The sequence below is a fragment of the Thunnus thynnus genome, chromosome 9, assembly GCF_963924715.1.
Source record: "Thunnus thynnus chromosome 9, fThuThy2.1, whole genome shotgun sequence".
NCBI lineage: Eukaryota > Metazoa > Chordata > Actinopteri > Scombriformes > Scombridae > Thunnus > Thunnus thynnus.
In genome coordinates this window covers 457,116-585,691 of record NC_089525.1, presented here as the reverse complement: position 1 = coordinate 585,691, position 128,576 = coordinate 457,116, and the positions used below count along the sequence as shown (strand labels likewise).

Here is a 128,576-nt window from a genome sequence, read left to right as displayed (position 1 = left end):
TACTGATAATTTTGAGGACAGAGGGCTTGATATCAAGCAAATATTTGCTGTTACCACCGACTGAACCCCTGCTATGGCAGGGAAGCAGAGGGAAGTTGTTACTCTGATTAAAAATCAAATCAGTCATCCTGTGATGATGTTCCATTGCATTATTCACCAGGAAAATTTGTGCTCAAAAATTTCAAAGTCTGATCTTACTAGCATGATGGCTAAAGCGGTGAAAATGGTTAGCTATATTGAAAGATGGTGTTGTCTTGAAAGAGTTCAATCTCAGAAGTACAGGGAAAAGTACAGGGAAAGTTAATTGAAGATCATCTTACTGTTACTTCTGGCTTTAATATTTTTTTTCTTGAGTCTGCATATGGGTTAGGAAAAAAAATTATGAAAAGGAAACTGTATATAGTTCATATAGATGCTACATGACAGGTTTTGGAGCTGGTAGAGACTAATGAGTTACAAGTAAACAAAATTATCAGCTCCTTAAAAAGCTCCAAAAGTAGAGATGCTTTCCAATTTGACACCATGTTTGTTAAATCACACAAACATATTTTAACTCCCCCCATTGCTCATTTAATTAACCTATCTTTTAAACACAGCTCCTTTCCTGATGACTGGAAATGTGCCACTGTGACACCTATTTTTAAATCTGGAGACTGCCTTGAAGCCAGTAACTATGGCCAATAAGTATACTTCCATGTTGGTTTTCCTCCTGTCCTCTCCAATTTTTTGGGTCACCAGCCGCCAATGGTAATTACAGTCCAATAAGTATACTGCCAGTACTCTCAAAGGTTGCTGAGAAAGTTGTCAATAAAACAACTGTCAGCATTTATTAGTACACGCTATTTTGGTCTACATTGTATACAGTTTGGCTTTAGAGCAAATCATTCCACCGAAACTGCTACCTTGCACTTAATAGAGCAATTTAAATCACGACTTGATAAAGGAGGAGTAGTTGGTGCTGTATTTTTAGATCTGCGTCAAGCATTCGACACAGTCAATCATGATGTTTTAATATTGAAACTCTCTAAATTTTACTTCTCATGTAGAGCACTGGCTCTGGATGTTGTCATATTTATCTAATAGGATACAATGTGTTAAAGTTTGTGATGCACTGTCCAGTAACATGAAGTGCATAATGGGTGTTCCACAAGTGTTAGGTCCACTATTACTTAGCCTATATATTAATGATCTCCCTCAACAGTGTCATGATGTAGAACTGCAAATGTATGCAGATGACACGTTGTGTACACACATACAAAAACAGCAGAGTTAGCTGCTGCTAAGCTAACAATTGCATCGGAAAGGATCACACATTGGCTTGATCAATCATGTCTGAGTCTAAATGTAAACAAGATTAAGGGTATGTTTTTCTCTAAAACCATGGTACAACCTCCTAACGCTGATATTCTCATCAAAGTTGAAAGAATTGACATAGTCACTGATTTTAAATATCTTGGTGTGACACTGGATCCAAATTTGAACTTTAAGAAACATGTTTAAAAAACGGTTAAAACCATAAAGAACAACTTAGCAAATTTTAGACCTATTAGAAACTGTCTCTCTTTGAATGCAGCCAAGATATTTATGCATGCTATGATTCTTTCCCATATGTTTTATTGCGTCACATGTTGGGGACAGGCTGGAGAAACAGCCATAAAACCTCTTGAGGCCTTATAAAAACAAACTCTATATACTCTTGACAAAAAGCCAATGCATTTCAATCACTGTAGGGTACTGGAGAAATACAATTTACTGAACTTTGAGAATTTTAGATTATTCTCAAATTTGTGCCTAATTTATAAAAATTTTAAATGGTTTGGCCCCTCCTCCACTATGCAACTTTGTGTACACTTGCTCAATAAATTTTATTACATCCTCCAGAATATCCTCTATACAAGATTGTACCATACCATTTGGTCGCACTGCATTTGGGCAGTCAGTTTTCTCTGTGAAAGCCAGAACTCAGTGGAATGTCCTACCGGATGATATGAAGAGCTGCAGTTCAATCAGTATGTTCAAAACCAAATTAAAAAATCTGCTCAAAAAAACCACTCAGCTCTGTAACCACTGAATCTAAATTTAATCTCATGGTCTTCTCATGAACGCAAATAATCTTGCTTTTAATTTGACAAGTTTACATTATTAATTTCTGGTTGACCTTGTGAGTGTATGTGATGTGCTATTGTGTATAGTTTTGTATTTTGTATTATGTGTCATGTTATATGATTTAATTGTAAGGGACTGCAGATGAAAATTAGCTTCAAGCTAACTGGTGCAGTGCATCAAATTTTAACATTTATGTTTAAAACTGTACATTGTCCCAATAAATACAATACAACAACATTGTTGCTCACTCCTCTTTGACACACTGGCAGTTCAAATCTCTGCTGGAAGAGATGGACAGTATTCACAAGGATTTGCCACTCCACTGCAGTGTTAGGTGGCTGAGTGGCAGTAAGGCTTTGGAATGGTTTGTAGAGTGCTTTGATGTGATCAAGACCTTTCTGATCAAGAAAGGGCAAGAGTACCCTTAGCTGGAAGATGAGAAATGGCTTGTGAAACTCATGTTCTCCATAGATATCACAGGCCACCTTATCAAAGCCAGACAGTGTTAGCTCTGTTGGATGCATGGACAACATTTGAAGATTGGAGTCTATTCACAGGATATTCAAAGTGGAACCTTTTGCTACTTCAAGCACCTGAAGGAGCTGTCAGGGCATCAAACCGTCAACCGCAATTACTTCAGCATGTGCATGCAAGAGCTGGAGTTGGAGTTCTTTGCCAGATTTCAGGACTTCCAGCGACACAGCTCATAGTTTTATTTTTTGATAAGCCCAGAACAGCATGTCCCTGTTTCAGTGTATAGCAACTGAGGAGTTCAAAATACAGCAGACAGAACTCAACGCATTCTCACTGTGAGCATCTAAATTCATAGAGCGCAGTAAAACACTGGAAAAAGCTGACATTGATCAAGGGGCCTCTATTCTGGCCTGTTTGAGAAAGCTTGCCAGAGAAGTTTGACTGTCTGAAGAAGGTGGCCTTGATTTCAGCATTTGGATCCACATCTATGTGCGAACAGATATTCTCACAGATTAAATCAATTCCCACATGCAGCCAAATGACAACAAACCATTTAGAGGCATGTGTCCAACTGAAAGTCTCCGAATACGGACCAGAGATCACACAGCTCAGCAAAGAAAAGTAGGGACAGGGGTTGTAAGATTGAATAAATTTTTTTTGTGCCCTAGTCATTTTCATACATGTTTACACAAATAATAAAGTGTGTGTGTGTGTGGAGCGCAGAAGATATTTTGCCATATTTAATGTAGATGGGAAGACGAGTAGCAATAAATAGTATTTTAAATAAATTAAGTCAACATATCAGGTAATGATGACTTATTTTTTTACATTAATTTATTTAAAATTTTATTTATCTATTTCTTTTCCTTACTTATATCTTCATTCATATACTTTGGTGTTATCTAATTCTTTCACCTATGTTTTTCTAAAACAACCATGTAAGAGAGAAGAATGTTAAACAATGTGTGGGACTGTGGGATCTGTTTCTCTTAAAAGTTCCAAAAAACAAAAGAAAACAAAGACCTGCACTAGGGTTTACTCATTGAAGTTCTCCAGACAACTCAGTCAAGCTACTTTAAAGACTGTCAGTGGATTGAAGTTGATTCTGTGTCACTGTAAGAAGTGATTAAAGTACTGCAGTGATGTGTTTTGAAGGTGCTCGAGCTCTTCCCGTTGTAATCAGCAAAAAGATAATTAACGTAATCTGGTTGAGATGAATACATTGACCAGTTTCTTAGAATTAGATCGGGATATACAGTAGATCCTCTAACTTTTCATGTTTTTCAGGTGATTATAGCAGCTCTAATTATGTTACTGACTTGACTTTCAAAGATCAGAGCTGGATCAGCTCCTTTTGATTGACTTCGTGTCTGCACATACTGTATGTGCACTGTCTGAACAGACTACTAATAAAGGCAGTCATACAGTCATCACTGCCAGGGCAGTGTTTCCTCTGTGTGTGTGACAAACACTTGCACACGAATAAAAGTCTGTATTCTGTATTCATACTGTGTACAGATCAGTCCTGCTCTAACACACATGACCCACTTCTACTGATAAAATGCCTTTATTTTATTTAGATCTATTAATTATTTGTGACTGCATTAGGATGTTTTATAAATACTGGAAAAATGTTTCAGGGAAAATGGAAACCATGTAACTCTAATTGAACTATAGGCTGGTCTATAACTGATGCACAGGGATTTTTAGCCTTACATGTGACTGAATGGAAATGATGATAAATGATTAAAATGCATTCCTCTCCTCCACTGTCTGACTATAATATCATCCATGATAAAGGTTAATGGGAAAAAAACAGATCATCAAGAGAAAAATCTTTAGTCCTTAACTAGATGGTGAATCAGAAAAGACATAAAATATAAAACTTGGGAGAGATACACATTGTTCAAATCTGTTATCTGTCTGTCCACTCAGGTATAAGTATCAGAGCAGTCTGATCAGCTGCAGTATCCAATCAATAACTGATTTTGTCAGCTGGAAAAAGAGTTCTGCTTGCACTGTATGGGGAGCGGATAGATTTACTTTAAAGTTTATATTGCTTTAATCAGCTCAGTTCTAGATTACGATTGTATTGCAGAATGCAAACTATTTTAATTCAGCTGTTCCACCATGGTGGTTACTACCTTAACCAATAATAGATTCCATATTGGATCAGGTTAATTCAAACATAAACACAATCAGTTTGCAGGCTTACGTGAACAATATTCTTTATGAGAGGTATGGACATTATATGCATATATTTACTGACATGTCCAAAAGCCCAGATAATAGTAAAACAAGTATGCATTTTATGTTCCAGAGTTGAAAGTTAAAGTTACAAAGAGAATAACTGACCACACTGCAGTATACACAGCAGAAATGATGGATCTTCCATCAACTTTACTGTGGGTAGAGGAAATCAAACACATGCTCAGACTCTAGTGCAGTCATGGCTAGTCTCAAACATACCTTTTCAAAATGGGCAGGACATTCTTCTCTCTTTTTTTATTATGTCAGGTATATATTTTATGTGTGCCAGCTATGCAGGAGTTCGAGGAAATGAAACAGTGGATTAAATGGCCAAATATGGATTAAAAACAAATAAAGTAGAGGTGTCAGTGCCAATGAGTAAAACAGAAACAAAATCTTTCATTTGGCATAAAATTAAGGTGCATGGGATGGAGATTTTAAAGGAAGGCATCTGTGTCACATCCAGCAAAAAGTGGGAGTGGGAAGGTCACTGGAGAAAAGCGGGAGAGAAGAGACTCTGATTGGTGGGATCAGTTTGGGACACACCAAAATTAATTCATCTTTAAACATCATTGGAAAGCATCCAGACGGAAACTGTAATGCTTGCAATCAGACACTGTGGAACATGTTATTTTTATTTGGCCACAATTTGCAAATGACAGTTATTAAGGAACAAGCTGGGAATTAAAGACATGGACATGGAATTCTGTTTTTAAACATACAGTATCTTCACCTATCTATCTAAGACACAGTTATCTAAGACTGATAACAAGAACATAAGGACTCTAACAAACAGTAGGTGGCAATAATGCTCGGCCTGGTTGCCCATGGTTGTATAGGAACCATAATATGAACTGGATACAAGACTCAAAGGTAGCACCTATTCAGTTGAATGAAAAATGCAAACCTGATGCATGAGCCTAAAAAGTTTTCTTGTTTTAAAAAAAATGCTTAACAAATACCTAAAGCTCTAGAGGCTATGTGGTTTTTTTCAGTAGCTTTAGGATTATTGCCAAAAAATGTGAGATTTTGACTATACATAATCAGCCACAAGGTTTAATAGATAATATTCTTGTTAAAAACAGATATCTGGGACAAAAATGGAAGAGCTTTCAAAATGAATTTATCCAGCATATTTTCTGTCTGGGCCTGATTGTTTAGTTAAAACAATGAATAAACTCCATTATAATTTTATGTGGAATGGGTTTATAAAACTGAGATGATTTAAGACTTTTATAAAAAGTGAACAGTCTATATGGTTTACTTTTCCTTTTTATATATTCAAACTTGTTGGTGCGATTGATTTTCTTTAAATTTGTGATTTTGATCCTTTAAAACTTCCTACAAAGTTATCTGCCTTTCTGTTATTGATTGGATACGTCTGTACAAGCATAATTTCACTCCACACAACACTCCTGTGTGGAATAATAGGTATATTTTATATAAAGACAAAATCTATACTTTGAATTGGATGGAGGAAGGAATTTGGGGCATAATACATTTAATGGACAGTGATGGTAATATTTTGAGTCACTATGATTTCTTACAATATAATATTGATAATACTATATATTAAAATACATTGCCTTAGGCAATTACGAAGGAATGTTTCCCTCTTCCAGTTAAAAGTAATGTGTCATTAAAAGATTTTTACAAGAAGCAATGTTGTCAAAATAAGAAAAAAGTACTCTCATTTCCTTTACCTCCAAGAATGAAATAAGTTAATTTTGAAATGTTAATTATATATACTCTTGTAGTAAATTCTGGGGAATTAGGTTTAATTTGGAGTGTAATTAATGTACATTTTGTGACAAAGACATTGAATCTCAAGAACACCTATTTTTCACCTGTGATGTCATCAATATTTTCTGGGAAAGATTATATAGATGGTTGATCACCAAAAATGTTATTCCTTATTTTCAATATGTTGACATCACTTTTGTTTTTTTTCCCTTTGAAAATGATACAAGACATTATTTTGAATCTCTAAGATAACTTTTTTATTTTTTCTTGTTTTTCATTGTTATATGTGTGTCAGGTTACTGCTGCTTGGATTATTTCTTGCATGTTCTTATAATGCCTGTATGTTTGTGCTCAAAACTTTGGAAAATAAAAGGTTTCTTGCTTCTGTGTTGTGCAGCCCACTGATATACACAGTAGTGTTTCTTCCGCTTGTCCCATAGACTTTACAAAGGGATGATGTCACAAACTTTTCTAGGTTTTAGGAAAGTTTTACACATTTAAAACCTTCATGGATTAAAATTTCGTAATACAAAGAGTAATAATTGACCTTATTTGCAGGTTGAGGTTTTATAGATGTCTCTTTTATAACAGTGGTCTATGGGGAAAATATATTTTGGGATCTCTTAGAAATATACGGCACAGGAAAAGTGCTAAAATTCAGACTACTGAGAGGTTGGAGCAGCCTGTGTCTACAGTATACTAAAAACTGAGTAAGATCAAACAAATAAGATTAAATACCCTACACTTCACCCTAAAAATACTACAATTATTTTAAGATGATACAATTTTAAATCATTCCACATTTTAGTGATATTGCACAGGGATGTGCTCAGTTTTGTTATATACTCTATGTAGTAGCCAACAACTAATTTAGTCAATGGTAAGACGGCGGTGGTAAACGAGAGACCAGCAGGATTTCCTCCTTATCACTCTCAGCTGGACTATTAGTTTACCAATCCAAGTAGTCTACCTGCCTACCTCGGCAACCCACTGAATCAGTTACTGACTAGTGACTATTGACTACTGGCATTCCTTGGCAGGTAACTCACATTCCTATGGTGGCAACTGGCAAACACTGGATATGTAGCTTACTTCCCTCCTCACCAGCATTCCTTGTTGTACCCACTGCACAGACTTTGTACAAACTGATTTTTTTGCCATGTAGCTTGATCAGTCTCTTTATTTGCCCATGACAATGTTAGGGAGATACACAAAACACAATTCAGCCAACAAGTAGATTTTTATTAAGACTCATTCAAAAACTTGACAACACAGAGTACTGTTGTATCCAACCTTGTAAATGATGTATGATCTAACACGAATGTGTACCTGCAGATAAACCCCATCAATGAACTGAACATCAGGTTTGTTTGGTGAAATTGTGGTGTGTTTCTTGGTTTGGTAACCCTCTCATACCAACAGTTTTCAAGATCAAAATTGTGAAGAGTGTCCACTTCCTGGACTGATTAGGATAGACATGACGACAGAGCCAGGTCTGTCTGAGCACACGCTGCGTTGGGATCAGTTAGCCCATGTTGTGGCGGTTTCCATAACCTCTGCGATGAGTGTCTTTCCAGTCGTCCCAGTTCCTGGCTTTCAACAGAGACTCCTCATCGTCATTTTCAGCCTTTTTCTCCTTTTCTTCTTCTTCCCTCTCTTTTACATCAGAGTCCTCCTCCATAGCAACCCTCCTGGGTATCCCCTGGTCAGGCAGGGCACCACGTTTCCTGTGCTGTTCATACCAGTCATCTACTGTCATGGTGGGAAGGCTGGGGTAACCAGCCCCGAACACACGAGCCTGTGGATGAAACAAACATTCTATAACACACGCATGTTTGCATGTTGAGGAAATACTACTGATCTATTGGTTGCCATCAATACATGCCAGCTTTGATTAATGTTGTTTCATGACCAATCCCTTAAATTGACTGTTGACTAAATTCATCTACAATTATAGAATTAGACAAGAAGTGGAAACAAAACAGCGGGACAAACATGCAGGTAGAACGCCCACATTTCTAAAAAGGAAAGCTAATATAACATTATCAAGTGCTGTGGATGTAATGTTACCGTTACTTTCAGTTGGATATCTTTCCTGTAGCCATCGGCAGGAATAAAGTTCCAGGATTAATGTCGGTATTCAAGCATCTGACAAAAACTCTACGTTTTTCACATACAACAGAAATAATGTAACCTACATTTTGATTATTCTCCTTCTGAAAAGGTGCTAAAACTGAACGTTAATCAAAGATAACAGTGAAGGACAGCACTCTATGTAGTAAATATGCAAATAACATTGTATTATTAAGTATCAGGTCTCTATCAAGGAAACTGAGTTTTAATAAGGTTAGAGAATAGCATTCATTGTTATATTTATATTTATTATAAATGTCTTTTTATCAGTTGGGTTTTTTGGACAGTGAAGTTGAACCCCTGACCCCTCGCTTATCATGCTTGCACTGGATATTTGTTAATAATATAATCCAGTGTCCCATCGTTTCCATAGGATGTTAAAATCAAATAACACAAGTCCTTGTTCTGATGACACAACCTCTATATGTTATATCTGCAACCACCACCAGCTTTTCTTGCTACTTTTGTTTATGAATGACTTCATGTGGCTGCCTCAGTAACATGCGCCTCTACATTTGTCTCCAACACAGTCTCACCTGCATAGAGTCCTTGGTGAGGATGAAGGGCTTCATGGGAGGCCTGGGAGGCTGAGCCGGCTGCTCGACAGCACCCTGCTTCAGAACATCCATCTTCTTCAGTATCTCCAGCTCTTGGTCGATGCTCTCTACTTCCTCCAGACACACAGTGACCCATCTCCGGACATTCAGCAGGTAAAAATCTCTGCTGACTTCATCGTCAGCTTGTCCGCTGTCCACAGCTCTCTGTACATCTGACAGTCTGGCTTCCAGCTCCTTCTTCAGACGGTATCGCTCGATCTTAGCTTGTCTCTGTGCTGCCATGGCAACCAGGTCTGACGGGCCGTGGACAGGCTGGAACAAGAAGCAAACATCACAGGTCTATGGTTTGAAACTATGATAGACTCATTTATAAGTCACTCTGCTCCTTCTTTCTGTGTTTCCTCTTCATGCACCCATCATCTATTCCACCCTTTTTCATGCAAGGACATAACAGATTTAATACATCTCAGATGAAGCACAGTAAGGGAGAGTGGAAATCATAGGTGCGTCCCTTGTGCACTCAGTTTGTTTCAGAAAACAACCTCCCAGTATATCTGCTTTCCATTATTCCTAGTATATATATATATATATATATATATATATATATATATATATATATATTCAACACTCATTCCAGTTCTACAGTCTATGTTGTGTACTAGCCTTGTCTATGTTTGCTTGCCTGCTCTTGTTTTGATGACCCTCGATTCGTTTAATGACCTTGTCTGCCTGCCTATGTTTCTATTTGTTGCATGTAACTGCCCTCTCATTACTATTATTAGAACAAGTGAATGTGTTTTTAGTCATACTAGCGGCTCTAGCGATGGCAGTGTTGGTCAGTCTGACACTTCGCCACTTTGATTCGGACTGAATTATCTTAACAACTATTTGATTGCCATGAAAATTGGTTCAAACATTCGATTCTGAGTAGGAATGCCCCCTAAAAGTTGCTGAGTCGATAAACCTTCGAGTCCACTTGCATATTGTCAGTTGAATCGCTGCCTTTTTTCTAGGCACTAGTAAGGCCATACTCAGACCATATCAGGTGTTGCAGTGAAAACTCCAGTGCTCCTTTTGGCTTGGCTGCAGTAATACTGTAGCGGCCTGCGGCGAGAAAAGTTGATCCAGAATCAACTTTTGGACAAGCGTAAGCCGATGTGACACTGCAGTGGCCAATCATAGCCTGCCATAAGGGAGTACCAAGACGGTTCTAGGAGGAATGGAGGACATGTCTCTTTGTTTGGTAATGTTAAAAGTAAAGTTAGGCTTTGCTGTCAGCTTCCCGACTAATTTTAAAAAAGATGAGGGAAAGAGAGAGAGAGAGCACTAAGAGCACCAGTGAACAAGAGAGAGAGAGAGAGCAGTTGTGGTTGAGCAAGATAGTGAGAAAGTGAATGAAGAGAGGGAGCAGTGGTAGTGAGAAAGCCAGTGAATCAGATCAATAAAACGTTATTTTATGATTGTTTCACAGCGGTTATGTTCTAGAGCACAAATAACATTTATTTAGAGACAAAAATCTGTAAAAGATTACAGCCAGTTGCGTCCCACCACCGTAGGGTTGAACAGAGGTGTGTGGGCATGTTTATTTGAAACTGCTGCAGGCCAAAACGCCTATAGCCAAAACGCACAACCCCCATACAAATGAATGGGATGACTGCCGTTTCAACTGGCTGTAAACTTTTACAGATTCTTGTCTCTAAATAACCTAAATACAGAACTGTGATGGAAAGAGCAAGGGATATGGAAACGCAGTGCATAGGTAAATTCAGCGAAGTCGGCTAAACTCCTGTGTACCAGAATCTCTACCATCCAGTGTAATTGACTCTTTGGCTGACGGCACCATCGGCAGTCGACAGGAGAGATGCTCTGTGCTGTACTTGCATTTTATAACTGAACTAATACCAAGTACAATTTTAATTTCTCTGACTGTCGAAATCATATGTTTTCACATCAGAAATGATGAACAACATTAAAACACCAATCTTACAGATAAAACATGACTCATGTAGCTGTTATATCATTTTAGAGTGGGGTGGCTGCTCTGCAGGTGCACTTGATTGTAGTGTAACCACAGTAACTGGGTGGAGACATGAATAATATTTCTCATAGGAGGCAGTGTTTCCCCTAGGATTTTTTTCAGCAGCGGTGCTGTTGTGCGCACGCAGAGCCCATGTTGCCGGGACCCATATTTGCGCACACCAGTGAAAACAGTGAAATAATTTAGAATTGTTTGAGATAGGTTTATTCAAGTTCAATGAGCCATATGTGTAATAATTTACAGGAGCTTTTGACACCAGGGGCCGGTTGCACCAACATGGCTTACGCCTGGTCTTAAGCTAAGTCGGTTGTAACTTGGCATTCTAAGTCCGACCTAATAGTTGTGCCGGTTGCACCATCCAGGCTTAAGCCTTCTTCTTGCTAAGACTGGGCGTAAATCTTACAGCTAGTCAGTGGCAGGCATAAAGTCAAAAGCTAGGCCATTTCTATAGCAACGAACACAACTTGTAACACTGATAACATTCTAATGATAGTGGCATGTCTCATATATTGTCTTTACAACGAGCAGGCTTTTAGATGGGAGAGAGTTATTAGGGACAGAAGCAATCCATTGGACATATACAACAATGAGGAGCTGATTGAAAGGTTTCGATTCTGTAGGAGAGATCTGTTTGAACTTACTGAAGAGCTGTCACACGACTTGTAGTTTGTGTCGGACCACAACGCAGTGATGTCACCCATGTCTGCTACTAATAGCATTGCATTTTTACGTAAACAGTGCCTTTCAAAAATAAAAAATACAGTTGGAAACATGATCAGCGTCCACAAGTCCACCGCCTGTTGGGCCATCCGTAGGGTGTCCCTGGCACTGAGCCACCACCTTGTATGGTATGTTCACCTTCCCACTGAAGCAGAGTTGGCGTTGATAAAACAACAATTCTGCCGGGCCTCTGGCATTCCTGGCATTGTGGGCTGCATCGTTTGGACTCAGATCCAGATCCAGGCGCCATCTGAACATGAGTATCTTTGAATAAACTTTGTTCCAAAATGGCCCTGCGTTTGGGGGCGCTATAGAGCCTGCTGGCCACGCTGAGCCAAGGCAGTACAGAACCAGTTTTGCCAGTTTTGAGTTTTCGAGCATCACAAGCCCCTCAAAAATGCAATGCGTGGGGGAACAATAATAATTAAAACTGAAAGCAGCGATGATCAGGTCCTCACTTCTTCGCACACACTGAGCAGTGAGCTGCAGTCGAACTGATGTTATTGCAGAGCAACACAATAGAGCGAAATATTTACCAGCGGACACCTGACATGGATATACATTTTCATGAATATTGGACATTGCTTGTAGGAGACAACTATCACTTTCTGTGTCCATGATGTGGCGCTAGAGAACACCCTCTAATTGTACATCATGTTGCTGTATATCATGTGTTCATATGAATCAGATGATGTTTGTCACATAAGTCTGCACTGTGTGCCAGAGACTGTTGGGCCCCGGCACTTTTGTGCTTGGGCCCTAATAATTCCTTCAGATACAATAGGGCGTTCGCACCATTCGGTGCTTGGGCCCTAATAATAATAATCATCTTTACAAAAACAATAGGTTCCTTGCACTTTCAGTTCCAGGGATCTTTGCGCCCTGGCACTTTAGTGCTTGAGCCCTAATAATCCCTTCAAAAACAATAGATTCCTTGCACTTTCAATTCCAGGGACCACTGGACCTCTGGTATTTTCGTGCTCAGGCCCTAATCATCTTAACAAAAACTATAGGTTCCTTGCACTTTCAATGCCAGGGTCTGTTGGGCCCCTTGCACTGACACTGACAATAGGGCCTTCGTACCATTCAGTGCTCGGGCAATAATAATAATTCCTTCAGATACAATAGGGCCTTCGCACCCTTTGCTGATCAGGCCCTAATAGTAGGTATTGGGCTAAACAAATTTTTGATAGTTACAGCCTGTCACCAATGACTTTTGTTTTCATGTACTCCTTTATCCAGTTTATCCATTTTCCAGCACTCTTTAGTTTCTATCTATACAGAAAAGCATTTTCCAACCACTGTTCATGTCAATAGATTGAAAACACTGGTTAAAAACATGCCATCTTTAATGAAGCAGTTAAGTGATAGTGAGAGTAAATGCCACTGCAGATGGAAGAAGAAACAACGAGAGAGGGGGGCATGGGGATTATCTTAGTCAGCTTTCACTGTCATTGACTTTTCTCAATGTGCACCTTATATTTCTTGTGTTTTCCCGCCTAATAAGCCTTCTATTATTATCAGTTCTAGCCAGTTGTTTTGCAATCTGATCAGACATTAAATGGATTAGTAACTCTGTGTCTCAGCTTTTAACTTCTGGGACAAACTACCGGTATAATTTCTTTGGTAAAAATCATGTTTCCACTGCACCGACTGTTTCTTTACCAACACACTGAAATGCCAGTTGCAGGTATGCTAAATGCATTAATGTAATCCCCTTTTAGTCTTATCAACCACTCAAAGCGCTTTACAATACATGCCATCAATTGGGCAGAATGAATATAATGCTATATGTTAACAGCATATTACATAAGCACATAAAGAAGATGAGAACAAAGTATAAAGGAGAGTACCATATTTAGTTAAAACTTAAGTTAATAGTTGCGTTAATTAGCAATATGTCAATTAGGCATGTTGTCATGTTAATTATGGCATGTGAATTAAGCATGAACCATGTGTAATGTTACTGAATAACGTTACCACCTCTTATCTTTCTGTTGAACAAGGACAAACAATTTGCATTAATTAAGGAAATTTAATGACTGAAATTATAAACAACTGAAAGCAACCAATGTGCAAACTTAAAAAACGTAAATGAAAAGGATACTTCGTGTGTGTGTGTGTGTGTACTATCTACAACTATTTAAATTTAACATTAAACTGATTAAAAATGACAAACTAGAAATCAATTCATGAGCAGTAGAGCTGTTAATTCTGTGTGTGTGTATTGTACAATTATTTACTGATTAAAGTTGGCAAAAACTATATTGTGTGTGTGTGTAAGCTTATGCGTGTTTTTATGCAGACAGACAGCATTTATGACAGAGAAACTCAGTGTCTGGCATTTCCTCCACCTCTGAGCACTCCACATGAAATCAAAGAACGCAGAGGTCACACTGGACCCATTCATCAATGGCGTCATCTCCTGAGCCACATGGGACCACCCTACTGCAGATGGCACAGTGTTCCCCATCCTCCTCACCCGGAAGAGGTGGCTGTTTTGTCTTTGTTGTCTTTTGCCTTTTGGCCTCCTGCACTTTTCTTTTTTCCTCCTTTTTCTTTGCCATCTCCTCCTTGTGCTTCCTCTTCTTTTCTTCCTTTGCTCTCTCCTCAGCTTCATTCTCCACTAGCAGGTTGAAGTATTTGTCACTGATAATGTGGGCAAGCAGCGGAATACGACGCTTCACTTTCTCCATCCTCTCCAAAGCTGAACTCATCAGGATGCTGGCCAGATTCTCTAGAATTACACCTGCTGCCACTGGGTAGTTGTTTGGACTCACCCTCTGGGGCAAGGTGTTGGAGTGGTGGAGGGAGTGGCTGATGTGTTTGTGTCAGTAGGTGGAGTGCTATATGTGTGAGTGAGAGTGGCAGGAGCACTGGATGGTTTGGCTGAGGGAGTGGTGCGAATGATGGATGGAGTGACATCACTTCCATCTGCAGATGGAAACACTCTCACTACCTAGTAAATAAAGCATAGTTAAAACTCATTAGCACACATTTAAAAGAAATGCAAGTAAAGACAAAATGGATGAATCTGAATGAATGGATGAACAGAGGATGAATTATCATTGTATTAATGTTAACATTACCTGGGTTGTGTCCACAGCCTCACTGGACAGAGGAAATCTGCCTGCCTTCCAGAACTCAGCCTTAATATTTTGAGCAGTGACAGCAGTGGGGTAGACATGCTTCAGGAGAGGTGAAAACTGCTTCTTTCCCACCACAAGATATCCTCACACCAGACCCATCCTGGAAACCATCGTGGAGAGGGCAGTTTTCAGCTGTCCAGGGGCTGAAGGATGTGGTATGTGTAGGTAAGCACAGTATTTCAATTTGGTTTTCCCTGCAGTACATGATTACATCTTTTGACAAGTCTCGTGTTGATCCATGATTAAAATAAGTGGTCTCTGCTCAGGGCTGTGCTTTACAAAGTGCTGGAGCCATTTGAGGAAGAGCGCCATGTCCATGTGCCCCTTCTCCTGGATGCCATAGAGGGTGTTGGGCCCATCCAGCCTATGCGCGTTGCTTGGGAGGCAGCTGGGCTAAATGATGAAAGGTGGAATACTTTCCCTGGCTGCATTCACAAAGCAGTGCACTGTGATGTGCTCTCTGGTTGTCCACTGCTGCTGGTATACATGTTTCCTCCCAGTCTGGCAAAGGACTTTCTCCCTGGACCGATGCTGGTCCCCAAAGCCAGTTTCATCACAGTTGGGCGGCTGTGGCTCAGGAGGTAGAGCAGGTCGTCCACTAATTGGAAGATCGGTGGTTTGATTCCTGGCTCCTCCAGTCCGCATGTTGAAGTGTCCTTGGGCAAGACACTGAACCCCAAATTGCTCCTGATGGCTGTGCCATCAGTGTATGAATGTGTATGAATGGTTAGTTCCCTCTGATGGGCAGGTTGGGACCTTGCATGGTAGCCCCTGTACCCATTCAGCATATGCATGTGTGTGTGAATGGGTAAATGTGGCTCGTAGTGTAAAAGTACTTTGAGTCGGAAGACTAGAAAGGTGCTATGCAACTACAGTCCATTTACCATTTGCCATTTAAAGAGGAGATGTGGCTTGTCCTCCAAACGGTGCTTCATATAGAGGACCTTATACATCTTAAAGAAGCATTGAATGGCCTCTGGCATGGCAATGTGGACTCTGGCCCAAATGGGCTACATATTTCAGCCCTAGTGGTTGCCACTTGTTGTTGACCGACTTGCTGCCTTACTGCTCACTCTCAGTCTGAGAGTGAGATAGGCAGTGCACACGCGGTGGTGTGTGTGTGGTTGGGGGGTGGGGGCGTAGGTAGGGGATGAAAAGGGGAGAAATGAAGATGAACACAGATACATATTTTATTCATGACCCGGAAGTATTTATTGAGCGGTCGGCGGTAAAAGGCCATCTGTACGGAAGATCATCAACCACGAAAACACATTACAGACGCACAAACATTAAATCCGTTCACCAAATGATGAGAAACTGATTAATCGTTAATGAAAATAGTCGTTAGTAGCAGCCCTAACTTAGTTCACTGAGGAGCTGGGGAGCAGCGAGGCACATCAATAGTCTTAAGGGTTATTTAGCTAAATCACGTACCTTGACAGCAGAGTGTCTGTTTTCTGATGCTTCATCAGGACTTGTGTTTCCATTTGCTGATTTAGGCAGTTCAAACTGTGATATGTTATACTCTTTACATCTCCTCAGGAAATCCATGAAGTAAGCCCGGGCTGTTTGTACTATCTCTAGTCGTTTCTCTCGGCTGGTCTGCTTCATGGTCAGGGCTCCTAAGAGCGCAGGCAGCAGCAGGTACTTAAGCTCCGCCGTGGCCGTCTCCTGCAGCTCTTCATTGCGGCTGAACAGGTCGAGCTGAGCCGCCATCCTGGACGCTTCTTCCAACATACTGATGCCGCGTTTAACTCGGACCTGGATATTATTAGAGCCAAGAGGTTCATTTGTTCGGTCAACCTCTTCAAATATCTTCCATCCATGATCTAGCAATTCGGGTAATTTCGGAAGTTCTGCGTCTGAATTTATTTGTCGAACATCGCTGCTGTTATCACATTCCGCCATCTTGTCATATTTCCGGGTTCCGTCTTCTTCGTCTGTTTTTAACCGGTGCAGTGCTTCAAGAAATATTACTGCCCTCAACAGGCCAAACGTTAAAACACGTAAATGTCTAACATATAACATGTTCAATATACAACATGATTGTTATAATTTAGCATACTTTAATATATGTTCTAACAACAAAACACTTATACATAATTGGATTCTCCATATAGATGAAGACATTTGCTAACGAGCTGACTGTCACAGGTGGTGAAGCAATGATCCACTTGCATGACGTCAGTAGAATATTCATAACATCCACAGGAATGTGCAACCTTTAGGGAACGTTCCCTGAAAGTTACCCATTTGCTAGAAAGCCATCAAATTTCCAATGGTAGAACCTGTGAACATCAGCTTATTCAACCGTCATGTTGTAATCTTTGTCAATTTCACACAATAGATATTTTATACCATATATGACAAATGACATTTTATGTTGTTTTATGTTATGTTGTATGTCTCCACACAAGCCTTGTGCATACTAAGCTTTCTCAGACAAAACAGAAGGAAGACACAAACACTGAGAGGCAGTTAAGGCACTTTAATATCAGAAATAATCACCTCAGATCAAATATTCTCTCATGGTACAACCTGATAAGACCGCGGATATTTAAAGCACTTAATTTTACATGACAGAAAAAAAAACAATGTTAAAGAAGACCTGAGCCACTGATTTCAAAGTTAGCTTAATCTCAATTCTGCAACTCATATTCAAGTGATGGAGCCCATGTTAGCTTTTCTTGACACACTTCTGATGAGGTATACAAACTCCAAAATCTCATCTTGTTCTGGGGTTGAGGCCATTCTTACTTTTCAATAAGGGACAAAAATCATTCTTTAAGTACAGGAAGTGTCAACAGTTTACAGCTCCTATTCCATCAGACATCCCAGTGGCTCAGCAGTGTGAAGCACACTGCACATAGAGTAGCAGAGTGGGTGGAGCTGCAGTTCTGCAAGGATTTTACCCAGTGCAAATCTGCATTTGAAAGATTTTATTTAAATTATAACCTCAGTGTTAACATTGAACAACATTTATAGGGTTTTTTATGACCATTAGTCAGTCTAGTTAGTATTTCTATTTTGTTTCTATGAAATCTCTTTCTCCATACCTTTGGTATGACAAATTGCTCTGAATACTCCAGTTCCCATGAGCCTTAGTGGCCTATCCAACTTGGAAGAGGCCAACAAGGGGCACACATCACAACTGTAGAAACCTGAATACTTTGTTGCTGCAATCAGGAACAAATGACCACTAATGCACAATATCAATAGACATAAGGCCCTCATGGTGTGGTAGAACGGGTCTTCCACTAATCACTGGGTTGGCACTTCAGACCCCAGTTCCTCCTGTCCACATGTTGAAGTGTCCTTTAGCAAGACACTGAACCCCAAATTGCTCCTGATAGTCAGGCACCCACCTTGCATGGTAGCCCGCTGTGATGTATGAATGAGATAAAAATGAGTGATCAGACTTTTCTGCTCTGTCTGTGCTAAAACTGATTATTAAACTGGATGCCTATGCGCTGCTTAGGCGAAACATTTGGTACTGACAGTAAGTAGCTGTGTGGGATAGCCTGTATCTTATGTATAATGATGACAGCCTTGCAGGTGGTGCAGGTCTTTTATTATTCTTGCTCAACTTTAAAAAACTGTTTTCTCTTTAAAAAATTCCAATCCTGCATTTTGCAGACAAACAAAAATCAATTAAAATTGTGAATCGATCTGAAGCTTGAAAAAAAAAAGAAAAAAAGAAGGATTTTATCTATATAAATGCAGCCATTTCAAGTGGGTCCTGCTTAATTACCAGATCTTGAGGCCTGTGTTGTGGAGGGGACTAAAATCTAGCTTTAAAGTCCAACTAATAATACATGTAGTATCCCTTCTTGCAGTAAAAAATAATGTCAAGGTGATTTTTGAGTTCATTTACAATAGTTTTCTATTATTTAAAGGAAGAACAAAAGGCATTTGAGGAAATATCAGAAATGCTTTTTTTCTCAGGAGCTGGAGAGCGTGTGTTGTTAGCAGTGGTACAGAAGAGTAAGAACAACACCAGCATCTCAGTAGACTGAAGTGATATTTGCAGGTACAGTGCTCAGCATGAATGGGACTCTATACTCTGGAGTGATGAGATCACTGTTTTTGGAACTAATGGCTTTAAAACTGTATGGCTTCGCAAAGGTGAGGATTTCAAAGAAAAATGCATGGTGCCTACAGTGAAATATGGTGGTGGCAGTGTCCTTATGTGGGGCTGCATGCTGCTGGTGTTGGGGAGCTGCATTTCATTGATTGTATCATGAACTCACAGATGTACTGCTCTATACTGAAAGAGAAGATACAGTCATTCCATGCCATTGGTTGTCATGCACTTTTCCAACACGACAATGATCCAAAACACACATCTAAAGCTACTGCTGCATTTTTGAAGATGAACAGGGTGAAGGTGATTGAATGGCCAAGTATGTCTCCTGATCTGAACCCAATTGAACGCCTATGGGGAATTCTGAAGAGACAAGTTGAGCATCACTCTCCATCCAGCATCCAGGCTCTAAAAGAGGTTGTTCTTGAAGAATGGAAAAAGACAGATGTTGCAATATGTCGCCAACTTGTTCATTCCATGCCTAGAAGACTTGGTGCTCTCCTTAAAAATCACAGCGGTCATACAAAATACTAGATGTAGTTTTTGTTGCTGGGTGTATTCATTTTTGCTTTGACTAATTTGAGTAAAACTGAAGATTTTGTGATCTAAGTTATATTATTAACCTTAATTTCATGTTACGGAGTTAAACAAGTGTTCAATAAAACTAAGCCATGTGAAAATTTTGGAAATTGTTCTTGTGTTCATTGAGATATTGATAAAAATCTTACTTTTGAAAGGGGGTGTACTCATCTATGCTGAGCACTGTATGTTTATATGCTTTTTAATGTGCTGCAGCTACTTAGCTATCTAGCCTGCAAACTGACTGCAAACTGTTAGCAGTGCACTTTTCCCAGGCAAATATTTATTTGGTCACTTGTTCAACAAGCTATGGTGCAGGACAAGACATGTGTGTTAACTTACATCTTTGTAAATTAGAGAGAAATAGACTTTAACAGAAAAGCTAATGTGGGTTGTTCAGGGTCTGTGGCTCTTGTGTATCAGGCTGCTGTCTGGCTGTTAGTTAGTGTGACCATCTGCCTATGATGACTGTACTGCTTTATGCAAATAAGGCTTAAAATTAGGCAATTTGATTAGCTGTATGCCATCCACATAGACTGAGAACTAACAGGATTCCTACATTTTAATGCAAATACAAACTAATGCAAAACTGGGGGGGGGGTCATCATGAGACCAAAAAAATAAAATAAAATATGAATTTCTCCCTTTTGGTTTCTGATTTTTTTTCTCAAAGGAACGCAAGACAAGTGATTAACAGCAGAACAACTTGAAACTGAATTTCAATTGGATCTGAAAACCTTCACTGATATAATACATTTCATATTCTTTAATTCATGTGTTTCATCATATTACCGCACAGCAAATTTTGGTACACATTGCATAGACTATCAGGTGAAATAGGAGTAAAGCTTGATTTACGGTCACTCAGAATTTGTTCTTATGACGTGTTGTCCGATTGGATCGGAAATCAAATGTGTTTATAGTTGTTTCAATCAGCTTCGCTCCAAGACGGAGTGAAAAGTGTATGAATGTTCTCATTGACTCCAAGCTGCTTTGACTTGCGCTACTGCTTGGAAATGCAAAATACAACCATGCCCTAATTTTTTACTCCTGTATTGCGTTGCAGAGATGTGACTAGCCAATCATGGCCTGACTGAAAAAAACCTGTGTATTTTATTTTGCAAGTTCCACCTGTTAATACTTTTTAAGAAACAAACTGATATATAAGTGTAAATACTAATGAGGGGTGCTTAACAGAAAAATGGCATTTGGTACTAATTAATGGGTTGATTGGCACATTTGACCATTAATTTCTAGCATAACCTAGAGTTATATAGTCAGAGCACAGTAGGTCGCCTGAAAATGCAAAAATCTGAAAATTGTCTTTCCATGTGGTGGTCAAATTACAAGCAAGCATAAAATTCAACCTATGGAGGATAAAGTTTCCAATAATATATAAACATTTAATTGTGTTTAAATGGATCTCTGTGGACAATTGCTTGTGGACAACTCCACCCAACTCTATCGCTCTAATTTTCTAAAGTATGTAGGTGGAATTTGGTTCTTAAAAACTTGAATAAGTTAGTGGGTATTTGTATGTGTAATATCTTAATCTTAAAATTATTAAGTACCAAAATATATTCCAGAAAGCATCCAAGGAAATGATTAGATGATGATAACAGTTTTGATCATTTGACTGAATGATTACAGGCCCTGTAAAATAAGGTGTTACCAAAATAACTAACTTCCAGAAATCCTGGACACCTGAAATATCTGCTCCCACTTTGCGTCTCTATAAATGTCATATCCTGGTTCAAGGTCAGCCACACACAAACAACTAAACAAAAAAGTCTGAATCCATGACCTGTTTATGGTCCCAAAAGTTTGAAAAATAAATTACAGACTGAGATTTGAATGTATAACTATTACTAATCAATCAATTTAAGAAAGTCTGATTTTTTCCCCTAAAAATTCTAATCTAGAAAACAGCTTTTGGCACAAGACATTTTAGAATGTCCACTGATGATGAGGGCTCTGTTGTTGGCAAATGAATTGCTTGCTGAGTCTTTGCAAAGGCACACTGTGTGTATGTGTTGACACACACTTTTGGCTCAAAAGATCAGAGGACAAATCATGGCTTAGCAAACAGGAATGTGGCACTGCTGCCATGGACAGCACTCTACATGTTGACAGCACTTTGGGGAACTTCCTATGCTGAAGTTAATACTTGCTGAAAGCTGGAGGATGCTGGTCTGCTCTAACTCATCAGGAAGCTGCAAACAGAGAAAAGATGACTTTCAGCCAATAAGAAATAAGGCAATCAAAGCAGGTAAAACAAGAGAACAGATATAAACCTGTGTGTCTCTACCTGTATGGGTATCCATGGTACTTTGCTCGGAAAATGGACAGCAACCAGCTGAAGAACAGCATCACCAGACCAATACCTGCAACACACATAACTGACACACAGAGCAAAAAAACAAAAAAAACGTAACAAAATCAGTTTTGCTAAACAGTATATTTGTGTGCTTGTGTCATCAGCACATTGTGTGAGGCCACGTTGCCAGATGAGCTTAACTCATTCTATGTTCGCTTTGATATCCTCAACAAAGAGTCAGCTGTAAAATCCACTCTGCCTCCAGAGGACCTGCCACCATCAGTATCCACAGCGGATGTGAGAAGAATCCTGCTGAGAGTGAATATGAATAAAGCTGCTGGGCCTGATAACATCCCTGGCGGTGTACTAAAAACATGTACCAACCAACTAGTTCATGTTATTACTGACATTTTTAACATATCACTGTCACAGGAGAGTGTTCCCACCTGCTTCAAGACAGCCACCATCAGCCCTGTACCTAAACAGTCTGCGTCTGTGTCTAAACCACTACCGCCCTGTGGCACTCACTCCCATTCTGATGAAGTGCTTTGAAAAACTGGTTCTCAAGTACATCAAAGACAACATCCCAGACAGCCTGGACCCTCACCAATTTGCATACAGAACCAACAGATCCACAGAGGATGCCATCTCCACTGTCCTCCACTCAGTTTTCAAACACCTTTAAAATAACAACACCTACATCAGAATGTTGTTTGTTGATTTCAACTCAGCATTTAATACAATCTGGTGGTGGTCACACCTCGTCCCCTCTAGTGCTCAACACCGGAGCCCCTCCTACAATGTCTCAGGAGAGAACTCTGTTGTGAGGTTTGCCAATGACACCACCATCATTGGCCGGAAACAGCCATGAGAGTTCATATCGGGAGGAAATCAACAATCTTGCAGAATGGTGCATAGAGAACAACCTACTGCTCAATGCCAACAACAAGTTCTGTAGGTTTAAACAATTCAATCTACCGACAGACCCACTGATGATGTGGTTAACCAGGTTGAGCCCTTCCTGAACAACAGTGGTTTTTGCTTTTTTAATAGTCCGGTACTCTGTTTGAAATTTTGACAAGTAACTGAAACAGCTATTAATTGACATTCTATTTCTTTAGACTATCGGAGTGGATTTTTTTTCCGAGCCTACATGATTTAAAAAAATGGAAGCCTTTAGTCTCTACTACTCCTTTATAGATGGCATTACATCCTTAATAACAGGTGATTCATGAGTAGTTTAAGGATAGGTTCACATTTGTTAAGTCTGTCTTAGAACAATGCTCACAGGCTAACATATACATTGAAACAGTTTCTCCTGTCCTTACTGGCTGTGACGACATAATTACACAATTACAATACAAGCCAAAGCTTATATTAGTCTTCTTTAGCCTGAAGCAAAATCAAGTAGGTATCTTCCAAAATTATGTCTTTGTGTTAAACCTGACACTGCTTCCTTGCTGAGCAGCAGTGGAGGGATAGAGACACAAAGAAGGAATTTGGAATAGGGAGGGAATTAACTTTGGAATATATCCAACTTATTTGACTAACTTAGACTGCTGAAGCCTCATGTTAGCTTCAGCTGAACTTAAGAACACAGTTTTAGACAGAGTGAGGACTGTGTGTATGTTCTTAGTGAAGCCTAAACATTTGGACACCTTTTGAAACTTCTTAAGTGTACACAAAAAAGCTGAGGGAAATAGAAATAATTAATGTGTGTGCATACTCTTCCTCTTTCCAATGTCCATGTCAGAGGTAGCAGCCTCACACAGCAGCACTATTCCCATGGTAACAGCAGCATCTGACAGTAAGGTCAAGGTTTAGACAACAAATTCATGTAATCCATATATCAATCTGAACAAAACTCCCAACCAAATACAAGTTTGGTGGTTTGCAGCTGAAAAGACGTCAAAGTTAAGTATGAATGTAGATTTTTTTGACATCTATTGTACATACAGTATCTTGACTCAACATTCAATATTTCAACTATTTCAACAGAGAACATAGAACATTTACAGAGTCACTGAAATACTGTTAAAACACAATAAAACATGCAGCCTGACTAATTTTAAAATACATTTTGCTCATTTTCTGTCTCTCTGCATTTTCCACGATTGAATAAACGCAAAATGCCAAAAAGTACTCCTTCAAGGGGACATATTATGCTTTTTGTGGTTTTCTGTTATTTATATCCTGTTCTGATACAGGATGTTAAACAGGCCAAAGTTCCAAAGTTTCCTCAAGGTACATATCTTAACCTCAAGTTAAGATATGTACCTTGAAATGCTCCCTGCAAGTCAAAAGCCATGGCTTCAACCTGCTCCGAACGCTTCATTTTGAACATTTTTTTCTACCTTGTCGATGAGCTGACATCAGCTCGTCATGCATGTCTATAAACAGCTGTCTGTTCTGTAGCTTTTGTTGGTAAGGTTGTTGCTAATGTTTTTCCATGTGTTGTTTGTGTTGTCCACCCATATTTCTAATAAGATTTTCAGCCCGAACATGAAAATTTGACAATTTGAGTAAAGAATGACAAAAAGTGCACGGAATGTGTTTAATCAAAGCTCATGGAAACTGCAAGAAGAGCAGTTTCCATGAGCTGGCCAGTCAGAACAGAGTGGGTTTTTCAGGAGTGGCGGCTTTAAGAGACAGGAGGGAAAGTCTGGGTCAATTCATCACACTTTTGGTCCACATCGTCATAGATATAAATGAAACTTGGCATGCTGATTTGGTCATCTAAGAAACTTGTGGAACCGAAATTGCACATGTCTTGGATCACTTTTAAGGGAGATGTGGGCTGACAAACTTTGAATTAATTAAATTTTTTTTTTTTTTTTTTTTTTTTTTTTAAATCGGTGAAATTTTCACCAAAGTTAGGTTATAATGTCATCAACACCTCCAGAAAGTTTGGTCTTTGGTTTTTGAGTCGTTGCCAAGATGTTATTACTTATCTGAAGTGGCATCACATCACTAATTCCTTACAATGTTGTTGAACAGCAGTTACTGATCAGTGCATGGTCAGGCACATGCCAAATCACAATGCACTACTTTCTTGATGGGCTCCCAGGCCACTGGATAGTGTGCTCAAAGATATACAACATGGGTGGAATCATGAATCTGAAGATAAATGTTAATTCAATTAAATTGCAAAAGTCCTATTATACTATAACATATATAGTAAAATAAAGAGCTGGAAAAAAGTTTTACAACAATATGAGAACCATTTCTCTATGACCTATATTAAGGGAGCTATGGCAAGTTGAAGTCACAGAGGCATGCTAATTAGTTCAAACTTTGTTAGCCCTCATCTCCCTTAATAGTGATCCGAGACACATGCAATTTCAGTTCCACAAAACCTGTGGAATCGAAATTGTACGTGTCTCAGACCAAATCAGCATGCCAAGTTTGATTAATATCTATGACGATGCGGTCCAAAAGTGTGATGAATTGACCCGGACTTTCCCAGGAGCTATAACGGCCTCTTGCAGACAAAGGCTGAACTGAGGTGCTGCATAAAGGGCCTGTATAAGATAAATAAGTGGTTCTTTGAAATGTAAATCATGCAAAGATATTCCAGTAGAGGTCCAGATTAAAAATAAGACCTGAAAATGTACAGAATGTGTCCCCTTTATCTTTGCATTTTACAAGCAATGGCGTGGTCTGAAGCATTCAGTGTGTGCTGACTGTAAAAGTGTGAGTATGCACACAACTGAAGGATACTGAAGAGTAGGACGATGTGTGTCTCAGCCACAAACTGGGCCTGACTGCTGCCGTGGATGTAACTCTGAAAACACAAACACATACCAGGGTAAACAGTATTATTATAATTAGTTTACATCTTATATTGTGAATGAGGATATATTGTAAACAGTATTTCTGTCTTACAACTTGTCCAGTGCTGGGGTTCTTGTGTGCATAAGGAGGTCCCCTGATGTGGTTCCACATCTGGCCTGAAGTCATGATCAGGACAAAACACTGAAACACACAGCAGCACAGGGAAGACTTCATAACAATCAAGAATAATTCCAGCAGTTTTAACAATATAATAATATAAAGTTATCACATTCATTGGGTTTCTCCTTGTCATTCGACGCTCTTATTAGAGAGTTCCAATGCTACTATGGACGTTATTTCAAAACCTTGTTTAATAGCCATTGCACATCCCTCTGTAACACAAATCTAAATAAACAGCAGATTCACTTATGATTTTGGAACAAGATCCTTGTGGTTTGACTTATTGAACACAAGCTGTGTTCTCTGTGATATTGCTTAAATATATTTGTTGGGTTAACAAATGGGTTTTACCTTGTCCATTCATGCAAGTATACATCTGAGTGCACCAACTACTAATTTGTGTGTACAAGTTATGAATTTGTGCACACAAATTCTCAAAAAGAAAAGATTTTCCCCTAATACCCTTCAAGCAATGTAAAATACAAACCAAGAGATTTAAGAACTAGAATTGACTAAGTGACACTTTGGTAGACGATGGACACCACAGCTACTGCTGCTGCATACATTAACCAGATAGTCAATAGCAGATTAGAGCATCAGCAAGGCAAACAAATAAATAAGCAATACAAACAACAGCATGTTCAGTTAATACACACATGCAAACACTGAAGTTAGTGCTGGTTCATCCTCCCCTTTTTTGCAGGTTGCAATGCAGAATGAAAAAAATCCAACTTCTTACTCCCAATTCGATCTTAAGTCACCAAACATCAGTCGGCTCTTTATTTGCTGTTTGCAGAGTTTGGGATTGTGATTCATATGGAGCTTAGAACAAAAATAATCAACATGTGATAATGTGAATAAAAGATGTTGTAATGTGGAAATATATAGTAACTGGGGAAAAAAGGGGTGTGTGGGACTTGACTGCTCTTCATCTGGTAGAGCCAGAAGTCCAACAGGTCGCTTTCTGAACATAATGAATAATTGAACAGATGGATGGCAGACTATTAATTACTACTACTACTACTACCAATTTTGATTAAAAGAGTCACTGCATTAAATAGGTGGGACACATTGATCTCCAAGCAGTCTACTTTCCACTTTCAAAAGCTTGGTGGAGAATAACCACCAAGTATTTATATATGTGTGGATGTGTGTGTAGGAGAACCAGTTGATCTTTGTCTCTCCTGCAATCTCCAAATAGCCCAGGTGAGCTCAATCAACAATAACCCCTAACCTCTAACCTCAAAGGCATGGATGTATATTCAATTTCATCTGGAAGTGCTCTGAGTTAAACTAAGGACACTTTCTCCACATTAAAGTGTCAGTTTTGACTCCTCACAGAACCATCTTCTCACCCCAAACTCTCTTTAAGCTGTGTGGGACAATCCCAAGTGGAATTTATGACAATTAAGTTGCTACATGCTTATCAACCCAAGTTTCAGAGGATACCAGATTTAAGAACCCTTTCCTTGACCAAATGCAAAGAAACTGTTAATCACAGTGAAACCTCATCAATTTGTTTGATGAGTTTGGACAACTCTATCTACATGTTATGTTCTCTTTTCACCTCTAATCTCATACATACACACACATACCAACATTCCAAAGCACACCCTCCCCTGTTGCCTTCGCCCTGATGTGACTCCAGATAGAAGATAGTCCAGACCTGTCATAAATTTAGTTAGCTAGTTGAATTTCTGTGTTCCCTAAAACCAGAAGTCTGATTCAAAGTTTCTTAGTATATAACCATCTTGCAATCTACATATTATTGTTCATAAAGTAATGCCTGTCAAACCGGTCCAACTCTGATCTTTCTACGATAAAGTATAGCCGAAATAGAAATATCTAGGTTTAATTGTTACATAGTAATGGAGCCACAGTGCCATCCAATGGACAACTTCAGTAAGGTTGGATGTTGAAATAAGACCTCTGCCAGACATATTATGTATGATGTTTTCTTATTGTGATCTATTAAATTGTTATTATACTCTATATAACTTAGTAGGTATATGATACGTATGAGGGATTACTCTTGATGAGCAAAGAATATTATGTGTGTTAGCTAGTAGGAAGTTAAAGTTTGTTAAATAACTATAGTATGTTTTAAGTAAACTGCACTGATGATGGTTTACTTTGTGTGTTAATAGATGTATAACCAAAGAAGATTACATTTCATTTTAATCTAATCAAATGATCAAACTCAGGTATTGTGACTGTGATTACATCATAGAGGTGTGTCTCTGAACCTTTGAGTAACATATCATATGTATGCAATTCATGTTTAAGTGTGGATGACCATGGTGGCATGTTTAGTTGAAATTTTATCAATTCAGAGAAGTTCACGTGTTTTCTCTTAGACAAAAGATAACATCTGTCTCCACCCACACATGCCCATCTTAGCTTCAGCTTAATAAAGCAGCGTACTTGCTACGCTCAATCTGCTTTTTCTTTCCCATCTCTAAGGAGACGCATGTCGCATCCTGAAGACTTTCGCCATTTTAATTCTCTCCGTACTTTTTCTTTTTGTATCACGTGATCTTCTAAGTTAAAGTATCCTCTTTTTCTCTTAAGCTACATGCAGTATTGTTACTCCATTAAAACAAATTTCATATTTAAATTTTTTCACGCTTTTTATCTTGAAGTATAGTTTCATCTGGCCGGCGAGATTATTTTTCGAGTTATTTAGTAAGAAAGTCAGTCAGTCAGAGACTTCAATTAAAACAACCCCGCTCTCCACGGATCAAGACCTCTTCAAGGTTGTGTATCAGACACAACCACAAAGATCAGCCTTCATCCTTTTGTAACAGTAAACCCTGTGGTGATTCGGAGAATAACCTGAAGAAACCGTAACACCAAAACTGTTCCTTGAGGCTCCTGCAATGCTCACGAACGGAAAATCCGCTGGGAAACTCCACTGGAAACCCCGCCGTAGAACAGTGATCTTCTGATCTGACGCTCTGGACAACAGCTGATCTCCCGCTGAGTCATTTGAGGACAACGCTACGCAAAGTAGGCTGAACAACTTTATTCCTGTCATCCATCTACCTCATGATTAAGAGTTGGTGTTGTTTAAATTGAACTCTCTAGTTAATTCTTTAGAGAAGTTGATCAGTTAAATTACCTCAACCTTAGTTAATACTCCGTTAATTACGCTATCATAAACATTTCACCATCACTCATTCATAACTCTTAACACACCATTTTGAACATTTGGTTGGTTATTCATTTATCTGTTTGCATTAACATTTCATTTATTCACTGTTTATCATTTAGTTCAATAAATATATCTTTATTAGCATGTTATTGTCTGTGGCTTCAATTTAAGCAGAGAATTAGATCACTGCATTGTAACATGCTACATCTGACATGAGACTGATAAAGTTGTTTCTGTGTTTCTTCCCAGCAGTTAAATTAGACTAATGGGAAATGGTGCCCCTTTTCAAACGAGGATTTTGTAATAAAAAAGGTAATGTCCCTACATGTGTGTAGTGGGTGGATGTGCGCATGTTGTTGTTACCAGTGCAGAGAAGGCCCAGACATTGTTGTTAAAGAGAAACTCCAAATTGTGTCTTCGTAGATATGCCAGTCCACCAATTACAGCCAGGAGGAAGCCCAGAAGGAGAGGCCCTGCGTAGTTCGGAGGACGAATGACACGGATCTGACAGACAACAGGCAGACATTACTATATTCATCAGAGGCTCCCATCATCTTGGTGTTTGAGTCCAGATTTACTGATTTATTTCATTATAGCTAACACAAATTATGGATCACTGTGACTCAGTTTTAATGGTATTACATTTACCTGCACATCAGTCCTGTCCGCCACCCATCTGGCCAGCTGCTCAGCTGCAAAGCCTCTGACTTGGAGCTCATAGGTATCAGACCTGCGAGGTTTCCCTTTGGATGGGAAGTGGAGGAAGGTTGGAGCAGAATTCATATTTAGCTGCAACAAAAACACACAAAAACAGTCAAACATTCTATATGTGTAATGGTGTGGTTCAATTGTATTTTATCTAATCTGTTGATCAAATCTGAATCCTCCTGAATCTGAATTCCTTATTAAAAGTTGTTTATTTTCACTTTTGTGACTTAAAACTTTGAATGCTGAGTTATGTTAAATCTTTCAGCTACCTTGATTTTAGTTAGCATCACTGGTACTATAGCAGTGTACATTCTTTTAATTGTTAGTTTAGTAGTGATGTACATCCAGTTCATGATGACCTCTATAATAATAATAATAATAATAATAACAATAATAATAATAATAAAGCTGCAAGCAGCAATGATCGTGCCCTCACATCTTTGTGCATGTCCGGGCGCGCCACAGTCATAGGGCTGTTATTGCAGCACTACTTTACACTTATATTCTCCAGAAGGCAACAGACACAAATATACATTTTTTCCTGATTATTGTACAATGTAGGAGATAACTATCACTTCCTGAGTCCAATGTGGTGCTAGAAAACACGCACTAAATGTACACTATGTTGCTGCATACCAAATGTAGACCACTCACTTTAAATTTCATGTAAGTCAAAGCAAGACTGCAACATAAGGCTTCGTTTCCTGTTGCTAGTAGGCAGTGCTACACAAATGGATCTTTAGTGCAGCAACATTTAGCGGAGGTCACCTAACATGCATTTTCATGAATATCGGATGTTGCATGTCATTTTGCTGTATATCATGTGTAGACCACACCATGTCAATGTCATGTAAATCGGATGATGTTTGTCACATGAGGCTGACTTCCTGTCAGTAGGTGGCGCTATGACTATGACACAATATTGACATGTAAATGTGTTCAGCCCTTGACTCTTATCAAGCATGAAAAATCTGGGGCAGATTGGACAACGTAAAGCCGAGTTACAACAACTTCCAGTTTAATGGCTCAAACATGTTTGGGCAAAATTTACTGGCATGCCATGCCAAGGGCGTTCCGTGAAATGTAAAAAGCTTTGCAATTTAGCATTGCAGAGGTCTTTAGATGTCACTTACCCAATTTAAAGTCGCTTGGATTAAATCTCTAGGAAGAGTTTGTTAAAATACAATGCCTTTCAATGGCTTCACTTTGCGAAAAAAAAAGCACAATAGATTCAAAATGGCTGACTTCCTGTTGGACTTAGGGTATGGCTCCAGGAGGCTTTTTTTTTTTTTTTTTTAAGTCTGGGGATGGTACATCTGCCTACCAAATTTTCGTAAATCTAGGTCAAAACTGAAGGTGGGGGCTTTGACTTTGAAATTTTCTAGGGGGCGCGATTGAGCCATTTTGCCACACCCATGCCAAAGACCCATAGCCAATATCAAGTTCTGCCACTTCTGATATGTGTGCAAAATGTGAGTTTCTGAGCACTCCTAGCACCTAAATATGCTAAAAGTAATTAGGGGGCACGATTAAGTCAAAATGCCACGACCAAGTCCAATTGTGATACCAAATGAAATATTCACTAGTTCGACCAGAGGTGCAAAGTTTTGTGAGCTTTCGCACATTCCTAAAGGCCTAAAATGGGTTTGTAAAATGAAAATTGATGCATTAAATCCAAAATGTCTGACTTCCTGTTGCGCAAAAAATTTGAAAAAAATACGTATTATGTCAAGAATGTTGAGAACAATGAGCCCACCAAATTTCATCAACATCGAAAAACTCTGTTCTAAAATGGCTTTACGTTTGGGAACGCTATGGAGCTCGCTGGCTACACCAGAGCCCAAATCTCTACAGAGATTTGCAATTTTCACCAGTTCCTGTGTGCCAATGTGTCAACTATGTGGCACTAGAGATAACCTACTAATTATACAGCATGTTGCTGTATATCATGTGTAGACCACACCGTGTAATTTTCATGTAAATCGGATGACGTTTGTCATGTAAGGCCGACTTCCTGTTGCCAGAAGGTGGTGTTATTACTATGGCTCAATAATGACATGTAGATGTGTTCAGGCCTGGACTCTTATCAAGCAAGAAAAAACTGGGTCAGAGTGGACAATGTAAAGCCGAGTTACAACAACTTCCTGTTTAATGCCCCAAACATGTTTTGGGCAAAATTGTCTGACATGCCACGCCAAAGACGTTCCATGAAAATAAGAAGCTTCGCAATTTAGCATCGCAGAGGTCTTTAGATGTAACCTACCAGATTTAAAGTCACTCGAGTCAAATCTCTAGGAGGAGGTTGTTAAAATACAACGCCTGTCAATGACTTCACAGTAGATTCAAAATGGTTAACTTCCTGTTGGACTTTGGGTATGGCTGCAAGAGGCTTTTTTTTCAGTCTGAAGATGTTACATATTGCTACCAAATTTCATGCATAAACATCAAATTTAAAGGTGGGGGCTTTGACTTTGGTGTTTTCTACGGGACACCCTCAAGCCATTTAGCAAAACACCCATGTCAGATATCAAGTTCATCACTTTTGATACATGTGATGCTAATCCAATACTTATTAATTCAAACATAGGTACAAAGTTTCATGAGTTTTTGCCCACCCAAAAGGCCTCAAACATGTGTTCATAAAATGAAAACTGATGTACAAAATCGAAAATGGCTGACTTCCTGTTGGGAAATTTAAAAAAAAAAAAAAAAGTATTCCGTTGATAATAATGAAAGCAATGAACCCACCAATTTTCATGCACACCTAAGAAACTTTGTTCCACATTGGCCCTGCATTTGGGGGCACTAAGGAGGAGCCTGCTGGCAATGCCCAAGCCCAATCACTACAGAACTTTGCAGTTTTTGCCAGTTCTGGCGTGTGTGCCAATTTGCCAAGCATGACTTTGAAATTTTCTAGGTGGTGCACTCGAGCCATTTTCAGATATCAAGTTACGCCACTTCTGACGCATGTGCAAAGTTTCAAGAGTTTGTCAGCACATCGAAAATGCTAAAGTAATTAGGCGGCACTATAGAGCCAACAAGCCACACCCAAACCCAATTGCGATACCAATCAAAATACTCACCACTTCAAACAAAGGTGCAAAGTTTCGTGAGTTTTAGTGCATCCTAAAGGTCTCAAACATGTTCGTAAAATGAAAAGTGACACACAAAATTCAAAATAGCTGACTTCCTGTCCAGTTAAAACATTTAAAAAAATGTGTTTTATGACCAGAATGATGAGGTCAGTGAACCCACCAAATTTCATGAACGTCCAAGCATATTTATTCCAACCTGGCCATACATTTGGTGATGCTATGGAGCCCGCTGGCCACACCCAAGCCCAATCACTACAGAACATTGCAATTTTCAGTTCTGACGTGTCAATTTTCGTGAGTTTTCGAGCATCCCAAGCCCCTCAAAAATGCAATGGCGTGGAGGAATAATAATTATAATAATGATAAAGCTGCAAGCAGTGATGATCGGGCCCTCGCACCTTCACCCACGCCAGGGTGTGCCACAGTCAAAGGGATTTTATTGCAGGCATGCAGATGTGTTCAGGACTGGGCTCTTATCGGACGTTGCACGAATGAGTTTAATATCACTTCCTGAGTGTACTCAATGGAGGAAGATAACACCCACTATTCATACATCATGTTGCTGTCTAAAGTGTAGACGGCACCTTGTAAATTTCAGGTGAATCAGATGATGTTTGTCACATTAGGCTGAATTTCCTGCCAGTAGACAGTTGACAGTGCAACACAAGAGGGTCATCAATGCTACAAGATATTTACTTAATGCTAAGTTCTAAGTAAAATTCAATGAGCTGATCCATAACGGGGTGTTGCGCTGGGAGCAGCTGAGCAGAAATAGACATATGGCTCAGAAGGAATGAAAGAAGAAAAGTATTGCAAGAGAACACAAAATTTATTGCAAGACAACGCAAAATAGTGCAAGGTGATGCAAAACACATTGCAAGGAAACATAAAAAATTCTCTCCGTGACCCTTGGGGGGCACTGTAGAATTTAGAGTTTTCTCTATTTTATTCTGGTGTCAGCAGTTGACTCTGAAAGTGTGTGTTAGGTTATGGAGCTGTTGAGTGTATACCTGTTATGTTATTAATTATTCATCACAGTTTCGCAGCACTCTAAAATACACAACTACGTAGTGTACGTAGTGTAGCAAGTCAAGTAGAGTCTTTAGTAGGGTTGGTTATCATTTGAATTTCATCGATTCTGATTCCAATTCCGGTTCTTATTGATTCCCAGTTTCGATTCCAATATGGTAAAAAAAAATTTAAAATCCAGTCTATGATTTTTACAAACTGCTGTGCTGTCTTTTTCTGATCAGCCTTTAAAAGCAATAATCAGTTACTCCAACCAGACTTGCTGGATCGAATTTCATTGTCTTGCCAGCACTTTAAACAACATGACCACACCAACACAGCCCCCTGTATCGTTTAACACAGGGCTTTTTTTCAATCTGAATGCAGCTGAGGAGTTCCTGAACAATAAAAAGTTGAAAACAAAAGTGACAGCTTAATAACAACAAGAATACAGTAACTTAAATGCAAACATGGTGTGTCACAGCTAGTTGTCCCTGGCTTGACTCGGGCTCAGAGACCGCTAGACATCAAACATTGTACAGTCTTTCAGATTGACGCTGTGCTGCCTCAAATGTTTGATCAGATTTGATGTGCAACCTGAGTTACAGATAATTAGCTTCCTACATGCATTGCACTTTGCCTTTTTTGTCGTTCTCTTTAGTAAAGTGAAGCCATACCTTTGAGTGTTTACCACGGTCTATCTTTCACTACGGTTGTAACATTAGCAACGCATGCTAGCTCACATGCACTTAAACTAGCAGTTGTTTTGATTTGGGAGGGCAGCGGTGCGGTCTAATGACAGTGCACCTTACCTGGCCTGCCACTGTGCCGCGGGTGGGACACCCTCCTGCCTACTAAAGGTGTCTGAACACTGTTGCCTTAATGTGTGATGTAGACAGGTTCTGGCAGATAGCCACATCCTTTAAGATATGTAACCTTTGTTTGCAATAATAAAGGGTTATATCACGTTTAGGAACCAATAAGCAGAATTGAAATTAAAATTTCTTAAGGATTCCTTTAGAATCGCAATTTTGGAACTGGTTCTCGATGCCCTACCCTAGTCTTTAGGCTTTCAGTTCTCAAGTAAATTGAGTCTCACATCAGAGTCAAGTCAATTTTATTTGTATAGCCCAATATCACAAATCACAAAGTCAAAGCGACTCACATCCAAGTCTCCAGCTCTGTCTACTACTGAGGGTGATCAGCTGATCAGTAATCAGTGATCAGCTGGTGTGACGTTTGGGAGACTCAAATTCTGATGATTCTCAGCCCTCAGTGAAACACCGTTTGACATGACTAACAATGACAATAGCTTAAGGAGAGACGTTACCATTTTTCTTGTTTTTAGTGTTAAGGTATGGGTGGCAGACTTTTAGAAAACAATAGGCAGTCTCCAGTCTTGGAGAACAGGAAGCTGTCTCACCATCTGAAAGACATCTGATCCTTCATCAAAATCGACGGATGCAAAGAAGACTTTATTAGTAAAGGCAGACGAATAACGCCAGGAGTTAGCCAGCACCTGGAACTCTTCATCGGCTTGTCTGAAATGGAAACACACATGTAAATTCATAGATTAGAATTAGACTATGTCTAAACTAAGTAGTCTAAATTGAAAACACAATTTTCATGTGAAAACAACTTGCCTCCACACCAACATTTCCAGGTTATTTTTGTAGAGATCTCTGCCTACAGTTTAGCACCTGAACAATATAAAACATGTCGTCTTTGTCCTATTTTTAGTTGTCATACAACAAGTATCCAACATCTGGTAAGAAGTGACACAGACAGACGGCCTGCGTGACTAAATCACTATTATATAGCGACATCGTTTTCTGACAAAATCAACATAAATGCAGGTTAATGACAATTGTGCTGTGTGATTGGCTACATCAACATTTAAAATGAGTGATCACAGAGAAAGTGACAACACAAACTTGAATTCTTAACTTCACTGACACATAGCCTCCACCTGTGACTGGGCAGCTACAGACAGTCGTTTACTCTGCTGAGTGCCAGCCAGTTAAACTCCATTTTCTAAACACAATTTTTTCTGTTTCTGTCATCTGACAACAGAACAAGTATGAATTAGTGATTTAATTGTGGCTCATAAAACACTGCCTGTTAACCAGCAGTCATTCTCAATTTGTGCATTGCTGTGATAAAATCATTATTTTAAAATTTTGATATTGTCTGACAAAATCAACATAAATCCACAAGAATGCTTTGTCTTCAGCTACATTCACATAGGAAGTTAAAGACAAAAGAAAGCTCTCCCTCACTTCACTGCCACACAGCCCCCAACCCTCACTGGGCAGCTTACGTAGTTGTTTGTAAAAGCCCAGTTTTCCTTGTGCACACTGAAATGCCAAGCTGGCATTTTAAGATTGATACATTCTGGAGGTCATTTTGAAAAAGCTCCATCTTGGGGGAGAACAACACAGTTTTTAGGACTGAAACAGAGGAAAAAGATGTGTTTCCAAATGTATCCAGCTTAGAGTGGACATACTCTTAAAATAGCAGCAGCACTTGTTCCGGCTCCTCCTTCTTACCTGCAGACCCCACACTGCCTCTGTGGCTGCAGTGCTGTAAACATGATGACTACTGAGTAGTTTCTGGGAGGAGCCTTGACAAAGCGACGAAACTTATCTCCATTCATCCTGATAACTGAACGCTTTGAGGCCCACTCCATCATCTGAGTCACCTTCTCTGACAGCAGAGTCTACAGAGGACACAGACATGAAGACAGCTACTAATGTTAGGCGCAAAAACAAACAAAGAGAAGGGAAAGCTTGGAGCCATCCTAATACTACTGGCTTTACAATTAAGATAGGGCTGCACAATACACCTAAGATAGAAAGAAACAACACAAAATAAGATATGAGATAAAGAATAAAAGATAAACTCCAGGCAAGTTGGTGTGCGAACACCACAATTTCACTCCCTGACAGTAAAGTTAAACTCACTGTTCACCTCTTTGTCACTAGAATAAAGGTTTGTCATGTAATGCATGTGTACTGCTGTTAAAATGTTGGGGTGGAGTAGCATTTACAGCAGGGGTCAGCAATTAGGTCCAACCATGAGCCAAGGATTATTCATACAGTTTGATTGAATGAATTTGAACACAATTGAATGTAGGGTTTAGGTTTCTTCCCGTTAAAGGGGAGTTTTTCCTTGCTGTTGTCCGCAGGTGCTTGCTCATGGGGGAACTGTTGGGTCTCTCTAAATTAAAGAGTACAGTCTAGACCTGCTCTATGTGAAAAGTGCCCTGAGATAACTTCTGTTATGATTTGGTGCTATATAAATAAAAATTAAATTGAATTGAATGTACTGTTGCCGTTCCCCTTGGCTTTCATTGAAAGAGTGTTAGAATTCACATAAAATGTCATTTCTGATAGGTTTATCATACTTATGTTTAACACTGTGCACTGCTGAAACAGCATGGTGCAACCATGATTTCAGTGCATCTCTTGGTGTGGGGGCTGGATTCTCAATCTGCCTCGAACTTACTTTACCAAAGTAACAATGATTTGATCTATACACTGTTAAATAAAGCTAATTTAATGAGAAAAATGAGCAGCAAAGGTTAGCGATATACAATTTCAAGGAATAAATGAGGAGCTGCTGTTTACTGAAAACCGTTCTACCTGTAACATTTTTTTAGATCTAGCTGATTTGCTGCCTTTTGGTTGAGTTTAGTTAGCTAACGTTACCTGAATGGTGAAGCTATCCTAAAAACCAGTTGAAATGGATCCACTCACTGGATTTACCACTTCATTTTCATTGATGTTATTGGCAGTCCAACATTTGAACCACCAGTTACGGCGAGTATGGCAGTTTAGCACACGTTACTAGCATGTTCGGCATTTTAACTTCACACTTATCCGTTTCTGTGAGTGAAGATCAAATTAAAGTCACTGATTGAAAACAAGTTAGTTACTTATTGCCATACACAACCGCACGTTAGCTCATTTCTGGTTACTGTTAGCTTAATTTAGCTACTCTAGACGGACACAGACGGTAGACAACTTTGAAAACGTCGTTGAAACGTTGAAAAAGTTCATGAACTTTCTCCGTTTTATGTTATCAAAGGCATGTTACCTCTTTTTTCTTCTGTGCGTCACTTGGGTCATGGTAGAAAATAATAAGGAGAAACAGCGAAATAAAAACTTTCCCCAACATTTTGCTGCACGACACACGGCAATCTCCTGTCAGCTTCCTATTGATCACCTCTAAGCCAATCACAGTTGTTGTTCTTCTTCATCCCTTATGTTTTGTTTTACAGCGGTTGGCATCCATAAATGTTACATTACCGCCATCTGCTGGAATGTAGCGACTTCACAATACAAACTATTTACAATGTCCTCCCAAAGTGATCCCATTCACAATATTGTCCATTCTCTAACCCAGACTCAGTGGTCCGTGCATGAAGTTTAATTCATTTGTTTATTACACGTTGTATAAAGAAAAATCCCATTTGTCGGGGATTTCTTAATTTCAATGCAACGCAATTCAGTGTACCAGAGGACTATCCACTATCCAATTTGTACAAAGAAAAGTGAGACAGGAAGTCCAGAGCCGGAAACAAAGACAGCTCTCGCCTTCAAAGTAAAAGTTGCGCGTTTTGAAGCTTGTTAGCTTCAGCTCAGTTTAAGGAGAGCTACACTAAATAAATGAACAAATAGCTTAAATAATGAACAAAATTCACTACTTCTTTTACACGCTTTGGAGATAAAACTATGGAAAAGGAAGCAGAGGCGGCGGAACGAGCCCGGGGATTTTCAAAGTAAACACAGTGTGTTACAGAGATGCATTGAACCACTATAGACATCAACGTTAAGTACAGATGAGACCAATTTCATGTGTTTATTGTCTCGTGTGCATGACTTTATTGAGTAAACTTCTCCAACCAAACACTGTTTAAATTGTTGTGTGACATCCACAGATGAACGGTGTAAGAATTGTAGCTTTAGTTTTTACTTGTAACTAAAGTTCTCCAATTCTAGTGGACCAAAAATCATTTGACCAATTAAAACTAACTTTATCATAATATCTGATATTTGGTGTCAAACTGTTTTCAGTCAGTTGACTGTCTGAAGTCTGTGATCCCAGAGGACACTTATATCTCCCCTGGTGATTCTATCCCGGACCTGAACTACAAACTGGACTTTTGCCTTTGGTCTGATTTCTGGTGAGTGACACACCTGCTCAGCTGGACTGAGGTCAGGTGAATGTCAATGCCAGTCGAGAACATCCCACTGCCAGGTCATAAAAAAACCCCAGGCTGTATGTGCAGTATATTTAGGATCATCCTCCTCCTGCATTGTGCTACAATTGGCAGACTACCTAAAAAAGCGGGCAACAGTTACTGTTCACCCAATATGGATGTGAACATGTTAAAACTATTACATAGTTTTTAAAAACCAAGTCAGCACTTTCATTTCAGTCATTGTTTCATTTCAAATCAAATATGCTGGATTCAAAACAACCTGAATGTGTCACCATATAAATGATGGACTCTATTCTGCTCTCTACTTACCAGCAGCTAGTTTCCCCCTGGCAGTCATTGGGTGAGTTTATGCACCAGCCTACCAGTGGAGGTCCCACACCTGTCATATATGACACATGACATTTATTATATTACTTAGAACATTACTTTGTGGTCTGCATGCACAAACATATTGCTGGTAATGTACACAGTTGTAAGCTTAATAAATCAAAAATGTAGCCTATGTCAAAACACCCGTTGTCCTGGCTTTCTATGATGTTTTCAGTAAAGCCAGTCAGATGCCATAGACTTCCAACACACACATTTGTTTTTCTTTCCGTAAGATTATTTTGCTTGTAGGCCATGATTGTTGCAATGGCCTCTGGTGAGTAATTATGAACATTGTCGTCAGCAGTTCTTCTTAGCGCATAACTGGCACAACTAGCAGAGGATGTTGCTCCAAAAAGGTGAATTGTCATTCTGTATTCAACAAGATTTTTTGTGATGTCACCGTTAGGCCACCACAAGAATCGCAGGTAGTTGGAGTCAGATGTCGTCACCTTGACTTGATGATACATGCTCTCCACATCTGCCATAATGGCCAATGGTTCTTGCCTGAATCTCAATAGTACGCCAAGTAATGTACTTGTGAGGTTGGGTCCTTGCATCAACTGATCATTTAATGATGTGCCTTGGTGGGATGCAGAGCAGTCAAAAACAACACGAAGTTTGCCTTTCCTTGGATGTCGAACGCCATGGTGAGGTAAGTACCATACTCATCATATAGCACAATTTCTGCATGTCCCTTAGCAATTACATTCTCTAGGAAAGCAATATATTCCTGCTGAAAGCTCTTATTTTTCTCAAACTTTCTTCTTACTGAAAGTGCTTGTTGCTCAGCTAACTGCCGATTGTCGGGCATTAATGGATCGTTCTGTTTGAAAGGTAGTTTAAGTTGATAATGTCCATCTTTTATTTTAGCTGAGCTTGAGACTACATCCATGAATCGTTTGTCTTCTACTGACATTTCTCTTTTCTCATTGGAAGTCTTTTCAGGAAAGTAATGTTTTATACTGATGTATCAAGAGATCATTTAAGTTTACCACGGATATACAGTTCCTAAAAATGTGGTTCAGAGAACTTCCTTCAGGGTTGCCTTTATGCAATATTCCATTGACAACCCATCCAAGTTTGGTTTCAACTGCATAAGGCCCTTTGCCTTTGCTGTTGATCACTTTCCAGGGCTCCATCAAATGTGGTGCATCATTGAAAGGCCAACGTCTGCATCAATTTGAACTACTTTCACTTCATTCATGTAGTCTCATCCACTTATTGCTTCCTGTGTAGGAATTTGCTCTTTGGTCACTGGAATTTCATCTTGGATGTACAATAAGCTGAAGCAAGCAACACATCATTCCCAAAAGTCTTTCGCAACAGTTCTTTAGCCTTTTCAAATCCCCTTGTAGGTTCCATATGCATGCAACTTCTAACAAGCACCTGTGGTCGACCACTTGTGAACTGTTCCAGGAAAAACAACCCATCACAATCATTATCAGTTTTGCTTTTAATACTGTGTTTAAATGTACGCACCAAGGACAAGTACTGCAGTGGATTTCCATGAAAAACCGGTATCTCAATTGTTGGTAGAAGTGAGAGTCTTTGTTCTTTAATTAGCATTTAATTTTGTCTTTGCATGATTTTCGGCATGTCTGAATTTTTATTAACCTCCTTGGGACCTTCCTTAATATGAGGCTGCACATGCACTCTATGACTGCTGGGGGCAGTATTGGTATATAGAAGTCCATCACCATCATCTTCCTCATCAACATCATCATCAACAAGCCTTTGCGTGGAGTCATATTGTTTGTTATACTGTTGAAAATCATCCTTCTCTTTAGAAGCTTCAAGTATGTCGATTTCTGCACTTGCTGCAGCAATTTCAATTTCCAAAGCTAGAGCCTCCTTTCTTGCTTGAAATTCAGCTTTTGACTTAGCTAGGGGTGCTTGAAAAGTCATAAAACTTTGCAAATGCGTCATAAGTTTCGAAACTTGATATCTGATATGGGTCTTGGGTACCATTTTTAGACATTGCACATCTCAAACTTCAAAAAATCAAAATAAATCAGCTGTACCTGTACTTCCCATCTAATCTGTTATTCTTCTGGGAACCAGTGATGTCATTGGTTCTTGGAAGAACTTGAGGCTTTTTCAACTTTCAGGCTGTTTTCTGTTAGTGGTGCCTTCAAGGACAGTGAAATGTGGGTCCAACACTCCCGTCTACCATGCTACACCAGCGATGTGGAAAAGCAATCGCTAAAATATTATATTACTAAATACTTTAATATATATTTATATATATTAAATATATATATATATATATTTGGAAGAAAACTAGGTTTTTATGATATGTAGCTGAATATCACACTGTGGAATCAGACACTAACAGTTACAGAGCAGGTATTATGGAGGAGGACTGGGGTGATGTTACAGCAGCAGCTAAACTAAGCTAAGCTGCTAAGTTTCCCCATGATTTATCCTGAAGAGCTGAATCTGACACAAAAAACACTAGATTTACAATACAATGTCAGAGCAGCGATGTAGTGGTACTATTACAATTGATGAGGCCAAATATAGTGGTTGGTGGCCAAAACGTGTCAAACAAACTGCATATCCAAAACGCTTTGCGAATTTGCATGAACAGAAAACACAAATGCAAAAATCACAACACAAATGCAAAAGCCACAGTGGAAGTGAGCAACAATGGGTGTTGACAATTAAACAGCCAACTACTAGTGTGTAGGTATTGCCTGCACATGTGGAAGAGGAAAGTTCTTGCCTCTTTGAGAAGTGAAACATTGTTCACTGGCTAACTATGATTACTATCACTATGTGATTGTCACAAATGAGTAATGTTATTCAATGTCTTTATATATATTCATATTTACTATATGTTGGGGTGGTAGAGAGAGTTGCGGCAGCAATCAGCATTGGTATTAGAAAATCAACAAAGAAGTGAGTAAAATAAGTAGACAGTTGTACAGGCTGCATACAAAACTTGTATGGATATGATTGGATGACACTTAGCTGGTAGTAAATATATGATGCATAATTAATTCAATGATATGTGCCAGTCAGCTGATGTGTGACTTAAGTGCACTACCTGAACTAATGCTATACTTTGTTTTAATGTTTTTTACTGTAATTATCTTTTTCCCTCCTCTCATCTATGATCTTATCTTTTACCTTCTATTTTTATTTTCTCTCTTTTTTTATCAGCCAATGAATTAATAAGTGAAACAATGAATCAAATCAAACAAATGTTAGGAGTTTCTATACAATTCAATGAGTTTCAATATTATCTAGCAAAAACCAAAAGTGTTAACTGACCCAATCCTAACTAACACTTCAGTTATTCCTCATTCTGAAGTATTTTTGCACATCTGAAGCTGTTGAGCTGACTAATAATATTCTAATGGATAAACAGAATCATGCTTTCCAGATCAGAGCATATTTATTTATAGAACACTTTTCACAGAACATGTGTGTCACACAGTGTCCTAGAGATCCAACAAATAGACATGACTAGCTGAATTAAAAAACAGATCAAAGCTAGAATCTCAATTGTCATCGTCCACCATACATACTCTCAAGATTTTAAATGAGCTCAAGCATGGAAAGGGAATAAAATTGCCTGAATAGATAAGGTAACAAGGCAACCAACTCACTTAGATAGGCTTGGGTACAGCTCCTGACACTACTAAGTGTTTGGAGACAATAGTATTTCAAAACATCTCTGTGAAAATTACTAGTTTATATGTATTTCATGTAAAATTCATGTAAACCAGTAATTTTCACTTCTTCTAAGCCAACATAGGCTACAACATTGTCTCTTTAGGCACTGAGTGGATATTTTTCTTGTTTTAACAACCTGTAGAAGTTTCTTGTTATAACAACATACAAATTTAACATATTATACTGAGAAGAATTGAATTACATACACTGCCGTAGGTAAACATACAGTTCAACATACATGGAGATCAATGTTTCCATTAATTAGTTATTACTGAATATATCAAGTTTAAACAGAGAAGTTGTTTCAAGGAAATTCCTATTTCCCTGTAATTACACTTAAAATTACATTGCTCTTTCCAGGAAGAAAGAACTGCCCAGAAGTCTATAATTACTAAGTAAGTAATAAGTATCTCTCACTTGTCATTTTTTATTATGATTGACAATAACTGGTTATCAAGAGAAATTGCAAGAGCATGGACTAATCCAAAACTGTGAAAATGCTCTGGCAAATAATTAAATTGAATTTTAAATTTGTTACATTTCTCATGGGCATTTAATGTCTGTATCAGCTCAGACATCGATACAGACATGGAGAGCTGGAGAAGATTTCCACCAAGACCTTTTCCTGCTCTCCATGTCTCCATGCTCTCTCTTCAGGATCCAGAATGGAAGTCCTTTTCTACTGTGTTGTGGGCTTTCTTCCAGGTCCATTCAGGAAGCTGAGATGACATTGGGGCAAACTCTGAAGGCTTCAATTTTTTGGTCCTTTCAATTGCTCTAACCACTTTAAGGTGACATTTCCAGCCTATTTAATTTATTTCCCCATTCTTTCAGGTGCATTGACCTCTAAATTGTTTAATGCTCCAACTCTTTATAGGAGGTAAATTCTAGCTACCATTAGCTACCATTCATAAACACTGTATTGTTTAATGTTTTAGTCCCACAGTGCAAGCAATATTCCTAACAAACCCATGCAGCAGGTCCAGAGCGTTGTGGGGAGGGATGGACCATCAGTGCCATTCAGGAGGTTTTCTACCCGAGACCAGGACCCATTATTGGGCAAAGGTTTCACTCCCAATGCCCAGCACATCACATTATAGATGTCCACTGCTCGTATTGGAGCTGCCCGAACATTCTGCTTGAAGTCTAGATGAAATGAAGTACACAAAATTAAATCAACATCTCAAATTAATTGACATTACAATTTGCATTATTTAACCAGTAGACACCACCGCAGAAATATATGTAATTTCTCCTGCATTTTAAAGTTTACACTCTCCATCTACTTCAAAAAACACAGAAAACTGGGCCCAACTTTGGTTGTGAGTCAAGTCTCAATTACTAGAAACCGTCTGTTGCATACTGTTATAAGTTTTCACTAGCATGGTACAACCAGCTTGAGGCACACAGTGGATCACAGGAGAGGAGTATGGTAGCTTCAGGACAGATAGTATTGTAAATCAGTTTGCTGCTTGTTTGATAAATCAGAGGCAAAAAGTAATGCATAGATTGTACTGTGAAAACATGATTAGTTTGTTACCAGGTCCTGTTGCCAAGAAAATGCCCCTCATGTCAAGGACCTCATTGTCGTAACCATGCCAGCCATTTTGCCATGCTGAGGGCTCACCGGAGTCATTTTTCCAGTATGGGAGTCCATCCTTATTCTGGAGTAAACAAACACAGACACATTCACATTGATTTAAACAAAAGATATAACATTAGTATGCAGTAAGGTTTAATGGGTGATACAGTCAAAAACTGCAGAACAGCTACTAAATGGAGCTTGAGATATTATTTTGTTCATATGTTGTTTCCAAGGTCAAGAAACAAACATCTTTTAAGTCAAGATAGATGAAAAATCCAAGGTGCTCAAAATCATCAAAAGTTTGAACATCTATAGTTAGTTCCAGATTTTTCTGAGTGGATTCTCCATGATGAATATGTTCATAGAAATGTATATCTGTTCTTTATTTACCAGTATTATTTTTTTTTTTTATCTCTAAAACTCGTTTAAGGGACTATAATCAGTACTCTTATTATCCTAACAGAATGGACCACTGAGTGTTGGGAAGAACTAAAAAAAAGAATCTTAGTTTATTTCTGTGCTTTTCCCCTCTCTTTCTTGTTTGAACTATTGAGTATCATATGGTGTTGGGTTATTGTGACAAATGTTTCTTTGGTTTATTACATGTTCTATGGCTGTTTCTTGAGTTTTCACTCCCCCCACACCTTTTTAGTTTTGGAGGATACAATGAAGTAAATCGAGTCATCCTGCTGGATTGGTCTACTAACTGTCAGAGACTGTTGTAAATAATGTGAACAAACTATGCTCTAACTGCTCTTCTTATGAACTATTCTTTTTTGTTTCTGGGCAACAAATCCTGTTTGAGTCCTTGATCATTATATGGTGTGGAGTATCTGCGGCTGATAAATGTTTATTTAGTGTTTTTCATGCTTTATGGCTACTAATCCAATCCAATCCAATCCAATCCAATCCAATCCAATCATCCAATCTAATCCAATCCAATCCAATCCAATCCAATCCATATAGTGCCAAATCATAACAAAAGTTATCTCAGGGCACTTTTTACATAGAGCAGGTCTAGACCGTACTCTTTAATTTCCCCCTATGAGCAAGCACTTGGCAACAGCAGCGAGGAAAAACTCCCCTTTAACGGGAAGAAAACCTCAAGCAGGTTCACACAGACACACATCCATCTACTCACTTACATAGTCAGAGATGTTATATTGATCAGTTTGTCTTATCCCCCTTTGTTATCACCCTTTTTTGTCTTACCATCTATCATCTGTCGTGGTTGTTTGTTTTCCTGTACTTATTGTAATCTCACCTATTTGTACCTACTGTTATTCACAAACAAAAAAAAGTTCCTCTTTCTGCTGCTGTCAGCTGCCATTTCAGTGTCAGAACGATGCAACCCTCTCCTCCTATGCAAAGACCTCCAGTGTTCATCAGATCCAGTGTCCAGGACCCATGGATGCTGGATCTGAGCTCATCAGAGCCCTGCTTCACATCTCAGCTCATGGCATGATCTCTCCCTGAAAATGATAATGATGGGGTCTAATCGCCAAAGACTTCTCAAGTATTCAGGGATTAAAGCAAGAACACATTTGTGAGCCTGAAAAGTTGAGGTAATGTGTATAATATACTGAATTAAGTAATATATTAATTTAAAACTGTTCTATGCCTGAAATCAGGCATGGCGCCTGAGAACTTGAAACCCTGCATATTTTCTTCAACCTTCCCTATTGTGCACACATTAATTAATTTAATAACTTTAAAAAAAAAAAATACAACCATGGCTTAACCTCACAGGGGTCAAAAACCATACCACAGACACCCTGCACACCTCATTCCCTGAGGGAGTAGGGGGGTCAGTTGCACCACAGCTGACACTCACACCACCCTTTTCACAAGTCCTGAGTTGCTCCTGCAAGCACGAACCTTGAAAAGTAGCCTGTCATGTCCAACCTTATGAATGGACCAGGTGTAGACCAGGACGCCACCATGCATATGTCCTTGACACTCGCCCCACTGAATAATGCTGTCAGTGCTGCTACAACACGTGTGGAATGTGCTCACAGTAGGGGGGGTCCTTACCCACCTACCTATAGGCTTGAGAGATGCACTCACAAAGCCAACTAGCTAGGCGCTTCATGGATAGGGCTTTAACAGCCACTCCCTCTCCATAGCACACAAACAGCTGTTCAGTGCACTGAAAGCGGGCCGTGTGTTCGACATAACATGTCAACGCACGTATTGGGTACAATAGGTGCAGTTTTGCCTCCCTGGCAAGGGGATGGAGGACAGAATACCTCTAGCTGAATCATTCTCAACCTGAATGAACTCCTTATGATCTTGGGAACAAAGGAGGGGTTTGGTCTGAGAGTAGCATCGCTGTGGTCACCATGAAGCAGCAAACAGATAGGGTGACCCACAGGGCGCACAACTCACTTACTCTCTTAGCTGAAATCAGCGCAAACAGCAAAGCTGTCTTGAATGACATTGCAACACCAACGGTAGTTCCCACTGGGGGCAGAGACATGCATCACTAGGCTATGTCTCCTAATGCCCTGTAAGAAGCGTTTCACAAGGGGGTGTGCTTTTTAGCAAGCAATGGTGGATCCTGCTCTCACTATTTGGATGGTCTGCACCACCTGTGCAGACGGTCCAACCTATATCAGCCTGTTCCTCTCAGGAGCCAAGCCTAGAGAGGCTGGCCAAACATGGGCAGCGCACCTATCGAGCCCGTTTCCTGCGAAAGAACCCCTCGAAACTTGAGGAATGGACCAGGGCTGGGCCGCCAACATCTGGGTCATCTCTGCACACCATGGTGCTGAATGGCGGTCTAGGACTCAAATCAGTGTTACAGCAGTGTTACAGTGCTAGCTGTGGCTAGCGGTGTATTAGCCACAGCGATGCCAAACACTCCCAGGTTGTTAGCTGCAGTGGCCAGCTGTGCACACAGCTGGGATATTTCTTTGAAATATTCCAGCATGTCCCTATCCTGCATCAGTGAAGGCTGCAGATTCCTGCTTGCTGACCAGCCAGCTAAGAGAAGAATGAGGTGGGCTGCGAGGGCCTCTTTTAGGGGGGGCACACTGGGACAGTCTGTCTCTGTGAGGCACTGCACGCTCAGGAAGGAAATCAGTCCTGGGACTAGTGTCTTTGTTTTCAGTGGCTCCTTCCAGGACTGCCTAATGTCCAGGAGAAGAGGCAAAACAAACAACGTGGGGATCTATCTCAAGCTCTGGGTCACTGTCAATACAGCAGAGCAAAATGTCACACAGCCCAAAATGGTCCCACTGTTGCCAACATTGAATCAGAGCATGTCCTTGGCCGTGAACGCAGGGTGGTGGCTGCATCCTGCCACTCTCTGTGTGGTTCTGTCCACACTCAAAGCAGAAATGCGGTGGCGGTGGCGACGGGGTCAGGGCACGATGGGCAGGAATGAGCTTGCTGGAGCAGCGACTCCATCCCTGGAGAGGGTAAGATCAGAGAGCGGATTCGCCATCGCTGAAGTGAGAAGGATGTGTGCTGCGGCAAAACGCTGTCTTATATACTGTGTAAGACATATGTAATCGGTCGGCATATCCTGATTGGCCAGCTAGAGTGATTGGAGGAGAGTATTACTCATAGAGTCCAGTAGAGGGCAGAGCTTGTGTGAGATAGAACATGCTGGAAGTTAGTATTGTTTGTATACACTGTATTATAGACTTAATATAGGAGCTGGTGCTCAACTTTCAAAATTCTAAAAAAAATTACACACCTTTGCCAAATACCATGACTATAACATAATCAGAGCCAAAATGATTGAAAAAATAAAACTTTAAAGGCCCTTTTAGGTCCCTTGTGAGGCACAAGGATTAAGGTTCATGAAAGATCTTGCTTTCGGTTAAATGTTAAAAAAACCAAGACCATGATCTTTCCCAAACCTGTATCAAGTGCTGACAGTGCCTACAACCAAAAAAAAAAAGGTTAGAAGGGTTAGACGATAAGTTTATAAAATTAATTTCTCAGGTATTTACTTCACCACTTGCTGAACTATTTAATTTGTCCTTATCTACCGATTAACCTCCATCTATTTGGAAATGTGTTAAAGTAACTCTCCTTCTTAAAGGGGGTGACCTTCTAGATCTTAATAATGATAGACCCATTTCTATTATTTGTAATACATCTAAAATATTTAAGATACTAATTTTAATTTATTTCAATTATTACAGTACATTAATGACTTTAATATTTTATCACCATCTCAGTCTGGCTTTCATTCAAATTTTTCAACTACTACTGCCCTTGTAAAATTTACCAATGATATATTCTCATCTTCAGAAAAAGGTCAATTTACAAGTACAATTTTTATTAATTTAACCAAGGCTTTTGACCATTACCTACTACTTGATAAACTAAACACTACTGATGTTTGGCAACAAACATTATTTTGGCTTAACTCTTATCTTCATAACTGCCATCACTGTGCCTCTGAGAACGGAGTACCACAATGATCTATTTTAGGGCCATTACCTTATTCTTTATTATTAATAACCTTCCATCTGTTCTCTTCACTGATATGCAGATGACACTGTTATATATACATTTAACTATGATATAACTTAAAATTAAAAGCTCTCTGCAATCCTAATTTTCTCATGTTCAAAAATGGTTTTAAACAATAATCTCATATTAAATAAGCAGAAGTCTTGCAGCATGCTGTTTGTCTTCCTCAAAAAGTTGATACACACTTGGGACTTGGGATTGATTCTGAATTTTCCTTACAATGTCATCAATTATATTATAAATAAAACTAGATCTCTGCCAGGTGTGTCTGGGGGAGTGTAGGTGGGGAACAGGAAATGCAGGGCAGGCTGCGTGTCCAGTGTGTCAGCATGAGAGTAGTGGAATGAAGGGGACAATATGCAGGTTACATTATCAAGGTGTAACCAGACTAGACAGGCTGTATGGAGACAAACCTTGGACACAATGTCCATACTGTATAAATTTAATAAGGAAACAATAAATGGGACAATAAGTCCAAACTTTACAATTTAAACAATGTTATTTATTTAGAACATTTTGTTGTAAGATAAAAACAGGGATTTATTCATCTCATATCTTGCCTAACTTTAGTGGATCATAACATATCAGGTATGGAATTAATCTGCAGATGCTTCGTTCAAGATGAGGATGCAGGCTTACGTCTGGCAGAGAAGAAGGCCAGTCATAGAATACTATATTGGTCAATTAATTATTTTGCTCTCCGTGTGAAAAAACAAATTGCCCAGCTTTACATGTTATGTAATATCTGTGTATTTGTTTTGAGGTGTCTTTGTCACATCATTGTTTCATGTATGATGCATTAAATTAGTTACTACTGAACACTGAGCTTTTTGTTTTTAAATGTACTCGTTTCAACTATCCTTCACACCAGAAACAGTTTATAGTTCCAGCCAGATCATCATACTCAGACACATCCAACACCCTTTCTTTTTTGTACCAACAATTTCTTAAGAAATTGGGAGACATGCTTTTAAATTTAAAACTCCATCAGATGCGAGACTCAGATCCATTACTTATTTTCAAGTCTTCTTTGCTTGTTGTCCTCAAATGAGCCCTGCATTTCCCAGTGTTTTCCTGTGTTTATCCTGCCTCCCCTGTTTTCCCCTGTCTGTCTCTGGGCTCTTCTCATTTCTCTATTTCGTGCCTCCTCATCTCCTCTCTCCTCTGTCCTCCTGCCCGTGACCCGGAAATCGATCTCAGCATATCATGCTTAAGGATGTCTCAATTCCTAAAATGCACCTGGAGGTGGGAGGAGCAAGGAGAGAGGAGGCTTGCAGGAGGAGCTATGAGCGAGGATGCACAGGTGTATCCTTTGCGGAAGTCTTTTCGTCACCCCTGACGTATAAAAGAGGCGTGACACACAGCTGGAATATACAAACCATTTGTAGTGCTTCATACAATAAAATATATAAAGGATATATATGTATGAGTTCTTTCATATTATGCCATGTTGTGATTTGAATTAAAAGTAAATATATAAGTTGCCATGAACACTGTTATGCTCATCTGACAGATCATAAAATACAGCGGTAGGCTGTAACAAAACAATGGACAGATGATGCAGCTCTGCCGCATATTATATTTAATTGACATGACGGCTCCGAAGCAAGGATGTCTCATTTTGTTAAATGCCTGTTGCCTCGACTCCTCTCCCGTGTCTCTTCCTCACCTCCTCTGCTCGCATCTCAGGTAGGAGGGACTAAGATGTGAGGAGAGGAGGCGAGGAAAGGAATCCAGGATGTACAAAGTGAGAAATGACATTAACATTCCTCCCTGCCATTCATCCTCATCTCCTTCCCATTTTGCAATAAACCGTCATCTTTTCAACCATTACTGTTCTTTGCGTTCTGAGTTTGGGTTCCCACCAGTGTTTGTAACATTTTGACTGTATTTAGCTTCATCTTTTATGATTATTAAAAAAAATTCTCCCCATTTTACCCTTTTATTTTGTTATTTGACTTAGTACTTTTGACAATTTTGTTTGATCTGGCAGTTGCTAAAGTCTGGTGCATATGGTGTTTGTAATAGAGATGTAGAGGTTTGGGATTTTGTGTGAGCCATGTTTGTGTGTGTGACTTCTTTTTGGAATTGTTTGTGTTTTTAAATTGTCTGTCAATTTTCATAGGTTTTTTTTGTATTTATTATGCAGGAACCCCTTAAAAACGAGATGGTGCACCTCAAGGGGCATATCCTCAGCTCAAATTTTAAATAAAATAAATGATTAGTCTTATGTTTTACCTCTGCGATAAACCAGCTTGGCTCAGCCACCAGTGTCAGGGGGGAAACAAACTGTCCTCCTTTGTAATGGAGACGTTCAGGGATCTCCTGTCTGGCATAGACACGCATATTAGGGACCTGGGACAATGCAGCATACACCTGGCAAAACACACATACAGTGTTAACAGAGTTTTACTACTAAACCATAAACCACTACTTTCTACAAAAACTTGACATCGGTTGCATAAACATATGTATAGAACAAAATAGGATCCTGTACATGTCAACCCTTCGTCTTGAACTTCCTCCCTAGCAGGTTAGAAGAAGCAGCTGGTGACACAGAGTTCCTGAACAATTCCCTTATTTAATCATTCCTCTTATCAATCTAATCAATATTTTTATATTAACAATGAATGTGAAGTGTGATGTGAAAACCGTTGCTTATAGTGACAGACTCTGAAAATTCTCACCAACTCTGCAGTTCACCCCAGCTCTGTAGACATTGGTAGCCTTTTTTAGATCATAATTTTGGTATTATGATCTAAAAGATCAAAATCCTTTACTATTTTGGTTCATTCTCACCAAATCTGTTTCCTGCCATGCAGCTGAAAACCTGCCTAAGAGGCTAAAACCAAAAAGCAGACAAAGTTTTTGACCATCTGGTGAAGAAAGTGGAACATTGAATGGCTAAAGAGCCCGAGGACTTATATTTATCAGGTAGCAAAAACAATTACTCTAAATAAATTCTAATGTTGTTATGTGTCTGCTGGATGTGTATGTGTATTGATGAAGAAAATGTTATATCCTGTTGCTGTTAGGTGCTATCTGTCTGAAAGCAGTACCCTCTCCTGTTTTGTCCTCTTGATTTCATTATTGAAAACTGGCTGTCTGAATGCAGCTTACCATCTCAGGTAACATAAGAAAAGAGAAAATGGCCAATGAGGAATAGATTCTATGTAGGATAGGACAGAGGGTTGGTCCACAGTGTATGGAACACTGAGAAAATAGTCCAGTAGGGGACTAGAGAGAAATAGGCCTATGCAGGATTGGTAGGAAGAAATAGGGATATGATTCGCTCTCCCAGGGATGACTTGCTCTCCCAATACTTATATTTCATTTTTATAGGGATCTGATTTGTTCTCCTTACACAGTAGAATGTTGATTTGAAGAATTAGAGGTAACATTTCATTTCACGGGTCCACAAATTTCATGGTAATTAGGTGGTAATTAGTAAGTAACTTCTTTGAAATTACCCCAAAATTTACCTCAAATTTCATGGTAATTAGGTGATAATTAGCAAGTAACCTCTTTGAAATTTTGTTGAAATTGCCCTCAAATTACCCCAGCATTTACCTCAAATTTCATGGTAAGTGAGTTTTTGCAGCTTAATTTCCAACTAGCTTCTGTCTAATTTCTACTGAGCGGACCCCTAAATTGAAGTGATTGTTGCTGCGTAATTTCCAAATAATTTCTGCTTAACTTCTGTGGATCATACCAGCTTAACTTCCAACTAGTTTCCGTCTAATTTCTACTGAGCGGAACCCTAAATTGAAATGAGTTGTTGCTGCGTAATTGCTAAGTAATTTCTGCCTAACTTCTGTGGATCATACCAGCTTAACTTCCAACTAGCTTCTGTCTAAAATCTACTGAGCAGACTCCTAATTGAAGTGAGTTGTTACAGCTTAATTTCCAAGTAGTTTCTGCCTAACTTCTGCAGGCCAGTAAATTGAAGTATGATTTTTAACCATTTACATTCTCACCCATTTCTGTATAATTTCGGATCAGTTCAACCTTGTAATAATTTTCCTAAATATCCCTTTTTTAAAAAATTGTAGCCACCCTAAATTGCTAATTATCGACAAATACAACTTCATAATCAAGAATCAAGTTACAAATTGCCCATTTTAAAAGTCCTTGCTTATTAAGGCCTGATAATAATGTCTTCACACCACTCAACAAATGTCACTTTTATATTTTGAGACAATACATTAACAAAGAAATTAAATTTATACAAGGTTTCTGACATGAAAACACAGCATTTGTGTTGTGCTACTTTTACACCTTAAATAACACTCCGATGTCTTTAAAAAGGCATCCAACCACTCCATCATGTTTTTTGTCCAACCGGTGGTTCCACTTGATGAATCTGAGGTTCATCTTAAGAGCTGTGGCCGTTCGGTTCCCCCTTAAATGGCAGATGTTCACCAGGCTCTTTCAATATGTTGTGTATGAGACCCTGTCTGTGGATACACAAAGTGTCACCTATGGTTGACATGATAATGGATGGAACCATCTTGTGACAGTCTTTGATAAGCTCTCCAACAATCTGTGATAAAAACAAAACTAATAAAAACAAACTACTGAAAATTAAACTGAAGCTTAACCAAATTCAACATGAAATTCAAAAATAGTATAGGATTAACAGGCTAATTCAAAAGAGAAAAATACCTCTATGAAGAGAAAAGACCTCCAGGCCACACAAAACACACACGACCGCTGACTTAGGAAAAATGATAGAAAATATATTTATAAAGGTATTCTGTCCTTTTTCATTCTCCTGATAGCTTCTTTTTATACATTCAAAGCATCTCTTTAGAATAAACAAAATTCCTTTGTTTGATGCAAATCTTCAACTCAATTATACCACGCAAAATAAAATTAAAAACAAATGAATGTACAAACAAAATGGCAGTAAATTAGAAATTAAGAAGTATTCAACTCTTAGTGCTTGATACACAAATGAAATGTATCCTCTGTGGGACCAAAATGCACTTATTATCAGTTATCGGTTCTTGACAGTCTTTGTTTTCCCTCAAGTTACCTTAAGGTTATTAGTCTTCTTTGGTTTGGGGTTCCTTCACTTCCAATGTTCCTTTAACGTTGTTTGTCAACTTTGAGTTTCTTTATGACATCAGTTGTAGTCAGTTTTTAAGTCTGTCTTGGGCCCAAGAAGAACAAAATAATATGAGATCTCAGGGAAAATTAAAATAAAATAGAATGCTCCTTAGTTCAGTTCCCTTTGATTTGGTTCCTAATGCCCCCTTGGAACAGTGCAACATCCACATGTCAGCATCTCACCAAGATGAAGGTATCCATGAGCAGTGATGATGATCTGGATGGCAGACGAAGCAGCTCCACTCACAGATAGAATCGTCCCTCAAAAAAACACAAAACAGCGCAAACACAAGTGTGCAAAGCAGTTATCACACAGTCTGAATTTCCTTGTTTCATTGTCAATCAAATTAGAATTACAAGAATTAAATCTGCACACACACAGAATTAAACCCTTACAATGACTAAATTTAACATGGTAACAGTTTCTATGACGCCCATGTCTATAATGCATTATGAATATACTTATGTGTTATAATCTGCTTATATCACTGTATAATTATAGTTATATGCACTCATTCATATTCATAATGCTTTATAACAATGATCATAACACATTATGAAGCATTATGTTATGACTTATAAAAGTATTATATTTATCATTTTATAATGCATTATCAGTGCTTTTCACTCATCAGGCAACAAGAACCCCCACCAGGCCAAAAAAATATTTTTTTAATGCCAAAAATAACACCAAATATCCATTCATTCAGAAATCAATAACGTTTGGGAGCCTCTGTGCAGCGCTGTTCCAAAACGTTAGTTAACTTCTGTGTCGCTGCCTGGGAAACTCTTAATAGCATAGCTCCTTTTAAGGAATACGGCAGAGTGAAAAGGTTAGCAATAACTTGTCAGTCTGACAGTAAATGTACCGCACAGACTACAGTGTGTCGGTTAATAAATGTTGCAGCTTGTCAAGACCAAGAAAAGTCACGTCTGTTGTTTCCCCATCTGCTGGAAAAGTGTAGGGGGTTAGCACCAAATTTAGCAACAATGGGTTAGCCTAACCTGAAGACGCTAAACAGAGAAACAGAGAACGGAGATATGTCAGTTTTGGCAATTAGCATTTACAAGACTGCCTGTCTTTTTGAACTCCTTATCATCTGTGAACGTGGTATTTGGCAGCTTGACATATTTCACTTCGGCAGTAGAGACGTTGGAAGACACTTTGGACTCATTTTCACTGGACTAATGAAACACTTTTAGTGCTGTCTCTCTCTCAACCCAACCGGTCAAAGCAGATGGCCGCCCACCAAGAGCTGGGGTCTGCTTGAGGTTTCTACCCGTTAAAGGGGAGTTTTTCCTTACCGCTGTCGCCAAGTGCTTGCTCATGGGGGAATTGTTGGGTCTCTGTAAATTAAAGAGTACGGTCTTGACCTGCTCTATTTGAAAAGTGCCTTGAGATGACTTTTGTTGTGATATGGCGCTATATAAATAAAAATTGATTGATTGATTGATAATCACATTTCCATGCATTATGACAGTGATTATTGATGCATTATAAATTATTTTAATGTATTACAACTATGAGAATTATAGTACACTGTGATCCTTGCAAAAAATGTCAGTGTATGTAAGTATTGTGATTATATACCTTATGTCATTATAAAATTCTTTATAATGTGTTATGAATTTATTGTTATAAAGAGTTATGAATATTTATGAGTGCTTATAACTATAATTACTTTGTGTGTTTTTGGTCTTTTTATGTTGTGTTCTTTGGGGTCTCCTGGTTTGCACTTCTGTTTAGTCCTTCTGGTCATATGGGTACTCTTGTTATATTTGGTTGGTGGGTTTGGACTGCCTTTTGTTGTTTAGCCTGGTTTGTTGTATACTTTAGTTTAGTTTCATGGTGGTTCTTGGACAGGTTGGTGTGGGTTGTATTTAGAGTATTGTGTTTTCTGGGTTTTGGTTTTGTTGCTGTGTTTCCCTTGTGTGCTCATGTACTCCCCCTCTCCTGCCCTGCTTCCCCCTCGTTAGCCCTGCTCTGCTCTGTGTCTTCCCCACACCTGCCCTGCTTCCTGTGTTTCCCTCAGCCAATCACTCCCAGCCTGCCCTTGTGTCTCATCACATGTTCCCCATTCCCTGATTAGTTTAGTCTGTATTTAAGGTCTGGTTTTGAGTTGAGTCTTTGTTGGATCACTCGTTTTGTTTCGTCTGCTAGTTCTGTTCAGCTCTGTTTGCCTGTTCTTGACCATCCACGATTAAAGGAGATTTTTTCATCAAATCTGCATTCTGGCCTCTGCATTTGGGTCCACTCCTGCTTCCCCAACCTGACAGAATGATCCGACCTAACATGGACCCAGCAGAGATGGACCCGGTTCCTGTTTTCCTGCCTTTGATACAACCCAATGACTTTGATGGTGGGCAAATCGTCAACTTTTTCCGGTCCATCCATGAGGACGACCCCATTCTGGCAAAAAGGTTGATGGCAAGCCGCTGGGAGTCTGTGGAGCATGAGGCTCCGTTCCCCACTTCCTCTGTCCTCCCCAGTAGCCATCCAGCCTCCAAGCCAACTGACCTCCTGCCTGCTAGCTTTGGCCATGCTAGCCATCCAGCCTCCAAGCCAGCTGACCTCCTGCCTGCCAGCTTTGGCCATGCTAGCCGTCCAGCCTCCAAGCCAGCTGACCTCCTGCCTGCCAGCTTTGGCCATGCTAGCCTTCAGCCTGCACCCCGGATGGCTCGCAACCAGCCAGCCCCCCAGTCACTTAGGGTTGGGGTTGTGAGCCTGCAGCCTGCCAGCCACCAGCACTGCCATTCTGCTTCCATGCCTGACATTCCAGCTCAGATGACTTTGCTTCTGCTATCAGGCATCCAAGACTGCTAGCAAGGAGCCAGCTAGCCAGCAGCCTGCCACTCCTGAGCCAGCACCAACCCAAAACCCGTACCTGGGCACCCGCCTGGCTCTGGGACCCCCTTGGAGCGCCAACCAGTGCAGCAACACCCTGTTCCTGAGCTGCGCCAGTCCCCCGTTCCTGAGCTGTGCCAGTCCCCCATTCCAGAGCCTGAAGCATCCCCAGTGGCGTCACCTTCTGAGCCTGCAGCATACCCTGTGGCGTCGCCTTCTGAGCCTGCAGCATACCCTGTGGCGTCACCCCCAGAGTCTGCAGCATCCCCTGTGGCGTCGCCCCCAGGGTCTGCAGGATCCCCTGTGGCGTCACCCCCAAGGTCAGCAGCATCCCCTGTGGCGTCGCCCCCAGAGTCTGTAGCATCCCTTGTGGCTCCGCCCCCTGAGGCCCCCTGCCCGGCCTCCTGAAGGGTCCCGCCTTCGCCGCCAGCCCCCTGCCCAGCCTCCTGAAGGGTCCCGCCTTCGCCGCCGGCCCCCTGCCCGGCCTCGTGAATGGTTTTGCCATCGCCGCTGGCCTGCAGTCCAACTTCCAGTTGGTTTCTGCCTTCGCTGCCGGCCTGCAGCCTAACCACCAGAGAAGCATCCGGTCGCCCTCCAGAGCGACCTCTGCCATTTTTTCTGCGCCCCAGTCGCCCTCCCGAGCGACTTCACCTGTCTGTCCTGCCTCCAGGCCATCCCCCTGAATTTTCTGGCTCTGCCTCTGTCCAGCCCCCTGGCCGTCCACCTGAACTCTCATGCTCTGCCCCTGTCCGGCCTCAGGCTGCCCACCTGAGTGCCATCTCCCTGGTTCCCCATTTCCTGGCCACCTTCATGAGCATGACCTCTTTGGCCCCCTGCATTCTGGCTACCTACCCCTGCGCCACTTCCCCAGCTACCTGCTCTTTTTCATGGCCTATCGACTGTCAGTTTTGGCCTCCTCCTCCCCCCGTCTTGTGTCGGCCATCCATCCTGTGTCCCCCGTTTCAAATATACACAAACTGCCTTATGTGCTTTCCCAGGGCTACATCAGCAGCTTAGCATATTGCACTTAGCCTAGCTTCTAGGCCGCAATTAAGCGGTTTGTGGCTAAAAAGCTTAGTACCATCAGCTATATTCTCATCACGTCACACAAACATTATAGCCTGACTGACTTTTTGCTTCATCATACCTTTCGAGGTAAACTAACACATGATTAAATTATTTTGGAACAAAACCTTAATGCTAACCAGCTTACCTTGAGTGGCTAACTCACCAGGATAGTCCCTCAGTTTGGAGGGAAACGCCTGCTGGAGTCCCGAAGATGTTTTTTCCACTGCGCAGTTAAGTAGTTTTCTCTCTCTCTGGCAACACGCAAGCTCTACTCGTCATTTATGTAAATCTCACATTAAAAGAAAATTATTTTAATCTTTCCAAACTTACTTCTGGCCACACACCTGTCTGAGTATCCTGACCTGCAGTAACTGAAGGAAGACTGGATACTTCTCTGTGCCCAGCTGCCTAGCAAGCATCTACTGATAGCCTGTGTGAAGGGTTTAGGGAAGATTGGTAAATTGTAGCGTCTACCAATAGTTATAAGCACTCATAAATATTCATAACTCTTTATAACAATAATCATAACACATTATAAAGCATTTTATAATGTCATAAGGTATATAATCACAATACTTAATAATTGCAGGTCACTCATTGACATTTTTTGCAAGGATCACAGTGTATTATAATTCTTATAGTTGTAATACATTATAATAATTTATAATGCATCAATAATCACTATCATAATACATGAAAATGTGATTATAAGTTACTCTAATGCCGGGATCGCACCAGGCGCTTGTGTGCTGCGTTTCAGCACCGACAGGGTTTTGCTCCGTCCTCTGCACGGCATCCTACCCCATCGGGAGCGTTTCAGAGGCGGAGTGTTTTGTCTGCAGGGAAGCCATGTGTCTTTTAAATTCAGTTGCACTCCTACTAAAGTAATTACAGCAGACTAGTCAAAGCTGAAGGAGCATCTTTGGGCTACTGTAATTACTGTAATAGCAGGGCAACTAAACTGCCTGATTTTGTCAACTTGCTCAGATTTCGTTGATTTGGTCATTTTCCTTGATTTTTGTATTACTGGTAAGTAGGCTACGTAGTAAATGGTTTCTTAATTTGTCTGTTTTAATTGTGTTTATTATTGATATACAATGGGGAGTCTGCACAGGGTGTTTTATTTTGAAAATTAACCGGATGCTCTAAGTGACTGTCTGACTGGCCTGAAGAAACCAGAGGGTTCATTATAATTAAACTTTAGAATATATTTTATTAACATATAAAATAGAACAACATAATAAGGCTGTACAGTGTGACAGTTTTGATCGCATATGCTATTAAAAATAATTCTGTGTGAAGAGAAATATGTATCCACTCACTGACTTAAATTTTTACTTGCAAAACTTTTTTATTACACTTAGGGTAACCAGTGTTTCCCCTAGGTTGGCGGGAGGGTAGGGGGTGCGCTGAGTAAAAGTCGGGAGACTAAGCAGCCAGACATTTCTCTGTTCTCTATTTCTCTGTTTATCATCTTCAGGTTAGGCTAACCCATTGTTGCTAACTTTGGAGTTAACCCCCTTCACTTTCCCAGCAGATGGGGAAACAACAGACGTGACTTTTCTTGGTCTTGACAAGCTGCAACATTTATTAACTGACACATTGTAGTCTGTGCAGTACATTTACTGTCAGACTGACAAGTTATTGCTAACCTTTTCCTCTGCTCCGCTTGCATTCACATCACTTTTATGCCACTCGCTCTCTCACTCAACCACTCTCTCACCCACTACGCACACTTATAATGCACTGCCGTATTCCTTAAAAGGAGCTACCAAGAGTTTCCCAGGCAATGACACAGAGGTTAACTCACGTTTTGGAACAGCGCTGCACAGAGGCTTCCAAACGGTTTTGATTTCTGAATAAATGGATGGATATTTGGCGTTATTTTTGGCATTAAAAAAATGTTTTTTTGGCCTGGCAGGGGTTCTATAAGTCATTACGTAATGTATTATGATCATTCATAAGGCATTATGAATATTTATGGGTGTGTATAATTATAATTGTACAGTGCTATAAACAGATTATAACACATTATAAGTATATTCATAATGCATTATAGACATGGGCATCATAGAAACTGTTACCATGTTCATTTTAATCATTGTAAGGGTTTAATTCTGTGTGTGTGCAGATTTAATTCTTGTAATTCTAATTTGATGGACAATGAAACAAGGAAATTCAGACTTTTGCTCTGCACACTCATTTTTGGGCTGTTTTGTGTTTTTTTAAGGGACGATTCTATCTGTGAGTGGAGCTGCTTCGTCTGTCATCCAGATCGTCATCACTGCTCATGGATACCTTCATCTTGACGGGATGCTGACATGTGGATGTTGCACCGTTCCAAGGGGGCAATAGGAACCAAATCAGAGGGAACCGAACTAAGGAGCATTCTATTTTATTTTAGGAACATTTGAAGTGAAGGGACCCAAGACCAAATAAGACTAATAACCTTAAGGTAACTTAAGGGAAAACAAAGACTGTCAAGTACCGATAACTGATAATAAGTGCATTTTGGTCCAACAGAGGATACATTTCATTTGTGTATCAAGCACTAAGAGTTATGGATGTACAGAGGGCCCAGTATTTGTATTTGCATCTGTATTTGTTGAGGCAGAAAAATTATTTGTATTTGTATTTGTGTTCGAATAAAAGTGGAAACAGGCTTAAAAATCCTGTTTTTGTTTTTATTACACTTTTAATTTTAGAAAATTAAAGTGTTACAATAAGTGTTTATGACTAAACTATGTTATGAAGGAGGTCCCCACACCAGGTCTCAAACTGGAGTCTCCCAGATCATAGACGACTGCGCTGACTACTGAGCTAAAATTGTATTCATCATTTCATTGCAGACAGACCTCTAGCTATTTATACATCCATAACACAGAGACAGCACAGCGTATAATGTGTAGGGAAGAACTTCAAAGGTGATTCTTGCTTTGCACTTTTCATTTATTGCCTATTTTTGACAACCTAACTTTGTGGAAAAGAGAAAGGGAACAACAGGTTATGGAGAGTCCCTCAAGATCACTTAGCTTGTGTCAGTAGCTCAGCTTTATCTCTGGGGAACACCCCCAACTCTGGGAGTGATGTCCAAATAAGGAAATGTGTGTCATGCAGCAGGTTGATATGACTTCCCTCATTGAGACCTGCTGATACACATAACTGCGGAGCAGAGGAGAGAGACTGAGATAGCGAGATAGCTCGCTGGTATAACATGTTTTTCTTTTTTTTTTTTTTCCTACCCGAAAACAATTTTTGAAATATTTGTATGAAATACATGTTAGTAAAAAAAAAACACTATTTGTGCTTTGCCAAATAACATATTTGGATTTGGGCCCAAACCTAGTACATACAACCACACTGCATAAGTATGTATCATTTGATACAATTCTACCCACAGGGGGCACTCCTGCAATATTTGTTTGCTCACTATGTTTGCTCTTTATTTATTATTGTGTGAGAGCTGTGAAGCTTTTCTAGTTTTGCAGCACTTTAAGTCAAAATACAGGGGTTTTAGTTGTCAGGTCTCACCAGTGTGTCATGTGATCAAGCACAGTGGAGAGCACAAATATTTTTAGACCAGAAAAAAAATTTCTAAACAGGTCTCACTCCCACAGTTTTAACTCCTCAAACACAAACTTACCTCAGTATTTTGCCACAAAGCCTCTTTTCTTTCACAATGTAAATACATTTCACATATGACTTATAATTTTTGAGATCTACACCCTAACTGATAGGGAATCCCTGTCACGCTCTCATTGACTGTAATATAGTCTGCAGGATGTATGTCTCCTCTCACTCCAGTTTCTCTTAACTTACAGATTCTCTCTTCCCTCAAACACTATGTTATGCTCTCTCGTTTTCCCTGACTATTTCTGCTGAGAACCGCACACGTCACGCTGAGAAAAAAGGCGAGACCTCGAATCTCTAGATGAAGCGACACAGCAGCCTGTGACACGTGACACACGCGCCTCACGCGGGCAGTGTGGCCGCTCTACCCTGTTAACATGGGCGCCGAAATGAAAAGCAAGAGGTTCCGCGACGCTCACGCATCCAGTGCGGCCCAGGGGTTAGCCTGACTCACCCACAGATTTGCCAGCTAAGAAGCAACACACCACAAGCATCTCTCTCTCTCCATGGACTTGGTAACAACTGGGCATAGTCTAGCAACATATAGTGTAGCATAGCACAGCTAAGCAAGACTGTTTAACTCAATTAGTGTACTGTACTTGTATTGACTTGGCTAATGTTATTCACTGAACTATTGTTGTGATATCCCATTCATGATCAGGTTATTGCATAGTCATGCCGCTAAGTTAGTGTTAGCATGCTTAACGCATGTTACACCAAGTAACTAAGCCTTGCATGCAACCTTTGTAAGCTGACACCTTTATCCTATATCATCAATTGGCCTTGAACAGAGACCCACACAGTTAAGAGGTTTAATATCCAGCTTGCACACTTTGCTTTTGGCAACACATGTGGATTCAGGATGCCACATGGTCTGGCCTTTTGTCTCTGTGGTTCTCTTTGTCAGTCGTATTGTCTGCATGCCGTGTGCTCAGTCACCAGGTGACTTCAGCCATTGTTCTCCACACACACACCTGCATATAGGTTTAGTTAATTACATATTGTGTGTTTTGTTCTTTTATCTTTTAAATAAATGCTTTTGGATATACATGCGGTCTGTTTAATGTTGTACAACCAACCACTGCTCTGCCAAGAACTCCAGAATCCTTCAACCCTAACTAACTATTGATATAATAATTTTGGTTATAGTTATTAAGTTAATTACTAATCAGAGTTCCAAACTGATGGCTTAGTACATTTTGAGACTGAATCTTTTTCCCTGACTCCAGGATGGTGCCCCGGTATTAATTTCTATTGATTTTAATAATCAATTATCTTTGATAATCATTTATTATTGCCGATAGCCAAACTTGTATCCAAGGCCCAACAGTTGCAGCTCTTATTTTCTATGCAAGGAGAAGTGTAAGTATGAAAATCTGATATTGCTTGTTTTACATGTTAAGATAGAGAGCCATTAAGGGCATTCACTCTCTTAATATAGCATCTAGAGTTTTCTGTTCAAGTTTCTACAGTGCCAGTAGAATTCAGGTTTGTTTAAGCTTCAAATGCAACCTTGGCTTTGAGTAATACTTTAGTTACAAGTACTTACAAGGTCTTTTTGACCTCCTGCAGTGTAAGAAACAACAACTCCAATCATTAGACCCCACTTAAACATGCATTTGGAAATGCACACATCAGAGTTTCCAGGTCATCGATAGAGATGTGTGATTTGGAGATACAAGCACAATTTTGCTTTTCAACTTCAAATCTTGCTCCAAATCTTTGTACTGACCTTCTGAGTTTCTGAAACATCATGAAAAAGCCAAAGATTTTAACAAAACAAAATTTTCACTTGCAAACATTTACATAAGTTTTTACAAGTAGTATTAACATGAGGCAACAAAAGAGTTTGAAGTACAACAAAAATACTTCCTCTTTGGCATTTCTGAACATTGGGAATTTACAAAAATAAAGCCACAACTTAAACTTGTAAACCAATGACTTTCTGGTCACACAACTTCACCTGGACCTCTATTGGTAACTTAGTTAGGTCAGAAAAATTGAACCCCTCATAGGGTTTTGTTGATGTTGAAAACCTGGTCACCCTTTGGTGTGTCCAGATGCACCTTGAAGCCCTCACTCTCCTCCAGGACATCCAAAATGGTCACACACTGCAACCCTTTGGCATTCTCCTCCTCCTGAAAAGAGAGGACAAACATGTTTTAAAAGCATACTCATACCATAAACATTTTACGCACACTCAAGTCTAGACAGGTTTTACACATAGCTTTGTTTGAGCAGTGTTACAGGCAAGGGGGCATCCATTGCTATACTGAATTTAACCTCAAGATCATCATGTATCACTTACTTTTTGGTGTAGTTTGTGGACTGGAGTTTGTATCCACAGTCTGAGTGTGTCCCCGCTAAGTGGGTGAGGCAAGCCACCTCACCCACTTTAATGTCCAGCAGGGCAGCCTCACCACCACACGTGTCATCCTGTACAGCAAAAGAAATAGCCTTCAGGTAGAAAATACAACCAAAACCAAGTAAAACTATGTTGTGCCCCATTTTGATTTTTGTTAATCTCCTCAAATGTATAGATTAAAATGAACAGTGAAATTAAGTTTTAACTACAAGAGGAAAACATTACTGAAAACAGAAAATTGAAAACTAAAATTTAGTTTTAACTTTACAGAATGAAATGCATACCTGTTCAAGTGTGGTAGTCCTCAGGGGGACATATTGTCTGGCCACAGTTACTCTTTTGATTGAGCTCAGCTGGACAAAAAACCCAAGACAATATTACCACTTTCACTAAATGGAAGATGCTATTAATAATTCCAATATATGAAAGCTAGATAGTACATGTAAGATAATGTTTACTGACCTCCACCAGCCGACCCCTGGCCATAATGAAGCCAGGAAAAAGTCTGTCACCCTGAGGTGGGTGACCACAGAAGGTTGGTTGAGGAGAGCCTCCGTTTAAGCCTGCAAGGCTGGTGAGCATTCAAGGGGAGCTGTTTCAAAGAACAGGGTCTTACAGCTTATGCTGATGTAGAACTGTGGCAGTTGACCTCAAAGGCTAAAGGCTTAAGTTAAGTTCCTCAATAACAAGAAAACAGGGTCACTGGAAAATTGGTTGTAATGGGACAAAGTCAAAAAACATCCACACTACTTCAATTATTATTTTAAATAATATTGCATACAACACACTCACCTGTAGCACTTCAAACAATATCAAACATGAAGGTACTTCTTCTTACAAATGTGAAGGTATCACAGATGCAAGGGAATTTAAATCATTAGCATTTTAGGCTAATACCAGGGCTTTCAATCATGTGCCACAGAAAGCCAAATGAACACCTGAAACTGATATTTCAATAACAAGGTCATCGGGTGTTTGGGATTTGGCTGATTACTGAATAGACCTGTCCTTATAAAAGTTTTATTTTTTGTGGGTTTATAGGCAACATTCCCTGTGTTGGGAATTAACTCAGTTGGTAGAACATGGGTCTTAGAGGTCATATGGTGTTGGTTCAAGTCCTGCCTGTGCAAGAGGGCTTACTGCAACCACAGTCTCTAGAATTTCTTTTTTGGTCAGCTAAGCAATTTTTAAGAAAATCGGAACTTGTGCAGATTGTTGTGTAGGAACCATGTTATCTCAGTGATCAGCATTGAGATAAGACAAGATTCTGGGCTCAGTGCTGCTGAGCCCAGAATCCATACAATCTGCAGGCTGTGTGCTTTCTCACACTACCATTTCATAAACTTGCAGTTTCTTTCCTTCTTCAAACACTTTGTACATGTTATATAGTCTTATGCTCAACCACAAATACTTTGAAAATAATGTTCAAATCTATGACCTAGAGGCTTTAGTTTTAGGGCATTCAAATATCAACTTGTGCTGTGTTACTGGGATTCCTGGGTGGCTCATTTCATGCCCAGGGCAGCACTTTTTGAAATACTATTCTATTCTTATAATTGAAGTTGCTTGATATGTTTATTATTTATCATCATGCTAAACTATTCCTGCTCCCTTTCATATTATACAAGCAAGTCTTATTTTTTTTGTACAATTAAAGGTCTAGAGATGAAAATTGAATCATGGGACACTAAACTGTCAGTCATGTTAGCTCAGTGGTTGCAGTTATTTGCAAACAGTAGGTGGTAGGTTCGATCTCCCAAACAGGCAACTTTTATCTTGGTCGACAAAGATGGCCCTGACAACAGCATTGTTGTAATTGGAGTTTGAATTCATGTTATTTCCTACTTTCTCAAGACTGTCTGGCTCACAAAATCAATGAACTTTGTGTAACAACTGTATCACCCATCCTTATATGTTGTTTTTTCTGTTTCGTTTTTGCAAACATTAATTCTTGCAGTACATGAAAATGTGTTTTTTAACTTCATAACTGATAATCATGAGATTCAAATTCAAAATTCAAATTTAAAACAATTTCATTAATCCCAGTAGGGGGAATGGTCATTAGCAATTAGTTACAAGCTTGTTATACACAGAAAAACACAAAAACATACAACAACATTCAAAGAAATACACCAAGGAGCTAAAATGTGGAATAAAATATATAAATAATATATATATATCAGGGAAAATAAAAAGAAGATATAACATCACCTCTTTTTCAGAGAAGCTATAATTTTTTCCATGGGTTAGCAGTGTATACTGTCATGTTGCCGCTTGTTGTATCTGTCCAATGTTGGAAGGAAACAAAATTGTAACCAGAGCACAGTATCTTACTGAAGATGTAAAGGGCTGTTGTCATATTATGTTTTACATTCTCTGTGGCTGTAGAACTGAAGTTTCCACTTATCTGTTCAGTATTTGGTGTGTTGACATCGTCACAATAATGTTATGGAGGAGCCCTAAAAAGAAAAACAGTGAGACACTTTAAATATGACATTCTTATAGACATTTTTATAGTTGTAACTTAAAATAGCTTGCACAAACAGTATGTCAAAAGTGTCTTTGTTAGTTGGTTGGTAAAACACAGATCTTGTTCTACAGGGGTGGAAATAAAATTATTACCTTTACAACTAATTTAGGGAAGAACTTTTCTGCACTAAGGAGACAGTGTCACCCTGAAAGTGATGACTGTTCTGTGGCAGTTAGTTTCCCTGCAGTAGTATGCCTGATCACTTGTGAAAGGATCAATAGTATTTAGGCTCTATTGTATGCAGCAGTGTGTGTACAAATGGTAATGTGGAAGCAGTAAGCTGGAGCTGGTACTGTCAAAAGAGTATGTTGTTGCAATAAATTTAATATGATTCAACAAATCAGCTTTATAATGTATATAATACATAACAATCGAATACCTTGAACACCACTGAACAGCAGAAAACAATTTTCCGTACGGTGGCACTTCACATATACTTTTGGAAGACTGCAAACCACCATGGTGTCCACTTAGTTATGTGTAGCCCTCCAGTGTGAAATGGGGGGTTACAGTAGAAAATACCTGATATAAGAAATGAATTACAATTAGACAATGTGATACACAAATCAATACCTGTTGAATTAATGCACAATTAATGATTAATAGATAATGGCACAACATAATTTAAATTAAAAATAAAATAACTGAATACCTTATGTTCTTTTGTGAGGAAACATTGGCACTGACAAAGGTGAAACATGTCTCGTGTGGCCCAGGAAGTGCAACATCTGGTCCATGGCAGCATGATGTCTGGGCTGCTATAAACAGATCCAGTGTGTGATGACCAGACGTCAGGTGAGGCAAAATTTTGCCATATGTTACTGTACCTCTGCCTTGAAAAAAGCTTGTAACTATCTGGAATTAGAACATGCTTATGTGTGCTCCGTGAAGTAATGGGTCTGACCATTAAGCTAGTGTTGCAGTATTTGGTCTGTGGCTGTTATGAAGTGATCCAGTACCTCACAGTGCTGTAATAGAGTTTTGACACAGAGCACATAGGAGAACTGTATATCCCATCCAGGGAAAACTAACCTGACAAAAAGTCAAGTTAAACTCAGTTATAGACTTGGGCAAGGCCATCCACCCTGCCAGAGAGGGTACTAAAGAACTAGATGGGACTGAAAGTACTGGTTATCAGCTGGTAGGTATCAATTACCCCAGAAAGTATGTGTTACATTCAGAACACATACTTTCTCCTAAATGCCAGCAACTGTACACAAATGCTGTATAAACAATGAAACAGTATCAATCCTGACCCACCCTGATTAATGCACAGGCCAAAACATGTTGTATAGCTCAATAACAACTTTGTTACCCAAAATGACATAAACCCTAAAATAATTCAATATCCAGATAAGCTATCAAAATACCTACACAAAGTTTCCTTTTACTCAGTAAGCTTAATAAATTGCACCCACACAACAATACATTTGGTTGAAAAAATATGACATAACCACATAATATAGAAGTTTCCAAAGCTTAATTTCACAAACACATTTTCTTTTTTTAGATACACATGGCAAAATAATTCAACAAGGTAGTTACCTTATAAAATAGCTGACCTGTTGGAGAATGTCACTCAGAATACATAATTATGAAAACTGATATATACTGATATATTATATACCGTACCATAACCAAGATATTACTATGGTTATGAGATGAAATTGTGGTCCTGAAGTGTGTTGTTTTTTCATCACCAAAACAACCCACCCTCCCTTCTCCTTCTCAGAGTGACTGGGGCAGCTGGGTGAGGTGCTCATGCCTGGCTGCACAGAGGATAACCCTATACTCTGAAAGTATTTACATTATAAAAGTATTATTTTTGTAGTTTGACTTTTTGGCTTCTTTAATATTGTGTACTTTCATAATTCAGTAAAGTTTATCATTATGATATATTCTATTTTATCATTGTACATTTAAATTATTTGATCTCTTGAATCACACCAATTTACCATAATTATCATATGTTGTACCCACTTTTGTTTTTCACAATTAGTCATGTTCCAACATTGGTGTAACTAGATTTTTACACAAATATCTAATACAATGGTGGTAATATTTAAAAGAAAAAGATTTAAGTTGATTGACAAGTGCATTGATTCTGACCTATCTTTAAGTCTGAGTGTACATCTTTAACAGTTTGAGGATATTACACAGTAGACAAGCTTGTGATAACTGTGATATGTTTTCATTACATCAGAATGTAGACATCGCTGTGGCTGACAGACAAAAATGGGGTCCAGTAGTGTGTTCTTATCTGTGGTTGCAGAAGTGATGAGAACAGCTGCAAAATTGGCTTACTTGCGTTAGACAAAAGATCCTCTGAAATCACTACAGACAATGATGGGGTGATGATCTATGATTGTCAATGCCTCCAAAAGGCTTCCCAAGTTTGACATTAACGACTCACACTGTAATCTGGAGGTCTGTATACAGCTGCAATCAGTGCACTTACTGGGGCTTCAACCTTCAGGTCAGTTATATTATGTGTTCATACATAATATAACTAACCTGAATTTCACATAATTTCACATAATTGAATGTGATTTTTCATATAACAACAACTCCATCACCATCTCTATTGGCCATTTGTAGAAGTTTGTCCAGGAACGTCTGTTGTGTTTGGACATGATGTAGCCCTGTAAAAACAGACTGCCTGCAACAAAGGAGCCATGTAGGTGTGTTTCTGTCAGACACAAAACAAGACAAAGTTCGTGATGACCTTTGATGTATCGTCGACATGAGATGGCAATCCTTCTGTATTATGGTGAACAATAGTCAGAGTGTCAGGGTTGCTCAGTGTTTGCTTCATGTGAAGAAGAGGCATCATGTTCTCCAAGCTGGCTTTTCTCATGGTGTCTAGGGCTGCAGTGATCTCTGGGTTGGCATATATTTTACTCTCATCCATGTCCAGTAGGTACAGCCAACTGAGTGAGGTCACTCTACTGACAGCTACATAAGCCATGCCAGGTTCAAAAATGTGCTTTAGTGAAAATACAGCTGATGCTCTTGTCATACCTTGAACCTTATGTATTGCACAAGCAAAGGCAAGTTTATTAGGAAACTGCCTTCATACCACTCCCTTCTGTTTCAGGTTCTCCTCTGCTTTTTCAATGTACACTAGATTGTCAGGTACTCCAGATGCTCTATCACAGTAGCTCTTTCCCGCTGTTTCATCATCCATCTTAAGCCCAATGATAGTGACGTGTTCATCATTTTCAGAGGTTACTACTCTAAGAACTTGCCCCATAGCTCCATTCACAAAACCATTTTGTGCATCTATGTTTCTGATAAGCATGAGCACCCATTTCTATTGCCTTTAAATGGTTTGATTATCTTGTCATTCTGCCAGTTCACGGATCCTTTCTATAGTCATCTGCATCAATGGTAATGATGTGGGAACGGAGCAGAGCTAATGTTGCTGAGTTGTGTGGATCTACTTGTTTGTTGCAAAAATGTGCAACACATGAGTTGGACAAACTGCTGATTCAGTGATGGCTTGTGACAGTCTGCTTCAGACTAGCTCATCTGACTTTTATTTTACATGAATCCTGTTCAACATTTCTGCAAAGGCAACATCATCCTTCTGACGCATAACCTCATTCAGATTGATCATCTGAAAATGTTCTTGCCATAAATCAATCTCATATGGCTCATGCACAGAAAGGGTTTTACCCTGTTGCACTGGTGGTAGCTGATAGAAGTCTCCAAAAGCTATGACTGACATTCCTCCAAAGGGTTTCTGACTGCCTTTGAACTGTTTAAGGCTGAAATCAACACAGGCAAAAAGTTGCTTTGACACCATAGACACTTCATCAGTGATAATGTTTTCCACATTGAAAACCTCAAATCTAACTTCATCCAGTTGGTTGCCAAGTCCTTAAAATGGGGGTTTAAGGTTTTTCAGTAGTTTGAGGAGAGTGCAGTGTTGTGCCAGAGATGTTAAATGCTGCAGTTCCGATGAAAGCAGTCAACAGGACAGTGGGCTTTGATATGTCAGCCTCCTCAGTATGTCTTGGCAGTTTGCTCAGTATCCTAGATGCCTCAGAACGGGTGCATTTGATAAGATGTGACTTCCCTGTTCTGGCACCACAGTTTATGTAAAAGAAATACATTTGGCATAACAGTGCAGGAGCAAGGGGCTCTCTGATGACTCTGGCTTCTGTTACAGCCTGACGACTGCAGTCTGGCACATTCTCCTGTTCACTTTCATGGTCTGGCTCTCTTGTTTCCAGTCCCTTAATACACTCCAACCTCACAACTTCAGATTCAGGTGCCAGGTTACACTATTAATCTGTTCATACTCTTCAACAGCATTTTCAATCTCTTCAGTATTTTTCTCATATTTGTCTTTGTTTTGTTTTACAATATCTTTGACATTTTCAGGATGGTCTGAACTTGGTAGCTTAACCCAACCAATATTATAGAATGACGCATATGTGGGGAAGCACCTTCTTTTCAGCTCACAGTCTGATTGGTGTGGGACATAGAGTTTGAGTAATTTGCCGTAAAAATTCTCTGGATACTTTTCCTGTGAGGGGTGGTAAAATCTGATGACAGCAGGCTTATCATTTTTTCTCTTTTGTACAAATCCCATCTCATTCAGTAGGGGTAATACATTTTACCCTTTGTCCACTGGCCATAAACAAGTCTGCATGTAGAGGCAAAATTAGCCAAGCACATCTCCTCAAACTCTGGTGTTTTAGGTCTGGCTTTATATTTCTTGGTCAAAGATGTCATCCACACATTAACACTCTGGGGTTGTATTCTCTTGGTGCGACGGAAGCAACTCATCTTCACTGAGTTATCATCTGTTGATATGAATATGACCTCATGTGAACATTTCTTCATTTTAATACCACAGGCACGAGTGCCACATTCCTGAGCGCTGACTTCTCTCTTTTTGGAATATGCCTGCATGATTGCCCTTATTTCATCACATTCATTTATGGTGTCATTGTTTGAATTCTGAATGAGAGTTTTGAGGTACTCAGACATTGCGCCCTGTTTTTTGTAATGTAAGAGATAATGTATATAATTGTGCCATATGTGTTGAGGATTTGCTGCAAGTCGTGGTTAGCATTCCAGGCATCAAGTAGATAAGGGTTGAATCCCATTTACCCAGCAATCCTTTGGATCACGCTTCAGTATAATTGTGCTGGATTTTTTCATCATGTTCAGACAATGTTCATACCCTTCAAAAGTTAACTTACAGCGAGCCAGGACCTGCTCTTAAGTCATAGGTGCAATGTTCATTCAGCAGCAGTTTCAGTGGTTTGAGCCTCTTCTTTGCATTTTCCAGTTCAAGTGACTCTTCATCTTCTCCAAGTCTTGTTATCATTGTCTTTCTGGAGGGGGGTTTAGGAAATCCAAATCTGCCACCTGAGCCAAGACTTTTGAAACATGTTCTAGAGTGATTTTTCCTGTGCATTTGCACTTATTGCACTTTACTGTAGAGTTGCATATGTGAGTCAGGTAACTGAGCTGTAATATATTTCGACACAAAATCATATCCCGCAATCCTTTGGATCATGCTTCAGTATCACTGTGCTTGATTTGTTCATCATTTTCAGACAATGTTCTCAGACTATCTCAGTCTCTCTCTTCTGCTCTGCTGTTACCTCTATAAGCAGGTCTCAATGAGGGGATTCACATCCACCTGCTATATGATACACATTTCCTAATTTGGAAATCACTCCCAGAGTTGGGGGTGTTCCCCAGAGAAATAGCTGAGCTACTGACACATGCAAAGTGCTCCCAAGGGACTCTCCATAACCTTTGTTCCCCTTCTCCTTTCCACAAAGTTAAGTTGTAAAAAAAATAGGCAATAAATGAAAAGTGCAAAGCAAGAATCGCAATTGAAGTTCTTCCCTACACATTACATGGTGTGCTGTCTCTGTGTTATAGGTGTATAAATAGGTAGAAGTCTGTCTGCAGTGAGGTGATGAGTAAAGTTTTAGCTCAGTAGTCAGCGCAGTCCTCTATGATCTGGGAGACTCCAGTTTGAGACCCGGTGTGGGGACCTAAGATAGTTTATTCATGAACACTTATTGTAACACTTTAATATTCTAAAATTAAAAGCATAATAAAATCAAAAACAGGATTTTTAAGCCTCTTTCCACATTTATTCAAATACAAATAAAAATACAAATAATTTTGCTTGTTCAACAAATACAGATACAAATACAGGGCTCTCTGCATATCCCTAGTGGAAACCATGTTTCCCCAGGGACGCAGTCAGTAAGTCACCTCCTCTGGGGATGCAAAGGTCCGGGGTTCGAATCCCCAGGTGGCAAAGTCCTAAATGGCCGACAACATATTTTCAAGTGCTTATTGAGGTCATTTTAAGTTGAATGCTCACAACTTGCTTGAATCCCTATCATTGCCGCTTGTGGCTATATTTATTGTTATTATTAATATTAATTTCTTCACTATTCTCTCTCCCTTGTTTGTTTCTTTTTCACTTATGGTCATTAAGTTGGAGACTGCCCTTTTCGCTTGGACCCCAATCATTGCTGCTTGCAGCTATATTGCCATTATATCTTTCTTTAGCTATGTTTGTATTGCACCAATAAAAATAAATAAATAAACAAATAAAAACAACTTATGAACCTACAGCAGTTGTCTGCTAAACTGTAGTTGATAATTAATGTTTTCCATCAAATACCCACTGACTGAGTGACTAGCAACATTGGGTCTTGCCATCAGCAGGAGTGACAAACCATGAGAACAGGCAGTTATTGAGTTACCCAACATGTAATTGATTGTATTAATTTATTGGGACAGTGTGCAGTTTTTAACATAAAAGATGCACTGCATCGGAGTTAGCTCAAAGCTAATTTACATCCGCAGTCCCCAACAAACAAAACATACAACAGCACAAAAACAAACAGTACAAAGCAAAAAACACACAGAACACACCATACAAAATACAAAATTCAAAGCTACACACAACAACACATCACATACACCCACAATGTCAATTAGAAATAAATAATGTAAACTTGTCAAATTAAAAGCAAGACTACCTGCGCTTATGAGAAGACCATAGATGAAGTTTAGACTCAGTGGTCACAGAGTCACACCCATTGTGCGCTTCATGTTACTAGACAGTGTGCCACCAACTTTAACACATGGTATCCTATTAGATAAATATGAAGACATCCATGCCAGTGCTCTAGATGAGAAGTTAAATTTAGAGAGTTTTGATATTAAGACATCATGACTGACTGTGTCAGATGCTTTACGCAGATCTAAAAATACAGCACCAACTACTTCTCCTTTATCAAGTCTTGATTTAATTTGCTCTATTAAGTGCAAGGTAACAGTTTTGGTGGAATGATTTGCTCTAAAGCCAGACTGCATACAATGTAGACCAAAACTGCTTGTATTAAGAAATGTTGTCAGTTGTTTAATGACAACTTTCTCAGCAACCTTGAGTAGTGGCTGTATACTTATTGGTCGGTAGTTACTGGCTTCAAGGCAGTCTCCAGATTTAAAAATAGGCCTGACAATGGCACATTTCCAGTCATCAGAAAAGGAGCTGTGTTTAAAAGACAAGTTAATTAAATGAGCAATACGGGGAGTTAAATTATCTTTGTGTGATTTGACAAACATGGTGTCAAATTGGAAAGCATCTCTACTTTTGGAGCTTTTTAAGGAACTGATGATTTTGTTCACTTGTAACTCATTAGTCTCTACCAGCTCGAAAAACCTGACCTGTAGCATCTATAGGAACAATATCCAATTTCCTTTAAGTAATTTTTTTTCCTAGCTCATATACAGACTAAAAAAACATATTAAAGACAGAAGCAACAGTAAGATGATCTTCAATTAACTTTCCCTGTACTTTGAGTTTAAAGTCTCCTAAAAATTTTGGGTCCCTCCTTGTGAGATTATCAATGTTTTTCCAGATCAATTTACTGTTGCCTCTTGCCTCATTCAAAATATTCAGATAAAAACAAGATTTAGCTTCTCTTAGCTCTTGGACAACTTTGTTCCTTACACCGTTATAAATCAGCATGTCAATGTCTCTTCTTGTTTTAATTGCCTTCCTTAGTGCAGCATCTCTAGATTTCATTAGTTTCCACAAATTTTCATTAAACCACGGTAAAAAGTTTTTATTTTTAGATTTTATCTGTATCCTCACATTAAATATTTCCCTCACAGAGTTGATTCTGTGAGTAAAAGTATCACAGCCATAGTCCAGGTCATCAGAGGACAGTACATCATCCCAGTTCAAGCTGTTAATTTCACTGACAAATTCTTCTTGCTTAGCCGTGGGTATGAATTGAAGGATCAATATCTTACTTGCCGTGGCCTTAAATCTACTTTTAGCCAGTTTTCTCACACATAGGGTTAGGTTATGATCTGATAAGTCAGTGATTAAATTATAACTTTTAGTAATTCTTTCTGGTTTGTTAGTAAATATCAGATCAATGTGTGTACTGGAGCATTTTGCAGTCGTAGTTGGGACTTTTACTAGTTGTTCTAGTTGGAATTTCTCTGTGATCATTTTTAGTTTTTTCCTCTTAGATTTATCCTCCCAGTTCACATTAAAATCACCCATAAGTAATAATTCTTTGTTTAGATTGCACTTTTTCAAGACTTCTGTGAGTTGATCATAGAAAGTGTCATCTGCAGAAGGGGGCCTATAGAAACCCATGATGTTAAAAGACATTTGCTGGGATAACATTATTTTTTTCCCAATAAGACTTTTGCATGATTGACAGTTTGGAAGGTTTTATATAACCTCTGCCTCCTCACTGCAGGGTTTCAACAAACAGTGTTGTCAGCAGCAGGTTTTGTGAAAGAGCCACTGGAACTATCAAGATTTCCACAGCCCAGTAGCAAAAAGTTATTCATTGAGACATCATGCCTCATGTTAACAAAGTTTAGTCTGTTAAGGGAGAAGCCCAGCTCAGAGAGTTGCTGCTCATTTGTCACTGGCACCAGAGGAGTCCCAGACACATTCGAGCACAAATCAGCATCGAAGTTCTGCGGCGCTCCAGGGGTCACTGGTCCAGGATTTAGCTGAACATCTCCAGAGAGCAGGAGCAGCATGAAGAGGAGACCTGCTATTCTCCAAAATGGGGTGGCAGATGACCGATCCACTGGATCGTTGATTTGCTCTGCTACCTGGGCTCGTCCGTGCCACAGGACAGAGGAATAGATGCAAAATATCCCAGTAAGTTATGATGAAAACTCATTGTAGGAGCATCAACTGGCCATGAGTCAGCATTTGTCCAAAGCTCAATCACTCGGTATCCCAGCTGTTTTCCATCAATAATGATTGTTCTGGCCAGACAGACACGTACAGGCAATACAGCAATGAGTTCCAACAGTAGTCCAAAAAGCACTCCATGAAACACAGCCCAGGTGTTTTTGCTGATAAAACACTGCTTTGAACTTGATGCAGGCATGCTTTGTGGTACGATAAATGGCCTTGGATGACAGTCCTATGTAGCAATCCCATCCACGATCCCGGTGGCCAGAGGGTAGTTAGGAAACCCCAGAAGATCCATGTGACCTGGACCGTTTCCTTTGATGTTGGAACGGATATACAGATGGTCTTACTTGATGTCTAATCTGATGTTTACATTTGAAAACCTGAACTGGCCTGGTAGCAGAGTCAGCGGGGGGGTGAGCTGACCATCTCCCCATTCTGATGAGTGACCCCCAGTCATATGCCATCACTTCTTGAGTCCAAGGTGCATAGAGAGGCTCCAGCATATGTAGATTACATTACCAGCCAATGTTACAATCCACGTCATTTTCACACACTGTGGAAAATACAGTCTGATGGCTTCTAGTATCTAACTTTCCTCTGATGATAACCAGCTAAGTTAAAGAAATTAAATTGGTGAGCTAATGAGCAACCATAATTCACAGAAGGGGTGATAACTCTGTCTGACGATAAAAGCGGTTACAATTAGTGGTAATTATGACAAAATAAACCAGGTTACACTAGACAGAGAGGTAGTCTGTCTAACTTGGTGTTACTTATGCTTCCACTAAATAAAACTAACTCTAACATGTGATAACAGAAAAATGTAATCCCCACATGAAACCTAGTAACCAATGCAGAGCAAAAGCCAATGTTAGAAGTTACGATAACGCTCCGGTTTATGATGCCTGTTCTATTTCCTCCAACATGTTTATTGCAGTCACCTTCTTGTTCTTTGTATTTTCATGGTGGCTGGCAAACTACTGTATAAAGTGACACAACACTGCCATCCACTGCTATTGGGTGTGTCTTTGCTTTTCCCTCAGAACCTTTGTTTACACCTTGTTGCCTGGGAACACAGATATGACAGTATTTTAAGCTGACACAGCTGACTTCAGAAAATTAGGCTGTACCGACCAAAATGGAAGTTAGTGTTGCTGGGGTAAATTTTTATTGCTTAGAAATATAAAGAACACACTTTTTATATATTTAAAAGTTAAATAGTTTTGCTTTCAGCATTCCTTAACTTGACCTTGATTTTTCATGTATTTTTTTTATATCTTTACTATATCTTAGCACTTTATCGGTTTCTCAATTAATCATTTTATACTCTTTTAATCTAAAATTCTTAATCACAAAGAGCATAATGGAAGAGCAGAAAACACAGATTCCAGTCTCACCTGTTGGTACTTTTTATCTTTGGGCCACAGACTGACCACTGGTCCTCTGTCCATCATCTTGACAATGTCTGACATATTTATATACTTGTCCAGTTCAATGACCTTCTCCATCCACTGGATTTTTGTCATGCCGTGGTCTGAAAATAGCAAAATGTTCAGCTGTTTCACCATGTTCTTCTCCTGCAAGAATATCATAAGCAACAGAAACGGATGAAAATAAATCACATGACAAGAAAAGTATACCAGTAGCAGCTGTAATTGTAACAATATTAGTGATATTACTAACTTTGATTTTGCAGTTGAGTGTCTGCATGGCAAGGTCAAGTTGTTGTACAGCTGCTCTGACCTGATGAGAGTCTGGACCAAAGTGATGACCCTCCACATCTATTTTCTCAAAATATATTGCTGCCATGTCTGCATGACCTGACCTACACACACACACACACACACACACACACACACTGATATTATTGTCAGTCAGGTGAAAACCAAGAATCTATAAAATGTCCACCTTTGAGGTCTTGCGTTAAGCTTGAGAACTATACATTTTAAGAATACTGTGTGTATTGTATGAATGTTTTGATGTATGTACATTCAACAAAACATCTGGAACGTGAAAGATATAAAATTATTATCCTCACTTTATTGTCTTCTGATTTTCTCAGCAGAGCCATACTCTGGGTTATATGATTAATAATTAATGTGTGGCTATAAAATCTGTCTTATGCTGCTTGTTTTTTTTTTTTTTACCTTCATACCAGTCAAGGAAGTCAAGTTGACAGCTCTTCTCCATATAATGGCTAAAGATAACCAGAGGACATCACATGATAAATGACAGGTGCAGGTCATTGTTTTGTTACCTTAGCACGCTGAGAGCATTCTCAATTGAGTCTGTGAGGTTTTTCTCAGATGGGTTGTAGACATACTTCTCACAGAACGATGGGCGAACACCCAGAATCTCCACCTCGCAGCCTAAAGACATACACACACACACACACACACACACACACACACACACACACACACACACACACACACACACACCAGATAACTGCAGAATTTACACAGTACTTACAGATATAAATATAGCACATAGTAGCACACAGGCCTTAAAATTGACTTCTTACCCAAACTTTAAACTTTATCACTGGGTATTTGTGCTCAGGAGTCTGTGTCGGTGGTTTAATGCTTGGGTTAGAATAGGATTTAAGCAGCTTAAAAATAAACTGAATGGAGTCACCTGTCATTAGGCCCAGCAGATATATAACGCAGAAATATGACGCATAACATGAAAAATGGGGAAACAGGAATGCTTACCCAACTTTTGGCACATTTTATTGTGTACTGATGACTGCATTCAAAGAGCTGATTTTAGAATATACTACTGATACTGATATTTCAGATCAAGACCTGTAATGCTCCATGAAGGTCAGACATAACGTGTGTGTCCACAGAATCTGTTTGCGTCTCATTTAGGTTGCTCTCTGGCTCAGTCAATGCTCTGTTGTGGCATCAATGGCCATTGGAGGTAAAGCATTCTTCTAACATTTTTTGTCCTTTACAAGCAAAAAAGCATCTTTGCAGATGCTTTGTGATAATTGAATGTGACAACCTTGCATCTAACTTTTCTGTTATCATTCATTTTAAATGTCAGGATAGCTGATCTCACGCACAGCTGCTGTCCTTAACCTGTATTTTTGTTTGTTTTGTCTGACAATGCCGTGATCATACAATAACAATTTTATCAGCAGCTCATTAATAACTGCTTGTCAATGTAGTATTTGAGCTGTGATCAAATTATATACTTATTCTGTTACCTGACAACAGAAACAGAAAGAGATATAAATGAGAAAAACTGTATCAGTGATTTGGCTACATTAAAACACAATGTATGTGATCACAGAGCAAATGGACATATACACACACTGCTGGAATGGTGGCAGATAATCTTCCAGTTGGCCAATAATAAATTGGTTAGAGACAAGAAGTGTCCTGTCCCATGGCTTTGGTTATGATCAGCTTTCCTCCCATAAAACATCTCTAACTGCAGGACTGAAAGCGCGGGAAAGAGAAATGTTGGGGGGAAGCCTCAAACACAGCAAAGCCTCAAACTAAATAGACTTAGGGTTGAGGCTTAAGGGTTAAGGTTTCTCTTCAATTGTTTTTTAAGACACTTGCTTTTAGTATTGTATGTATTTTGCATTGCCAATACAAATTCTTTTATGTTTTTTACTAGCTATATGTTTATGTTTCCTTCACTCATCTTTCAAACAATCTGTCATCTTTCACCAAAAGTTGTAGTAAAGACACCAGACTGACTGAGTAAGAAAGCAGAACAGGAACTCTCTGTCATCTTGCCTTTGCAGTCTGAAAAATATAATGTTGACAGCTTTTTCTAAGTTTTCAGGTTAACTTTCTCTGTACTCACCTGGCCAGTAGTACATGGAAACCTTCTTTCCCAACTTCTGCAGGGTGACCCATAATGGCTCTGATCCATCCCACCAAAGAGGCAATCGGCTGTCAGGATTGGTCCCAATCAGGAACTCCTTCTTAGAGGCTTCATCCCACATGTAGTTTCCAGTCATCTGATGAACATCACAGTGACGGCCTGACAAAAATCAACATAAATAAAAAAACAACTGTAATCTATGTATCCAAAACCTCATATCTTATTCCTCTGTGCCATAGAGCTCCATTGTTGTTCACAAATGTCACACATTAAAGAGCCACATAGTTGCACTGGGTGACATGTTCCTTCCTTTGCATGAACACACAAACTGTATTTATTTTAGGACTGAGCTTTGTTTTTAATGTGAAACAATTTAGTTATGATGTGTTTTAAAGATTTATATCTTCAGTAGGAAGGGCCGCAGACAGAGTTTTGAGAGATGGACGACCACATTGTTGGATTTGGTCTGAAGCAAATTCAGTAAATTCAGTCTAAAGCAAAAGAAAGGATATACCTGTGCTGAAAACTCAAAAGCCTCATTATTTCACATCATCAAAGTCTTACAATGTAGCTGATCAAATTTGAGGTGGATATAGTTAAGCTGCTAGGAGTTGTCAGTAAAACAACGGGGCCTATAACTTCCTGCTGCCAGTAGGTGGTGCTATGTGAAAGTGTGTGAAATTTGGGAAAGATCTGATGTTGTGCAGTAAAGTTACAGCAATTCGAAGTCAAAACATCAAAATTTGCCACACCAAAATGGCAACAGTGTTCAGTGACAACTCACAAGCTTCACAATATGGCATCATCACAGTCTTAAGGCTTTTCTGACCAAATTTGATGTGGATCTGTTCAACCTGCTAGGCAGAGATCATAAAAGTACAGCACCTTTAACTTCCTGTTGACAGTTGGTGGCGCTATGACTATGAGTCAATATTGACATGTAGATGTGCTCAGGCTGGGACTCTTATTAAGTATGAGAAATATGGGGCAGATTGGAAGATGTACATTTGAGTCACAATAACTTCCTGTTTCATGGCAAAACATCAAAATTGACCGACCATGTCAAGGTTGTTCGATAAAAACTCAAGATTTTGACACCTTTTCACCGCAAAAGTCTTTAGATGACACTGACCAAATTTTAAGTTGGAGTCCGCTAAAATACACCACCTAGAAATGGCAAAAACTGCAAAAATTGCACAGTAAATTCAAAATGGCCAACTTCCTGTTGGACTTAGGGTATGACTCCCAGAGGCTTTTTTTTTTGTCCGGAGATATTATATCTGCCTACCAAATTTCGTACTTATACATCTAATATAAAGGTGAGCGCTTTGACTTTGAAATTTTCTAGAGGGTGCCATTTTGCCACACCCAAACCCAAGATCATATCAGATTTTAAGTTACACCACTTCTGATGCATGTGCAAGGTTTCATGAGATTTCGAGCACCCCTAGCATCTCAAAAATGCTAAAAGTCATTAGGGGGCACTATAGAGCCGATGTGCCACACTCAAGCCCAATTGTGATATCAAATCAAAAGATTTACAAGTTCAAACATGGGTGCAAAGTTTTGTTAGTTTTTGTGCATCCTAAAGGCCTCAAATTTTGGTCTTTTGGTGAGTTTTCAAGCATCCACTTGGTGCTCGGGCCCTAATAATAATAATAATAATCTCTGAATAAACAATAGGTTCCTTGCACTTCCTTTCATGCTTGGGCTCAAAAACAATAGCGTTCCAGCAGTAAGCTTTGCTGCTTAGACCCCTAAATATAGCTGCAAGCGGCAGTAATGGGGGTCCAAATATGTTGCGAAACATTGTGAAATTTTAGATTTTTAGAGCAGAAGACCAAATGCAGATGAATTGAAAGATTAAACTGATGAATGAATTTTGACTCTAGGCCACGAAGTTTTTGAGATAATTGTGAAAATGTAAACTTGATTATTACAGTGTCACCTTGAGGTCAATGAGTGTCATTATATGTGCCAGTGGGTGGAAGGTGGAATTTGCAACCCATCTGCCAATTTTTGGTGTTTCTAGATCTTACGGTTTTTGCTCCACTAACACTTTTTCACTAGCAAGGACCACACCATCAACGAGATACGTTTGAGTGATTTTATTGAAGAAAACTTAGTGCATGAAATCCGCTGGGTTGCTTGTAGTGAGCGGTGTAGGGAAGCTTCGCAGGGAATCCGCCGCAGCGCCCAGGCAGTGACGGACCCCCAAAAGGCTTCCATTACTTGAGGTGAGCTTGAGCAGCTCTGAGATCTTGGAGATCAGAACGAATGTAGTGATGGTATCTTAGGGAGGACCATCGGCCCATGAGTTGAATGAAATGTTCGGGAACTCCATTGCGGGAAGCTAGAGTGGCGGCTCCGATTCTGAAGGAGTGTCCGGAGTAATGAGAGGGAGATATTTCGGACAGGGAAAGTATGTGGCAGAAGTGATGGTGGAACCAGAATCGAGTAGCAACTTGACTGGATTCAGAGATAAAGAGAGGATCTGTCGCACATTTACCTCTATTTTGTAGGTAAATGTGGATTTTTTTCAGTAGAAATTTAACTTGAATGACTAGTTAACAAGCAATCCATCACCAAGCATCATTATGTTAAATTATATTTTTTTTAGTTTAGTGTTATTCAATTCTCTGCTGAAGAGTCTGTTGGTGGCTTCATTTTGGCCATCACCCTTAGAGGAAAAGCTTCTCACCTTGCGCTTTTTGGTGAAGTACCTCCTTGCAAATGCTATCCTTCTGCCCGGGAACTTCACAGCCGCACAGCCAGGGCTGAATAGCAGCCACATGAGCAGTGGTGGTCAGTCGCTGTTCGCTGCTCTGTATTCAGTGTTAAAAATCTGATATAATATTGTCAGAAAACAAAGTCAGGTTTACCAAAGCACTGCAATGTCCATTTTTTCTGACCATCCATCCTCACTGGTCACCGGGTTGATGCTGCAAAGCTCCCTGGGCTGCAGTGCGTCTATTTTGATAGCGCCTGTACATAGCTCTGGTGGTTGTTGCTCCTCCATACTCTGTTTTGTCTGGGTCCACAGTATGGTGGCTGAGACATGTCAAATGAACTGCATATCCAAAACGATTTGCAAATTTGAAAAACACAAGCGCATTAACAGAAAAAACAAATGCAAAAACCATAACAACATGAGCAACAACATTTGTCGACAATGAAACCCGCCCACTATTGGTGCCGGCGCACTATTATTTCCTTCACATGTGGAAGAGGAAAGTTCTCACCTGTTTGAGAAGTAAGTGAAACGTTAAAGCATCTGTATGGAACTGTGGGTGATTCTGACAGTATCTGTTGGCCACAGCTGTTATTATTGTATGTTATATTGTATGAGACGCTCTTCCTTCAGTTTATAAAATCCCAGCAGCATCTGAAAGCAGTAGGACTGATATGTCAAGAAATCCGCAGCCTCTGAGAAGTGTTCGCTGTTTACCTTCGTCAGATGACCTGAAAATGACACCAGGCCTCTGCAGAACACACACACACCTCTACACACATCAGACTGGTCGGTTATAATTTGATATTATGCCTGTTCAGACATGGGATGGATGGGATGTCCCCCTACTTCAAAACTCATCTCATCGTATCATGGTAACCAACTCTTCACCTAACCTGCTCACTGGCAGGTTTTCTTCAACAAACCATGAGTTTCTCTCTGTCTCTTCCCTCTTACAGAGCCAGATGCGCTGTTTCATTTCTTCCTTCATTCAGTCTGTATCAAAGCGTGTATTGAAGTGCATTACAGTTTTTTCTGATTGCTTAGGCACTATCTTTGAAACTAAAGGCTATTTTTGCAAAACTCCGGACACTAACCACAAAACCTTATATCAAACCAGCAAAACATTATACATCTCTTGAAAAAGCAAACAATTCTTGCAAAACTCTTCAAACTCTTTTAAAAAATTGTGTTTTTGAGTCAATACAGTACACACAAACCATAATTTGAATAAGCACATGAAGCACCAACTATGCACTGACAGTATAAACGAAAAACACTTGTGGCTTTTGCTTTTTCTCCGTGCAGGGAATAGCAGTTTGAAATACAGTTTTCTAATAGGAGTAAATACATACACACAGGTATCAAAATGTGTAAAGTATGGATGTATATTTCGATTCTAATTCCATAGTCACTCTAATTTTTCTTTTAAATGCTGTGCTGAAAATGTCTAAATCTTAAACCCCATAATGTTCTACTGATTACACTAGCAGTGCAAGGTTGTGGAGAGATGTCTGGATGTCAGTCACCAGCATCTTCTTCTGTACAGGTTGGATGGTATGACTTCTGGTCTATTCCCCCAGCTCACAACATCAATGTTTACTGTTGCCATGGCAACGGAAGCCGGTTCAGTAGCTAATGTTAGTTTAGCGGAATATTAACAATGAACAATAAAACTACAATACGACATTTCTAAACCAAAACAACTATCAACACCAACAGCCTGAACCAGGGTGCTGGTTCATAGCCTCACTGAAACAATGTAATCTGAATTTAAGACGTTGCGGTTCAACACAGACATTACAACTACATTAGTAAGAGTACACTACTAATAAGATGTGAAGTGCTTTGTGACTTTTACCCACCTGAAAGAATAAATGAAAAATATAAAGGATGTGGTGGCTGATAACTTCTAACTGAAGAAGCAGCCAAACCACCGCTTTAGAGAGCTGAACGTTGCTCACAAGCATCCTTGTGCCTTTCATACTCAGAAAATGTATATGAAAGTGTGAGCTAGATAATATACATAGAACAAATAAACACACATTAATGATCACTGTATGACACTAACATGAAAAACGTTACTTATTGCTGATTATTAAAAATGGATTTTCATTCAGACTGGCAGAGAATTTTTTTCAAAACTCTCTGTGTGTAAAAAGTAAATCCACATGCGTAAAACTGAGATCACACAACAACACAAATGTTTTTTCAATTCACAAATAAAAACTGAGTTCACAAATGTCTGTTGGAAAGTTGTAAATGTTAGGAAGATATTCACAAATACTTTTCATTTATTTGCAAATTAATTTAATGTATTCACAGATATTTTTTTTATTTGTGGAATTTGTTTGTGTATTTGCAAATCCGTTTTATATTTGCAAAATATCTTTGTGAGTTTACAAATCTTTTTTTGTATTTGTGGAAGGTGTTTATATTTACAGATTACACATTTACACACACATTGTCGACCTGTTCACACAAATCATTATGAAACAAATCTATCTCCATATGAGAGAAAGATCTAGAGGAAAAATATTTAGGAGCTTCCATATGCACCAAGAGGTTTTTGACACTTCGGTTTAATTTCCTTTTTTATCGTCTTGTTGGTTGTGAGGCCGAAGGATTATTTTGATGTTGTTGTACCCGCTTTTGGGATTAATCCATGAATCTCCACTGTTACAAATCAATTGGTTTTCCTGTTAACTGGTTACCTTTGTTTGTAAATGTCGGGTGTTTCTCATGGTGACAGCAGATGTTCAAATCACAGAGAGGAAACATTGCTGACCTTGCAAATGCCTGATTATGATTTTATATCACTCATAACTTCATATACTAGACTATCCATCTGATTAATTCAGCTTATGGTTTATGGAGTTCAAAGAAACTGTGGGATCAGCAATATTCTTAACCGCATTTTTATGTATTTCCTTCAAAATAAAAACTCCCTACCCGGGTTTCGACACCAGGTATTAAATCTAAAGGAAAACTACATTGTACTACACCACTGAGCAATGCGGCTTTGAGAACTACCAGTATACTCAAACACACAGCCTATTTTTAAGCAAAAACAACCATATATTATATTTGCGTTTTAAAATACCTCTGCTAGATTAACTTGTGACCACTGTTATTGCAATGATAGCAGCCACACAAGCCCAGTTTGTTGTGCCTCTGTTTAACATTTAAGTTTAACATTCTTCGTAGATCAATAAGCTGAATTAATCAGTCTACGGAATAATGAGTGATATAATAATATAACAATAATATCACAATCAGGCATTTGCATGGTCAGCAACGTTTCTTCTCCACGATTGGAAATTTGCTGTTGCAATGACAAACACCCGCTGTTTACAAACAAAGGTAACAAGTTAACAGGAAAACCAGTTGATTTGTAACACCGGTGAGTTGACATACTAAGTTAGCATGGTAAGCTAGCGGTTAGCCAAGTGTAAACATCCATGTTGTGTTTTTTTTTTTTTCTTTCTTGTGTGACAAGATGGCGACATGATCTGTCGTGATGATGTCGAGGGTTTTGGGTGCTGACATGACTATAGGAGAGAGTCATGCGAGAACCAAATGGCGGAAGCACGGCAGTGTCTTGGTTAGACAATAGCAATATGGTGCTGCCTAGTAGTCAATGTCTTGCGCTCACCCAATTCTGTGAAAAACACATGTGCCTGATGGCGGATAAGGAAAGATAGAGCAGCGCTGTATCTGACAATATCTGACTATCAGATGTGTAAGAAGATGTCGGTGCCTGTATGTGTGTGTGCACGCGTGCATGATTGTTAGTCGCAAGAGAGGGAAGAAAGAGGAAAGAAAGCAACCGTGAGGGGGAGAGAAGCGGTTCCTTTGTCCTCAGAGACTGTGCGTACGGACAGCAGTCTGTAACGCACGTTGTCTGGTTTCTGATCGACAAAGCAACTTACTTTCTCCCTCACAGTGGCACGAACACAGCAGTAGTGTTGAGCGGGACAAACAGTCTAGCGTGGTGAACACAACTAAACAGGCAGCAAACTTAAAATACTCCTCAAAGTAAAGCAGAGCAAATGGACTCGGCAGTCCGTCAATTCACACAAAAAAAACAATAGCAATAAAGCTTAAAAAGCTAAAAGCTAAACAACAGCACTGATGTTGAAACTAACACACAATAACACTGCCTCTGCCCAGACTTAAACCTCTTACTCGGTCGCTTCAGAAAGCGAGCAGGGTGTGTGTTCAGTCCATCTTTTGGTCTGGCTCGGTTCCTTGGCTCGGATGCTGACGGTGCTGTGCCCCTGCTGGCGGACTTAACGGCAAGCTGGTCTTCGGTGGCGTGGCAGAGAAAACAGCAGGCGACTCAGTTGGAGAGGAGCGGGGCAGAGAAGTTCCTCGTCTTCCTGAAGAAACTCTGTTTCTTCCTTCTGCAGGAGGTGAGAGTGCTGGTCTCTCTTGGATCCAGGGATGGTGTTTGGGTGAACACGGAGAAGTCTCGTCTGAGGGGAGAGTTTTACAATGGGTGGGGGAAAACACGTGGGTGGGGTGCCCCCTTTAGTCAAGCTGACTCACAGAGGGACAGAGGTTCCCCCTAGCTCAGTCAACATGGAAAGGCGATGTTTCTCTGGGTGTCCTCTGGTTTTAAAGGGATGGTGATGTCACGGCTGTGTCATGATGCTCCTCTGTGCAGGAGCATCTCTGCCAAAGAGAGACTGTTGTTGAGACCATTTCCTGTTTAGCACCTAGATGCAAAATTTGCAAAGCATCACTGGAAATGGAGTTTGCAATGGACTCCCATTGTTTGTGAGCAGCATCTTGGCGCTGTTCCTTTGTCTCAGGGGGAACAAAGGAAAAAGCACCTCGTGGCCAGGCCTCAGGGTTTTTATGTAGGCCTTCTTTGTCTGAACCCATGGTTTGAGGCCCAACACAGTTGATTAAATTAAATAATTAATTGAGTTAAGCCACTTATACAGAGAAAGAGTAAGAGAAATATAGTTACTTAAAGTAACAAAATTATTGAACAGTAGTAATGAGAGATATTTTCCCTGCTGTGTGCAGGTAGGTTTTTTATTTGAGTCTAAGATTGTTTCCAAGGAGGTGGTCCAGTTTTTGCAAGCCAGGATCCATACCAGGGGCGCAGAGAGAGTATTCGGCCTGCCTTTCTCAACATACCTGTAATGATAACAACTTTACTCCTGGACAGATAAGCATATGAGATCTCAACATACACACTACCCAAGTAGCGACAACAATATTCAAACATCCACACCTGAACTGAGGAGAAGTGAAAAAAACTGTGAACTGTGGATGACTGAACTCTTTTCTACAGACTGACAAACAAAAGACTAAAACAACAGGATTTTGCTGTAAGAGACAATTTGAGTTTAAAAGTTTATTTTCTTGTTTTTTTGTTTTTTTTTGGTTGTGTTGTAATAAACTGAGTCATTTTCTTTAATCCCTACTTAGTTGTGTCACTCTCTCCTGAGTTGAAACCTAGATGGCCTAATTGTCATAAAAGATCATAGTCGACTATAAATTCATGAGTAGTCAAGTACATAGTGTTACATGCTTATGTTTTTTCGAATCTGCAAAGCATTTTGGATATGCAGTTGACACGTCTCAGCTGCCGTACCACAACATTATATTTGGCCTCATAAATTGTAATACTACTGCTGCATCTTTGCTCTGACATTGTATTTTAAATCTAGTTGTTTTTTGTTAGATTCAGCTCTTCAACATGGATCATGGAGAAATTTAGCAGTTTAGCTTAGCTGTGGCTGTAACGTCACCTCAGTCTTCCTCCATAATCCACGGTCTGTAACTGTTAGTGTCTGATTCCACAGTGTGATATTCAGCTGCTATTATATGATGATATTTTAAAGTATTTAGTAATACGATATTTTAGTGTCTGCTTTTCCCCATTGCTGGCGTAGCATGGAAGACAGGAGTGTTGGACCCACATTTCACTGTCCTTGAAGGCACCATTAACAGAAAACAGCTTGAGAGCTGTAGTTCTTCCAAGAATCAATAACATCACTGGTTCCCGGAAGAACAACAGATTAGATAGGATGTACAGGTGATTTATTTAAAATTTTTTAAAGTTTGAAATGTTAAATGTCTAGAAATTTGCTTACTTGCTTACTTTAATCAATCATTACCAAATTTTATGCATCTACTGAGTCATGAACTGACCCTCGGTTGTGCGAACTTAATTTCATACAAATCCATGCAGCCAATTACGAGATATAAACTTTTTGCATTTGTGGCACCCCCTAGTGACAGAATATTCTGAGACTGTGTAGTGAAGCTCAGACCTAGCATCCAAACACATGCACTAAGTTTGGTTACAATAGCTTAAGCCACTTTTGATTCATGAGTATTTATGTAAAATTTAACTTTAAGACACAGATTTCAAAATGTATGATTTCAAAAAAGAATGAAAATCAAAATTTTTCTTCATAATTTTTGATCTATGAAGTCTGTAGATGATCCTTACAAATTTTCGGGATGATTGGTCGAGTGGTTTCTGACAAGCTCTCAAAAATACGTTTTTGGGAAAATTGTGAAAAAGAGCAGAAGGTCATTGGAGCAAAGATGCAGAATTGAGAGATTAAAATTATGAAATAATTTTGACTCCAGACTGAGCCGTTTTTGAGAGATTGCAAAAATGTAAACTTGATTGTTACAGTGCCACCGTGAGGTCAATGAGTGTAGTTTTATGTGCCTGAGAAGTAAGTGGAATTTGCAACCCACCTGTTAATTTTGGTGAGTTTTGGTTGTACAGATTTTACTGCACAAACACTTTTAGCAGAGAAATAATAGAAGAAGAAGAGGAAGAAGAAGACAGAAAGAAAAAAGAAAGAAAGAAAGAACAAAAACAATAGGGCTCCAGCAGTGAGCCTCACTGTTTGGACCCTTAAATAACAATAGGGCTCCAGCAGCAAGCTTCGCTGCATGGAGCCCATGGACCCCAATTATAACAATAATTCCTTTAGATACAAAAGGGCCTTCACACCACTCAGTGCTCGGGCCCTAATGAAGAGCTGTGTGTAATGGCAAGCTCTGGCGCAGCACTCAAAGGCTGCAGATTTATCAACATACCTGTCCTGCTGCCTTCAGGGGCAACAGGGATTTAATGAACTGAAGACGTTTTTCTTACAGTATAAAGCAGCTATGGACAACAGATATTGTAATATCCCAGATTCTTTTATAGATCAGTGCAGACTCCTTTGCTGACTTTCCTGCTGTAACCACATTAAATGTTTATTTCTGTGCCAACTTTAGTTGGAGAGTGTTCATTAGAAATAACTTTTTATTCAATGCATTTCCATATTGCAGCAAGTATTTAGTTTGCTCTTGTTAATAAAATCACCAAAACAGCAGCAGATTGACGTTGCCCCACAAACAGATGTGGCTCTTTTATTTTCAGTGTTAAGTCTATTTAAATTTCAACCAAAATACAACAACTTGGCTGTTCATCTTAGTTGAATGAACAGTCAACTTATTTGCCCCTCTCACTGGTTGTTGCGCCTCCATGAAAATAGGGTCCATAGTGTGATAAACTACCTGTTAAAGCCCCATTGGTTAATGATTTGTGCTTCTTTATTGCCATGGGTTGGTGAAGCTCCAGGTTCAAATTGCATTGGGGTGCTTAGACCCCATTATACTTGCCTGCAAGTTTAGTTCTAACTAGATTTAGTAGGGGTTCAAATTATTTCAGATTTGCTAATTGCGTACTGGATTCTGTTTTAGTAAATAGAACCCTAATTGTAATTCCATGTGTCATATTAGCTAGAGCTCTCAGTTATTTTATGGCTTGTTGTAAAACGCTGAGAAAATGCAGCAGAAACTTGAGTTTGAGTTATTTCTAAATGTTGAAAATGTTTCATCAATGTTTCTGTGTCCTGGCTGTGCATGCACACAGGAAGCCTGTATATAGTATTTGTCAACCTACTTTTCTGTTGTGCCTTCAGTTCTGATGATTCAGCATTGTGGTCTGAGTCCAGCCACTGACAACATGTTCAATAATAAGGCAGCACTGCTGTTGCAGTGTAATAAGTGCAAACTGCCTTGTCAGCATTCTGCATGACTGGTCACAAGGAAGACAGTGTCCTCCAACACAATTGATGTCACTTCATTTCATACTCTAACTGACCAAATACAGGCTGCTTTTGATCCCTGGCCTTCATATTTGTGTCTGTCAGTCAATAGCTTCAGTTATCTCTCACAGGACTGAAACTGCCAAAATCAAAAATAAATACAGAAATAAATAAATGAATATGCCATTAAATGCACCAAAAATAATATTAAAAATAAATATAGGCATTGATGAATTGATAAAATGTGACATAAACTGATATTTCTGTTTTAATTTGCTTCTGTATTTATTTACCTTTGTATAAATTCCCCTATTTATTTACTTTCCTATATAATTTTCCATTTTATTTATTAATTTTTAAATTTATGTACGTATTTATTTCTATATTATTTTCCCTTTGCATTTTCCCCTTTTTTCCCCCACATTTATTTACTTCTGTATGTCTTTTTACATTTCTTTATGTATTTCTGCTTCAATATGCAAATGAGGGGGCTGTCATTCAAAGTATGTCTTGGGGTCAACTTTACGCCTGTTGGTTGAACGACATCTGAGTGCATAGATGACTATGTCTGTGTCTGGAGTTGAGTAATGGGAAATATTAATTCTGAAGGACTATGAGTTAATGGTTTGAGTCAAGCATAGAGGCTGCATTATGTGTAGCTTGGAAAAGACTAATATGGGAACTGAATACTGAATTTGAATTTACTGTGTATAAGAAAACAAATGAGACAAGAATTAACACAACACACCAACCCTCCATCTCACTCACTCTCTTCTTTTCCATCTCCTCCTTCTGGATATAAATCAACAGAAATTAGCTGTTGGTTGTTTTAGAGGCAAGGCAACCATCTTATAGAAATAAATACATTAATTAATGAATGAATGAATTAATTGGGAAATTGAATAAATAGGAAAATTTATACAAAGGTAAATAAATACAGACGCAAATTAAAACAAATATCAATTTATGTAACATTTTATCAATTAATTAATGCCTACATTTATTTTTAATTATTTTTGGTGCATTTAATGATATTAATTTATTTATTGAGTCATTTTTTTAATAATTAATATTTAATTTATTTATGATTTTGGCAGTTTCAGTCCTCCATACATCCCCCTAGATTCTATTCAAAGGGAACCACTAAAGATATAAAGCCCTTACAAGGTCACAGCTAGTAACATTTCCATATCATTTTCAGCATGTCACAAGTCTGAATTGAATGCCGTCAGATGAACGCAAAAGGGCCCTATTTTCCCACAGGCACAAGGCCAGCGCTGGTCCTAACGCAGTAGTTATGCAATTTTCCTTTGCCTCAAGTCTACTTTTTGTGCCTCTGTGCCTGTTTGGTCATTTCTGGGCACCAAAGGAGCACTCTTGCTCCGACATGGGAGGACAGACTGTTGCTTTGTTCACAGAGAGCGTGTGCTGTATTGCTGCAGTCTGTAACGCACGTTGTTTGATTTTCGATCGACAAACAACTTACTTTCTCACTTACAGTGGCACAAACACAGCAGTCCTGAGTGGGATAAACACAAGATAGTCTAGCGTGGTGAACACAACTTAACAGGCAGCAAACTTTAACTACTCCTCAGAGTATAAAAGGCAAAAGGACTCAGGAGTCCATAAGTTTACACAACAATAACACAAGTTATAGAGTTTAAAAAGCTTAAAGCTAACAACACCCAATATAACACTGTCTCTGCCCAGACGCCTCTTACTTGGTCCCATCAGAAAGTGAGTAGGGTGTGTGTTTCACACGGACGCTGACGGGGCCATCCTATCACTGTTGGCAGATTTGACGGCAGCTGATCCTCAGTGATCGTGGAGAAAACAGTGGAGTTGACTCAGTTAAAGACGAGCGGGGCACAGAGACTGTCCTTCGTTTCTGTGGAGAAATCCTTTCTCCGTTCTGCAGGCAAATTGAGAGCACTGGGTTGCAGCAGCAGCAGTCTCTCTCAGATCCGGTGATTGTATTCGGACAAACATGGGCGAAGTCTCGTCTTGTCAGGCAAGGGGCGAATATAACAGTCGGTTGGTGCAGACTGGAGCATTTACAATAAAGTTATAGCAACTTCCTCTGTCATGGCGAAACATCAAATCTCAACGTTGTGAGGATGACAATTTTCATACATACACACACACACATATTAAACGGGATAAATATCAGTTAAGATAAAGTAAAGGAGTAAAAGACAAATTCTAGCGAAAGGATAAAATCATAGGTAAAACAAAATCAATTAAAGGCAAGGTCATATAAGTAGGTTTTGAGTTGCTTCTTAAAACTGTCAACCGAGGTGGCCTGTCTGATATGAGGAGGGAGCATGTCCCAAATCCTCGGTGCATAACAACTGAAGGCAGCGTCGCCATACCTCTTGCTGTTCGTCAGTGGCACCTTCAGCATACCAGCACCATGCAATCTGAGGGAGCGATTTGGAACATACTCCGACAGGCAATCTGACAGGTAAGAAGGTGCTAGCCCATTCAGAGCTTTAAAGACCAAAATTAATGTTGAGTCGGTGTGTACATTTGCAAAAACAATGTCTCTGGACTGCTGCCTAATCTGACCAGTGATGACATGTATAGCCGCATGTCACAATTCAACCGCTGGTTGTCGAAGTGGTGTCCAGCAAACGATGTGGGCTTCATAGATAATTGGCAGACTTTCTGGGGAAGACCTGGTCTGATTAGAAGAGACGGCATACATCCCACTTTGGATGGAGCTGCTCTCATATCCAGAAATATGGCTGAGTTTATTAGTAGACCAAAACCATGACAACCCAGAGTTGAGACCAGGAGGCAGAGCTGCAGTCCTACACGCTTCTCTGCGCTTCCATTAGAGCAGTTACCCACCCAAAACCACATAGAGACTGTGTCTGTCCCCCGGCCACATAAATCAATTAAATCCAAAATAAACAAAAGAAGAGTCATTCATGAAAATCTAGTAAAAATTAAAACCACTACTGCAATAGTACAACAAAATAAGATAATTAAATGTGGACTCTTGAACATTAGATCTCTATCATCTAAAGCTGTTTTAGTAAACGATTTAATTTCAGATCATCATATTGATTTATTTTGTCTCACTGAAACCTGGCTGTGTCATGAAGAATATGTCAGCCTAAATGAATCCACTCCCCCCAGTCATATTAATACTCATATTCCTCGAGACACTGGCCGAGGAGGAGGAGTTGCAGCCATTTTCAATTCAAGCCTAATCATTAACCCTAGACCTAAATTTAATTACAACTCATTCGAAAGCCTTGTTCTTAGTCTCTCTCAGCCAACCTGGAAAACTTTACAGCCAGTTCTATTTGTTATAGTGTATCGTCCTCCTGGCCCGTACTCTGAATTCCTATCTGAATTCTCAGAGTTTTTGTCGTATTTAGTCCTTAGTACAGATAAAGTAATTATAGTAGGTGATTTTAATATTCATGTGGACGTTGATAGTGACAGTCTCAGCACTGCATTTATCTCATTATTAGACTCAATTGGCTTCTCTCAGTGTGTAAATAATCCCACTCACCGTCTTAACCACACCCTAGACCTTGTTCTGGCTTATGGGATTGAAATTGAACATTTAATAATTTTTCCACAAAATCCTATTTTATCAGATCATTTTTAATAACTTTTGAATTCCTATTACTGGATTATACACCATTAGACAAAAATGTCCTCACTATATGTCTCTCTGATAGTGTTGTAGATAAATTTAAGGAAGCAATTCCGTCAGTACTGAATTCACAGCCATGTCTCAATACTACAGAGGACTCTTATGTTAACTTTAGTCCCTCCCAAATTGATAATCTTATTGATAGTGCTGCAGGCTCACTAAGACAAATACTCAACTCCATCGCCCCCTTAAAAAAGAAGATAATAAAACATAAGAGGTTAGCTCCATGGTATAACTCCCAAACCCGCAAATTAAAGCAAACATCGCGAAAATTGGAAAGGATCTGGCGTTCCACCAAAGTAGAAGAGTCTCGCTTAGTCTGGCAAGATAGTCTTAAAACATATAGGAAGGCCCTCTGTAATGCCAGAGCCGCCTATTACTCAGCATTAATAGAAGAGAATAAAAACTGCCCTAGGTTCCTTTTCAGCACTTTGGCCAGGCTGACAAAGAGTCATAACTCTACTGATCCATGTATTCCTATAGCTCTCAGTAGTAACGACTTTATGAGCTTCTTTAATGATAAAATTCTAACTATTAGAGACAAAATTAACCACCTCCTGCCCTCAACAGGCACCGTTCTCTCCCCAAACACAGGCACCTTAGTAACAGCAGTAAATCCTGACATATATTTGGACTGTTTTTCTCCAGTAGACTTGTCTGAACTAACTTCAATGATTTGTTCAGCTAAACCATCAACCTGTCTCTTAGATCCCATCCCAACTAGGCTGCTTAAGGAAGCCTTACCCTTAGTGAGCACTTCTTTACTAGATATGATCAATTTGTCTTTAGTAACAGGCTATGTACCACAGTCCTTTAAAGTAGCTGTAATTAAACCTCTTCTTAAGAAGCCTACTCTAGATTCAGGTGTTTTAGCCAATTATAGACCTATATCTAACCTTCCATTTCTATCTAAGATCCTTGAGAAAGCAGTCTCTAATCAGTTATGTGATTTTCTACATAACAATAGTTTATTTGAGGATTTTCAGTCAGGATTTAGAGTGCATCATAGCACAGAGACAGCACAAATGACAAATGACCTCCTAACTGCATCGGACAAAGGATTTGTCTCTATACTTGTCCTGTTAGATCTTAGTGCTGCATTCGACACAATTGACCATCAAATCCTTTTGAAGAGACTGAAACATTTAATTGGCATTAAAGGAACTGCATTAAGCTGGTTTAAGTCCTATTTATCAGACCGCTTTCAGTTTGTACATGTTAATGATGAATCCCCCGTGAAGGCAAAAGTTAGACACGGAGTTCCACAAGGTTCTGTATTTGGACCAATTCTATTCACCTTATATATGCTTCCTTTAGATAATATTATTAGGAAACACATAAATTTTCATTGTTACGCAGATGACACCCAATTATATTTATCAGTGAAGCCAGATGAACCCAATCAGTTAAACAAACTCCAAACATGTCTTAACGACATAAAGACCTGGATGACCTGCAATTTTCTACTACTAAATTCAGATAAAACTGAAGTTATTGTGCTTGGCCCTAAACACCTTAGAAACACATTATCTAATGATATAACTACACTGGATGGCATTACCCTGGCCTCCAGCACCACCGCAAGGAATCTGGGAGTTATCTTTGATCAGGATATGTCCTTTAACTCCCACATAAATCAAATTTCAAGGACTGCCTTTTTTCACTTACGTAATATCACAAAAATCAGGCACATCCTGTCCCTAAAAGATGCAGAAAAACTAGTTCACGCATTTGTTACTTCTAGGCTGGATTATTGCAATTCCTTATTATCAGGCTGCCCTAACAAGTCTCTAAAGACTCTCCAGCTGGTCCAGAATGCAGCTGCGCGTGTATTGACTAAAACTAGAAAAAGAGACCACATTTCTCCCATTTTAGCTTCACTACATTGACTTCCTGTAAAATCTAGAATAGAATTTAAAATCCTTCTCCTAACTTACAAAGCCCTTAATGGTCAGGCACATATCTTAAAGAGCTCATAATACCGTATTATCCCACTAGAACACTGCGCTCCCAGTATGCAGGCTTACTGGTGGTCCCTACAGTCTTTAAAAGTAGAATGGGAGGCAGAGCTTTCAGCTATCAGGCTCCTCTTCTATGGAACCATCTACCGGATTCAGTCTGGGGTGCAGACACCCTCTCTATGTTTAAGAGTAGGCTTAAAACTTTCCTTTTTGATAAAGCTTATAGTTAGGGCCGACCAGGCTCGCCTTGGATCAGCCCTTAGTTATACTGCTATAGGCCTAGACTGCTGGGGGACTTCCCATGATGCACTGAGCTCCTCTCTCCTCCTCCTCCTCTCCATCTGTATGCATTCATGTAACATCAATGCATGTCACTAACTTTGCTTCTTCCCCGGAGTTTTATGTGCTTTCTCATCTCACAGGAAAACCTGAGTCCCGGGCCAAGCCTTCGCGGTCCTTCACAGTCCTGATGGCATCCTTCCCTGTCTATTGATGCTTGTGCTTGTTGTTGTTGTTGTGATTGTTGCTCTCCTGTCCCCCCTCCCCCTTTCCCTCTCTCTTTCTCTCTCTCAACCCAACTGGTCAAAGCAGATGGCCGCCCACCAAGAGCCGGGGTCTGCTTGAGGTTTCTACCCGTTAAAGGGGAGTTTTTCCTTACCGCTGTCGCCAAGTGCTTGCTCATGGGGGAATTGTTGGGTCTCTGTAAATTAAAGAATACGGTCTTGACCTGCTCTATGTGAAAAGTGCCTTGAGATGACTTCTGTTGTGATATGGCGCTATATAAATAAAAATTGATTGATTGATTGATTGATAAAGACAAGTAAAAGAATTTTAAAATCTATCCTCAATGTTACTGGGAGCCAGTGCAAAGATGCTAACACAGGAGTAATGTGACCTCTTTCACTGGTTTTTGTTAGAATTCTTGCTGCAGAGTTTTGGACAAGTTGCAGTCTATCAATATTTTTTTTTGGCAAACCAGTGTCCAGTGCGTTGCAGTAATCCAACCGTGAGAGTACAAAGGCATGAGTCAGTTTTTTTGCACCCTCCAGGGAGAGGTATGGTCTGACTCTTGCAATGTTTCTCAGGTGATAAAAGGCTGTTTTAGTAACATTGCTGATATGATTGTCAAAATTGAGGTCAGGATCAAGAATGACACCCAGGTTTTTCACTATTGGTTTTACCTGTAGGGCCAGATTTCCAAGTCTATTTATTATTTCATCTCTTTGAGCATCTGTGCCAATGATAAGGACTTCAGTTTTGTCTTCATTTAATTTGAGAAAGTTGCCATTCATCCACTGCACAATACTGGAGAAGCAGTTTAGTAGAGGGCGTAGGGCATCCTTATTGTCAGGTGCTACAGATATATACAGCTGGGTGTCATCAGCATAGCAGTGAAAATGAATCCCATGGTTACGAATAATTTCACCAAGTGGGATCATGTAAAGAAAAAATAACAACGGACCAAGGATCGGGCCCTGAGGAACACCATAGAGAATGCTTCACTTCTCGGAAACATAGTCACTAAGACTACCAAAGTAGTTTCTGTCTGTGAGGTAGGTATTAAACCAGCTCAGTGTGGCTCCTGAGAGACCAATCCAGCTTTCGAGTCTGTTCAGAAGTATCTCATGATCAATGGTGTCGAATGCAGCGGTCAAATTGAGGAGAACAAGGACAGAAACGTTCTTTTTATCTGCGCTCATTCTAAGATCATTTATGACTTTAGTGAGTGCAGTCTCGGTGCTATGTTTACCTCTGAAACCAGACTGAAATTTTTCATAAATATCATTGTTATGTAAGAAAGCCTCTAGCTGTATCAACACTGCCCTTTCCAGGATTTTACCTAGAAAGGGCAGGTTGGATATGGGCCTGTAGTTACTCAGAGGAAAGGCCTAACTAGAGCAGTCTTAAGTGGATCCGGGAAGATACTTGACTCTAAGGAACAGTCTACAATATCTAGAACATCGAGAATAAAACTATCTACAACCTCTTAAAAAAAGGAAGTGGGAATGGCATCGAGTGAGCAAGTGGAGGATTTCAATTGAGAGATAATATTCCGGAGTTCCCTTTCACTAATTTTCCTAAAAGGAACATTTAGATTTCCTCGAGCAGCGCTGGCATATTTTTGAGTGGTAGTGTTTATAATACTAGTCCTGATGCCGACAATCTTATTTTCAAAGAACGAGACAAACTCCTCACACTTTGACTGTGAGGGAAGATGAACATGCTCGTTAAAGTGGGTGGGTTTTAGGAGATGGTCAATGGTTTCAAATAAAATTCTGGGATTATTCTCATTGGCGTTAATAATTTTAGAGAAATATGCCTGCCTTTCACAGCGCAAGGCATTGTTATAAGCAGAAATAGATTTTATGAGAATATCGCAGTGGACTGTTAGCTTGTTTTCCCTCCAAGCACGCTCTGCTCGATGGCATTCCCTCTTTGGGAGGCCTATTTGCTCATTTTTCCAGGGGGTGGCCTTAGTTTGTGATTTCTTTTTTATTCTCTCCGGTGCCACTATGTCTAGAGATGGCCTTGATTTATGATTGATATAGATCCGCGATTTGAGGTAGAAAAGAGGCTGAATACTTTGGTGGTCGATAGATTGTGACTAGGAGCACAGAAGTTTGACTTTCCAGTATAATGGCCTGATATTCAAAAGAAGTAAAATCACCAAAGCTGAGGTTTTTACATTTAAAAGTATCTGAGAAGATAGCAGACATCCCTTCTCCTCGCTTCCCTTCACGGGTCGAGTGGATAAAGTTGTTATTTTAATATTATTTAAATATTTCGACGAAACAATGATGGAACTTAGCTTTTCAAACGCTAACCAGCGATTTCAAAACCTGATTTTGTATCTGTTTATTTGAGGATATTATATATACTTAAAGCATAAATGAGGACTTATGCAGACTTAAGCACTTATACAAATATGCAGCGGAGGAGTAGAACTGCAACTGCTTAGTTTAATTATCCTATATTAATTGTTTGCACAAGATAAGCAACGGTGATCAAAAGTTATCAAAACCTTGAGTTTTTGCTGAATGCCCTTGCCGTAGTGAAGCGGCAAACTTTGACGTTTTGCCATGAAGCAGGAAGTTATTGTAGCTTGAATATACATTGTCCAACCTGCACCAGATGTCTCATGCTTGATAAGAATCCTGTCCTATTTAGTCATAGTCATAGCATTGCCTACTTACAACAGGCAGTCAGCCTTATATGACATCATCTGATTCACGATGTGGTCTACAGTTGATATAAAGCAACATGATGTTTACTTAATGGGTGTTCTCCAGCACCACATGGTGGACACAGGAAATAGTATTTAACTCCTTCGTACAATATTTGATAAAAGTCCAGTCCTGAATACATCTGCATGCCTCCAATAAAAGCCTTTCGACTGCGCCACACCCCGACGCGCACAAGGGCCACCTTCTGGCAACAGGAAGTCATAAGCTCCATTCTTTTACTAACTATTCCTATCAGCTTAACCAGATCCACCTAATATTTGGTCAGCTAATTTGTCAGATCTCAATGATGCTAAATACCGAAGCTCTTGAGTTTTCACCAAAAGCTATTGCCATGGCGACGCATTGTTCGCAATGAAACAGGACATGACAAAACGGCTCAAGGGTGCCCCCTAGAATATTTCAAAGTCGAAGCCCACACCTTTAAATTTGACATATATGAACGAAATTTGGCAGGCACATGTATCATGTCCAAATGCACAAAAAAGCCTCTTGGAGCCATACCCTAAGTCCAACAGGTCCATTTTGAATTAACTTTGCAATTTGTGCTCCATTTTTGCCATTTGCAGGCTTTGTATTTTAACGAACTCTTCTTAGAGATTTGAACCAACCTACTTCAAATTTGGTTGGCTTCATCTTAAGACCTATGATGAAAAGTTATCAAAATCATGAGTTTTCGTGGAACAGCCATGATGTGGTGCGCTGCTCAATTTGCATGTCTCGCCATGAAACAGGAAATTGCTGTAATCAAATTCCTTTGATTTACGTGTGTGGTGTACATTTGATATACATCAAAATATATGGTTTTTCCATTGGCACTATTGGCTACACTGACTCAAACCATGCCACGCTGATTTGCGTTTCCGCTGATTAAGACCTTAATGCTATATTATGATTTTGTGAGTTTTCCTCAAATGCTGTTGCCGTGGCAACACGGCAACTTTCAATGTTTCATCATGAAAATACATACAACTCAATTCCACATTGTCAGACCTTCCCCAAATTCCACATGCTAGATAAGAGTCCTGGTCTGAAGACTTGTACAAACCAATATTGAATTATAGTCACAGCACCACCTACTGGCAACAGGAAGTCATAAGCCCCATTCTTTTACTAACTTAAAATTTGGTCAGCTACGTTGTAAGACCTCAGGGTAAGACCTGCTAAATAGTGAAGCTTTTGAGTTTTCATCAAAAGCTGTTCACATGGCAGTGCGTTGTTCACCATTAAACAGGAAGCTGTTTTTGAGGTGCTAGGGATGGAGGAGCCATAACCTAACTCCAACAGGAAGGTGGCCGTTATAAATTTACTGTGAAATTTTTGTGCAGTTTTTGACATTTGCAGGCCTTGTACTTTAACAAACTCCTCCTTGAGATTTGACCCAACCAACCTCAAATTTGGTTGGTGTCATCTGAAGACCTTTGTGATGACAACTTAGCAAAATCTTGACTTTTCACAGAACGCCCTTGATGTGGCGTGCACATAAATCTGTGTTTCGTCATGAAATACAAAGTTGTTGTAACTCCACTGGACTTTGTCAAATCTGCCCCAAATTTCACATACTTGATTGGAGTCCAGGCCTGAACACATTTACATGTTAATATTGAATCACAGTCATAGCGCCACCTCCTGACAACAGGAAATCAAACTCATGTGACAAAAAACAGCAATTTACATGAAATTTACATGGTGTGGTCTACACAGGATATACAGCAACATGATATATAATTAAAGCTGCAAGCAGCGTTGAATGGGCCCTTGTGCCTTTGCGCACGTCGGGCTGTGGTGCAGTTGAGGGGTTTCTGTCGCGGGCATGTAGATGTCTTCAGACCCGGGCTGTTTACAGACAGTGCAAGAAGGAGATAAACATCACTTCCTTTGTCCACTATCTTACCTGCTGCTGGGGCTGCTTTGCTGCAATTTCGTGGGGGGCGCTATTCAGCCAGTTTGATTGCACTTCTAAGTGGCGTACATTTAAATGTACATTGTTATGAGTACTTGCTGGACAAAGACGTGTAACTTTAGTTTTTCACTGTTATCTAACATTGCATGAAGGGGTTAAATATCATTTCCTGAGTCCACTATATTGTGCTAGAAAACACCCATTAAGTGAACATCATGTCGCTGTACATCAACTGTAGAGCACACCTTGAAAATTTGAAAAAGTTTGTCATATAAGGCTGAGTTGCTCACACCTGTGTCATCAAAAATGTGCAAGTTTTGAGCCTGGTCACTTGAATTTCAATTAGTAAATTGAAAAGTCTTGATGAGTTTGTGTGTAGAACAAATTAATTTCCTATACTTCATCGTCTATTTTTAGAAAAGTAAACACTTTTAACCCACATGATCTGGTCAAAGTTTGATTGAAATGTGTACTGTCACTGGGCTCTACAGTGTGAGTATTTAAATCGCATTTGCCCCTAAAAATAGATATGTGTGAAGTGGAGAAATAATTTACTCACACACTGTGCAACTACAAATTACAACCATAACACTATATGAAACGCTAGAGGGATTTAAAGTTGAAACAACGGATACAGAAAGTGGTGACACTCCTAAGGCTAGCGGAGCGTAAGCTGCAGCATGACCGGAAAGAAGCACAACCAGTTAGTCTCCGCTCGGCTCTCAGCTAGCCCCAGCTCTCTGTTCGGATCCAACCGGACCACCGAGCCCCAGTTAGTTATTCAGGTTAAAGTGGGAAAAACCAGTGGGTCTGTCCGCCAGCTGAGTGAAGTGAAACCTGCAGAGGAAACACCGGGACCATCATGGAGAAACAGTCCATAGAGGAGCTGCTGTGTTCAGCTGCACAGATAGGAAATCCCGCGGCTGACAGGATGTACCATTCTGTTTGGAAAAATATTTTACTCTTCTCTTTTTGGTTTATAACAGCAATTGGCAATGTTGGGACGGGCAGTGGTGCGTTTGGTTATTAGCAATAATTCATAATTATCACAGATAATTCATAATTATCACAGATAATTATGAATTATGAAATCAAGATATTGTAAACCTTAATCAATAATTCAGGCACCAACTGTTGGATCTGTGAGGAACACAGTTGATTATTTGCAATAATTATCAATTATCAACCGGGACCAATAACCAAACAAGGTAGTCTCATAAATGGGAGTTCACCTAGAATGTTAATATCTGAGAGATAAACATTCAAGGGTGAACAAAGAAGGGTTGAATTTGAGCTCTACCTCCTTCAATCAGCCACTTTTCACAATATGTTACACACAATAATGACAAAAGAACTTCTCTTTAAAGATATAACAGTGTTTATTAAACTTAGCAAAATTAACAAAGTTAACAAATGCTTCATTCAATAAACAACTATTCTAAAATCTAATTCTACCAAACAAGGCACAACAGCTATGTACAGGGTTGGACACATGCAGGGGAATGCATATGTGTATGTGTGTGTGTGTGTGTGTGTGCGTGCGAGACAAGATGGCAACTGGGCCTGACGTGATGACGTCGACGGTCTGCAACGCGGACGTGACTGTGGGAGGAAGTCACGTCACGCGAGACCCGAATGGCAGAAGTACGGCGGTGTCTTGGCTAGACAAAAGCAAGATGGTGCCGCCTGGTGGTCGATGGTGAACAAAACTAACAGGCAGCAAACTTAAAATACTCCTAAGTGTAAGCAGAGAAAAATGGACTCAGCGGTCCGTCAACTCACACAACAAGAACAATAGCAATAAAGCTAAAAAGCTAAATGCTAAACAACAGCAACTGATGCTGAAAAGAACACACAACTAACACTGCCTCTGCCCAGACTTATGCCTCTTACTTGGTCGCTTCAGAAAGCGAGCAGGGAGTGTGTGTAGTCCGTCTTAATGTCCAACTTTGTCCTTGGCTCAGATGCAGACGGTAGCCATTCTCACACGGTCGGCGAAAATCACGGCAGCTGGCTCTCAGTGGCATGGCGGAGAGAACAGCAGAGTCGACTCGGTGAAGACGAACGGGGCAGAGAAGTTCCACATTTTCCTGATGTAACTTTGTTTCTTCCTTTTCGAGGGAATTTGAGGACGCTGGTTGCAGCAGCGGTCTCTCTCGGATCCAGGGGATCCAGATGAGGGGAAAACATGTGCGTGGGGGTACCCCCTTTAGTCAAGCTGACTCACAGAGGAACAGAAGTTACCCCTAGCTCAGTGACATGGGAAAGACATGTGTTTCAGGGCGTGCTCACGTTTTAAAGGGGCGGTGATGTCATGGCTGCATCATCAGGACACTCCGCTGTGCAGGAGCGTCTCCGCCAATGAGGGACTGTATGTTGACTGTTCCCTGCTGAGGATTGAAAATCGCAAAGCATCCTTGGAAATGGAGTTTGCAATGGAGTCCCATTGTCTGTATGCAGCATTTTGGTGCTATTCCTTTGTCTCGGGGAAACAAAAGAAAAAGCACCTCGTGGTCAGGCCTCACAGATTACATGTAGGCCTTCTCTGTGTGACCTCGTGGTTTGAGGCCCAACAGCAACCAGCATATTAGGTTCATTATACATATTTAAACTCTTTCTGTGTGTGTGTGTGTGTGTGTGTGTGTGTGTGTGTGTGTGTGTGTATGTAAATCACAATTTATGTTGTTTTTAGGGGTGCTCGATTATGGCAAAAATCATAATCACGATTATCTTGTTCAATATTGGATCACAATTATTTAACACGATTACTTTTTGACTGTCATTTTTGCCAATTGCTGATGTTCATATATGCACATATTTTTTCCCACTTGGCTGTGGAGACTATTACACATGCAATCATATATTGTACTGTGTTCAATGATCAAGAAAGACTATAGCCTATATGGGGGAAGAACTTTAATGCTGAGCTACTGAACTCCAGTCTTCCCAAGTTCTTCCTTCATATATTGCCTTTCTTGATCATAGTATAATCTATGCTTGCATGCATAATAGCCTCCTCAGCCAGCTGGTAAAGATATGTGCATATATCGGCATCGGCAATCAACAATGAGTTGGAAATATCAGCATATCGGATATCGGCAAAAATCCAGTGTCGTGCATCCCTAGCTAAAAGTCTTTACATTCCTAAAAATAGACTTGATGAAAATTAGGAAATTAATTTGTTTTACACACAAACTCATCAAGGGTTTTCAATTTACTAATTGAAATTCAAGTGAATGGACACAAAACTTGCATGACTTTCGCCATGACAGAGGAAGTTGCTATAACTTTATTGTAAATGCTGCAGTCTGCACCAAACTTTACATGTTTGATAAGACTCCCGGCCTGAACAAGTGTACATGACAATGTTCCATCAGTGATGCAAACTGGCTGAATAGCGCCCCCTACGAAATTTCAGTAAAGCAGCCCCAACAGCGGGCAAAATAGTGGACAAAGAAAGTGATGTTTATCTCCTTCTTGCACTGTCTGAGAACAGCCTGGGTCTGAAGACATCTACATGCCCATCACAGAAGCCATTCGATTGTGCCGCGGCCCGAAGTGCGCAAGGGCGCGAAGGCCCGTTCAACGCTGCTTGCAGCTTTAATTAATGGGTGGTCTCTAGCACCACATAGTGGACACAGAAAGTAACAGTGAACTCCTACATATAATGTCCGATATTCATGAAAATGCAAATGCACTAAATGTATGTCTGCATTACTGAACCACTTGTGTAGCACTGTAGCAAAAGGAAGTCAGCCCTATGTGACAAACATCATGTAATTTACACGAAATTTACTGTTAATGTGGGTATTTTCTAGTGCCACATAATGGACACAGGAAGTGATAGTTATCTCCTACATGCAATGTCCAATATTCATGAAAATGTATATCTATGTCAGCTGCCCTCTGGAAAATGTATTGCTGCATTGATATTTCACTTATGTAGTATTACCTACGAGCAACAGGAAGTGAAGCCTTAATGAAACATAGTTCATCTAATTTATACTCAATTTCTATATAAGTCATCTCCACCACCACGTACTGCACACAGGAAATATTATACCAATCATACAGTGTCCGATAATCCTGAAAATTCAGAGTTGTGTCAACCGACCTCCAGTAGTGATACCACGGCTGCTGTTCCCTCAGATGCCTGTGAGGTGTGAAGGCCTGTTCATTACTGCTTGCGTCTTTAATTTTAAAGTGCCATGTTTAATTTATATTTATTTGATTATTTATGTTGTTTTCCTCCCAGATATTTTTTTTATTTCAGTACTGTCTGGTAAGAGATGTCTTTCTTAAATAAATAAATACAGGGTGCACTCATCACGTGCCGTTCTTACTCAAGTTGGCTGGGGTACATCTTAATATGTATAAATAAATTAATAAATTAATAAATATATAAATAAATTAAACTTTCTTATATTCATTTCTTATTTAAATTAGTGTTATGTTTAATTGGTTGGCTATTCATGTGCAATTTGTTCAATAAAAACATGGTCAAAATAACTGGTTATTGTGTATAGGCCATTCATTGTGTGGGGTCTTTGTTAGCAGTGTACCTATTAAAGCAGAAAGACTCAGGAACTGTATAGCAGATATGCACACTTCAATATCAGGCTTACTATTTATGATGCATAGACTGCAAAATTACACCAGTCTAAAAGTAGAACAGTTACTATGGCAGACTACTACAAGGTCCCAAATTGTCTAAGACTGATCTGTGCTGTGTTTGTAGTTCATATTAAAATCATCTCATACCTGAATCCATCATCATCATTCAGTATGTATAACATTTGTTTTTTAAATCTGTAGCAAAAAATAAATTTAACATTCAGCATCTCATTATTGTGAATAACATTTCAGTTGTGACCCAGGAGAAGTCACAAGTGCCATCAAATATATATTTTTTTTACCTAAATGTAAACAATATTGTGTCTAAAATCCCAGGTTTTCATGAAGTCAGTTGAGGGTATTTGTGCTTTGATTAGTACGACAGTGACCACCTACATTTTAGCTGAATAAAGCCTTTTCTCTTGAAGAGTGAATAATGAGAAACCCACACTGAATTAACACCAGAACGGACACTTCTAACTTGCCATGGACCACCAGAAGTATCCTCGTGGGACAGGGCTGTCACACTTCTAGTGAGTCTTCAGGTCCTAAGGAGTCAGTACTTACTACAAACCATTGAGCACCTTTAGATCTCTGCTGGTACACCACAGGACCCCCTACCCTGAGAGGAAGACTGGAGCACTATATGACATCATTATGATATTACATGTGAGTGGATGCTATATTGGTGAAACTGCAAAAAACGCTGACAAGAAACAGAATGAACACTGAAAACAGACATCAGCTGTCTGTGAAAACCAGATCAAGGGAAGGGGTCAAAGATAATCGACCAGGAGTCGAGTGGACAACGGGAAAGATCAAGAAGGAGATCTACATCCGCCACTACTGACCATATTTGAAAATAGACAGGGTTTATACAGGGTGCGCTCATCACATGCCGTTATTACTCAAGTTGGCTGGGGTACAGATCATCCCCTCCCAATTATTAAATACAAAATTAATATGCATACCAGTCATTAATAAATCATTCATACATATTATGTATCTTGTACATTATTTATATCATCTTATGGATTTGACCTGTTTATATATTTCATTCCCATAAATGCATCTATAATTATTCAGCATAAATCACAGGCATTCTGTATGTTCATTCAGTTATGTTCTCATCTGGTCACATGATTTTCCTTTTCACCAATTACTCTCGAATCTACAAATGGGTGACAACTTAAAACAAAAATCAATATAATTTTGAGATATTATTCCAACGCTAGTCTACAGAACAGCTTCTGTGGTCCCAGTCATAGATTATCCAACTCTGTAGAACATTAATAAACACCATTTTTCAAAAACATATTACCTGATTTTACATAGCTGTTCAGCTGTGTTGACCACAGGTCACCTTTTGGGTTGTGACCCATTACAAAAAAAATCTGTCTATTTGGTATCCCTTGTCACGTTTCAGATGTCCTTGAGTTGTTTAAAACTCTAAACCTTTTTACATTTACTTTTTAAATAACAGCTTGAGGTCTAAAGAGGTAAAATCATTCATTAAGATTAGAGAAAAGTCCAACAAAAGAAAACGGATCTGACTATGTTTTTTCTTCTTTCCTCTCTGATTCATCATTTCATAACCCCTCAGATTTATGTGATCCTTCGGAGGGGCAGGACCCCCAGGTTGAGAACCAGTGGATTAGCTAACAGTATATAGAGTAGTTCAAACGAGCTCCACCTCAGGCAGCTACAACAGTAAAATGCACAAACAAATAAAGAACACAAACAAGATCTGGAGATATTTGAAACTATTTGGTCAATGAATCAGTTGTAAATACAGCAGGGAGGATTTATAGCAGCCGCGGTGAGATTTTAGAGAGCTGTAGACAACAAGCTTTTAACGCATTTTCGGCAAATAGCACATCTCCAAAAGGTAAATAACTTATTCTAATTTGACTGCTCGCAGAATGACTTGTCTTTTAACTTTCAACCAGATTTGGGCCGATTTTTCGACCAAATGTCATTAAAAAGTTGAAAAGACGACACGATAGATAGATAGATAGATAGATAGATAGATAGATAGATAGATAGATAAATAGCCCACCTGTCATTAATGAGTAATAGTTAGGGTATGATAAACTCGGAAAGTCTGGCGTCATGTAGTCCACCTTCACCCCATTTCCCACTAGTTCCCGAAATCCGGGTAGGGCATGCAGGTCGTCCATGTAGTCATAGCGGAATCCATCGATCAGGAACACGAGCAAGGGGCGGGCCGCGAGACACTGATGCCCGAACAGCAGCATCAGCGGCGGGAAGAGACGCAGAGACAACACGGGTGTGTGTCTCGGGCACATACTGGTGTCACGTCCTGCGTTGGCTGTTGTAACAGACGGTGGTAACCCGAACGGGCTCTGGCTGATGCTGGAAAGGAGCAGGCAGCTGAACGATGTCCCACACTGCGGTGGGTGGGGAAGCTCCGCGCACGTGGGTTGGGCTAATTTGGAACTAGGAAGAAAGCATTTTAGAGCCCTAACGGAATTTGATTGGCCCCCAACCCACTTAATTAATAAATAAATAAAGGTAAGAAGCAACCATGCTGTACAATTCCAGTGGTGGAAGAAGTATCCAATAATAGCGGGCTGCATGCAGGCCTATTTAAATACAGTTTAAATTAATTAAAAGTCCTGTATTCAAAAACGCATTTAAATAAAAAACGAGTATTGTCAGCTAAGGCTATTTAAAGAATTCAAATAGCCTGAGTCACAATGACATCTTACAGAGTAGACTATTATCATAAAGGCTATTATCAACATGCACTTTACACACTTTTGAAATAGCAAATTTAACACCCTCAGTTAAAATTAACACTGTGTTTATATGGGAATGACTGTGAAACACACTTCTAACACTTCTGATCAAGTTAACATTATAAACACTATGACAGTGTTACTTAACAAACTCTTATACTGTAAATTATGAACACGATAACAGATAACAAGAACACTGGTCAGTGTTCAAAGTTCACTAATTAGAGACACTCATGGAGTAACTGGTCAACACTGCACCAGTGTTCAACTAACACTTGAGTGACAGATAGTGACAGTTCTTCAATTGATCATTTAAAATTTACACTAAACTATTGTTGAATAATGTACTTGTACAGGGTAGATGGTCTACTGCAATTGACACCGCTAGACTTAAAATGCACAATCTGTAAATCTAGCCCTCCCACCACCCAATAAAATAATCACTCCAAATGGGTTATTTTTTCCTGTAGCAAGGGCCTCACATTAAATGATGTACAATACAATACTGCTAAAAACATGAGGTTTCTCATTACTTTTGTTTGCCCTGGCTGTCTGGCGCAACATAGAAAAATGAGTCTGTACCATAAGACATTTGGACATTGAAGTGCTTAAATTATTGCAATCCATGGAGTATAATGATTGAAACATTATGCTTGGTCAACAACATGAAAAGCATGAAAATGCTCTACAAATGTTGTCTCTATTACTGATACCAAAAATTTCTCAAAAAGAAGCAAACAATCTGGTATCTCATGAACAAAATTTGTGCAAACAATGAGACCCGTGTGATATTCATCAGCTTAATCCAAGTTATGACACTTACTTCACTTGACATATCAATTTGAAAGTCAAGATTCAGGTTTAGTTTGTTGTCATTTTCTTGTGTACTTGCATACACACACAAAAATGAAATGCTGCTCATCACAGCCCACAGCAGTGCAACAACAATAGAAAGGATAAGATGTATATCTAATCCTCTTGTCTCCGCAAAATAACTCTTCTGTTAGCTTCCCCAGTCCAGTTTCTCCTTTGGAATGTTGGTAACAGTGGCAGGTAGTAGTTAGAAGTTGACAGCTAGTTAGTTGTTTTGATTTAAAAAATATATCTAAAGATGATATTTCCTCTTCTGTCCTTGCTGATTAATGGTGTTACCTCTTCTTTAGAGTCCTTTCCGAAAATTATTTGAAGGTTATTTTGCAAAATGTCCCACTTTGTAAGTCCAGGTTTGAGATGTATTCAGGAACTCATTTTTGGTGTATCAAATCACCATTTTCAACATCAATTAGTATTTTTATTTTGACAGACTCAATACACCTTTAACAGAGAGTGATTCCCAATGATAGGCAACAGCTATTTGGTGTTTCTTGGCAAGGGACTTTTTTTATGCTGGACTTAAAGAATTTGTGCTTGGCTTCATATCTCATACTCCAGACATGTACTAACAGACATGTCACAACAGAAGTTATCTCAGGGCACTTTTCACATAGAGCAGGTCTAGACTGTACTCTTTATTTTACAGAGACCCAACATTCCCCCATGAGCAAGCACTTGACAACAACAGCAAGGAAAAACTCCCCTTTAACGGTAAGAAACCTCAAGTAGAACTGGGCTTTAGGTGGGCAGCCATCTGCCTTGACTGGTTGGGTTGAGAGAGAAAGAGGGAGTGGGAGAAGGGAGAGAGAGACACAGAGAAGCACATTAACAACAATAATAACAATAACAACAATAATTAAAGCGCAAGCAGCGATGATCGTGCCCTCGCGCCCTTGCGCACGTTGGGGCACAGCGCAGTCGAAGGGCTTTTCTTGTAGGCATGCAGATGTGTTCAAGACTGGACTCAAACATTGCACGAAGGAGTTAAATATCATTTCCTGTGTCCACTATGTTGTGCTAGAGAACACCTATTTAGCAAACATCAAGTTGCTGTATATAAACTGTGGACCACACCTTGAAAATTTCATGTAAATCAGATGATGTTTGTCATATGAAGCTGACTTCCTCTTAGCAGTAGTTGGCGCTATGACTATAACTCAATATTGACATGTAGATGTGTTCAGGACAGGATCCTTATTGAGCATGAGAAATTTGGTGCAGGTTGGACAATGTACATTCAAGCTACAGCAACTTCCTGCTTCATGGCAAAGGTCAAAGTTTCACGTGTCGCCACGGCAAGGGCGATTAGTGAAAACTCATCTTTTTGGTGCGTCTGGTCATGATACATACATATGTGTACTGAATTTCATTCTTCTACAACAATCCATTTCAAGGGGGTCACTTTTCTTAATTTTCTAGGGGGCACTGTCGAGCCAATTTACCCCGCTTTTTTGCGAGACCCATAAAATATTAAATTTTTCGCCAGAACTGATGCGCCCACCAACTTTTGTGAGTTTTGGGGTATGTGTGTCTGAGATATAGGCACTCAAAGAGTTGTAATAACTAAAGCTCCAAGCAGCGATGAATGGGCCCTTGCACCTTCATGCACGTCAGGGTGTGCTGCAGTCGAATTGCTGTTATTGCCAAGCAACATAATGCAGCATTTATTAGAGGGCATTGTACACGGATATGCATTTTCCTGAATATTGGACATTGTATGTAGGAGATAACTACCTCTCTCTATTTCCAGTATGCGGTGCTAGAAAACAAAGAATAAACATTTTTAGACCTTTTCCATACATGTTTTGGCTTGGCTTGTCTTGGTTTGACTCGGCGCATCAGTGCAGAACAACAGAGATTTGTATATCAGTGGCTAACCTCTTTAAAGTGTCTTTTAACTGATGAGGTGCTTGTCTGGAGTAAAACAGTAGCGGGTTGTATACATCATGGCTGTGACTAATGTTCAAAGTCTAAGCTGTAAAATGATGGATAGACAAATTTCATTTTGGAAACACAAATCAATGTGGCATGGTTTGAGTCAGTGTAACCAAAAGTGCCAATGGAAAAAGTGTATATTTTGATGTACATCAAATGTACACCACACACCTTAAATTTCATGTAAATCAAAGGAACTTTGTCACATAAGGCTGTTGCCAAGAGACAGTGCTACACAAGTGCATCATTCATTCAGTAATACATTTAGTGAAGGTTGCCTGACATGCATATGCAGTGTGATGGATGTCTGATGTTGCACAAAGGAGTTAAATACCACTTCCTGTGTCCACTATGTGGTGCCAGAGAGCACCAACTAATTATATGTCAATTTGCCATATATCTTGCATAGACCACACCTTGTAAATTCCATGTAAATCAGATGTAGTTTGTCACATAGCGCTGACTTCCTGTTGCCAGTAGGTGGCGCTATAACTATGACTCAATGTTGATATGTAGATGTGTTCAGCTCTGGACTCCAATCAAGCTTGTGAAATTTGGGGCAGAATGGACAAAGTCCAGTGGAGTTACAACAATTTCCTGTTCCACAGCGAGAAATGGAAATTGACCGGCATGCCACGCCAGGGGCATTCGACGAAAACTCATGATTTTGATAACTTTTCAAAGGTCTTAAGATGAAGCCAACTAAGTTTGAAGTAGGTCAGTTCAAATGTAGGAGGAGTTTGTTAAAATACAACGCCTGCAAATGGCAAAAACAGAGCAAAAATTGCGGAGTTTATTCAAAATGGCTGACTTCCTGTTGGATTTAGCATATGGCTCCAAGAGGCTTTTTTGTGCGTCTGGACATGATACATATGCCGTGTGAATTTTGATTTTCTACATTAATCTAGAAGGCGGGGCTTCAAGTTTGAAATTTTCAAGGGGGCGCTGTTTTGCCACACCAATGCCAATGACCTATACAGGATTTTAATTGGTGTCACTCCATACATGTGTGTCAAGTTTTGTGACTGTCAAACCATCCCTTGCCCCTCAAAAACAACATCGTATTTAATGGTGAAGAATGTGTCGCCATGGCAACAGTTCTTGATTATGGGTCATTAGCTGCAGGATGTAGCATCACCAAGGTCTTACATCTTAGCTGAGTCAATTCCAGTTGCATCGGCCAAAGTTACTAGGAGTAATTAGACAAAGTATGACACATGTTACTTCATGTCGACAGTAGGTGGCGCTATGACTGTCACTAAATATGGGCCTGCAGGTATCTTCAGACTGGGACTCTTAACAAGCATATGAAATTTGGAAAAGATCAGACCATGTAGAGTCAAGTTATAAGGCTTTGAAATTTCATGGTGAGACATTGAAATTTGCCGAGTTGTTATAATAATAATAATAATAATAATAATAATAATAATAACAATAATAATAATAACAATAATAATAATAATGATAATTCCTTTGGTTCCAAGAGGGCTTTGCTGGTCAGTGCTCAGGCCCTAATAATAATTCCTTTGGATACAAGAGGGCTTCGTGCTGGTCAGCGCTCAGGCCCTAATAATAATAATTCCTTTGGATACAAGAGGGCTTTGCACTGGTCAGCGCTTGGACCCTAATAACAATAATAATAATAATAATAATAATGATAATTCCTTTGGATACAAGAGGGCTTCGTGCTGGGTCGCTCGGCCCCTAATAATTCCTTCAGATCCAATAGGGCCTTTGCACCACTTGATGCTCGGGCTCTAATAATAATTCCTTTGGATATAAGAGGGCTTTGCACCACTAGGTGCTTGGGCCCTAATAATAATAATTCCTATGGATACAAAAGGGCTTTGCACTGGTCAGCGCTCGGCCCCTAATAATTCTTTCAGATCCAATAGGGCCTTCACACCACTTGGTGCTCGGGCCCTAAAAATAGAGAATAAGAATCCTTACAATTACAATAGGGCCTTCATGCCATTCAGTGCTCAGGCCCTAAATATAATGATTATAATAATGACTGTAACAATAACATTTTCATTTCGCAGCGCTCACTGGACATTTGACCTTGGGGTTTACCCTTAGTTGTAATCATGCTCCCTCAGACATGCAGGCAGCTCTCCAGGGGCAGACCCCTGTGCGGCAAGTCTGGCATGGAGATATTTCCTGAGAGCTCCTGATCATCATCAGAAACATTCCCTTGATCTTCTTCATCCTCCTTGTGACGTTCCTCCTCCTCCTCCTCCAAGATATCACCCATCGACAGACAAAGGTTGTGAAGAATGCAGCATGCTGCTATGACTTTGGGGGCAAATAGAGGCCGAATCTCCAAAGCCCTCAAGAAAATGGCTGGCCAGCGGGTTTTTAGCAAGCTGAAGGTATGCTCAATGATGTTCCTGGCCTTGGCATAGTGCTTGTTGAAGCGTGCTTGATGATTAAAATACAGGTAACTTAAAATTTATGTAGTCTTTCAAATAGGTGGATAGAAACTTTATTGATTCCTTAATTAATTCTGTTCTGGTTATTTATATTTCATTAAAAATATGTGTAAAAACAAATATTTATTTAGTCCAGACATTTGCAGATAAAACAAATCTGATTCTGTAGCTGTGCCTATGACTCTCCTGGCATCTTTAATAGATATTACTAATGCCCTGTTAGCTCCATGTATTATGCTGCTTACTCATTCTACTTGTTTATACTTCTCCATGTATTATGCTAATCATCAGCTGCCCCTCTCAGCACCTACTGCACTCCTGGCCGTCCTGGTTTGGGGATCCTTTTGAATTGCCCTTCTGAGATTTCTTCCATTTTTTTCCTGCCAATGTTTTTCCTTATCTCCATGATGGTTAAGGTCAGGGGGTGTTGTAATGAGGGCCTGTAAAGCCCATTGAGACATGTAATGGGCTAAACAAATTAACTTTACTTGATTCATTGTACAAGGCTTATCAGACTTATATCAAATGAGTGTGAACCTCATTTGATATAAGGTAAGTGTGTGGAGTGTATAGTAATGTAATGTACGCAAATAATTCATCAAAATACCTATGTTATTAGTTCTATGCTACTCCATTTACCTACTCCCCATTGAATGCACAAAGATAATAATTTATCCTATTCATTCAGGTTCTCTCTTCCAGGATTTCACCACAAGGTGGTGCTGGGGAACCAATTGTAAAACCAAATGGTTGGAAATTTCCTGGATGAAGGGGGTGGGCCAACAGCGTCATTGTTACACTGGGGGGAATCCTGTTATTCATGTTTTATACCTAAACATTTCTATCTATTGTATCGTATTTATTGTGTTTATGTTCCATCATTATTAAAATTAAGTGCTGCTTTGTATAAACTTTATAAGATAACTTACATGGCCTGAGAGAAACATTAAGATAGCAAAACGCCTTTCCATCCTCCTCCTCATCCTGGCTCTTCTCACTTGAAGTCGCCTCCTCAGCTCAGCAGCCTCCTCTTCTGCTTCCCTGTAAAGTATACCCATGGTAGCTGCTAACATTGTCCAGTTCATCTTTTATCTATAGTTGTTTTACCTTCCTTTATTCTTCGTTAAATCAAACATGAATCACACACAATAGGCTTTACTGGGGTTTTTTCCCGCCATTGGCTCATGATGTACAGAAAATTTGGGGCTTGTGAAACTTAGAAGCACTTTAGGAAAAAAAAACAAACAAAAGAAGTGGTATGCAAGGGGATTGTCATTGCTTTATTATTATAAATAGACATTACATTGTTAGTGTACAGTTGTGGAGTAATCAGCTGAGCTTAGCAAATTATACAACATCCATTGTTTTGGGCCATAAAGCCAAGCTGTTATTCTGGAAGACTGCAGGCAGCCTTTGTGCTGGGTATTGCACAATACCAGGAAGAATGCATTGTCTCAAACTGTCAACAGAGCTTTCTCGTGACCTTGCGAATTCATTCTTCCAAGAATGACTAGCAAGAACATTTTCCCCAAGGACACAAGTCCATTCTTTACGTTCCTGAGTTTGAGAAAGGCCCTGAGTGAACACAACCTGGCCAGGGACGCTGAAAGTAGGGGTGCTAAGGTGACTGCAGTACCCTCTACTGGTGGGGGCCATAACTGCAAGGCAAAAAAGTTTACTAAAAAAATCAACAAAAAACTTTTATTTTTGAGAGTAGCATTTTAGCGTAAGAAGTCTATAGAACATGGTTGTTCATTAAATGGTTGAAATTCACCCTTTGTTATTTTTTTATGATGTCTGATTTCATTTTAGAATATCCAATGTATTTTCTGCGTATCTGACGCACAAATGCCGAGCACAAAGCTGAGCAGTGACCAGTAATGATGGGTTAGGTATCACAACCGCACTTCACCATGACTCAAAAAAAGAGTCTCTGATTTCTTTAATAATGGCCCCAAAGCCAATCAGCCAAATCAACCAAGACCCTTACCCTGCCAGAACACGGCAGGACCCTTGTCACTCCAGCAGCCCTGAGGAGGAGAGATCAGAGCAGCAGCAGCTAGCTAACATCAGTGTTAACGCCAATGCTACACCCTGACCCCCCTCCAGATGGTCCTATGGTGGCTAATGGGCAAGTCCCAGCTAGTTACTCCGTTGGTGAAGAAATGTGTTTTTGTTATGTCCTGCCGCCATGCAGGCTCATTTTGGTCTCTGTTACAATATTTATACCACGTACAGGTTGGCTGTAAATTTCAGATGCTTTGTGTATGCATTATTTTAACTTGGTGTGGTGGTGCTGCTGGATGACGATTATGTAAGTTATGTAGCTCACTCCCCATCTCTCAATTTCCTGTCTCACCAGTTGGAGGACGTATGAATTGATTATATAATTTAGTAAGTTTGGTTATTTCATGTTTTTGTCACAGATCTGGTAGTGCGACATGCTTCAAATGAGAGCAAGAGGATGTCTTTGTAGTGTGGAGTTGTGTTTTGGAATGCAGTCTTCAATGAATTCAGAGTTATTGTTAATGGTTTAATGGTTTCGGTTGCTCTCTCTCTTTGTGTGTGGATGTGTGTGTGTGTGTGTGTGTGAAAAGAAAGGGAGAGAGAGAGAGCAAGACACTTTGGAGTGCGGTCTTTAATGAAAGCCTGTTTATAAAGCCCTGCCTATGGGCTGTTCAGAGTTACGCTTTAATGTTTTCGGTTGCCGTGTGTGTATGTTTTATAAAGTTCAAGAGCCTTGTTCTGTTGCTACCCGTATAGCTTAGCGGACAGTCAACAATAAGTCGTCTTCTGATCAGGAATAAACCTGCATTCCATCTGTGAACTGTCCATAGCTGAATATGGTACTACACTGATTTGACATACAGCATGTTGGTGCTCAAGCTTGCTGTCTGTTTTAGTGTAAAATGTTCGAAAACTGGTGTAAAATGTTGTTGGCGATTCTCTCAGCACCCCCAACTCTGACTTCCAGCATCCCTGAACCTGGCAGAGGAAGTAGGCCAGCACAGACAGACCTGGCTGCCCAGAGAGGAGAGGTTGTGTTCTTACTCTGACCAGGGAACAGTAGAGACAGAGCTGCACTTCTTAACTCACTGCAACTAATATCTAAGTCTCAGAGCCCATTATTTTGCAAAAATAATAAAATATTCCCAGAGTTCCTCTATCTAATTGTGTTAATATGCTTTGAATCATACATGTATTGTATGCAGTCATGCCAATAAAGCCACTTGAATTGAATTGCAAGTGACAGAGAGAGAGAGACAGCGGCGGTGGTCAAGTGAGCTAGAGAGTGAATAAAGACAGGAAAATAACAGAAATAAAACATTATTTTCTGATTGTGTAATGTTCTAAAGCAGAAATAACTATCAAACACTCAAAAACAGATGTTTTAGTTTCAGTCCCCCCCCCCCCTCATTTCTCCTTTTCATACATCCAATTCATGCAACAGAAAATACAAAGAAAAGGAAAAATCTGTTGTTTTTTCCTCATCTGTGAATGCTATGTTTCAAGCGTTGCTGTGATCTTTTAATTCATCCTGGGTCTAATTTGCAGGATCTACCTAGTCCTTTAGATGTGGTGGAAACACAAAAAGGACTGCACTACAGGGAATTTTTGTTCCAAGTTTAGTCCCTGAGATTAGTACCTCTGGTCCCAAAGTCCCTGGAAATTTAGGTTGGAAAAGAGCTTTTTTGTGAACCCGATGAATCTCAGTGCTGAATCTCAGAGCTGGAGAGAGCAAAGTGAGCATGACACATGAAACAAGAAAATGTGACCATATTACACCTATTCTAACCTCTCTTCATTAGCTCCCCATCCATGTTAGATCAGATTTTAAGATGCTTCTGATGACCTATAAAATCCTAAATGGGCATGCTCCTTCATACTGCACTATGCATACTGCAGTGTTGCTTTCTAATGAAGCATTAACGTTAATAACATCAAAAACACACAACAGTGGTGTAACCAAAGATTATTTTATTATCTTAAAAAGCAACACAGTCCCCATAGGGTATCACATACACTACAACGACGGTAACACCAGTACTACACATCAAAGGGACTTTCAGATATTATAGACATTTAAAAAATCCCTCTTTTTATTGTTTAAATTATTTGACTAGGCATGACAGATAAACATCATTTACAGGTATGACATACTGTCACCATTAGAAACAATGTTATTATTGAACCTCCATGTTATAAACCACCACCGATGTTAAGGGAAGACATTTCATGGACTGTCAGTGTAGAAAAGGGACAGGAAGGTTACAGGAGTGTGGCTGGAGGGGCGAAGGAGTAGAGTGAGGGCCACTGGGCCAGACAGTAGCAGGGAGGATTGGGGTATGGGGCAGTGCAAACATCTGACATGAGGGATGGAACCCCATGACCTCCACCAGGCAGGAGACTATAGCCCTATTTTACTGGTGGAAAAGGGACAAGAACCCAACTGTAGAACAGAAACTAAAACTCCTGAACGGTGGTAGAGATTAAATTCGTCTGTAGGGACTAGAACTCAACTCTCCACAAAAACTCTGTGGTAAAAAACCCAAGATTAGTGGTACAATAGCGACTGAAACTACTGTATATCTAGGGACAGTGATTAGCACCCTCTAAATGGTAATGGTAGAACAGAAACTAGAACTTGACTTACAGTAAGAGATTTATCCTTGTCTGTGTCTCAGCTACGTAGGTACAACTGGGACTACAACTCTTCTGGAGAGGTAGAATTGGGACTAGAACCCTACTACAATGATATGATAACTAAAGCCTTACTGTTGTGATCTTTGTAATGAACTGGAACCCTACTGTTGGGTGACAGGAGATGAGAACCCTATTACAGATTTAAAAAAGGATCTACAGTATACCCCCGGAATACTGGTGGAGGAGGGACTAAAACCCTAAAGTAGGTTTAAAACCCTATTGGCATTGTAGACTACCAGCTATAAGCTTAGAATACTCAGATAACAGACTAGAATCTAAATTATTGTTGGAGAGCCAAAGGGTTTTAGTCCCCGGTGGGTTTTAGTCCCTAAAAAACCTGAAGACTAAAACCCAAGACCAGCAGCAGAACAGACTATAAATCTCTATTTTAACAGAGATTAAATTTTGAAAATATTGATGAAATTTTGACTACAACCCAAGCATATTAGTAGAACAGAAACATCTTTACACTGGTAAATATAAACCAGTACCCTGGTACAGATGGTAAAGCCCTAGAACACCCTAGAAAAATTTAAGACATTAATTGTATTGTAATGGCACAATCCTTGAAATACAAGTGTGAAAACTGTTGTGGTAGAGAATTGTACTTGTAGTGGTATTACAATGGTAGATTAGGGACCGAAAACCTAGCACAGAGGTATGGCAGGTCATAGACACATAAGGCTTCAGTATGCTTCGAACAAAGTATTTATTGGATTGTCTGATAGCCTCTGAAACCTCTATCCCCACACATTTCCAATATTGGAATTAGTAGGGGATGCATGCAGTTTTTTGTAAATTTCCAAAACACACAATCTAACAATCACATCCATTTTACACAGTCATGGGCCACAACATGAATGGCTTGAGCAGAGACTGTCTGAAAGTGCTCTATGTTATCTCCATTTGTATAGTTTACTGGGTCTCATCCCTTGCAAAGACATAAGGCTTTTCACCCTACCTTCTACAGTGGCCATTTGGAAAAGGTCTGAGCATGTATGCCTTTAGACATGATCGGACAACTTGTATGAACTATTTTGTTTGAAGCATACTGACATCTTTATTGTAGTAGCAATACATGAGGTTTTGACAAGATAGATAGTAGAACCAGATGCAGTGGTAGAATGAGAACTAAAACTCAGCAGTAAAGCATTAAGTCAGAGTGTACAATCCTACTCCAGTGGTATTAGACTGATACCCTCATACATCGTACCTAGATTCATTTGACTAGTTATTTAAGGGGATTGAGAAAGTTTGTTCCCTTGTTAATTTTGTTCTGTGTGTATGGTGGTGAAGAGGTACAGTTTCAGTCTACCATTGCAGTTCAATTCCCCGTAGCAGTACCTCTGGCTTTTTGTGCATTCCCACAAACCCAATGTGTTTGCAGGTGGGAAGCTGGTCAGGGTTCTCATCCTTGTCACTACACTTGTGACTCCTGCTGGTTGGTTGTGGTGTCTGTACAGTTTCCCAGGCCAACTGTACAGTTAGTAATGACAAGGACTGCAGTTCAGAGGGAGAAAATGGGGAAATCTATGAAATTAAATCAAACTTTTATAAAACCATCAGCTCTGAACATACAGCGAGTAAATTAAGTCAGTGTGAGAGTGACAAGTGTCCTGATGTACACCATTCCATGTTGCGGTTGACAAGTGTAATATATCACCATAACTAAAATGTCAGTGACATTACCTAATCCAGTTTGTGTTTTAGTGACTCCTGATTCATGAGTTCCCATGGTGTTTTGTATTGTGTCCAATTATATTCTGTATAATATTCTCAAATAATAGCCTCTCATCAAATGCACATACACTAAAAAGAGAACAGAATTGGTGTTGGAGTATATCTGGGATCTTACAGTGTGCATATCCTCACTGAATCTAATATTTATTTTGTCAGGCTTTGCAACAGTTGGCTAGCTCACATTGCCCTATGTCAGGATTTTGTGTCACACATTATGATGGGAAGGCCAATATTATTTGGGCTGAAGTCCCTTCTGTGATATGGACAGAGGTTCACTCTACAGAGGAAATCGTGTACTACCAGAGGGTGTAATAATGAGGAAGAGTTGTAGAGGGAGTGGGGGTTGGTTGGCAGCTAAACCACAATGCTATCATGTACCATTAGAAGAGACCTTGATAGCGAACAAAGGGAAACAACAGGGGAGTCCAGCACTTTGATGTGTAAGTGTATGTGTGTGTGTGAGTGTGTATGTAGACATTCACAGGCTAGAGGCTGACGACAGTGTGATAGTAGAAGGGCGGGCTGTGTGTTTGCTGCTGTGGAGGTAGTTGTAGAGGAGCCTGTAGGACAACAACATTGGGAGGATTTGACAACTCCCTCAGCCAATAGGAGGATCAGACTCAAATGACTGACATATCACTGTAGGACTGCAGGAATTTTCAAAATAGGTAAATCCAGCTCAGTTTAGGGGCCTGTACTACGAAGCAAGTTCAACATACCCAGGATATCTTTTCATTAGCTGGTTTCACTGAGCCTAACATTGACTGTCCAGATAACCAGTAATACGAAGCTGGCTATCAACCAGCGTAGTCAACTCAGAGTTTTCCTATCCAGCTACAAGTGCATTTGTGTGAAAGGGGTGAAAGGAGCGTTGTTAATTACGATCAACATCATCAGAACTATGAATGAAGTACTTAAGGGGATATGAGATGAAACGGTGAAGAAACCATTCTGAATATGTCACATAAAAACCTAAAAGTAATGTCAGACTGTTTCTGCTACTGTGAAAAGAGTGGAAAAGTAGTTAATGACTTATGAAGTCTATCTGACCGAAGAGCTGCATTTATAATCATGGGAGCCAATTAACTGTATGTGGATTATTTTTCAAAAAATAGACAATCTTTTGTTTTTATTTCCAATTATCATCACACAGTTGCCTCATGTTATTCTGAGCTGCAGTGATGGAATCAGAGTGTAAGATCATCCATACTGTCAGCTATCACTCCGAGGATAAAATAAACTTTGCACCATTAAAATGCAGCTAAAATCATCATTTTGTGTTTAGTGTCATAAATGATCTCTCCCTTTGTTAGAAGCGCTGTTTTAAAGCCAGAGTGGAAACAGAAAGCTTGGAACAATAAAATGTTTCCACCACTGACTTATAAAAATATGTATTGCTCTTTTTTTACTTGTCACTTTATTCTAAGCACAGGTTTGGAGCCTATGGCAATGATGACTCTTTTTTTCCAGTGATCTGATTGGTCAGTGGTGTTCACAGGTTGTGATCCGATCCTCTTAAGTTAACCTGCTCCGGAGCAGGTTAGCTGTTCAGCGGAAGTTATCATGGCAATGTACCCTGTTAAGAATTAAACCACCGTCATAACCCTGAAAACCCACAGTTAAACCTGAAGTTACCTCACTAACCCCAACCCTGCTTTGTAGTACAGGTCTGGTTTCAGAATGAGACCAACACATGTCAAATGTAAGTCTTATTTCACATCTCTGTGCCATGGTCAGTAGTCACCACATCTGTCTGTCTGTCTGTTTAGTCGCTGTGTAATCCAGTTCACCCAAATGCTTCATAGAAGGGTTTGCCAATGCCAAAATTATGCAGGTGAAACCTATTATACAAGTGTAAGTATCCATTTAATACTATATTCCAATTATACCATCATTATTTTTATTATAATTATTATCATGGCCGTCACTGGCCATAATACATCTTAGCACCAGGAGAGACAGAATGGCTCAGGGATTTGATTCAAACAGTAATTAAACTAAAATAGTCATGAACTTGATTAAAATGTAAATGAATGGGAAAGTTGTGTATAAATATGGAAATTAAAAAATAAAATCACATCCCTGCTCGTTGTGTATAAATTGGTCTGAATTAGGTTTTTTTTTAGATAACGTAATCTAGAAAAAAATGAATCAAATTTCTGCACTTTCTCTTGAATGTACGTTGTCTAATGCAAAGACTCACACCTTTAATTGAAATCCACAGTTCATGTACTGAAAACAGTTTTTGCTGGTTGAAAAAATGCACGTGAAACTCAACAGGGATGCAATCAGAATCCCTCATGTCCACTGAATTTGGCTGAATCACATTCCATATGCATCACATCACATTTGTTGCAGTTCAAATGTCCACTAAAAGCATTTCAGAGGTGGAGTGTCTTCAAACTAAAATATTATGTTGTTTTTTTACCAACATTTTTGCGTTTTTATCTGTCTCTCACCCCCCTTGAAAAACTTGTAAGAGCACCCTGCTTTAACCCCACTGATTGTTTTTGATAGAAAACGATTTAAGCAGAAATGTTTTTTTATGAAATGTCGGTTTATTGTAGTCCTGCTGTGATGTCACCATCTAGCATCCAACGCCATATTGAAGGGCAAAAACACCAGGTCCTTAAACAACAATGACTAATTCATATGAATTCATTTCCACCCCTCTGATCACTTCACTTTTGGAGATTTTTGGATGAAATTTAACACTGGGTTTAGCTACTGTGTCTGGCATTGTGGAAATGTTATTATCTAACGTGAAATTAAGTTATTATTTATGAATTTATATACTAACAGGACGGAGAGATGTACGTCTTCTGCCTGCCAATATGGCAGCTGTTGCAAGCTATGACAACACCTGCAGACCTCAATGGCCTATACCAGTGACAGGTGATTTTATACACAAACAAGAAAAAATGTTTGTCCATATGTCCTTGATGAAATGTCAGTAACAAAATGCAATGTGTCTCTAAATACTAATTTCATGTCAATTATCAATAAATATAAGCATTTATGTATATTGACAAGAGAATTTCAGACTCTGACGTGAGTTACTCTGGCAAAAATACACCTGGCCTATAAAGATGGTGGAGCAGAGAAACAAGTTGCAAGTAAGATGCTCCACTCATGTGTCCAGTACACACTGGCTCTGGACATGATGCAGCCACATCTAGTGGACATGAGGGGTAACATGAAGAGAGAAACACAAGCTCTAAGTACTGCAATCAAGAATCTCATACGTGGAGCTGCACCTCAGGTTGTCAATATATCTAGTAACGGTTGGGGAAGATAACTAAAAACTAGCTAAAAACTGGAAACACTGTTTAGGCAGTTCAGATGGGCATCATGGCTTCCAACAGATGCAAGAACTGGCCAATTAATTCTTCAAAACGTGTTATGGTAAAAACAGTCCTGGGTACAGGTAAAACATTTGACTGTCTAACCACCTGACATTGTTGTTGGATTTTGGGGCAATGTTCAAGGGCGTTAACTGTCAATTATCTGTGGCCATGCACCTTACAGTGGTGAATAGATTATAGATAACAGAGACGTAGTGAATAAAAGCTGGATCAGTGAGAGTGTATACACCATCAATAACAGTAGTCAGCAGAGCTGCATCTCTCCAGTGTGTAGTAGTAGAAGACACCACTAGAGGGAGATGCACTGATCTGAAGCAGCTGGAATGAGAGAGGAAATAACATGACCTGAGATTACAGATTACTGATACACAAACATATCCCACACGCACGCACACACGCACACACACACACACACACACACACACACACACACACACACACAAATATAATCCATGTTAGTGAAACAACACAACAGCAGTGTGTAAACTACAGGCTGCAAAATGACATGGTCAATCTGCCCAGTGGCCTGGTGTGTATGTGTGTGTGTTTGTATGTGAGAGAGAAGAAGCAGTTTCCTGGTGGTCTAAATTCCTTTTCGTATGTGTCCATGTGTGTGTGTGTGTGTGTGTGTGTGTGTGTGTTTACAGCTATAGTTCCACAATGGGCCTGTGGCAACTCCACTGATTCAGACAGTCTGTCATTCTAAAGGTGTAACAGTCCTTGGGTGGGACTTTTATTTTCTGACCCCTTTCCATTGGCTCTCGGGGCTACACCCAGCCATTAGTTCCGCCTCTAGACGCTGGTGATTGACGCAAGGCAGGCGTTGGGCTTCTGGAGCTTCTCTGGTTGGGTGCCGGCAGGCTCAGGGATGGTACGGAAGGAGAAAGGGGGGCCGTTGCCAGTAGTGATGCCGAGATGGCCAGGGCTCAGTGCCAGGTTCTGCCGACGGTTACTCTCTACTATGGAAGAGGTGTTAGATGCTAGGCTCTCCCTCGTTCTGCAGAGAGAGACACACACTGAGAAAGTATACAACCATGGACATGACACCAAAGAAAGTGCTTGAAGCTTCCACTTCTTCTAGGGACAAACAATAAAACTTTGTTCATTTGATAACCAGGCTCTGCAAGAGAATACACTCTTGCAGAGCCTCAACACTATTAATAGAATTGTTTGGCAGTGACTGCTTTCTTATTTTTTTCAGATTCAAATTATAATTTTGCTTCAAATGTGTTTCTTTTTTGTATTTTATGTCTTGCCTAAGTGAGCCAGTGAGTGCTTACATCAGTAAGCCCTACTGGCCTCTGACACTGTTTAACTGTCCAGGAGAAGAGACTTATCACCCATGTTTTTAAGGGTGGTCCTCAAGAATATCCATGGATCAGGAACATTCTTTGGCCTTGTTGTTGCATTTGGTCTTGGACTTCCTCTCTAAACACAACTTTTCAATTAAGTAAAAATAATAAAGCTCTTAAGACTAGATTTTGTCAGAGGACCAATGTACACAACAGTGTCAAGGTTACAGTAGCTCAACATGCAGGTCTCTCCTTGTTTTAAATTGTACTTCAATGGTGCATATTCTCTGACAAATTTGTAATTAAGTAAGCATCAGTAACCTTGAGGTCCATATTTTTAGTCATTTGTTTGTTCTCCAGTTTCATTTACCTATTCTTTGACCTAATATTCCCTGACTTAAAAAAAATATTTTTTTATCTTATTTATCCATAGCAAGCGGCTGTGTCCTATTCTGTTGCAGCTGCTGGAGACAATATACTGCCATTCTAACCGGGTCTGTGAGCCATGTATCTGCCCCTGCTCCTTTATCTTTATGCGCTGGGACTATTTTTGCCAGACTGAAGTGTGAAATTAACTTCATGTGTATAAATGCCTGTACTCATTGACAGTTGACTTAAAATTATGTTTTAATTATTCATATCATTTGTTACTGACTTTATCTCAAACATACATGTTTGTTATGAAAATGAATGATAACAGAGAAAATCAGAGGCACAAAGGGTTGTCATATTTAAATACAGCGATTTAATACCTTTCCAAATGAGCTGGAAACATGTATTAAATATCATTTTAACTATATTAACTCCCGTATTTCATCAAATAAAAGATGGTATTCAATTAAAAGCTGGGTCTCCAATAATGGCTGAGCAAGTGGTCGACAAAAACTATTAAAGACTGGCCCCAAAAGCAGGCTGGGGAAAAACAATGGTGGATAAACTCCTGATGCCTGTTATATAATGTGCATGCCAGTTAAGCATAAATAGTAGTTAACTTCAGTTCTACAAGTACATGTGTAGCCCTCTAGCTGTCACAGAAAAGAGGTTGGGGAGGGAGGGGGGTGGGGGTGGGGGGTGGGGGGGGGATATGTGGATTGGAGGATATGCAATCTAATTTAAATACAGGGATGATGGTGCATATTTTAATAATAATGACAGCAGAAACACTACATGAGCATGGATACCTGTTCTCTGTGTTGCCTTTGCCTAATGACACCATTATGAAACATTTCGATAAGCACTGGGGTCTTTCTACTTACTTGGCGTTTCTGTTCACTGAAAAATGATTGGCTGTCTATTTTTCTTTTCTCTGTCATTTTAACTGACCTGGTTGGTTGACAAATAGACACACACACACACAGCATGCAGATTATTTACAGTGTGCTGTCAATGTGTAAAAGTTCAGAACGCTATGGAGCCTGCCAGAAACCTACTTAATATTTAACATAGTGTTTCTTATTAATTAAGTCTTCATTTATTTCAAAAATTATGAATACAATTACATCATGGCAGCCATTTTACATGCAGAAAGAAATAATGAATATACTTAAAACCTAATTACGCAGGGTAAGTTAATCTTAAATATTATAGAAATATTACTGTTACCATGTACAAAAGATCAAGTATTTTGATATGAAAACCAGCATTTTTAATTTAATCAAGTATACTGTATCATGAATACACGTCTGGCATTTGTAACAAACCAAACTGCTTGAAAATCAGTCAAAAATTCAGCTAGTTATGATGATTTTAACTGTGGATAGATCTCCTGCCTGCATAGACATACATTAGTAATGTGCAGATTGCAGTTATATCCGCTGGTACCATGGTTAATGTGCGGATTGGGCGGGTCATAAAAATTAACATTCTGATTAATACTGGATGGGTTGCAGATGGGTGAAATAATACATCATTAATTAGGAAAATGTTAATAATATTAATATTAGTAGACAATAAAGAGAACAAAACTCGCATGAAGCCATCTGCCATTGTTGTCATGTGTGTCTTCATCTTCCTCTTTCAATGAAATGCAGCACTACTGCCACCATCTGTTTTGTCACCAATATGACAATGTTTCTGCAAAACTCCCCATACACACTACAGTGCCAGAAAACAACTTTTACTTAAAACCAGCCTACTTCAGTTGAATATGTTACCATACCATCACGCTTACATACAGACGGGTGACAAATTAAAGGAAAAACCGGTACAGGCCCAAATGCCTACAGTGAGGAGATCTTGTGGCTCTGTTATGCTGTGGGGGGCATTTTGCTGGCATAGTTGGGGTCCACTTGTCCCCTTAGAGGGCAGGGTCACTGCAATTCAATACAAAGTTGTTCTGAGTGATTGCCTTATCATGAAACATTTCTATCCTAATGGGAGTGGTCTCTTCCAGGATGACAATACCCCCATCCATAGGGCATGAGGGGTCACTGAATGGTTTGGTGAGTATGAAAATGATGTGAGTCATGTGCTATGGCCTTCACAGTCATCAGATCTCAATCCAATTGAACACCTATGGGAGATTTTGGACCGATGTGTTCGACAGCGCTCTCCACCACCATCATCAAAACACCAAATCAGGGAATATCTTTTAGAAGAACGGTGTTCATCCGTCCAGTGGAATTTCAGAGACTTGTAAAATCATTGCCAAGGTGCACTGAAGCTGTTTTGGCAGCACATGGTGGTACAACTTACTTACTAAGACACTTTATATTTTTCCTTTAATTTGTCACCTGTCTGTATATCCCACTAAGAAATAATGGTAATGTGTGATTGGGTACAGGTCTCTAAATCAGAGAAAATAATTAGTTTGGGTGGGTGGCGGGTGGATGATATATGCATACATGCAGATTTGGATGATGTTAGAGCCGATCCACGCATCACTAACATACATGCATTAGGAGACTCAGCTGCCGTACAAACATGGTGGTCGCGTTAACGCACAAGATTCAACCACGAGGTAATGGAATGAACAAAATGCAGTCTGGTTACAATTTTAAATGTGTTCTATTCTTTTGAGTGGTAGGAGTAAAGAAATGTCTGACACATTCTTTGTTTTAAGTTAACCTTTGCAAAGTAGCTACTTAATATAGGTCAGCCACCACTGACACACTTCCAGAGATTGCTCCAAAGGCACTCATAGAGAGGACTTTCGAAACTTAGAAACCCACCATTTTGTGTCTATAATTAGCACAAGTGCTTTCAATGCATATTATTATATT

At 39.5% G+C, this 128,576-nt stretch overlaps 4 protein-coding genes across 6 annotated transcripts in view; all 4 read right to left on the bottom strand.

Annotated features, from left to right (window-relative positions):
* Positions 1-7,794: 7,794 nt before the first annotated feature.
* Positions 7,795-17,116, bottom strand: igbp1 (immunoglobulin (CD79A) binding protein 1). Its single transcript, XM_067598457.1, has 3 exons — positions 16,605-17,116; positions 9,243-9,575; positions 7,795-8,371 (listed from the first exon to the last, which is right to left on the bottom strand). The coding sequence occupies exons 1-3, from the start codon at positions 17,076-17,078 to the stop codon at positions 8,099-8,101; spliced, it is 1,080 nt and encodes a 359-aa protein (XP_067454558.1). The 5' UTR covers positions 17,079-17,116; the 3' UTR covers positions 7,795-8,098.
* Positions 17,117-17,643: 527 nt separating this feature from the next.
* LOC137188876 (magnesium transporter protein 1-like) lies at positions 17,644-38,325 on the bottom strand. Its single transcript, XM_067598456.1, has 10 exons — positions 38,168-38,325; positions 36,619-36,788; positions 35,493-35,610; positions 29,907-30,047; positions 29,622-29,762; positions 26,036-26,125; positions 25,871-25,934; positions 23,877-23,951; positions 22,142-22,232; positions 17,644-22,046 (listed from the first exon to the last, which is right to left on the bottom strand). The coding sequence occupies exons 1-10, from the start codon at positions 38,246-38,248 to the stop codon at positions 22,031-22,033; spliced, it is 987 nt and encodes a 328-aa protein (XP_067454557.1). The 5' UTR covers positions 38,249-38,325; the 3' UTR covers positions 17,644-22,030.
* A 4,721-nt stretch (positions 38,326-43,046) lies between these two features.
* Positions 43,047-108,647, bottom strand: enpp6 (ectonucleotide pyrophosphatase/phosphodiesterase 6). The gene is made up of 8 exons (XM_067598455.1): positions 108,312-108,647; positions 80,030-80,209; positions 78,462-78,573; positions 77,888-78,029; positions 77,602-77,781; positions 51,661-51,798; positions 44,887-45,010; positions 43,047-44,492 (listed from the first exon to the last, which is right to left on the bottom strand). Exons 1-8 carry the CDS (start codon positions 108,559-108,561, stop codon positions 44,281-44,283), a joined length of 1,338 nt encoding a protein of 445 aa, XP_067454556.1. The 5' UTR covers positions 108,562-108,647; the 3' UTR covers positions 43,047-44,280.
* A 9,565-nt stretch (positions 108,648-118,212) lies between these two features.
* Positions 118,213-128,576, bottom strand: part of LOC137188871 (storkhead-box protein 2-like) — a 147,991-nt gene continuing 137,627 nt past the window's right edge. For 2 of the 3 annotated variants that reach the window (XM_067598452.1, XM_067598454.1), the window contains exon 4: positions 118,213-125,060. In XM_067598452.1, the coding sequence (XP_067454553.1) occupies positions 124,856-125,060 (205 nt within the window). In that variant the 3' untranslated portion in view covers positions 118,213-124,855. The remainder of the gene's footprint in view (positions 125,061-128,576) is intronic. The other variant, XM_067598453.1, reaches the window with a different exon arrangement.

Coding starts and splice junctions, on each gene's coding strand:
- igbp1 (XM_067598457.1), bottom strand. CDS start 17,078: ATGGCGGAATGTGATAACAGCAGCGATGTTCGACAAATAAATTCAGAC. Junction 9,576..16,604: donor ACAGACACTCTGCTGTCAAG/GTACGTGATTTA, acceptor TTCTTGTTCCAG/CCTGTCCACGGCCCGTCAGA. Junction 8,372..9,242: donor TCACCAAGGACTCTATGCAG/GTGAGACTGTGT, acceptor TTTCATCCACAG/GCTCGTGTGTTCGGGGCTGG.
- LOC137188876 (XM_067598456.1), bottom strand. CDS start 38,248: ATGTTGGGGAAAGTTTTTATTTCGCTGTTTCTCCTTATTATTTTCTAC. Junction 23,952..25,870: donor ACACATCGTCCTACTCTTCA/GTATCCTTCAGT, acceptor CCTTACTGTCAG/ATGCTGCTGTTACCATGGGA. Junction 22,233..23,876: donor GGACATTGGAAAGAGGAAGA/GTATGCACACAC, acceptor TCTGTGTGTCAG/TTATGTGTGTTGCAGGTATT.
- enpp6 (XM_067598455.1), bottom strand. CDS start 108,561: ATGTGCCCGAGACACACACCCGTGTTGTCTCTGCGTCTCTTCCCGCCG. Junction 51,799..77,601: donor AAGATAAAAAGTACCAACAG/GTGAGACTGGAA, acceptor GTGTTTTGCCAG/GTGTATGCTGCATTGTCCCA. Junction 45,011..51,660: donor CAAGCTGGTTTATCGCAGAG/GTAAAACATAAG, acceptor TGTTTACTCCAG/AATAAGGATGGACTCCCATA.